General features: G+C 41.1%; 5 protein-coding genes across 5 annotated transcripts; 3 read left to right on the top strand and 2 right to left on the bottom strand.

Annotated features, from left to right (window-relative positions):
- Positions 1 to 1,235: 1,235 nt before the first annotated feature.
- TRAPPC10 (trafficking protein particle complex subunit 10) lies at positions 1,236 to 39,465 on the top strand. The gene is made up of 23 exons (XM_041487861.1): positions 1,236 to 1,397; positions 10,543 to 10,624; positions 11,315 to 11,450; positions 12,538 to 12,734; positions 14,048 to 14,243; positions 15,362 to 15,473; positions 16,911 to 17,158; positions 18,970 to 19,116; positions 20,526 to 20,640; positions 21,132 to 21,208; positions 23,104 to 23,195; positions 24,313 to 24,453; positions 25,326 to 25,438; positions 26,466 to 26,980; positions 29,787 to 29,928; positions 31,153 to 31,311; positions 32,004 to 32,233; positions 33,047 to 33,147; positions 33,503 to 33,629; positions 34,325 to 34,495; positions 35,863 to 36,040; positions 36,436 to 36,630; positions 37,410 to 39,465. The coding sequence occupies exons 1-23, from the start codon at positions 1,319 to 1,321 to the stop codon at positions 37,646 to 37,648; spliced, it is 3,792 nt and encodes a 1,263-aa protein (XP_041343795.1). The 5' UTR covers positions 1,236 to 1,318; the 3' UTR covers positions 37,649 to 39,465.
- Positions 39,466 to 41,448: 1,983 nt separating this feature from the next.
- On the top strand, positions 41,449 to 57,107 carry PWP2 (PWP2 small subunit processome component). Its single transcript, XM_041487955.1, has 21 exons — positions 41,449 to 41,549; positions 41,677 to 41,789; positions 42,445 to 42,539; positions 42,895 to 42,994; positions 43,483 to 43,626; positions 44,040 to 44,175; positions 44,597 to 44,817; positions 45,288 to 45,431; positions 46,138 to 46,208; positions 46,914 to 47,050; positions 48,157 to 48,305; positions 48,929 to 49,076; positions 50,109 to 50,259; positions 50,604 to 50,784; positions 51,741 to 51,888; positions 52,797 to 52,905; positions 53,197 to 53,262; positions 53,420 to 53,638; positions 54,713 to 54,863; positions 55,907 to 55,981; positions 56,123 to 57,107. Exons 1-21 carry the CDS (start codon positions 41,532 to 41,534, stop codon positions 56,280 to 56,282), a joined length of 2,736 nt encoding a protein of 911 aa, XP_041343889.1. The 5' UTR covers positions 41,449 to 41,531; the 3' UTR covers positions 56,283 to 57,107.
- A 647-nt stretch (positions 57,108 to 57,754) lies between these two features.
- GATD3A (glutamine amidotransferase class 1 domain containing 3A) lies at positions 57,755 to 64,959 on the top strand. The gene is made up of 7 exons (XM_041487928.1): positions 57,755 to 58,056; positions 60,607 to 60,659; positions 61,296 to 61,409; positions 61,732 to 61,851; positions 62,795 to 62,887; positions 63,210 to 63,366; positions 63,985 to 64,959. The coding sequence occupies exons 1-7, from the start codon at positions 57,943 to 57,945 to the stop codon at positions 64,111 to 64,113; spliced, it is 780 nt and encodes a 259-aa protein (XP_041343862.1). The 5' UTR covers positions 57,755 to 57,942; the 3' UTR covers positions 64,114 to 64,959.
- Positions 64,960 to 72,578: 7,619 nt separating this feature from the next.
- On the bottom strand, positions 72,579 to 104,585 carry LOC121364537 (V-set domain containing T-cell activation inhibitor 1-like). The gene is made up of 7 exons (XM_041487904.1): positions 104,521 to 104,585; positions 102,082 to 102,202; positions 84,460 to 84,542; positions 83,987 to 84,039; positions 78,459 to 78,800; positions 77,277 to 77,312; positions 72,579 to 74,182 (listed from the first exon to the last, which is right to left on the bottom strand). The coding sequence occupies exons 3-7, from the start codon at positions 84,465 to 84,467 to the stop codon at positions 74,079 to 74,081; spliced, it is 543 nt and encodes a 180-aa protein (XP_041343838.1). The 5' UTR covers positions 84,468 to 84,542; positions 102,082 to 102,202; positions 104,521 to 104,585; the 3' UTR covers positions 72,579 to 74,078.
- A 10,890-nt stretch (positions 104,586 to 115,475) lies between these two features.
- Positions 115,476 to 126,981, bottom strand: ICOSLG (inducible T cell costimulator ligand). The gene is made up of 7 exons (XM_041487876.1): positions 126,908 to 126,981; positions 125,950 to 125,987; positions 123,631 to 124,002; positions 122,865 to 123,149; positions 121,144 to 121,320; positions 119,662 to 119,697; positions 115,476 to 117,307 (listed from the first exon to the last, which is right to left on the bottom strand). The coding sequence occupies exons 1-7, from the start codon at positions 126,979 to 126,981 to the stop codon at positions 117,297 to 117,299; spliced, it is 993 nt and encodes a 330-aa protein (XP_041343810.1). The 3' UTR covers positions 115,476 to 117,296.
- Between the last annotated feature and the right edge of the window lie 15,006 nt (positions 126,982 to 141,987).

A 141,987-nucleotide genomic window follows, 5' to 3' on the forward strand; every position in this document is an offset into this window, starting at 1 on the left:
GCTTTACACATGTATGCAGTGTTTTCCATTTTTTACCCCTTATGGTAGGCTACTTTCAATATGTTCTTCTAGATCTTACTCACTTTTATTTGAGAAAGTGAAAACTCTTTAAGTTTAGGATTCTTTATTCTGAAGAAACTGCAGATGACCCAGGTGAACAGCAGATTAATTTAAAAGAAAGGAATAGCATCTCAGTCTAAAGTAAAACAAGGGTCAATTTTATGGCTCTAATATCACTAATTAGACGCAACAGAAGTGTAATGGGGTGTTATTAACTCTATGCATTTAAAACCCTACATTATAAACCATTAAACTTCAAGGGCCATATTCACTTATATATTTGAAGTCAGTGGAAAACATGATCCCTGATGCACTTACTCCCGCTGAACTAGCCGGGAACAGCCATGGGAATGACACATCAGGCAGCTGCCCACGAAGTCCACCAAAGCCTCACAGAAGTCCTGCAACGAATTTAAATAAGAGTCATTTTAATAAAGAGCATGTCTTTTATGAGGAGAGCCTGCGGGAGCAGGGCCTGTTTAGTTCACAGAAGGCTGAGAAAGGATCTCATCCATACATATAAATATCTCCCAGGAGGGTGCCAAGGGGATGGTGCCAGACTCTTCAGTGCTGTCCAGCGGCAGGACAAGGAGCAATGGGCATAAACTAACACACGAGAAGTTTCACCCCTACACAAGGAGGAACTTATTTCCATTGAGGCTGGCAGAGCTCTGGATCAGCTGCTCAGGGAGGGTGTGGAGTCTCCCTGCCTGGAGACATTCCAGACCCATCTGGACACGTTCCTGTGTCACCTGCTCTGGGCGACCTTGCCTGGGCAGAAGGATGGACTGAGTGATCTCCGGAGGTCACTGAGTGCTCTCCAGAGGTCACTCCAACCCCGACCACTCCGCGATTCACGCCGGCTGTCACCGGCCAGGGCGGCCCGGGGGCTCTGCCCCTCAGGCGCCTCGGGCGCTCCCTCAGGGGCAGCCCCGCCCCGGTCCCCGCGGCTGCCGGGGGCCGCAGGCCGGGACCTCCCCCATGCCGTCCCCGGGCCGCGCTTCCCCTTCATTCCCCGCCGCATTCCCCCTTTTCCGGGTTCCCCGGCGGCGGCGCTCCCCGGAAGCGGTAATGCCTGCCCGGTGATCCAGGAAGCGGATGAGCCTCTCCCGCCCGCCTTCCCCTCCGGAGCGGCGCTGCGGGGACGCGGGGAAGGGGGTGGGGGGAGGCGGCCTGTCCCGTCCCGTCCCAGCCCCCCGGCGGTGTTTCCATGGCGCCGGGCGGGCGGGGGAGCCGGGGCTGACGACCCCGCCCGCTCATGGACCCCGCCGAGGAGGAGGAGGGCAGGGAGAAGCCCCCCGTGATCTACACCATGGAGAACAAGCCCATCGTGACCTGTGAGTGTCCCCGCTGTCCGCCGCCGCTGTCGGGGCTGGGGGTCCGGCCGGTGCCCCCTGCGGGCCCGGGGGGAGGCAGGAGCCGCTGGCTGGTTTTGGGGGGGTCCCGCAGCTCCGGGTGGGGACAGGGCACCTGCAAAAGGGATCTGATGGCGGGATTTGCCTCTTCGCTTCTCCCCCCATTTCTGATAGCAGTGGGCAAACTTGGGGTTGTTTCTGTAGTAAATACCAAGCCGAATGTTGTGCTCAGAGGTGTTTAGGGGAAGAGGGTAAAATGTGAGAATAAATCGTGAACCCCAAACTTCCTGCCAGCGAGCTTTGTGTGGCTTTGCCGGTGCTAAGAGAAGTTGTGAGGAGGCATCCTCTGCGGCGATCCCCACTGATGCCTTCCCGCTGACATTATACTTTAATCTTTAGGTGCTTTGCTTCCATCCCTGAGAGGGTTTAGTTAAACAAAACAGGATGTCCTGCTTCCAGCTGTGAATTAGTTCTTTCAGGTGTCAGAGACAGGCAGGTGGTCCTGATGTAAAACGTGATCCCTCCTGCTCTTGCAGATGTAGAGGGGCGCTCTCAAAGATCGCTTAAAACAAGCACGTGGACTAGGCTGGGCCTTGGGAAGCGTTTCTGTAGGGATCAAGCACTGGAAGAGGCTCCTGTCTAAGTCTGTCCCAAGTCTGTCAGTGTCTAAGAGACATTTGGACAGTGCCCTTAACGTGCTGTAACTTTTGGTCAGCCCTGAAGTGGTCGTGTAGTTGGACCAGATGATCCTGGTAGGTTCCTTCCCACTGGAATAGTCTTTTTTATTCTGACTACATCCATAATGTTGATAATAAGAAGGTAAAGTGAATGAGATCATAGAGAATTCTGCTTTTTCTTTTTTAACAAAAGGTAGCCAGTAGCTGGTCTTAGTCAGAAGTATCTTTACTAATGATGTAACAAAATACATATTTGCACTTTATCACTAGAACACTGGGAATGCTTTATGTGCCTGTGAAATAGAAACTTGTTTCACAGTTGTGTTGTCGTATTATGGAGTAAGCATTTATTGGTGATTAAGGTCTTAGACCTTAGAAAAAGTATCCAGCTGTAACCTTGTAGCTGTATAATTGTGGAACTCTGTGTGTATATATTTTTTCCAGACTATTTTATAAATGTGGGGTTTTTTCTGTCTTAAACTTTTTTCCTTTTTTTTGAATGCAGTTTATAAGCTGAAGTGAACAGGATCTGTACTGAATCTTCTCTACTCACCTATTTCAAGAATTTTGAAATCCATTTCACCTCAGATTTAAAGTCAGAGAAAATGTGCATATCAGAAACATTTGGAGGATATAGTTTGCTGGTGTTAATGCTGCTGTTCAGGCTGGGGATGCTTGCTTTTTAGATTTTCTGGCTTTATGTGTATTTAGCATTGGAGAGTCTCCATGTGTGTGGCGGGGGGACTTGGTGGTGCAGGTCAGTCTTCACTGTTCCTGTATGATTTAAGTAACATTTTAGTCTGTTGAAGTACACAAAGTTTTACCTCAGGGTAAAACCTTGGGTTTTTTGTTAGTGGGTGTTGAAAAGAGCTCTGGTCTCTTTGTACAAGGGAATTTTCAAACTTCCAAACATGAAATTTGACCAGATTTCAATCAAGCCCAGTTGTCTGATATTGAAAACAATATTAATTTTGTGTGGTGAGTGAGCATGCATTGCAGATGTAAAATGTTTTGTTCTTATCCCCATCTAGTATGGTAGCAGCAGACTTACAAATGAGACAGGATTTGAGCATTACCTGTCACTTGTATGCCTCACTCCTGGGCTGAGGGAATCATTCTATTGCCCTGGACAAGCACAACAGTAATATCTTTACTGGTGTGGACTGGAGTGGCTTGGTCTGAGACAGCCTAATTCAGGAGTTAAAGTTAATTCAGCAAAAGTGCTCAGAGATTACTTCTCTGGTGAATGTAGTAAGGGTGACTTGCTACATTTTAAACCAAAACATTTTATTTCAATGGGGAATGCATTTTACTGTAACTGCTTTAGTTTCTCTTCTTCTCTGTTCAGAGAAGTGGAGTACTTAGAGACTCTAGTATTTCAAATAAGTGCATTCACCAATAATGACTTGGTTGAAGGGAAGCTCCTCTAAGCGTTATATTGCCAGAGATTTATGGAGAGGTGAGGCTTGGCCTTCCAGAGAAAGGATTGACTAGGTGTTGGTTTGTTGCAAAACACATTAAAAGCCATGGTATTAGAAACTGCTCAGCAAACACAGTTTATCTTTTGTCTGTGGTTCCAGTTTCAGGCAGTTGGAGTTGTCTGGGATGTGCTCCACCCAGGAGGGGCACATGGAGTAAAACAGACCTGTGAGAGGATGGCTGGGTTCTGATTATGTGAAGTAAGAGTGAAGGTTAAGTGAGGGTGCTTTTCAGAACAGAACTATTTCCTTTTGCTACAAGATTCAGATTAATCTCTGTCAGGTAAACTTTTGTATCATGAAATAACTCCTGTTAACTCTTAGGGTTTGTTCTTAATAAGAGAGAACTGAAGAGGGAGTTTAGTTCATAGCGGAACTTCTTTTCAACACTGTGCATACCAGAGTTGTTTTGTAAACAAATGTTTTTACCTCCTTGAAATAAATTTGAGAATGCTCTGAAAGGAATGCTTCTTTGGTAAAGAGAGCTATGCTTTCAAATCTATCAGTTAGTCTGTACTGTAGCAGTAGTTATTTGCTATATTGGCACAGCCCTGAATTCAGCACCCTGTGTACAGGCTCTGGCCTGTGGGAAAAAATGACAGGTTCCACGTGTCTTGGACATCTGATGCCAGTTGCAAATGCAGTTTTTGTCAGCACTTCTTTCATGTTAGTGCTGTAACTTGATTATTTGCCCTCAGAAGCTGTGTGTAAGTGAATTAGCTGTGTTTTTATTGTGTTTACATCACTGGAAATGCCTGTAGTTTTAACAGAGAGTTTTTAGATTCATAGAATTCTGCAAGGCCTGGCAAACTTCTGGAGACCCTTTCTCTAGGCATACAGACAATTATATTTTCCAAGTGTGGAAAAAGTAGTATATTCACAGAAAGTTTGTATTCCTTTATGCATTTTCCCTTTTCTCAGTATGGCAGCACCCCTGAGTGTTAAATCACTCTTGTCAGGTAGGACTGAGTGCCATGATGGCTCAATTCCAAATTAATTTGAGCCATATTTTTTACACTGACAGTCTTACTAGATTGCAGAGCCACTAGGGAGTTTCGCTGTCCAGCTGTGGTTGTGCACTCTCTCATGTTACTTTGTGAACTCTCAACTCATTTGTAGCAATTTATCTGCATTGCTACCAGACCTGGTAAGCTTACAAAGTGTTTTGAGTCATTTTACAGCTTTCTCACTGCTGTAGAAGGATTATTTTTAGCATCATTAATTTTTTGGGTTTTTTTTTTTTTTTTTGCAGAGGGAAGTTGAGTGTTTGCATCAAACATCTTGAACTTGAGTAGTTTCTGTAAAATGTTGACTTTACAAAATCTCTAACCCAGTGCAGCTTGCTTTCCTAGGAAACCTAAACAATGTTGTTTCCTTCTCAGGAATCCTATTTGAAACTTTGAGGAAGTCTTTGGAGCTTCAATATAATATTGTCCCACATATATATCAGCTAAAGAACTCATCCTTATGTAGCTGATTTGCACTTAAATTATTAGCTCTATCCATATGAAGAGGGGGCTGAAGACTAAAAGCAATTCTGCAAAATGAAGTAATTATTAGGTTTTTCAGAGCTTTCCTAAAAAGCTGTTCTTTTGTAATTATCTTCATGCAGTTGTGGAATATTCCATTATCAGCTGGTAGTATCTGTTTATATTGTCTTCTGTCTGTTTATAGTGTGTGTTTGCATGTTTGCTCTCACTGTCAATAATCTGTTTTAGCACAATGGACTTTATATATAATCGTTGGAGAGAATGGTGTGCATCATTTTTATCTGGTACATGTTCAGAATGTGCTGTGATACAGCAGCAGAAAAACCATCAGCAAATGCTTTGTAGGCCCAAGAAAAACCTACAAAATGTTTGCAATTATCTACAGTAGGAACAGAAAGATTAATAAAAGTAAGGGGTGGGGAGGGAAAGGGAAGAATTTTGCATCTTTTTGTGGTGAAAATAAATACTTACAGTTAAGAATATTGTTCTGGGACTAGAGGAGCTTGATTCAAAAGTTCTTCTGTTACTAGTAGATAGATGTAATAAAAAAATATGCCAGGAAGAAGCAGGATGTAGCCCAAGTGATTAGAATGTTTTGCTGCTAGTGAGACCACTTAACAACTATATCCTATAAATTCATCTTCCCTGTTCTCAACCAGAACTCCTGCCTGCATTGTAAGGCATCACTGTTGTGTAGCTGATACATTATTCTGTGCTTAAATATTTGATTACATTTGTCATGAGAAGAAGTGGCATATACTTGTTAGTTTTAACCTGTTTTACAGATTCAGAATTGCAGAAGTGGAGTTTTGCTAAAAGGACTTTCTTCTAGTGAATCGGCTGTGGTTTTTATATAGCAATTCAGCTGTGTTGTGTTTTGGTTTTTAGACCTCTTTTGAATATGAATTTGAGTTAGGAGAGAGGAGGACCTTTAAAAGCTGTAAATATAAAAACCTCACCAAAACTTCAGGTAGATCCACTTCTTACAGGCTAGTGATTTAAGAAAAAAGATTAGTAGTAGAACTTCTTACTAGTGAAAAAGTAAGTGGGGTCAGAAAGGTTAGCTGTGAGTGATACTTAGGGATAAAACCCAAACAAAACTACACCAAAGTGTAATCTTGGCTCTGCATTCTTTTAAAGGTATTCAAAGCCTTTTATCTCAGTTGACTGGGCTTGTCATTGGTATCAAAGGAAAATATTTGTCTTCTTTAGTCATCTGACCTCAGGAGTTTTTGTTTTAAACTGCTTGTGTAGTTAGTGGGTTAGGATAATTTCCTCTAGAGGAAGAAAAAATTCAATGTGATATATTTAGATACTACAGTGACAAGGCCTCTAAGCATCTAAGAAGTTTGGAAACTGTTAGGAAAAAATATATTATTGGGGATTTTGGTGGGTTTAGGCAGGCATGAACCTGAAAAATGTCCTAAGAGGAAAGGGAAGAAGGCTGCACTGGTTTGATCTACCAAAATGTCAGGAAGAAAGACAAGGAGGAAAGAATCACAGAACTGTTTGGATTGGAAAAGACTTTAAAGATCGTCCTGTTCCAAACCCCTGCCATGGGCAGGGACACCTTCCACTCTCCCAGGATGCTCCAAGCCCCATCCAGCCTGACCTTGAACTCTTCCCAGGGATCCAGGGGCAGCCACAGCTTCTCTGGGCACCCTGTGCCAGGGCCTCACCACCCTCACATGGAAGAATTTCATCCTGATATCTAAATCTACCCTCTTCCAGCTTAAAGCCATTGCCCCTTGTTCTGTCACTCCTGGCTGTTGTACAAAGTCCCTCTCCAGCTCTTTTGGAGGCCCTTTAGGCACTGGAATGGGCTCTCAGGTCTCTTCTCCAGGCTGAACAAGCCCCTCTCTCAGCCTCTCTCCGTAGCAGAGGTGCCCCAGCACTCCGAGCATCTTCGTGTCCCTCTTCTGGTCCCACTCCAGCTGGTTTATGTCGCTTTCATGTTGGGGACCCTGGGGCTGGAGGCAGCTCTGCAGGTGGGGTCTCACCTGAGTGGGGCAGAATCCCCCCCTCCCCTGCTGCCCACGGTGCTTTGGATGCAGCCCAGGACACTTTTGGCTTTCTGGCCTGGCCATGTTGAGCTCCTCCTCAACCAACACCCCCAGTTCCCTCTCCTCAGGGCTGCTCTTGATCCATCCTCCGCCCATGTGAAGTGTTTAGATAAGTGCCAAAGGCCCTACCCTTTGAACTTTGTCATGTAGAAAGGAAGGAAACAGGTGCTTTGTTCTTCTCTTTCTCCTGAGGTATTTATTTTTAACATATATGACTTGAACATTGCTGCTTTAATTGTTGTGTGTTACCACTCCACGTGCAGAAGCACCCTGTACTGGGTGTGGTATCACTGAAAGAGTCACTGTGTTCTTTCTGTATTTGTGGGGTGTCTGTTGACATCCAGGTGGGGAGTAGATTAATTCAGACATACACTGTTTAAAAGCTGAGGTAGGTGTTCCAAGAGCCTATCAGACTCTAATGTTGCTCCCTAGTTATCATCTCTGTGGGGTATTTTGGTCTTATTTGCCTGTAGGTTCTGAAAGATGAAAACCCTTCTCTGAAGGCTTCTTGATTTTAATTATGATAGGATTCCAGAATTACTTTCCCTTCCCATATATACACATCCTTCCTTGTTCCTTTCAGTTGTGTCTGATAATCATTTACACTCTGGCCCCATTACTGACACCACAGAATGGTACTGACAGTCATATAATGGTTTGGCTTGGGTCTTAGTGTTGAGACCAACCCACTGAAATGAATTTGCTGTGATACAGTTATCATCTTTTTTTTTTTTTTTTTTTTTTTTCCAAAACACCTCAACCAAAAACCCTCCTCACCAACTTGCAAAAAATGGCTTTTTTTTGCCACACCTTTATTTGCTACCACAAAATATTTGAAGCAATTCTCAGACTTTTGAGCAGACTTTTTGGGTTTGCTTTAAGTTTGAATTCCAGGGTTACTTGGGGTTTTGGAATGTTTAATTTTAAATTCATAGAATTCAGACAGATACAAGCAAAAATTCCTGTAGTGGTGTTGTTTGCATTTTCTCCTTTATTTCTTCTTTATTTTCTATCTTGTTTTTCCCCCCATTTTTTTTTATTTAATATTTTGGAAAGTAGATCATAGATACAACAACTACTGAGGCATCAGAGGCATCTATATAGAGAAGAGAATGAGACTTCTGCCATGCTGGAGGTCTCTTGAGCCGTAGGAATCTTGCTCAGCACCACTCCAGAAATAGTGATCTTTTGGGACTTCCTGTTCTGTTCTTTGTGCAGGTTGTGCTCTTGCCTCTGTGCTGTGCTGGCTCCCCTCCCTCCCTGCAGCCCAGTAGCACCCAGTTCACAATTGATTGTGCATCTTGCCAGTCTGACAGCCCTTACAATTCCTGTAAGGAATTGTACTTACTGATATCAGTGCTGGTCCCGTGTCAGTGCTGTGCTGGTGTTGCCTGCTGATAACTTCATTTTAGTGTTCTTGGCTTGATCAGCTCAAACATGCTGATTACAGTAGGTACAGGGTCCAGATGAGCAGAACATGAAATGTTGCAGCCCTTTGGGTGTTGGAAATACGTGGTAGCAGCTTTGGTCTGCGTTCAAAGACAGCCAATGTATTTCACATTGAAGGTCTGTTCTCACTTTTCTTCTAATCCTAGAGGACTGTGTTGCCTTGATCATAAAACACATTCTTATGTGTTTTTGATATGCCCTCAAAACCAATGCAGGAGGAAAAGCTGACTGGTTTTAAAATGAATGTACCTGTTTTAAGCTGATAATGTGATGTGTCTGTCTGAATAGCAGGGTGCTTACACATTATCCTTTAGTTCCTCTGTATTCAGTAGTAGTCCTTTTTACTTAAGATGTTGAATTCTGGAATATTTTTGTGGCATACATTGAATTTTTAGGTGCAGTGTACAAAAATTTCTTTGTTATACTCCAGAGATAAAACGTGTGGCTTGTTCTTTCCAGCAGATTTGGAGCTCACAGGCTCTCATTTGATGTGGTCATCGTGCTGCTGCTAAGTCACTAAGCCATGTTTCACTCTCTGTGGGCAGTAATGAGTTGCAAATCAATAGACTGTTCTCAGTTTGGCTCACAGAGGTGTAGTTTGGTATAAAACAGCATTAATACTATGACTAACATTTGTTTCAGTATTCATTCAGGGCATTTGTTTGTGGTCTTAAATAGCATGTGGTACGGTACACTTAATTCAGATGGCATGAAGGTGAAGGATCAAGCATAAGGTACTTTTCTGGAGAAACAGGGGTGAAGTACTAATTGTTTTTATTTTGTTTTTTAGCTGTTATTCAACAATGCAATATCATAAAACAGCTAATGTGGCCAGGCATCATAAGAGCCGTTTTTGCTTGTTCTTGCACTTAATCAGATTTTTAAACATTAATTTTTTAATATACTTTATTGTGTGGTGATAGAATTGTGCTAGTGCTGGTAATCAAAATGCTGTATGTGAGAATAATAGTATATATAAGAAAATTGGGGAAAGAGAGTGGACTAGAAAAGGATTTCTAAGATGAACTAAAGAATGCTAAAGGAGGGTGGAGGCAATGCCGTTGTGCCTGGATGTGAGATTGTGGGGTGGGAGGGAGAAGAAAGGATGTCAGGTACTTCTTGAGCTGCAGCTTCCAGTTCCACAGCAAGGTGAGAAGATCTTCCTGTTCTGGTGTGCAGGATGATGGTGAAAAGGAAAACCACCAGGAAATAGCAGAATTGCCTATAAGGCTGTTAAAATCTTAATTAATGTCTTGTCCTTGTCATATCCTCCCTAAACCTAAGAGAATTTAAGAAATATTGTTAAAAGGTTACTGGTCATATATTTTTTTTCATGTGGTAAACACTGCATTTTGTTTTGACTTGTATATAAGTAGCTCCTGCAGTGGTGTTGTGTTTAATGTAGCTGTTTGGGACCAGCACTGTGTTAACAGACCTCATGTTTCTGAAAAACAGCGTGGTAGTCAGGGAGGTGTTTTGTATTAACAACAGCCCCAGATAATGAGGAGAAAGGAATCATATCCAGTAAAACACAGAACAGGTGCTAAACCAGATTTTCTCAGTGTAGGCCCAGCTACAGAATTATGGGAACCACTCTCTACCAGTCTTCTGTTTTGAGAAGTTTAAATCCTGGAATATTTTTAAATATACTTTTTTTTTAACCAATGACTTCATCTAAGAAGCTGTTTGTTTTGGTTTTGGAGTTGGACCAGCTTTATGATACTCTCTGGTATATGGATTATGTGGCTCTGTGGAAAATCACAATAGGAAGTTTGTAACAGTGTCTGCTTAAAAGTGTTGTATTAGGTCTTGAGAGTGATTAAAAGAACTCTAGTTCAGTGCTGGACTCCAGCTTCCACGTAGCAGACAAAATTAAATGTTCTTAATAACATCAGACCATTAGTAGAATAGCAGATAATATACATTCTGTAATTTGCACATGCTAATATATTAATGCCTTTCATTTTCAGGTGCTGGAGATCAGAATTTATTTACTTCCTTGTATCCTACACTTTCTCAGCAGCTTCCTAGAGAACCCATGGAATGGAGGAGGTAAACTTACATTTTATTCTGTGATTCTGTTTCAATGTGTGGTTTTGACCTGGGTAAATGTGTATTTGTTGTGTTCTGAGGAGCTCTTACCATAAATTGAGTTGAACAGAGGAACTGACTCGGAGAAATTGGAGAAATTAGATAATCAAAGTGAATGTTGTGCACTTCAGGATGATCTTTTCAACCCTTCAACTTTGCCTAAAGAAAAATGATAGTAATGCTGTGTTTCTCTTCCTGATTTTGTGGTTTGTGGGTTTGCTTTGGTGTGCTTTGATGTACTTTGGCTGCTGTGTTCTGAAAGTGGAAATTCTTCTTCTCAATGAGCATATAGGTAAAACTCACATGGAATTATATATACTTCCCATCAGAAATACATCTAATGTATTTTAATGTTTTGTGATTGGAAAAAATTTTTGGGGAATTCTCTTACTTGGTATTTTCTACTTGTGTTCAAGATACAGAAAATCTTTTACTGAAAGAAAGCTGAAGAGCTTCTAGCTGCTGTTCTTCAAAAAGGAGCTTTTATCTCATTTCAAGCAATACCAAATTTTTTAGTTGACTTTATACCAACTGCAGTGAGTGTAGTTTGTGGGCTTCCAGTGCCAGAGTATTTCAGTTTATTTCTCTTCCCCACAACACGTGTTCATTTTTTTATTCTGTCCACTAATTTCACTTATTTAAACTCTGTAGGTCTTACGGCCGTGCTCCAAAGATGATTCACCTGGAATCCAACTTTGTTCAGTTTAAAGAGGAGCTACTACCCAAAGAGGGGAATAAAGCCCTTTTGACTTTTCCCTTCCTTCATATTTATTGGACAGAATGTTGCGTAAGTACTCGGAAAAACTCAAATTTAAAAATTAAATTGTTCACATAAGCATGAAAAGCAAATGAAAATAACAGACAGCACAAGCAGAAAGTCAAAATAATTAAGTCTGGATTGCACAAGCACGCATACCCGATATATTGCTGGGAACAAAACTTAGCTTCTTGCCATAAGCAGTATCTGTTTGTAATGTTACTTGACACTAAGAGGACAGGCATTTGAATAACCTGTTTCAGCACTTTGTCACAAAAACCTCAGGATCTTACAGTGATACTGCAGTGCCACAGTGCACTTTCTTTGTAACACAGAAATGTGGCCAGGGTAGTTCAGTTATGATCCGTTGGTGCACTGAAATCTAAAGATGCAATTTTTTTTTACTTTAGTTGCATCTTCTGTATATGTCAGTACTGGTGGATGTCAGCAATTTAACTGGGCAAGATTTGGAATGTCTTAATCCTGTTTATCTCCAGTTTGCTGCCTTTTGGTTTGCCTCTGTTCTGAATTAATTATCCACATGAAGGACACAGGTGACATCTGATCTGTGATCAGTCAAAAAGAATCCAGAACAGCCTTAAGAATTATCTGAATTTATCTGTGTAACACTAACCCAGAAGCAAAATAATTCCAAACAGTGCTTCTGCTTTTTTAAAAAAATTATGTTTATGAAAGCTTTTAAACAGGTTAAGATTTGAGCAGTGCAGAAGGTGGAAATATCACACTTCTGTTACTATGTGAGAATAAAACACTTCAGCTTTTTAATTTCAAACATGTTTTTATTGTAAAGCTCCAGAAGGTGCAAATTAAAGACCTCAAATGATGTTTAAAAAAAAATCTTAATTTCAGTCATCTGAAGAATGATAATGTACCAAATACAATATTTGCTATCAACTAAAACACTGGAAATTAATTGAATTAAAAGACTAGAAATTTACTGTGCTTTATCTCATTTGATTTTTTTCAGTAAGTGAACTTACTGTCACTAATTCCATTTGATATGTCTTTCTGTTTGCCTTCTTTTGGAACAAAACTTGCCTTTTGAAGTTGTTCAGAATGTCTGTTTGATTTGATGATTCACCACTTCTCATCCCAGGACACGGAAGTGTACAAAACCACAGTCAAGGATGACATCACCAAGTGGCAGAACGTTCTCAAAGCTCACAGCTCAGTGGACTGGCTGATTGTGGTGGTTGAGAGTGATGCCAAGAAAAAGAACAAAACCAATATCCTTCCCCGAACCTCTATAGTAGATAAAATAAGGAATGACTTCTGTAACAAGCAAAGTGACAGGTGAGCATTCTTGGGCTTGCAAACATTTTCATCTTTTGACCAGTGTGCTGATTTATAAACTCAACTCCATATGCAAGACATTCCTTGCTCATTTAAAGATTCCCTTGTTGTCCAGCATTCAGACTGGTGGCTCTGTGAGATCTGTGCTTTGAAGGAAGCTGGCACAAAGAATAAAGGGAGAAATTTTATTTTCAGTTTTCCTGGGTTTGTGGCAGCTTTGAAATGTGTGTCAAGTAGATTTCACATATCTCCTCCTGGCTTAGAGAGGTTTAAGGGGAACAGTGTAATGTTAATCAGCTTTTAGACCTTCAGGGTTTTTTGTTTGCTTAGGTGCTTGCAAAAGTCTTACCAGAGTTGCAGGTAGTGGGAATGAGGTGAGTGGGGAATGTGAAGCCCATAGGGTTTATTTTTTGGCATTGTACTTTCTGCTGTTCACTTAATCACCTTTCCACTCTGAGATAATTGATATAAGGCCAGTTTCTTCACATGTTTTTATTCTAAGGAAATAGTAATGAATGTATGAAACTGTTCTTGCTTTCATTAAGGCCAACAAAATAGGATTTTCTAATCAGAAATAGTGTTTTACTTGGATGAGAGATTTTCCTATCTTTAGAGATATCATTAATTTTTTTGATGTTAATAAATTGTGATAGAAAAACTGAGGAAAGAAGATGCTCTGAAAAAGTCAATTTATTTGTAAATTAATGGGATCTGTTTATTTTCTGAGAAAAGCAGAGGAAGTTTTAACACATAGGATGTGTAAAACCAGATTGAGGTATTTCAATAATCTATTATGGATGATTATTTCAAGTGAGCTAGGAAAGGCTGACTATATGTGATCGAATAGATTTGATTTCTATTTTGTATAATCTTTACCAGGAGTAGCTATATTTGCTGTTCTGCTGATTTGTATTGCTAGGCAGACTTTTCTTTTCTAGGTTAGCTACAGCATTACTTATATTTAAGGAGTTAGAATAATGTATCCATTATTTACTTAAAAAAAAAAAAGCTTTAGAGTACTCAATCTGGGTAAAACACTTAACTTTTCTCATAAACTATATCACATGACAAAGCTTTTTAAAAGCTACCAAGCCCCAACCAAAAAAAAAACAAACCCAAAACCCCAACATAGCTGCCTCCAAACAAACATAACATAACCCTCATCTTGTTTTTTTTTCCTCTGATTAATGTGGAATGAAAAACTAAATATTGTTCATTCTGAATTTGTCAGGAATGCACAGTATTCAGCTGGGCATTTATATGTGAATTATGTGTTTTCCTCCTCAAATAGAATTTTATCAATCTCTTTACAGATGTGTGGTACTTTCTGACCCTTTGAAGGACTCTTCCCGTTCTCAGGAATCTTGGAATGCCTTCCTGACCAAACTCAGGACATTGCTTCTCATGTCCTTTACCAAAAACTTAGGCAAGTTTGAAGATGACATGAGAACTCTGAGAGAGAAAAGGACTGAGCCAGGGTGGAGCTTCTGCGAGTATTTCATGGTCCAGGTAAAAGTCTCTTGATATTGAAGAAAATACTTGAGTCCTAGTTTTAAAAATGGTGCCTTTTTGTTGTGGTTGGACTTCTGGTACTTTTAATGTTCTGATCATTCTTTGAGTGCTGTGGCAGGAATTATGGAGACTGATTTAAAACGAGTGGTTTTGGATCCTGTTTGCAGCAGGTTTGAGTTACCTTTTAATACAGTTAATGCAGTAATACAGTTTCCTGCTGTTAAAGAAGCAGAATCTTTTCAGGCTTGTCAAAATTTTATGAATCTCAATTGAAGCAAATTAATTGCATCTAGAAAGTGTTTTTGTAGCTGATCTTGAATTTGGGGTAAATGTCCCATTACTGTGCATAACACTCAAACTCACAATTGTTATTTAATATGAATGATGCTGTTTTCTTTGTTTAGATTCTTATCAGTATTTATGGAGGTGATGTTTAGAAAAGTGTCTGTTTTGAAGTAATCCATACATAGAGTGCCATGAATTCTATTTTTTATGTTGTTATAAATACAGTTTTGTTTTAGCTGGTTTAGAGAAAAGCAAGAACCTCTTGTTTGATAACATTAAAGATCTTGATTACTTTGGAACTTTCTTGTCCCTGTACAGTGTTGATCTCTACTCCACTGCATCCTCACGTCTCCTTTGACTGCATGTGCTGTCTTTTACATGGGATATATCTTATTTGAGGTCTTTTCTACTTAGCAGTTTGGCTTTGTGTACAAAAATCCTTTTATGATGCCCTACAATTGATGCTTTCATGGTGTAAACTGAGGGAAAATCATCAGTACTATTATGGGAGATGAGTCTTCAGCATTTATTCATTTATAATAAATAAATTAATTTCAAACTTTTAATAGATCTATGAGCATTATCTTGTAGTGAATCAGGATCTGGATACACATCAGAATTTACTGGCAGAGCTGTATGATTTAATCTTCTTTTGTGGACCTCTCTGTGTTGGGAAGAAATCTGCTCCAATAGCCGGTTTTTCTTATATGTGTGAAATGAAAATTACAAAAAGTAGTTCCTGGAGCTCTGTGGATGGATGAGGACAGGCTGTAATAGCAGACATGAATAATGTGAATAACATGTTCCCTGTATTGCTTGTGTGCCAAAAGGAAGAGCTGGCCTTTGTCTTTGAGATGCTGCAGCAGTTTGAGGATGCCCTGGTGCAGTATGATGAGCTGGATGCCTTGTTCTCTCAGTACGTTGTCAACTTTGGGGCTGGTGGTAAGTGTCTGAAATGTGAAGTAAGTGTTGAGTGCATGAATTCCTTCACTGTGCTGAGCAGCCCTGTGCTTTGGGCAGTCCCAGGGAGGCTGCACCAGGCAGTTTGTGCTCTTGTTTTATGCTGCGTGCAAACACAAGTGTCCATCAGTTACAGTCTTACCAAAATTTTGTTTCTTCTCTGTGAGGCTTAGAAGCAATTTTTAATGAAAACCTGTGTTTTTCTCTAATGGGATGATTGTTACAACCAGAGCCCTGAACTATGAAATGACACAAGTATTGATCTGCCTGAGATACAGCTGCTGTTTTTACAGCTCACTGCTAGGTTTTTCAGTAAAGAGCTTCCTGGAAAAGTGCATTCAGTGTTGCCTCAAATTACACAAGATGTTTGGTAACCACTGCAAAACTTAATAGAAATAGGTGCTTAATCTGCACTACAGAAGATTTAACTTCATTTTCGAGAAAAATTACTGTGCAAGAAGTATCAAATAGCTTTAAGCTATTTTAATGAGCTAAAGCACATGCTGTTATATAACAGCTTTAATCAGATATGTTTTATGAATCTGGTGAAAATACAGTGCAGGAGTAATTGCAGTGAAATAGATTTGTGCTGACTGAACCCAATGCAATACCTGGAAGTGGGGGAACATCCATCCATGCTGGCTGAGTGAGAAACACCTAAGCAAATAAAGCTTGTTTGTTTTGAATTTCATGTAGGCTTAATTGCTGATAAATAAATTAGGAACTGATTGCCACTATACTGATAACAAACATACAATGAAGACAAAATGCCTATGGGAAATGAATGTGAAATTAAGTTATCTTACCTCGCTGTGGAAGTTCTGGTGTAGGAATGCGCTTCTTAATGACAAAGTAGCAAAACTAACCTTTGTCCCCCAAAAAAGGAAAGAAGCTTCTCTCAACTGTTAAGTGGAAAGCCACCTTATAAAGCCTCAGGGACTTCACCAAACACCAGAGAACATCTAATTGGATAGAAGCCAAAAAGTCCCGCCTGATCAATCAAGTAGAAAAGAACAGAGCAAAAGAGAAGAGGGGCTTTTGTGTGAAGTGTTTCTACCAGGAGCAGACCTCTGTACCTAACTCAAGTTTTTCTATTTGTTATTTTACCTTTATTAAACCTTTTTTGTTTCTAACACCACAGCAGAAGCCATCCTGCTTATTTTATGCCCCCAAAGCTGTAGCTAAGCTATCCTTAAGTGTATTAAGTATTTTTCTAAAGCTTATGAGGACTAGCCCAAGACAAACAACTTAATATTCTGGTGGTTTTTTGGTTTGCTTTTTGAAGCTAAGACATTAAGTCATTTATCCACGTGATAAACTTGGGAAGGACTAAGGCAGCTCACAGCCTCTGGAGGGAGGATGAAGAGGCTTTCCTAGAAAGCAGTGGTTGATTCTTGGATATTAACTTTGTTTACTTAGATGGTGCAAACTGGCTGACGTTTTTTTGCCAGCCAGTGAGGAGCTGGAATGGTTTAATTCTGCGGAAGCCAATAGACATGGAGAAGAGAGAGCTGATTCAGAACCAAGAGGCGACGCTGCTGGACCTGCGCAGTTACCTGTTCTCCCGGCAGTGCACCTTGTTAATCTTCCTGCAGAGGCCATGGGAGGTTTCCCAGCGAGCACTGGAGCTTCTTCACAACTGTGTGCAGGAACTCAAGCTGTTGGAAGTGAGTCAGTGTCATCTGTCCCGTTATGTGAATTATTTCATCCAGTGATCATCCAATGAGATCTCTCAAGTTTAGCTGTCGGTGACCAGCATTCAATAAGGGCTGGCTGGGAGTTATCAAAATGTTACTGTAAGAACAATTGTGCTGCAGCTGATTGTGTCACCATGAGGATGTCTTTGGCAAGAAATTTGGAGACATCACATCTGGGAACCAAATCTGTTTAGTTAAAGTGTTTTAGTCTTCACCTGGAAAATTACTCTCTAAACTGGTAGTCATTTACCTGCTTCTTTTATGGATTTATTACCAATCTGTTGAACTGTATGTCCCATATTTTAAATCTATAGCAGTGTTGTATTGAAGGAAATAAGGCAGAGTGGTTATTATGCTGTTATGCAGGCTAATCCTCTGTAACAAAAAGATTATTTCTGAATATCACTTTGTGGCTTACCCATGCCCTCATCCCATGGGCGCTGTGTTAGTTTTATCTGTGCCATTATAACAGCAGCTGCTAACTTTTGCCTGTTTGACATCGTGGTAGTAAGTTCCATCTGTTCATCTGCATTTAAAAACTGCAAATCTGCTTCAGATGCTTTGCTGGCACCTTCATGTGTTCTTAACCTAATGTGTAATTCCCACAGATAGTATCATTTGTGTGTGCATTTTGTGAGTTTTTTTGGTTCTTTGATTGTTTTTTTTAATTTCCAAAGTGTAGCCTTCTAGATCTCTGGAGGCACTTCCTACAGTTCCCCTTTTGCTGCATCCCAGGTCTGTCCTGTGCCTCCAATGTTTGGAGTTTTCCTCTGCACTGTCTCTTTTCTGCTGTTCCAGTCCTGCTGTGGTGATCCAAACTGAATGCAGTGTTCTGACTGTGAGACAGTGGCACTTAATTGTGCACAGCTTGTACTTATCCCTGTTGTGATCCTTCTTCTTAATGCCTGCAAACCTCTTAATGTGGCTTGACACCACTGAACACACAGCAGAAATCTAAACTATTCTCTTCTTAGGATCTCTGTATTCCTGAAAATTCTTTCAGAATTTGGATCTTTATTATTTCTTCAAGTTCATTGTGCTCATACTTTGGACTTTCCAATCCCTTCAGTCAGTTTATTATGGGTTTTAAGACTTTAATAGTTTTTCTAAAAGGAACATTTTTGCACGGGTTATGAACAGGATTTTGAAACACCATTATTGTGTCTATATTCCATGTCTTTAGTTATGCTCATATTTATCTTAATTCTTGAAAATATTTTAGTATCACTCTCTTGTCTTTCTCCGTCTTTCTCTTTTTGTGTTCCTTTGTTTGTTTTCATCTCCATTTTTTAATTAATTGTCCATGACAGATGCCTTATCCTTCAATGAATAAGCTTATTTTTGTGAAAGAATCTTAGAGACTAATTTGTTTTTTCCAGGTTTTTATCACTGCTTTATACTTTTCATTTCAGTCTCAGTTAGAACTGATGTCTCCTTAGGAAAGTTGTAGTCTTATTTACAGAAATTTTTTCTAACTCTCTTTTCCTTAAGCTGGGTTTTCAGACTTCTGGAATTTTTCCAAGACCTATTAGTCTTCCTTTCCTTCTCTTGCATCTTGATGAATGTATCAGATTTAGTTAATATGTTTCATGAACTAATATATATAAATTATTCAGGAGGCAGCAAGAGCCTCCTGAAGGGAGGGTTGTGCTTTGTGTATTCTGAGAGTAAACTCTTCCAAGAGGTTTTGCTGTGTTTTATCAAGAAAAGTACTTTTGCTGAAGTATTTTCTCATCTGATGATGGTTTATTTCCCAGTTAATTTTATCTCTTCATCTCCAGGTCTCAGTTCCTCCTGGAGCTTTGGATTGCTGGGTGTTTTTGAGTTGCTTGGAAGTCTTACAGAGAATAGAAGGCTGCTGTGATAGGGCTCAAATAGATGCAAATGTTTCCCACACAGTTGGCCTGTGGAGCTATGCCACGGAGAAGGTGAGTGAATGATGTGTTGGGGTGGTGGTATTACAATGTTGAAATAGAATATTTGTTTCCCTGGAACAGATTTTGTCCTTTTTATTGTGGAATTTAATACTTGTCTTGAGTCTAGTCTAGATGAGACATCCATGTTTCAGGTTCCACTTACTCTGTTGCTATGATGGAGGTGATGTTTGAGGTTGCTACTGCTTTCCACTGCTGAAAAACATTTTAGAATGAAGGTAAACTCCAGAAACTATTGAAGTAGTCTACTGTGATATCTGTGGATGTTTTTGAAGACCAGCATCTTTTGAACACTCACCCTTTTGTTTGCATAGTCTGTAGAATATTTGCTCTTTATTTTAATTATAGTTTGTTCATGTTTCAGTAGACTTAATAATCCTCTAATTGAGCCCTTGAGGTCCTTGTTTTATTACAAAAGCAGGGAAATGAAATTTCACCTTGAAGAGTTATTGCTAAATAAAAAAGAGCGGGGTAGAGATCAGAATAAAGGAAGCAAAGATTTGTTTAAAATGGCAATTGGTGCATCAGATTCTTCCCATATTCCTTACATGTTTCTAGGGGAAATAAGCTCCAACATGAGCCAGAAATGTTCTTCCCTTCCATCACTTTTCTAACACAAAGAGTAAAGAGAAGAATTTTAGGATAATGAGTAGCAGTAAGGTGGAACTGACTGAATGAAGAAATTTAGCAACTAGTGACAAAATTAAGTGGAGTTTAAAATAAATTTAAAAAAAAAAGGTTAATGTCCATCCCCGTTTTTATGTGACAAGCTGAGGCCTTTATTCTTTTGCAGGCTTACCTCTGTAGTTGATTGAGTTTTCTAAGAAAATTCACCAAATGGCCAATAGATAAGAGCTTCTTTAAGACAATACTCTGGGTGTTGAGCCACCAGCTGCTGTCTAGAAGGGGTTTTTTGGTAGTTAATTCTGTTAACACTGTTAGCTGTGCTTATCTCTTTTCAGGAAGGTTTTCATCTGAATATGAAACTTCAGGTGAATTTGCAAGCTGCCTAATCACTGTACTGCAGATTTGCCTGCTTTTCTTGATTATGCAGTTTTCAAAAATACAGACACAGCTATTAGAAATAATCTTTGGTCATAACTGCTGAACATCTCAAGCTTTGTTTGTGTTTGTGTTGAAAACCAGAAGGATTTATTCAGATTAGGTGTTGTGCATGTAGGGATCTATGTGTGTAAGCTCATGTTCCAATATTTAACTCAGTAACTTATATGCAATTTAATTCCTTAATTAGTTACTGTATACTTTGAGAATAACAGTTAATTCTGAGATCCTATAAGCAGCATAATGTGAAAGCAATGAAAATGGAATGATGTAATAGGACAAGAGAAGTTTTATATTGATTTTACATCCTATTGAAAGCAAGCATCTGGCTTCTCTTACAGTTAAAATCTCTGGGTTACCTGTGTGGACTTGTGTCAGAGAAGGGACCCAACTCAGAAGACCTGAACAGGACTGTGGATCTGTTGGCAGGGCTGGGAGCAGAGCGCCCTGAAACAGGTACTGCCAGGAGTGGTGGAATTCCTTCAATAGCTGACACTGTCTGAAATGCATAGCATGGAAGTACATCAGTAATACAAATTTTCAAGTATCTCTACATATACACACACACATTGATAGAACTTTATCTCTTGCAAGTTCTTTTAGTGTCTGTTTAGTATTTCAAACTACCTGTGCATCTCCTTACTGTTAAAAGTATGTTTTTCCATTGATGTTCCACTTATCAATATTTAGGTGATTGATCTTGAACAGCACTAATTTGAATTAAGTTCTTAATGCTTGCAGAAAAATATTTAAAATAAAATTATTGGAAAAACAAATGGAGCATCCTTGATTGCGTGCAGATAACTTGCACCTGGAGCTGCAAAATGATATTAGTTTTTTGTTTTCTCTCCACTTTCTACTGGAGAAAAAGCAGGGAAGGGATGTGGGGGGTGCTGTTCTCAGAATGTGTTTGTAAGTAACAGCTCTTGTCCTGCTTTTTTCCAAAGCCAATGCATCACAGAGCCCTTACAAGAAACTCAAAGAGGCCTTATCATCTGTAGAAGCTTTTGAAAAACACTACTTAGTAAGTATGAGTCTTGGTTATTTATATTATTTTTGTGTGTGTTTGCACTGTAGATTAAATAGGGCCAAAGTTTTCAAACCTGAGAAGATACATTGAGAACATAAATTTGTATTTCCATGTTTTGGTAGCAAAGGTTATTTCTTGCACACTGAACACAACAAGGCTGATTTGTTTAACAGCTGGAACCCTGTAGGCCCCAAGTTTCAAATATTTGCATTAACTTTAATATTTACAGTTATGAGCTGGAGGTTATTATCTGTGGGTATGTATACTTAGATATTAAAAAAGCCAATGTCATGGCTGTCATGTTCTGCTATCCCAAACTCAGAATTAACTGACTCTTACCCAGAAGAATATTGATGTGTGAATTCAGCTTCCTTTTAAATGGTTTGGCCTTGCATTTTGCAATGAGTATTACATCATTAAAGTTATACTGTTGATTTTTTTTTTTTTAATATATAAACTGTGGGACATCTATGGGTAATAGGGTTGTACCTGGCATAGATTGATGCACAATGAGGATTCTAATGTTGTGTATCTTTATTTCCTCTCAGCTCTCCTGCTGAGGAGCCATTGTAATTATTTCAGGTTTTTAAATTTTTCTGGTTGTGTTTTTCAAATAGAAGGTTGTTAAATAAAACAAAAAACTCTTGACTGTCACAAGAATGTGTTTGCTTTTTGACGGCTTGGTTTGACAGTTTTTGTTGGTTTTTTTGGTTTGGTTTTTTTTTTTTTTCCCTTGGTTTTTTGGTTTCGTTTTTGTTTTTTTTTTTTCCTTAAATAATTTTCCTTTAAATTTCTTATATTTGCATATGGCCAGTAAGGTTTTGTGGAGAAAACTTGAAGGAAAATGGAATACTTTTTTTGAAACATGGAAACTATGTGATACTCAATTTTAGAAAGTTTTATCAAAAGAAAAAAATCTCAAAACGTTTTGTCTGAAGATACTGGGTTTTTGTCTTCATTTATTCTTCATTTATTTATAGGACTAATTGTGTAGCTGGATCAGAATTAAAACCTTGAGAGTTGCCAGCTTCTCTTACCTATTCAGTTCCAAATTGCACCTGAAGATCTCTGCTAAGCTCAGCAGTAACTTCCTAAATTTAAGAAACTAAGTGGGATCTGTAGTGTTTGCCAGAGGAATTGCCATTTCTCTTTGTATTTATGACTAGACTTTTATGCAATGGAAATTCAGATATCAGATACACTCTAAAGGATGGTTTTCTGTGTAGTTGTCAGGTAAATATATACATTTTATGTATACCCATATTTAATCTTGTCCTGTGTTCAGTGGACAAGAACACAGAATTAGTTAAAACTTAGTGGACCTCAGATAAGATAATTTATTTGCATTAAAAAAAAAATCTTCTCAGTTTGAAGCAATTTCCCTTTATCCTGTCAAGATGTGATGTATTTTTTATATTTTTACATGTCTGGCCAGAGTTTATTATGGATTTTTGGAAGAAGTTGGGTGGTTGAACACAGTGTGTTTGTTGTAACTGCTAATTTTGTGAGAAAGGTTTGCTGCTGTTGTTAAAGCTTAGGGCAAGGGGAGGAAGGTGACACTTGGACACTGTGGCTGCATTGGAGATTAAGCTTAAAGATGAAGGATGAACTTCAGCTTGGGAATGCAAGCAAAATTCCTTTAAGGCACTCTTGTGAAAATAATTATTCTGATTATAACTTAGCATTCACAGATATGGGATATGACCAGCTGCAGGAGGAGTGAAGGTGACCTGTTAGAAACTGCTGTGTATTTTGTGCTCAGGGCAAATGTGACTCATTCTGGGCATTTTGTTGCAGTAACTTAGTCTCTGGCTATGAGTTTGTGTGAAATAATCATACAGCTGCCAAAAATACATAAAGCTTATAATGGTTTATTTTCTTTTATACAGGATCTGTCCCATGCCACCATTGAAATGTACACAAATATTGGAAGAATTCGCTCAGCTAAGCTTGTGGGAAAGGACTTGGCAGAGTTTTATATGTAAATGACTCTTTAAAATGTCTTAAATGCATTGCCTTTGAAAAGGTTGAATATTATCCCTAAGGAAGATATGCTATAATTAAACAGGCATTTTAAAAAGTATTTTAAAAAATGTAAACAAACCCTATTTCAGGGAAAAAAACCAACTAGCAATCTCTTTTACCAACCTTAATTCTCACCTCATGATTTTGTACTCTTACCTTTAACTGTCCTGTGTTCTTCAGCTTGATCCTTTCTTCTGGGGAGAAAAAGCTGGGAAAGATAACAAAACTTTGAAACAAGTCAGAGGCCTCCTTAGGAAGCAGGCTGTAGTAAATACAGTTGTTACCTTAACTACATATATGAACTGCATCTGTCTAAAAAAAGGAAACATGTCGTTGGAGGGTAATCCATTTCATATTTGAGGTTATCATTGCAAAGTGCTTGTTTCCCCTCCTGTGAAACAGTGATTTGATTCCTGGTTTCCACTTGGTTTTTTTTGTTTTGTTTTTATCCCTGCTGTTCAAACCTACTGAGAAAACCTCCTGCATTCTTCAGTGTCATTTTGTTTTTCTTATTTAGTAGAATTTGGGAGTCATAAGTGGTTTTTTTTTGGAGAATATGTTGGGGCTTGCTTCCCACTGATATTCACTTAAGCAGTCTGATCTCCACATCGGAGCAGATTCTCCCAAATTAACTTAAATTTTCACCAGAGGGAGTAATCTTAGGGTTAAAGACTGCCATGGAACTGCTGTGTGGTGATAAAATTTTCATTGAAGTATCCTTCTGCTTTAAAATTTTTGAGTAAGCAAATTTTTAGTTAACTGTCAGAAGCTTTGGGTGCCTTTTGTTTCATTTGTGGGAGCTTCCTTCACCTCATTTGCTCTGACTTGGGATATATCTACATATGGAATAATGACATTAATTGCATTTCTACTTGCTGAAGTGAATTGCAACAAGGAAGGGCCATATGTTGATCTGTTACCAGAAAATTCAAGATCATCATGGTTCACTGCAGTTTGTCCTGCACTTACTTGCAGTGTTCCTCCCCCATCAGCACTCTGAGAAAAGATGCAGAGAGTTTTCCTGGCTGCAAAGGTTCTTACATTGCTCTGTGCTCATTTTTTCATTTTCCAAGGAGGAAGAAAGGTCCCCAGAAGGCAGAGGTGTATCTTCAAGGAGCACTGAAAACCTACCTTGCTGAGGGCTGGGCACTGCTGGTCACACACACGAGGAAGCAGCTGGCTGAGTGTCAGAAGCAGCTTGGGCAGATAGAAAAGTATCCTCTAACAGGCAGAGCCAGAACAATCAAGACAGGAGAAAATGATGCTTGGGATTATTTTTCTGACATATCTGTAACTTTTATTTAACAGACATTCTGAGTTGGAGCTGAGACAGCTGAGTTATTTGATAACATAGAGTGTATTTTGGGGGTTGTTCTGTTGTGTTGATTTTTTGTTGGTTTGTGTGCTTTTAGATGCACGTCAGCCTCCTTTGCAAATTTATTATTAAATAAAACAATGAAAGCTTTTCTAGATTTGAGCTGCAGTATTTACAGAATATTCTCACATCACTTTTAAACACTCTTAAATTTTTCTGCATCAGTGCAAATGCCTATAAGGGATCTGAGCCAGTAATATTGCATTCTTAGCTAAATATTCAAGTGATTATTTATATCTCCAGCACTTAAAATTTTAAAGAATGTCTTGTGACTTAGTTATGGTAAGTGGTGCTGTAACAGCTGGTAGATTCTCAGCCAGGTAAATTGGAATAAAATAGAATACTCAAAATTATTTAGTGCTAAATGTTGGCCAGTGTGATGCAAGATACTGTGTCTTTAACTTGCACACTGCATGGATTATTGTCAAAATATTAATTTCCTATGCTCATTAATCTTTTTAGATGAGGCAAGATTGCACTGGTTAATTATTGATCATATTTTTAGTAGGCCTGCTTCAGAAGTATTGAGATTCTGCAATACTCTCAGATGATGGAAAATCTTCCATTTTTTCTTTTCTAGTGGAAAAGTGCAGAGATGATGACAGCAGGTCTTTTCTCTAAAGCTCACAAAAGCAGTACTTGAATGTCTTGTTTTCAGTCAGATTTGTAATTGTTGTGGGTTTCTATCTCCTGTTTCCTTAACTTCATTAGTTATCTCCAAACAAGCAGCCTTTTAGCTGGTGATAATCACTTAACAGAAGAGGAACGCAAAAGATTTTGCCAAGAAATACTAGATTTTACCAATCAGCAAGCAGAGAACCAAGGTGAGTCTGGGTCTTAAAACTTCAGCTTCTCCAGTCTGGTTCTTCCCCAAAGGTAGATGGGGAGGCTTTTTCTGATTGCCTTAATTACTTTGTGTATAATTTCTGAATTTGTGTTTTCCAAAACATTTATAAATCTACTCTAATGAAGAATAGTCAAAGATGAAAGGGTAATTAACATTTTCATCCTGAATACTGCAAAGTCTTTGTTTTCCTTCAGTTGTTTCTCTGCTTTAACAGCCCATAATTTATTGTGTGTTGAGTTTTTTCAATTCCTAACCTTTTTCTCTCAATGCTGGCATGCCAGTGGCAGCTCTGTGATCCATTTTTGGATGGTACATCAAAAGTGGATGTTATAAGCATCCACTTTTGATGTTATAAGCGTCCACTTGCAGCTTATTTTTTTGTCCATCCTGTTTCCTCTCTTCATGCTGCTTCAGTAATATCATCTTATCAGATATTAATCACAATTCAAATTAATATGGAATACTTCTTGTAGATCTGAAGACTGCTTATTTTTATGCAGAAATTTTTTCTTAATGAGTTGATGTACCATAAGTAATATGTTACTTTAGACTTGATTCTTAGTTAATTTTAGGTACTGCCTTAGAGTTGTTTTTGGAATGTAGAAAAGAGAATGAAAACCCCTTGCATAGCAGAGCTGCTGGTTCAAGGCACCAGCCTGATTATTAGTTTCTTAAACTGGTACAAGCTCTGGGAAGTTGGTCACTTAATGCTACTGTGTCTCTGTAGTAGTGAAATGTTCAACTTCTGTTTGGACAATCTCTCGTAATTCAGTTGTTTTTAATAGCTCGGAAATGGAAATTGTAGTCTAAGTAAAAGAACAAATCTCATCTTTTAACTCTCACACAAGATAAAAAATTGGAAAGCAGTGATTTGTTGTGAAATAATTAATTGTTGAAAAGTTGTTGATCCATTTAATTCTAGGGATTGAATTTTTAAGAGAAAAATTTTGCTCATTTCCAGCTGCACTGAAGAATAATAAAATCTCTGTTTTTTATCTTTCCAGGTCAAAAGGTTATATTGCCTATGCACTCCTTTGCCCAGCTGAAAACTCTGCATTTTGACCCTCCAAATGCTGTTGTCCACGTGGGTGGAAAGTTGTCCATCGAGTTGACTTTGCTGAGCCAAATGCCCATCCCTGTGCAGGTGGACCAGGTTGCCATCCACGTTCACTTCAGCATTGAGAAGAACAGCTACAGGAAAACAGCCGAGTGGCTCACCAAGCACAAAACCTCCAACGGCGTCATCAGCTTCCCAAGTGAAATTGCAGGCTTGCCTTTGTCCAGAAACAGCCTGCCAGCCCTGGAGCTGGCTGAAATGTACGAGAGGAGCCCCTCGGACAACTCCTTGAACACAGCAGGAATCATCTGCAAGAACGCGCACATGCTGCTGCGGCGGCAGGAGAGCAGCAGCTCCCTGGACGTGCCCTCAGGGCTCACTTTGGAAGATGGGGCTCACGTCTTGAAGTGCAACAACTTGACTCTGGAACCAGGGGACAATAAAATAACGTTCAATATTCAGGTATGTTTTTGTAGCTGGGTGATTGTAGCACTCGTGACAGAGAAACTAGAAATGCTGGCTGAGGAAGAGCGTTGTGCTGGTGAGTGGTGCCTGTTGTTATATAAACAGGTATTGTTTCCTGTTACACTTGGATCATCCATTCCCCTTGCAGCTTTTTGTTGTTCTCCACCATTGTTTCTCTTGAAAGGATGCTGTTGTGTTTATGCTAAAACATACAGATGACTCTTCTACTTGAAATCATTTGAGTCAGCCTTCCTAAACCTATTTTAAACATCTTGACTATTGCTGCCAAAAATTTAACTGATAAATTCATATACGGCATGATGTACTGCTCATGAAGTCTGCCTATGCTGTTGAGGTTACTCAGAATAACATCTAAAAGCGTTGATGTGAATTCTTTCTCCAGCCATTCAGTAAGTGATCATGTGGTTAAATTTGGTTGACAGCCTTTTCTCCTCTGTAGAGTGTGGTAGAATAATTTTCACTTGAGGGATGTAGTAAACCTGCCTGTAAGAAGTTGAGATCAGCTACAAGTTTTTGAATTTAGAAGATGTTAGAATTAAAATTGCCCCCGTTAGTCATCATCTAAGTTAACTAACTTATTACTTACTAGTTATCATCTGTGGAATGGCAGTGCAGTCATTTGAACTACCTACTGACCTAATTTCTGAGCTTTCTTATCCTTTCAAAGGACTGGGACAGGTTAATGGGATTTGGACCAGAGGCCTTGGTGACTGGAAATGTCATATTCTGTAAAATGAATTTACATGTATGTTTCAGTAAGTGATCATATGGTTAAATTTGGTTGACAGCCTTTTCTCCTCTGTAGAGTGTGGTAGAATAATTTTCACTTGAGGGATGTAGTAAACCTGCCTGTAAGAAGTTGAGATCAGCTACAAGTTTTTGAATTTAGAAGATGTTAGAATTAAAATTGCCCCCGTTAGTCATCATCTAAGTTAACTAACTTATTACTTACTAGTTATCATCTGTGGAATGGCAGTGCAGTCATTTGAACTACCTACTGACCTAATTTCTGAGCTTTCTTATCCTTTCAAAGGACTGGGACAGGTTAATGGGATTTGGACCAGAGGCCTTGGTGACTGGAAATGTCATATTCTGTAAAATGAATTTACATGTATGTAACACTGGATTTCAGCTGAAGGAGCATTACTGAAAAAAAAGCTATTAGGGACTGCACTGAGCTAGCATTTGGGGTTGGTGGGATCAGGATGCAATTGGAAACACCAGGAGAAGAGATGGATGAAAAGCTAGATAGAGCTCTGCTTTGAATTTGTCTGGTTCTGCTGTCAATCTGGTGGTCAATGGAGAATGGACAGCCTTACTTTTATAACTTTGCTATTTTCCCAACCTTCCTTTCAAGAAAAGAACATTGCATGGGAAGACTGTTCAGTGTGAATCCCACAATATAGTTGTTTAAGGCATGATTTTCCTGTCCTTAAAGGGAAAATCTGAGCATGTTATAATTTTAACAGTGTATTATTAGATAAAACAATGAAAGCTCCTCTAGATTTGAGCTGCAGTATTTACAAAATATTTACTAAAAATCCATTATCATTGTAGTAATACACTGTGTCACTTCTGCTGGATTACACAGCTGGCCAGAGGATAGAAACTGCTGACAACTTGTTTTCTGGATTTTCTTAAAGTAATGCTTAATTGCACCACTTCTGCAGGAAGAGGAATGACTGTGCTTCTATGACCCAGAGGGAGTTTGATCATTTCTGTAGACCTTACACTGATGATTAACATTATTTATGCTGACAGCAATCTTCCAATTTTTTTCCAAGCCTTAAAAGAGATCAGAAAGCATTGTTGAAATTCTTTAGACCAATATTCCCATCCCATGCTAAGATTTAAAGTATGTGTATATTATGTATTACTTTACTCATGCTTTTCTGGTTTTTTTAGGACTAAAATGTAGTGACTTTAATGTCAGAGTGCATAATACTGAATTTCAGTCTGGATTTGCCATGTAAATAACTGCATGAGTTTGACTATTGAGTTGGTACAGCTTTACTCCATAATTTGTAGACTTACTTAATTCTACCCAGCATTGGTATTTATGTATTACACTTGGAAAGTGGCACATGAAAAAAAGAAAACACTTCCCATTCCATAGCAGTTCCTAAGAGCAAATGGAATCAAGAATAAATATACTAAAAGGTGTTACTGATTTGCTTGTGTTTTTAATCTTATTGAGAAACATCCAGAATCCCATTACTCAGGGTATGGGAAGAGTTGGAAATTAAATATGTATGTGTTACTTTCTTGTAAACATTGACTCAGGATGTGTGGTGGGGAATGTGTGAAATCGATAGCTGGAGCTGAAAACTGTGTCTTATATAAATGCTGTAGGATTTTATAATTGTTTTTATGAATTAGCCAAATAAGCACAGGTGTTGTTTAGGTACTTAATAATGTTTTTTCATGTATGTTGCACTTTGGGGGGGAACCAACCAACAAACAAGGCAAAACACATCCCAAAGTAACAAATTGACAGCATAGCTACTACATTATTTATCCTCATTATTAGTACTGGTTAATTATGATGTTTTCTCTTGAATCAGACAGCACTCTAGACCTTCTGTCTTAGTGGGGCAAAAGGTGCTCCTTTGTGTAAATCTTGTCATTTACTCAGAAAACCGAGTTTTCTGAAATCTGCAGTTTTAATTTACAAACCCAATGTACCTGATAAAAATGAGATGGAAACATGCTGTTCTTTAGTAGGATTGTTCTAGTAGTATTTTCTTAAAATTAAGAAAACAATTCACGTTTTTCTTCCAAGGCCAAAGAACCTGGGACATACACGCTCAGGCAGCTGTGCACTTCAGTGGGAAAGGTGCAGTTTGTCCTTCTCCACATCTACCCCATCGTGCAGTACGATGTGTACTCCCAGGAGCCCCAGCTCAAAGTGGAGCCCATGACTGGTAGGTGCAGTGACTGTGCTGAAGCTGCTTTGATGATTCCTCTTGTGCTCCCGTGGGACTAGAGAAAGTGTGTCATGGCTTCAGTATTACTCAGTTTGCCTTACTCTGCCTTGTGAGTTTAAAATACAGCCTTGCTTTTCAAATTATCCATCATCATGTCCTGCCAGTGATGGCCCGTTTTGGACAACTGATTCCAGTGCTTGGCTCTGGACACACAGTGTCACTTTTGAACCTTGATTTGAACATGCATTGTCACTGAAATATCAGGTGTGATTTGAGCTGCCACACTGACTAGAAGTGAATATTTACATGTGTAATTGACCGAGCTCCTTACTGGTTGTGATCACAGGATCAGTTAGGCTGGAAAAGACCTCTGGGATTGAGTCCAACCTATGGCCAGACACCACCTTGTCACCCATGACCATCCAGTCTTCCCTTTAAACACCTCCAGGGACAGTGACCACCTCCCTGGGCAGCCCATTCCAGTGTGTATTCTCCCTTTCTGTGAAGAAATTCCTCCAAACTTAATGCTACAGTCTCTTTGATATTTACAAGAAATAAGTACGAAGTGGGATTCTCTACTAGAGAGGATATAAACTTATTAAAAATGAATACTGACTGTATCCACTGGTTTCAGGGACAGCTGAACACTAGTTGTTGTGGTGTTCATAAATGGAAGATAATAGTGATTTGTTTTCAGGCTACTGAGTGTGGCAGCTGAGGAGTTAATGTGAATTTTGTGCTGGCTTTCCAGGGTGCAGTGTGTGGCAAAGGAAGGACAGGCATATTGGGCATATATCTAATTAAGAGCCCTTATGAAACTGATAGCTGTGATTCTGTGTGCTGTGCACACTGGCATTCTTGTGCTGATCATGTAAATACAGCTTGTGGGTGTGACTGGAATCACAAGTGTGAAAACACAGAGCTGTCTGCAACCTGGAGAACTTCAAAAGCTTAGTAAATTCTTTGGGGTTATTGCATTTCACTGAAATCTGTGCTGGAGAGACAGCTCATCCAAGCCATCCATGCAGTGGGTGTGAGCTCTCAGGCTGAAACAAGTGGTTTCCCCACAAGTTGTATCTCAGCTGGATTTCATGTGTCCCATAACACCAAAACCCCACACTTGTAAGTTTCCCCAGTGTGTGACCAACTGTCTGCTAACAAGCCTTAGTGCATTGTAACCACGTGCTGGAATGTGTTAACAATTCCTGCTCTGTGCTCCAGAAAGCCTTTTGGCTGGCATCCCCCAGAAGGTGAAGTTCACAGTGACCACTGGTCACTACACCATGAAGAGCGGGGACACCCTGCAGCTGAGCAACGCCGATGCCATGCCCATCCTGTACCACCCTGAGAGCAAGGCTGTCATCTACTCCAACACCAGGGGTAAGCCAGGAACTGAAAAGGAATCATCTTTAAAAGGCTGACAAGTTCAGTCATCCTGAAGCTTAATACTTACAGCATTAAGAACACTGACACTGTTTGTCAGTGTCATTATTAAGAATAGTTATCAACAGTCATTATTAAGAACAATTTTAGGGGTTTGCAACTGAGTACTTCAGTGCAAGAAAGGTCTCAAATTTTCACCCTCAAAGTAGTAGTATGAGCTTTGACAAACACAGCTGAACAATTTTAATTCCATTGATGAAATCCAGAAGGCATGTGAACCTGCTGCCTGTATCTCGAAGGTTGCTTGAAGTGAAATGATGAGACGTAACAAGGTGCTTTCACTTTGTAGACACTGGAATAAGTGTCTTATGATGGGCTAAAATAGCTCTTTATCTGGTTTGAAGTTTTGAAGTTTGTTGTTATATTGCCCTCTCAGTTCTTTCCTGAACATTAGGAGCCTTTTATTACATGGAAAGTGGTGGTTAACTTCCTGCAATTAAAGGGTAGAGCATTACTCCTGGGAAGTTAAATATTTAACATGTGCAGATTGTAGCTGGTTTGAAGAGGTTACTGTGGAGTTTTTTGACATGGTTTCTCATTGCTGTTTTTGTAAACATTGCTGGGAAGTGGTTATGGCCCCACATATTTTTCTATTATTTTCTTTTTTTTCCCATTCTACACATCTATAGAAAAGATCTCAGAGTCATCATTAAGGATTCAGTCTTCTGAGAAGATTACAAGCATCAGCTTGCCAGTGGCTCCTGCTTACCATGTGATTGAATTTGAACTAGAAGTCATGTATTTGCCATCAGCCACAGAATCTGCAGTGCAGAAGGAAAATACTACAAATAAAGAAAATCACAGAAAAAACAAAGAGAAGCAGAAACAGGACAACTGCATGGCTACTGTTGACCAAAAGGTAAGATGTAGCTTAACTTTTTTGCTATGAAATGTGTTTGATTGCAGGGGTAAACACTTCACAAAATAGAATTGGTGGTGAGGGGGAACTTGCTTATTTGGAACTTATTTTCTTTCAAAAGACATATATGCAAAAATCATACTGAATGTTAAAATGTAAAGAAATTGTAAAAATAAGCAGAAATACACACTCTTGTTAATAAATTGTCAACTGTTCCTTTGTCTAGTAATCTAACTTTTAGTGTTTTAACACAGTTTATAAAGCATGGAGGGTATCTGTGTCTTTGTAAAAGGGAGCATGGTGGTCTTTTAATTCCAGCTTCTGATTTATGGGAAAGATGAAGTCAAGTGTGCTGCTTCAAATTAAAACAAATATACATTAAAAGCATTTTAAAAATATTTTGAGCTTGTACTTAATGCATTAAATTATTATAAAGACATTAAAATAATAGATCTTACAGCAGTTTAATGTGATACTGACCTTTACCAGGGTAAAGGTGTCAGAGATGCCATTGATGTCCTTTTTTTTCTTGTATTCCCCTTCACTTTTTATAGTCTTTAGAACTGGATGTCAGTTCCTAGAGGAAAAGCTGCTTTGAGGTTTTATATCCCACTCAGAGGCAAACAAAAACCTGTTCTTTTTTCAGATTAGATTTTACATACTGATTTTTTAAAAAATGTTTATTTCTTCCCTCCTGGATGCATTAGATATAGCCACTTGATGAGAAAAGTTTCAGTTAAAAAGGAAAAGAAAAGCAAAATCATTGTGCCAAAACCATTGCAAATAAGAACTGTGTTCCATTTTTTCCTTTAGGTGACCATTGACTGTCCTTGGTCAATTTACTCCACTATTATTGCATTAACATTCTGCATACCCTTTAATGCCAAGCATTCCTTGTTGTCAGCTGGCAAACGGTAATGTACTCATTATTTATTTATTGTTTCTTTCTTCTTACAAAGTATGGAGCTGTATGAGGTTTCATAACTCATATTTATAGCAGGTTTTGGTTTTTTTTTTTTAATATAATTTGGGCTTTTACTGTCTTCCCCCTGGAAGCTTGTGCATTTCCTCTCGTGTTCTTTCATGACTATAAAACAAATTTGTGGTTTTGGAAATAAGACCACAGGATGAACCCAGTTATCCTGTTTGTGTGTAGTTCTTTGGTTTTGTTTAATGTGAAAGAGGATGTTTTACAGCCTTGTTTTATGGACATGGACTCTTCCAGTGTAATTCTTCAGTTTTTCTTGAAAAAACTGTCATATTTTTCAGGAAATATGTGCAAGTCTGCGTACAGAATTTGTCAGAACTCTGTTTCCAGCTTTCAGACTACAGCCTAAAAAATTCTGCTGAGTGTACAGATTTGCAGCTGGTACCTCTCAACCCTGCATCTCAACAGGTAAAATTCACTTGCTGATTTATTCAATTTATTCATCTTATGGTTGCAGCTTGTCATTGGGTTTTAGGAAAAAAATCAGGTAGAGACAGTTTTCCAATTAAATATAGCTGTAAACCAGTTCAGTTGCAGAACAGTTTCTTACCACAGAATTATAGAATGGTTTGGGTTGGAAGGGGATTTGAAGATGAGCAAGTTTCAATCCCCTGCCCTGGGCAGGGACACCTTCCACTAGACCAGGATGCTCAGAGCCCCATCCAACCTGGCCTTGAACACTTCAAGGGATGGGGTATCCACAAGTTCACTGGGCAACCTTGAAGTTTCTTTCAGCCTTGTGTGAACATATTCAATTGTTAATTCTTGGTGCCTAGAAAAAGTATGTAAGAACATTAATAATTTTATTAAATTTGACTGTTCATTAAAATATTTTAAAATATGAAATTGAACTTCACTGAATGTGAAGTGTTTCCTCTTGAAACAGTTGATTGTGATAGTGAAATGGATCCTTCCTTTTAAAAACATGTTCATTATGAAAAAGATTCACTGTTAGTCATTTTGTTCCATATTTCCCTAATGATTTATTGAATTTGTTTCTATAAACTGTACCAATGTCAGAAGAGACAAAAATATTCATGTGTGCATTTCCTTTTCTTTCTCAGAGGAAGGAAGCAGCTAACACTCTAAACATTCTCTTTCAGGTCGTGTACAGTAAGCAATCAATATTCTTTGTATGGGAATTGAAGTGGACAAAAGAGCTTCCTCTCTCCTTGCAGTGCCTGTTTTCAGTCAGCTTTTGTCCAGCTACCTCTGAAGAACAGTCTCTTATCTTGAAGCCGTTCACTTACGAATTCCAAGTGGAAAATTTTTTTGTAAGTACTCCCCTAAGTTATAGGGTAGCATATCTTAACTGATTATGGTTTCCTAATAAATCAAAAGGGAAAATCAAGCAATATATTAGAAAAATTCTGTTGATATCATGAGGTTGATAGCTACTTAGAATCATTGGAAAGTTTGTGAGTGACAGAGCTGCAGCCTGATGTGATGTAGTGGAATCATATTCTTGCCACAGAAATGTGGTGAGGGCTGTAACACTTGTGCTTAATTGTGTTCTGTTTTTTACTGTTTTCACCTTCCTGGGCTGGTGCCATGGAGATTGTCTGCAGCTTACTGAGCTGCTTTTTCCCTGCTGGCTTAAGATTGTGCTCTCCACAGCAAACTGCAGTTTCCAAAATATCTTTGCTATTGAAAGCATCTGAGTAGTTTTTTGCAGTGTTTGAGATGAGGTCCTCTAATGAAATATTTAGGGTTTTCTAGGCCATTATCTGAAATATTCTTCTTCCCCTTTATGGACAAACTTTTTATTCCTTTGATCAGCTAGGTAGTGCATAGGCTGGGTAGAATTCCTTTAATAGGAAGTTTTATCAACTTTATTTAATCTCATCTCTCAACTCAGTGTGATGCTTGGGTAAAAAGCAGAATCATGAGAAGACTCTTGTTTTTTTAAATCCTTTTGTCTGCTTTCAGTGGTTTCTACCTGTTTGTTACAAACTGGCATTGAGCAACATTTCATGCGTTTGTTTGCCTACTGCCATGTAACAAGCATTCTTGGCACCTCTATCAGCATATTTCTGGAGTTTTTAAAGACAACTACCTGTGTGAAACAGTGGGAATTTTATGGTAGAAATTTAATTTTGTAGGAATTAAAAATCAGTTCTTTGATGTGGGTACTGTTATTCCAGGGACTATGACAGGAGGAGGGATGAAGTAGTTCTGTATTACTCAGAACCTGAGTGATGTGTCTGTAAAGGGAGGAGCTAAGAAACTGATAAAAATTGTTTGAGTAGTAAGATTGGTGTCCATTTAGGAGCACTGAAAGGCTGTGTTAAAGTACAGAAGTGAAGGAAAAATTGTATTTTCACTACTGGTACAAAAAATAGATTGAATCAAATTTGATTTGTTCTAGTGGAAGGTGTCCTTGCCTATGGCAGGTGGGTTGGAATCAGATGATTTTTAAGGTCCCTACTATTGCACAGCATTCCAGGATTCCATGTTCTATGATGTTATTAAACTGAGCAAGAAAATGAACATTGCTTGTAAGTGATTCTTGCATTAAGAAGATTTAACAGGATGTGTCTGTTACGTGTGAAGCTGGTACTGTACCTATCGTCCAGTTCAATTTAAACGCAAATAAAACACCCTTTTTTTCTTGATAACAGCACTGTTTTCTTCCTGACAGACACTGTACCATGTGAAAACTGAAATCTTCCCACCCTTGGATGCAGAGTACTGTAAAACAGGCTCACTCTGCTCCTTAGAGGTGTCCATCACCCGGCTTGTTGAGCTCTCTGAGGTTGACAGAGATGAAGCATTAACAGAATCAGATGGATATTGCACAACAAAACTTATGTATGAAGGTAAGACTATTTTTCTTAAGCATGTTAATAAATTTCCCCCTAATTTTTTCTTGACAATGACATTTGCCAGACTTGCTATGGCAAAAATTCCTTTATTGTGGGTACAGCTGCTTAGTAAAGCAGTTTTCATTGTGCTAGACTGGGAATATTTTATTTTCTCCTCATTAATCTGCCTTCCAGTGGAACAGAAATGTTCTTCTAATGGACACGTGTTTGAGGCCCAACTGTGTAGGGGTGTTTTCTTACCTTGCACAGCTCTTCACACATAAAAACTGGTGGGCTTTTAGATGTTGCTAAAATGCAGATTTTCAAAGTGCTCTAAAGCTATCCTGAGGGTTCTCCATTTTTCACAGAAGAGCTTCATTGTGTTTTCTCTTTCTTTTCTTTTCTTGCAGTTGTTGACAACAGTAGTAACTGGGCAGTCTGTGGAAAAAGCTCTGGAGTGATTTCTATGCCTGTAGCACCTCGAGCAACTCACAAAGTGCACATGGAAGTGATGCCACTGTTTGCTGGGCATCTGCCTTTCCCTGATGTCAGATTGTTTAAATACCTCCCTCACCATTCTGCTCACTCCATGCAGCTTGATGCTGGTAAGGCCATTTTGACCACGTGGCTACTTACAGAAATTACTCTGCTTTTCCTGTGTTCTTGTGTAAAGAGAAAAGGAAAGCAAGAAATACACTGACAATATATGAACCAGGTACTCACAGGTGTCTCTGCTACCTTTACTCACAGTCCTAAATTGGAACTTGCTCTAATGGGAACTTTGAATTTGGGTTGCCACCTAAATCTCTGAGGAGGGATAATAAATGCATTGTTCTCTTATGTTTCCTTTAAAGATTAGTATGCAAATCAGTTGTCACTGGATTTATAATCAAGTGAAAACTGTTTCATAACCCTCTAATCCTGCAGCTCCATTTTCTCTAAATTGTGTGTCTCTTCATTAGCTTTGAGATATTTTTTCCCAGTTTTCAAGGGATTAATGTGAAATAAAAGAACTGCTAAAAATATGGGCCATTCAGTTAGATGCAGAGTTTAAATTACCACAGCTATGTAGAGTATTTATCTGTACTGAGTAGTCCCAGGGTTGCAGTGAAAATTCAGTCATAGAAGCTATGAGTGGAGATCCAAGTGTGCATCCTTCTAGCTTGTGACAGAGGTGAGGTCATGCTACTGAAATTTTCCTTCTAAACCAATATAATTCACCTTGTTACATCTGATGCTGGCCAAAAGTGTGCACAGATTGTTACCTCAGCAGAGATGATCAATAACTGTGAACATGTGCTAAGCTGACTGTCGGAGCTCTGAAATTACCTTTTAGAGTTAATAGGTAGAATAAAACTCTATTTTTTCTTTTGTTTTCAAACAGATAGCTGGATTGAAAACGATAACCTGTCTGTGGACAAGAATGTGGACGAGCAGGCTGACAGCAGCAGCATCAGGAGCAGGGGGAGCCTGCATTCCACAGCCAGCGGGGAGCACAAGGGTCTGCCCATGCCCCGGCTCCAGCCCTTCTCCCCGGGCCAGGTGTTCAACAGCAGCACAGGGATGCAAATCCTGGTCATTCCCAGCAAGGACGACCACGTTCTGGAGGTCAACGTCACGTGACAGCTCGGAGTGGAGACCAGGAACCCCTTAGGAACTGGATTTGAAAGCACTTTATGGGATAATGACCTGCTCAGTCTTCGTTGCAACATTAACTCCAAGGAGACCTGTGGCACCCGGCGTGTACTGGCCATGGAAGCACCAGACAATTGTATCAATTTAAATGTACAGTGAGGCTTGTGTCAGCTAGTTTATATTGCCACTTTAGTATGTTTTGTGTCAGCTATTGGGTTTTCTTCCTGCAGTCACATCCCTGCATCACAACAACCAACACAGGGCAACAAAAAGCAAAAAATCCAAATCTTTGGACCACTTCTTTATTTTTGTCGGGCAGCTGAGAGATTTGTTTCATGCTTCCTACACATTTTAGAATGTAGAGTTGGATGATGTAATTATCCAGATCTTGAATTTTTATGTAATAATTTACAGGCTTTTTCACACATGTGCCAGAAACATAACAGAGCGTACAACAACACATTCACTGGTGTAACAGTTGCTTTTCTGGTTTGCTTTTATTTTGTTTGATCATTGTTAATTCCTGCCATTGCAATTTTATATTAAACTTCCATCATTTGCATACTTAGATGCATGGAAGAGCTACTGCTATAAACAATCTTAACTGAACAAAATTCCTTATTTTTCTGAGGCTTTCTCCTTCACAGAGTAGACACTGTGATGTCACATATTATATGATTTTTTTTTTGGGGGTGGGCTTTGGGTTATCCTCTTGCATATTTCTTACCAAAGAAAGATATTGATAGAATTTAATAATAAATTATTTGGCTTATTGAGTTCCCAGATTAATTTCTTTTATTACCATTTCCAAGTGGCTTGGTTTGCTGCCCCAATTTTTAAGTTGGGGCAAAAATTTGAGTATGATGTGATACTTGAACAGTCAACCTTTCATCATAAAGGCTTAGTGTAACTATTACTGATTAGAGGCCAGACTTGTGCATTCATGATGAAAGAAGGAGGTTGGTTTGATACAGGAAAGCTTGCAGATGTAGAATAATCGTGAAGCAAAGTTAAAACATGTAACTTAAAGAATTTCATTATTTATATCTGAAATGTAAATACAAAAAATGTAAAAAAAAAAAAAGTGTAATTTTTGTGAATGTTGCAAATTCACCTGTGACTGGAAAAATTACAACTTCTTCTGATGTCCTGCTTCTGATATTGAAACTTGTGCATTTAATGTGAGAATGACCTTTTCTACTTGCAGATCTATAATGGTGCGTTGTCAACAGACTCCACAGAGGAAACAGTCCCATGTCAAATACTTGTCAGCAAAACTAAAGTGAGGAGCTGCTCATCAGACAAACTCATTGTTATTATTTTCTTTTCTTCTGCTAAATTACAAAGGGGAAATGAAAAACAAACCCTCTTTCCAAAAAGAACCACAAATAAGTTGAAAAAGAATAGGCACCCTGCACTGGTCTAAACATTTTACTTTAATTTTATTTTTTATTTAAAAATTCTAATTAGATGTATAAAGTAAACCTGCTAGCTGAAAATGTTCTTATTATGCATCTTCTTTCTGTGAAGGAATGCCCTTTCTCTGTGGAAATCATACCATTTTATTCTGGATAAAACCCAAAGCATCATTTAGTGCGAATGACTGCTGGGATTCTTTGACTGGAAAAGGTAACAAGTTAGTGACTTTGACACTGCAGGTATTATTAATTCCATTTTCATGGTTTGCTATTAAATCATTTTTCACATTGTTCTGTAATATACTGTTAGATTAAACACATTGTACTAAGATTGTTTAATGAAATTGTAAGCGTTACAGTTCTAAATATACATGTTTTAAAAAGAAATCAACTTTGCTGCTGCTGTGAGTTCTGTTTGGTCTGGAGGAGTGACTGCCTCATCTGTTTTAACCAAAGCTGCTTTTGTCTGCAAAAATCGGGTTTATTACCTGGTGTGCAATTACACACTCGAGGGAGACGTTGATTAATTATTTATTAATTAATAAACTCCAGAGTTGCAGCCTCTGGAGGCTCCACAGTATTCCCCTAATCCAGCACACCCCTCCAGACTTTTCCTGCTGTTACTTATACACAGAAATTCAGTGTTGGCAACCTCCCAGGTACAGCCCCCTCTATTATGAATGGTTAATAATTTCCACACAAATTGTGTAATCCCAGCTGATTTCTGTGCATCCTCCAGGGAAGGGTCTTCACCTGGGCAGGGACTTTTTGCTCTGTAGGTCTGATTTTTAGTATTATAATAAGTTGTTTATAATAATTATAATTATATTAATTATGTACAATTGTTATTATATAATCAGTTGTAGGATACCTGGACCTGAGTCTTTTGCCAAGTTAGCAACATATACATAAGACATACATTCATGTCTTGATTTACTGCATCCTTAAAGCTCATTAGTTCCAGGATATCCATAACTAAGCGACACTGCTCTCTGTACCAATCATTAATTCTCCTTCCTTGCTGATTAGGCTTGGAAGTATACAAAGATCAACCATCAAAGAACATCCTGACTTAAATTAATTTTGACATATTCCACATTGTGCAACACCTAGTGCCTGTGAGTGATTATCCAAGGACCCAGCTGAAGGAGCACAGACAGTAAGGATTTAATGGATTGCTAAGCCTCAAACACCAATAACCATTCAAATGGGAAATATGAAGGTAGGGCAGCATCTTTCTGGTGCCAGTTTTGCTGTTCAGGTCCATGGTGGCCACACAACCCCCAGTACAGGTGCAGAAGTGGGGTCATGGAGCAGGTAAGACCAAGCCAGCTATTTTTTCAAGAAAGGGGCATTGAGAGCAGCAAGGACCCCAAAGCAGCCCATGACACCTGGAACTCTCCCTCAGCAGGTGCTGCATGCCCCAGTCTTGCATCAGAAATGAAGAATTCCCTTCCTGGGGAAGGATCTGGGTGTTCTAATGCTAATCTGACTGTAAATAACCTGAGGAACTTTTTTTTTTGTTTTGTGGGCTCCCATCCCTAAAGGATCAAGACTCTGACCATCTCTCTGACCAAGGGACATCAAAATGCCAACACTCACATCCCATCACTAAACCTATGGGTAGTGTCATGTTTCCACTATCTGCTCTTACCTTCCCTTTCTTTTCCTTATGTATTTTCTTCGTGATATTTTTACACTTTTATTGAAAAGACTCAAACTCGCCACCAACATCCTTTCCACTGCAATAAAACTGTCTTAAAATAAGCTTCTCACATCTATACACTGGGCATTCAGTGTTGTTCCACTCTAATTACAGAATCACAGAACAGTCAGGGCTGGAGTGACCTCTGGAGATCACCCAGCCCAACCCCGTGCCAAGGCAGGGTGACACTGAACTCATCCAGGTGGGTCTGGAATGTCTCCAGAGAGGGAACTCTGTGTCCTCCCTGGGCAGCTGTTCCAGAGTTCTGCCACCCTCAGCAAAAATAAATCCTTCCTCATGCCGAGTTGAAACTCCTTGTGTTTTATTTTACAGCCGCTGCTCCTCACTCTGATGCTGGCCACCACTGAAGAGAGTCTGGCACCATCCTCTGACACCCACGGGGATATATTTATATGGACTGATGAGGTCTCTGAGCCCTCTTCTCCAGACTAAACAGGCCCAGCTCTCACAGTCACCCCAAGGCATTTACTAAAAAGTATAAATACCGTAATATATTTACTGAAAAGAACCAGAGCTCCCCCGGCTCGTGGCGGGGGCTGGGGAGGGCCCGGGGCGGCTGAGGGCGGCGGCGGGGCCGCGGCTGGGGAAGGGCAGAGGGAGCGGCAGCGCGGAGCAGCCGGCTCTCACCCTTCCCCGCCTTCTCTCCTCCCTCTCTCCTCCCTTCCTTCCCTTCCCCTCGTTCCCGCCCCTCGGTGCCGCAGTTCCGCGCTCCCCACGTGTGGCCGCCATGCGCTTCGCGTACCGGGTGAGCACAGACCCGGGGGGCAGCCCCCGATCCCCAGCATCATCTCCCCATCATCTTCCCCCGACCTCGTCTCCCCCGATCCCCGTCTCCCCAGCCTCTCTAACCCTGCCCTTTCCCACCCCCGCAGTTCTCCGGCCTGCTGGGCACCGTGTACCGCCGCGGCAACCTCAGCTTCACCCGCGATGGCAACTCCCTGCTCAGCCCCGTCGGCAACAGGATCTCCCTCTTCGACCTCAGGAAGTGAGAGCGAGGGGCGGGAAGGGCCTGGCGCTGCCAGCGCGGGGGTTTCGGGGGGAATAAAGCCCTGAGGAGGTTTTGGAGCCCGACCCGTGGGGCTCTCCGGGATGCTCGGCCTGCCAAAATATCCTGGAAAGTGCCTGCTTTAGCATTAAAAGGTAGAAGCCTGCCTGGTGGAATAGCTGTCACGGTGTTGTGCGGTGTGGAGAATAGCAGAGGAATTACGTAAAGGTGTGCCTCAGAGGAAAAAAGGAAAGGGAAGAGATAGATTTGTGTTTGATTTAGTTGTATGGTTTCTTTGTGTGCTTCTGTCTTGTATATAACAAGAATTAGAGCATCATCGGCCTTTCCTGTGTGCCGGAGTTGTGATCGATGCTCCCTGTGCCTGTGTTCCGGTCAGGACCTGGAATTATAATTCTGTTATGTGGAATTACAGACCATCCTGGACTAGAAGGATCATCGAGTCCAACTCCTGGCCCTGCACAGAGCAACCCATCTAGTTTGTGTTCATGGGATTGTGACAGCTAAAAAAAGTTGTCAAGGTTTTACATTAAATTTTGTCTGTGGTCTTAACAAAAGTATCAAACCATATTTCGCTGGCACCGATGTTCCTCCTGCATTCCTGTCCCCATTTTACAGTTCTGTGTTTTTGTTGCAGTAACAAGTGTGAGACGTTGCCGTTGGCTACACGGCTCAATATCGTGTGCGTGGGGCTCTCTCCAGATGGAAGCCTTGCCATTCTAATTGATGAAGGTACTTGCACAAAGAGACATCAGTTTTGTAAAAGAATTCAGTAAAAATGCAGCCTTGAGGGGAGGAAATCTGTATTGTTAGGTGTTCAACCTTAACACAAAATTGGAAGTGGTCTGCTTTAAAAATTACATTAGAATTTTTGGGAAAGGAATCTTTATGTACACAACTTAAAAATAACTTGTTTACAGAATTTGGATAGTGATTCATAATTTGGACTGTATTTTTTTTTAATAATATTAAGCACACTGTCTTGAAAAGCTTTCCCCCCTCCTCTTTAAGAAAAGAAGGTTTGCTAAGATTATGATTTCTTTGGGAACTCAGTTATTTTCATGATCCTTTCTTTCTGCCCTTACAGAGGGAGCTGCCTTGCTTGTGAGTTTGATTGGGAAATGTGTGATACATCAGTTTTATTTTCACAAGCCAGTTCACAGTGTCAGCTTTTCCCCTGATGGCAAGTAAGTAAAGAGTGCACGCTTTAGAACAAAACAGCAGGAATTGCCCCATAAACTATTTGTGATTCTGAAGACATCCTAACCAATCTGGGACTGTTTCCTATTCATGAGTGAGGGGAGATTTTGAGCTGATCAGGGTCACTTTGTAAAACTGAGGGGGGAAGAAAAGAAGGAAAACAAAGCCTTGGAAATAGAATATCCTGGTTTGGGTGTTTGAACTTTTCCTTCTGTTTTGGGGCTTTGACAATAAGAATTTCATCATTCAACTTCAGTGATTTTTACTGAAGGTTTTCTCTTTTATAATGCTTGAGTTGGGGGATAATATCAATCTGCAAATACTTTATTTTTGTTCAAAAGCAATCCATTTTTATTGTTTCAGTAGTGCAGGAAATTATTATTGTATTGTTTCATTGTATTGCAGTCTGTACAGAACATTTGTTTGCTTTATCAGCTTTGTGTGCAATTATGTCTTTTTCCCCCCCTTATGCCAGGAAATTTGTGGTTACAAAAGACAATCTTGCTTACCTGTACCATGCTCCTGGGAAGAAAAGAGAATTTAATGCATTTGTTCTGGACAAAACCTACTATGGCCCATATGATGAAACAACTTGTATTGACTGGACTGATGATTCCAAGTGAGTTGTTAAACTGAAGCGCTGTTTACCTGCTCATGTTGGTGTTTAAATGCACGTTGCAGTCCCATTTGCTTTCCTCTGAAGTATTGTACTAGCTTTAAAAATTCTGTCTTTAATTAAAAAATACAATTAGGCAGATCAGAAAGTATAAAAAATGGGAATCAACAGTGGATTCTTACTTGAAAATGCATAGTAATTCATAAAAGGAACATGTCTTAGGAATGTGAGCAGGGTTGACCTTTTGAGTGTGTTTTAACCCCTTCTACCTCTGCTACAGTCATCAACCACAGTTTACAACACTTGTTTGTAAAATTAAAGTGGTGACTGGTGGATTTGAGCTCAGAACATTCTCCCCCCGAGGAAGAGTTTTGCAGTCCAGTGTTCTAATTTTCTTTTCTATTTTTCTTTTGCAGATGCTTTGCAGTGGGGAGCAAGGACATGTCTACGTGGGTGTTTGGAGCAGAACGATGGGCAAACTTGATCTACTACTCCCTTGGAGGCCATAAGGATGTCATAGTAGCCTGCTTTTTTGAAGAGAACAGCCTAGATGTATGTATAATCACACAACACACTTGAATTGTAATACTAAAATAGTGGAAACAGAACATTGACAATTTAGAAAATACAGAAGTGTCTCTTGATTGCTCTGCCACAATTATGTGTTTGAATTTGCTCACCCAAAACATTATAGCTTTAAATGTGAAAAAATTGTTTAGCTTAGTAATGCTGTAATGCTGTGTAATGCTGACTGGTTATCAAGTTGCTTTTGGTCCTTGCAGAATTTTTCTGAGGGCAGGCAAATAATTCACCAATTCTCAGGACAAGTAAAACTCCCAGTTCAAAGCACCTTGGATGCTATCCTGAGAATAGAATGCACGCTTGCTAACCCTTCTGCAAGTCCATGCTCATATTTCTGCAGAGCACAGAGCATGGATATTGGACAGTAATAATTTGTGTGTTTGTATTCTAGCTGTACACCATTAGCCAGGATGCAGCTCTGTGTGTGTGGCAGTGTGACACTGAGCTGGATGGTTTGAAGCCCATGCCCCCTAAAGATGCAGCAAAGGAAAAGAAGGCAGCAGAGGATGATGAAGAGCTGCTTGAAGAGCCAAAGGGTGAAGAAATTCATGGGAAAGCTGATCCAAGTGAACAAGAGACTAGAAATAAAGTGAAATACTCACGTGTTGCAAAGTAAGTGGTTTTCAGTTATCAAAAATCAAAGTTGTAATGGGGATTTATTGTACTGGGGTTTTTTTTCATCGGTTATAACTTATTCAAAGCAGTATAAAACTGTCCAGGATTTAGAAATTTACTGCAGATCCCGTTTTAAGTAGTTCTGGTAGAACTCCTGTCTGTCTTACCTTGATTATATGATGGGCACTCCCTTTCACCTTCAGAATAACAAGTGTAATTTTAACAATATAAGAAATACTGGCTCGTGGTGTGCTGTTATTTGTAACCCAGAAATTGCAAATGGAATCTTTACTACAGTACCCTCTCTAAGTCTTGAGGCTTTGTTTTCATGCCAGAAGGGGCTGGTTGACTTCAGGAGATGGCATAAAGGTGGCTCATCAGCCTCTTTGGTGAGCTGCTTGGAGATGCAGCTCTGACAACATCCTGTTCTTCAACATTCACCTTTTTTCTTGTTTCTTGGGTGCCAGGTATTTTTTCAATAAAGAGGGAGATTTTAACAACCTGACAGCTGCAGCTTATCACAAGAAGACACATCTTTTAGTCACTGGTTTTGCCTCTGGAGTCTTTCACCTCCATGAACTTCCAGATTTCAATCTGATCCACTCCTTGAGGTGAGGCATGGGAATGTCACTATTTGCTTTGGTTTTTGTGGGGGAAGGGAATAGGTTTTTTTGCAGGGGTTCCATGTTTGTTCCACTGAGAACACATCATGTTAAGCAGCGGAGAATAAATGAAAAAGAGCACAAAAATCTTAAAACATGACTGTCTATTTAATACTGTAATTTCTGGAAAGGCAGAACCATAAATTTGTGTAATAAATACCATATAATTCCGATCTTTATTCTGGAGAAATGAGGCCTAAACTACTCAGGAGTTCCTGATTGTTGGCTAGACTTCTTTAACTCTGTCCGTTTAAATATTTTCAGTTTCTTTATAGAAAAATATTAGTTGGAAAGTTCTGCATATGTAAAATTATCTGTAAATTGTGTCTAAGTTGAGAAATGAAATCAGATTCTTTTCCATAACTGTAAACAATTTTCATGTACAAAAAACCCCCTATTTTATTTTCTTAAACTTTGGGAGTTTTACTCTCTTGGCAAGTACATCTTTGGGGTGCAGATACTCTGCCTTCATTCTGAATAAGGCATGTTTGATGGTTTGGAATGGAACAAAGGAATGAACTGTGTGGGTTTTGATGTTACAGTGGTACAGAAGTTCAGTAAAACAATCAAACAACTTGCTTGAACAGTGTTAATAAATACTAGACTTGAAGTTTTATCACACAAGTTTGTTTATTGGTTAATTCTCTTACTTCAGTATTTCAGACCAAAGGATAGCTTCCATTTCTATCAACTGCACTGGTGACTGGATTGCCTTTGGATGTTCAGGTTTGTCAGGTTTTTTTTTGGTCTGTATTCATGGTAAAAATAAGAAATGTGGTGGGCATGAGGCCCAAATTCTTCTTGCTAGTTTTGACTCCAAATGTTAAATAATTGATAGTCTCATATCTGTGCTGTCTAGGTACAGTAAAGAAAATACCACTAATTAATCTCTCACAGAATTCTGATGATTCAGGAAAGTATTTTGCTGATACAGGAAAAAATACATATTTTATGTAGGAAAGCTCTTAACAGAGTTAGGGAGACCCCACATCCCTTGTAGTTAATTTCTGCTTTCATTCTGGGCTGTTCTCTCTTCCTTTGACACATCTTGCCTATGGCATTTTACAAAACTGCCTGGATGTTCCAGCATTCCCACCCATCCATAATGGTTTGCATGAAACCCAAAATTTTACTCTTACATGCAGCCCTGCTTTTCTTTCCAGCTCATTCATCGACTGGTTGATAGCACTGCTGTTGTAGTATTGAAAACATTATTCCAAGAAACAGCTCGTGAAGGAAATTTTTGGGGAAGTTGCCTTGAAGTTACAAAAGGAAAAGCTCATATTAGGACTGAAGATGCAGAATTCAACCTGTCTGCATTAACCTTTGGGGGTTTTTTTGGGTTTTTTTTGACATTGCTTGCCACTTTGGTGGCTTGCCTTTGCAGGGTGATTGTGTTGATGGCTGTGGTTAATGCTGCTGTGCTTACAGGTCTGGGTCAGCTCCTGGTGTGGGAGTGGCAGAGCGAGTCCTACGTGCTCAAGCAGCAGGGCCATTTCAACAGCATGGTTTCCTTGGCATATTCTCCAGATGGACAGTACATAGTAACTGGAGGGGAGGATGGCAAAGTAAGTGAGGCAGTATTGCTGGAATGTGAACTTTTAATCATGTACTAAGCAGTTTACTCTCCATTTTATGTAGAAAGCTCTGTTACTCTAATTGGTGAATATTTTTCTTACTATAAAGTCATACATTTTTATCCTCTCTTTCCTTAAATGTTTTGATTTTTCTCTCTAGAGTATATGTATTTTGTTTTGTTACTACCTGTGGCTGCAAATTGCATCACTTATACTTTCTAGCAGGTGACTTCTTAATTATTACAGGTCCAGTCACCATAAATGCAAAAGTAACTAATTCATCAATGTTAATTTATTTATGGTCCCATGATATCTTGGGACGAATGAACTTCAGCCACCCAACTTCTTGCCCTTTTAATAATTGTTTTTTGATATGAAATTAATTTAAAATGATCTATGCAAGTGCATTTTTTTTGTTTAAATTAAATAATATAAATTAATTAATTCTGCCATTCCAGAAGCTTGTTATTTAAAAGAAAAATTAACTTCTCATGGATGACTTGCCTTGAAATGATAGGCTGTGTGTACAGGTACTTTTATTTTAAAAGGTGTCAAGGTGTCTTGCCACAATGTCTTGGCACATAAATGAGACAACAGTAGTAGCTGATTTCCTATCAAAACTTTTAAATGTCAGAAAAAGATTTGCCACTTCATGGTTTCTGCCATTCAGGGTGAGAATGGGCCAAAACCAAGAGGTCTCAAACTGCAGAAGGCTAAATGCAAAAGATTTTTGTTCAGGGAAAAAAACCAAACCAATGGAATATTATCTCAATTGTAACTTCTGTAATGGCTTTAGAGTTGATTTTGAATTTGACCTGTCTTACTTGACAGTATGAGCTTGGAAGCTCAAGATGCTCACCATGTGTTACTTTCCTTTATTAACTTTGTTTCAGGTTTGTTTGTGTCTGTCTCCACTTAGATTTTTATGTTCCAAATATGTCTTAAGAGGTTTAATGATAAGCTCTGGCCTCTTGACTGCTATTACTGAAAGTCTTTTAAGCTGTTGCAGTGTTCTAGAATTAGGTTTTCTTTACCCTTATTTTCTCTCTTTACTGATGATGGAGATTCTAAGAAGTCTTTTCTTGTCTGTCCTGCAGGTGAAAGTGTGGAACACTTCAAGCAGCTTTTGTTTTGTCACCTTTACAGAACACAACAGTGGTGTAACTGCTGTAACTTTCACTTCCACTGGTTATGTTGTCCTGAGTGCTTCCCTCGATGGAACAGTGCGTGCCTTTGATCTGCACAGGTAACTCTTTGTGTAAAATCTTTCATGTCTCATTTAGTCCTCAGCTTTCACACTCCCCCCAAAATACAGCAGATTGCTGATTGCTTGTTTGAAGTCTCATAAAGGTGAGCAGCACTGCCTTACTGGTTTTTGGTTCAGCCTTTAATTTTGATTCAGCCTTAGATAGTTATTATGAATGCTCTTACTCCATCCAGTTTCTATGAAGAAAATTGTGGAAGAACTTTCCTCAAAGAAGCTGGAAATCCAGGAAAATCATTGTCTGGCTTTACTCAGATGGGGAGAAGGCACTTCCCTAACGACACTTTCCCTAGTATAATACAGCTGTGCACAGAACTGGGTGTTGAAACAAGCCCATGTTTCTAAAAAATTGACACATGCTATTTAATAGAAGAAAGCTCCTCAGAGTATTTTTGTCTCCTATTTCTGCAGAACTTTTCATATTTCTTTTGGATTTTGCAATCATGCTGAGGCATCACATCTAGTTTTATACAAATAATTTTTTTTCTGTACATAGCTTAGAAGTCTTTACAAAACAAATTAACTCCTTTTGTAAATAAACTTGTTAAACACACATTTAAGTCTACATAAAATGTTCTCCTGATTTCTTTTCACCTCTTCAACAGGTACCGGAATTTCCGTACCTTTACATCTCCACGACCAAGTCAGTTCTCCTGTTTAGCTGTGGACTCCAGTGGTGAGATTGTGGCAGCTGGTTCCCAGGATTCCTTTGAAATATTCATCTGGTCAATGCAGAGTGGGAGGCTGCTGGATGTAAGGACCCAGAGTGTTGGGAGGGCTTGAATTTAAGGCTGTGTGGAGTGTGGTGATACTCAGCAACTTTGGGATTAGTCAGGAGGGTTTCAGTACAACATGAAGTGTTTTGTTATATTCAAAAACTGGAGCTACACTATGCTGCTCTCAACATTTTTTTTTTAAAATTATTTATTGCATGGAGCTCACCCTGAATTTGTGTGGGAAATAGTTTTTAAAATTTTTGAGTAATGAGCTTTTTCTGATAAACTAGCACCAGTGTTGCTGAGCTAACATATGGGCATGAAAGTCTTTCTCTCCTTGTCCAGAGATGTTCTTTTCCATATATTTTCTGCAGGTAATGAAGAAATTGTAGTTGCTGTATTAAAACTGGTACAGATTTCATGAATGGTTTTGGTGGGGCAGAGCAGGGGCATGATTTTTCAATTATTTTTCAATTCTTAAGCATTCCTGTGCATCTTGTACAAGTGGAAGAGCTCAGTGATTCACATACTTAATTTGGCACAGCCATGGCATACAGATCACTTCAGTAACTCAGGATATACTTGACTGGATCTCCAGAGTTTTGAGTTTAGTTTCTTTCCTTGATATTTTTTTTGAGGGGTAGGAACTCCACAAAATGAAAATCTCTGTTCCTCTTATTCTCAGGTTTTTATTTTCGTTTTTATTCTGAAGTGTTATCAGCTGTAGGAGATTCTGAATTCTCAGAGCAGTGACTTGGTTTGTCACAATTGGTCTGATTGTTTTAAAAGGAGGGAGGAAAATGGCACGCTGCATCCCTAAATGTGTGCACAGGAGTGGTTGTAGGTGCCTATATAGTGGTAGCACTTGAGGGAATTTTTTTAAAACTTGTGAAAATAAAAAGTTGATAATCACTGGTGTGTATCATGCCCTGTGTCCAAAAATTATCTCAAATGTGTGTGGACAAGTCAGGTGTGGTTTATTGGCTGTATCTGGAGTTTACTGACTACAGACTACACAGATTTCAGTTTCTTTCACCTAATTCCAGGTTATTTTTTCTTCTCTTTTTAGGTCTTAGCAGGTCATGAGGGTCCCATCAGCAGTTTGTCCTTTAATCCAATGAGGTGTGTTCTAGCCAGTGCCTCTTGGGATAAGACTGTAAAATTATGGGATATGTTGGACAGCTGGAGAACTAAGGAGACATTAATAATTAACTCAGATGGTAATTTTTTTTTCATTTCTCATCTTTTATCAAATATAAAAGTACTATGTAAAATATGTTAATAACAACAGAACATGTCAAATACAGAGAGACTCATTCATGGAAATGGAAATCAAAAGTTCAGGTACTTCATTCTTGTGCTTGGTTAACAGTGCAATGAATTAATTCTAGCTCAGCTTTATAATTAGCTAAATATTTGTATGTTGTCCACAGGAAAAAGTACAGCCATGCTTTTTGCTCTTAAACTTTTTTCTAATAGCTGAGATAAGATCCTAGAAAAATTAAGGGTATTTTCTTAGAAAAGCATCTGCCTGCATTTTTAACTGTTACTAAATTCTTTGCAGTTCTTGTTGTTGCCTTCCGTCCCGATGGCAAGGAGCTCGCAGTTGCTGCTTTGAATGGCCAGATAACTTTTTGGGATCATGAAAATGCAGTGCAGACTGGCTCCATTGAGGGCAGGCACGATCTCCAGATGGGGAGGAAGGAGCTGGATAAAATAACTGCCAAGCAGGCAGCCAAGGGCAAGTACGTCCAGGGGGCTGCAGTGACAGGAGGGTGCCACACTGGGTTACTTTGGAGTTGTTTTTCCATTTGTTTTCTGCATGAAGAGTGCAGAGTGCATCTGCTGTTCCTGATTCTGATGCTGGATTTTAAAAGCCTGATGCTGGATTTTGAAAGCCTGCCTGACATCTAGATGCCTCCCTTTTTGAGTTGGCTGTGTTCTCTCACTGGTCAGCATCATTCTGAGCACGTGTTCTTTCTCATCTCTTAGGAACCTGGGTTGCCAACGTAATATTAAGCTTCTCAGGCCCAGGTGTTAATTTGCTGTGGGTTAGGTTTTTAGTAGATACCTTTCTTCAGAAATACTAGTGTACAACCATTAGTATGTAGAAACTATTACATTTTTTAAAGAAGGTAATTAAAGTATGGGGTTTATTACCTGTTGCTACACATGTGAAGTAATGTTTAAAGGCAATTTAAATTTGTGTGCTGTCAAAAGGTATCTTAGAGAAATGTTTTATTCTTCTCTTTTCCCCCTTTTTTTCCATATTGCTTTCACTCAAAATAAAAAAAAAAAAAAAAAAGAAACAACTTTTTAAAAAAAACTTTTGGAAAAAAGCAGTATTTTTTTGCTGGTGACCTCTCAACCATGTCTTTCAAACATGCCATGGCATTGGTTTTTCTGTAGCTCTTCTGACTGTTCTTTAGTGTCATGCATGATGTAGTTGAGAGCTCATTGACTGAGCTGTGACTCAGATTCAGAAGTATGGAGGTATTTCATAAAGCTGTTGAAGTGTCTGTGATTCATAGTAAAGCACCAAATGCTTTGTAGTAGATGTGTGTGTGAAGTAAATACCATGTGAATGAAGATCTCCATTTTTACCACGGAGTGGTTATTTTCTGAGTCTTCACGTTGTACTTGTGTCTTCTAGCTCAGATGTGGCAGTGAAATTAAACTGCTTTCTCTTTTTCTTTACCAGATCTTTTACAACTCTGTGCTATTCAGCAGATGGTCAATCTATTCTGGCAGGTGGATTGTCAAAATTTGTCTGTATATATAATGTCAAGGAACAGATTCTTATGAAAAAATTCGAAATTTCATGCAACCATTCTTTAGATGCAATGGAGGTATGTGAGCACAGGAGTCTTTTTTAATTTCCTCACCCCCACAAGACTTTGGTTTTGATATAACATCTCATTAAGAGTGATTCATGAATGTTTCTTAAAGAATGGGTTTATTTTTCTGCAGGAGAGGGGAAAGGAAATACTCCTCTTGGAACAGAAACTCTTCCTGAAACTCTTTCCAGCTTTGTAGTGTGCTTGTGTTGAATGGGCAGAACTCTCAAGCATGCTAAGTTAGTTGGCACTAGACTTAAAATGGAAGTGAAAATTTAAATTGCCCACATTTTGTACTAAGCTAACTTCCCGGGTGTCAGTTTGTGTTAGCAAAGAAATGAAGGATTTTTGTTGTGGACACAGAACAACATCACTGACCTTTTATAAACTCTGTTTCTGAATATTGCCAAATGCCAAATTAAATTCCTTCAAAAGTAAAGTGAATGATGAAAAACATCAGAAGGAAAAAAAAATCCAGTAACCCTTTTCACCATCCCCTTACCAGGATGAATGATTATTGTTCATGTCAGGGTGTATCTGACTGTGGCTCCAAGTACCCTTTGTCAGCAGTGGTTTATGAGCTGGTATAGCTCAACATCTGCCTTGAAAGAAAGTGAACAAGCAGAATCAGAGTCCTGGAGGGGATGGGTATTTAGAAATGGGGGCCAGGGAGGTCCCTGAAATCTCACTTACATTGTGAAGTCCCTAAAATCTCATTTGCAGTGTCCTGGCCACACAGCATTAGCACAGTGCAGTTATGGAACCTACAGGGCAGAAAGAGTAGGGCTGCAGCTGAGGAAGCAAACAGTGCATCTCTGGGGTAGAACAAAGTTATAATAATGTGAAAGCACAGTCTAAACTGAGCTCTGCTCTTTGAGAAGAGATTCAGTGCAGTGAATGGAACTTGCATTGTTTTTCAGGAGTACTTAGATCGGAGAAAAATGACTGAATTTGGCAGCATGGCTCTGATTGATGAAGGCGGTGGAGGTGACGAAGGTGTTGCCATCCCTCTTCCTGGAGTAAAAAGAGGTATGTATGGCTTTGGCTTTTTTCTCTTGGTTTCTACTTTTATGTGCACTGGAACTTTTGAAGGGTTTTACTTGTTTAGCTCAGTTTTAACATCAGGATTACAAAATTTGGTCCCACCACTTAAGCTGTAGGATCTCTTGGACATGGACTGTGCCTTCCTTACCCAGTCTTTAATTCTGCCAGGTTTTACCATGCTGCACATTATTTAATGGTAACATCATAGTCAGAGTTGATAACTAGACTGTGAACTTGTGGTGAATCTGTTAAATCGTTTCCAAATTTCTCTTTTAGGTGACATGAGCTATCGACACTTTAAACCAGAAATAAGGGTGACTTGTGTGCGATTCTGTCCTACAGGTTAGTATCAACAGTTAATTTAGGATTTTTTTTTAAATTCCACATAAAACATGTGAAAGAATAGAGTACAGGAGGATTATCATTAGTCTTCTGTTTCCATTCCAGAACACATTCCAGAACACATCTTTGTTGTTAAATATTGTTATTTCTCTTCTAGGACGAAGCTGGGCAGCCACCACCACAGAGGGTCTCCTGCTCTATTCACTGGACTCTGGGCTAATTTTTGATCCTTTTGAGCTGGATATTGATGTCACACCCAGCAATATCCACAAAACACTGAGTCAGAAGGAGTACACTATGGCTATTGTCATGGCCTTCAAGCTGAATGAGAAGAAATTAATTCAGGAGGTGATAGAGGCTGTCCCTAGCAGTGAAGGTGAGTGGATCTGCCATGAAACTGGGCTGAGCTACCTGTAAAGAGCCATGTGTGAGCCAAAACAAGTTGGGGTGTAAAGGTAGACTTTTTAGTGTTAATTTATGCTTTAATTTTACCCATCTACTTCATGCTCATTTAGTGACTTCTCAGCATGGGATTTGATCAGGCCTAGAGGTGCAGGCAGAGGTTTTGGATGTCATTTCTCAGAAGCAGCTGATGTTGGAGGGTCACATCATGTTTAACCTGAGTTAGCACTGTGCCTGTGTGATGAAGACCATTAACCAGTAGCAAGGATGTAATCAGCAGTTTGAGGAAAGTGATGAATCTTGTCTGTTGAGCACTTGTGGCACCACATCAGGAGTACTGTGCCTAGTTCTGGGACTGACAGCACAAGAAAAGACTTTGATACTCCAGAATATCTGGTGGAGAGCTTAGAAAATGGTTGGCAGGCCAGAGTACAACTGAGGAGAGGCTGTTAACAGAATGATTGTGTGCCTTTTTCTTAAGCAAAAGCTGTTCTTGACAGTGGATTATATGTAATGGGGTCATTTAGTTATATGTGAGATTATTTTGGATGCTTCTAAATTGTTTTTTGTGCTGTTGCTAACAGTATTCAGATGCTTCCTGTGTGGGCAGGTGACTTTGCTGTCTTTTCAAGTATCACTGCCTCGGATTGTTGTGCATAACTAGTTGCACTGAATACAGAAATTTGGGTGAGGTCAGGAGCAGCAAAAATAAAGTCTGTTACTTTAGAAAAGAGGAGAATAAAAGGGTGGAAATAAAAATTCTGAAGAGCTGCTGGGGAGAGTAGTCTGCTAGGAGGAAGAACTTGGAGAGGGAGGATTTCTTGCTTTTAAATACAGTAGTGTTTGGAAGGTTCAAATGAGGAACATTTGTCCCCTGAGAGATTGTGGTACTGTACCATGAAATACAGCACTAAGTGCCCACCACTTGCCAAAATGTTGCTTTCTTCTCCTTCCCCCTGTGCTTTCCTGTGGTCTCTTTCATGTTATTCCAAATAGTAACTCAACTCTATTGAATGTTTATGGGCTTGATTTTTTCCTTTTTGCACAGTTGACGTTGTCTGCTCATCACTGCCAGACCTGTACGTGGAGAAGTTACTGGAGTTCCTGGGCTCTGCATTTGAGACCTCTTGTCACTTGGAGTTCTATCTTATTTGGGCTCATAAGTTGCTTATGCTGCATGGTCAGAAGCTGAAAACAAGGTGAGATCCCATGATAGTCAAAATGCTGACAAGGACATTAAAATTAAAAATCTGTTATTTTAAGGCTTTTACTTAACATTTACTGACATTCTAGATGATGCATGCACTACAGTTAGAACACTTCAGTTTTACAACTTCTGTATGATAAAAGTTACAGTTTGGACTTGTTCCTAAATGTCTAAAAAGGTTCTAAAAAGTGTGTGTGACAGAATTTGAATATGTTACTGGATTTTGGAAGATACATTGCAGAAACATTTTTCAAATACAACAGGTAAAACTTGCTTGAGTTGCTTAGACAATAACTGCATAACAGTTTCAAGAGTGATAGTAGGATTTTGGGAGTTGTGTTTTTAAACAGTTACACATCTTAAATGTAACTGAAGGGTGATGTGCAGCTATTGATGACATTTTTACAGACCTAGCTTGTGACTATAGCTGGTAGTACTCTGCCTCCCTACAGAGTACTTCAGAACTACATGGGCCTGGTCAGTGAATTATATTCAGCCTAATCCTAATATGGAATTTTTAGACTTCTAGGAACAAAACCAGGCAAATTTACAAATTTAAAATGGGCTAACTGAGAGGTAATCTGAGAAAGTGTCCTGAAATTTAAAAAACAGTGCATTGTGTAACTCTTCCCTTGCTTCAACATGGGTATTAATGTCTTAATTACTGAAATGACTGGAACAAAATATCTCCTTTTGTTCCTGCTAAAGTAGAAGAGGACAATTTAAAGCAAACTCCCCCTTGTTCAGAAAGTCTTGTAGTATCTGAAAGGAACTGTCATTGCTACAGCAAGCAGAATTAGCTCTTCAAGATGCACTTGGACATTAGAAAAAATATTTCTCACAATACATGACTTGTATTGAGTGTAATCATTGTGGGCAGAGTCAAAAGCAGAGAGCTTTTGTTTCTTTAAGATTATCTTAAAAGGTTGGCATTGAAGTTGTGTGCTTGTTAGAATCTTGAGAGTATAGAAAAGTTCTAGATTTCCATATGTAAACATGAACTACCCTGCAAATTGCATGTTTTCTCCACCCAAGGTCAGTGAAGCTGCTCCCTGTGATTCAGTTCCTTCAGAAGAGCATCCAGCGTCACTTTGAAGATGTTTCAAAACTGTATGTATTGTTACATTTGAAATCAAAAACCTGGAGTGATTTGGGGGATGACAGTGTGCTGTTAAAACTTTTGAGACAGCCTTCTTTTAGAGTTGTTTTTATTTTAGGAGGAAAACAACGTTTTCCTTTTTATTTTTACAGCTGTGAGTGGAACATTTACAACATCAAATATGCCTTGGCCATTTCACAGCAGCGGGGCATGAAACGTCCAGCAGAGGAAACACCAGGAGATGAAGAGGAATTGGATTCTGACAGTGATTATCTTATGCAAGAAGCTCATAAGGATAATTTGAGTTCCTAATTACTCTTTGTGAGAGGAAGAAAACCTCAGACAGTATTTTATGCAGTGGTATTCACTGAGAAGGAGTGGCCCTCATAGTGGCATCAGTTCCTAGCAGTGTGATGGAGTTCCATGGGGGGTAGTGATGGAAATGTAGGATATGCCATGGATGGCACTTGGCCAGTTTCCTGTACCATTTGCTGTAAACTAGACAGCACTGATTTTTTGATTAACTGATTTATTTTTTTAAAATAATAACTGATCTCAAGTAAGAAAACAAAATGTGTTCTTGGTGAAGTTAGAAGTACAACAGGAAGAAGTTTATTCTTCATTAAAAATACCTTGCACATTAACTATTGTGAATTTTGTAGTGCAGGCTTATCCTACACTAGACTCTGAATTTTAAAAAGCATAGAAAAAAATTCCTAATTGGAAATGTGCTGGTCTCAACTTGTTTTAAATGTTGTTTTGTTTGGATTTAATGTGTACATATTTCTGGAACACTGTATTCTTAGTTCTGTAACCTCCAAACCTGATGAGATTTCAATAATGAGGAGAAATGAGGACCCATAGCAGCAGCTATTGGAGAAAATTTACAGGGCTTTATGGGGCTTTTACAGCTTGTGTCGAAGTTTGCTTGACAGCCTTGAGGTACTGTAGTGAAAATCTGTTTGGACATCACCAACTCAATAATGTAACTTAAACTGTAAGAGAATGTGTTACAAATGTCATGGCTTGTTGGATTTTTTTGAGTTTTTAAAATTTTTTTCTTTTTTTGATGAAAGCCCTTTTGTGTCTTTTTTTTTTAAAGTGTTGTTTATTAACACATTAAAACCTGAAACTTTTTATTTCCACTGTTTTTGTGAGTTGATGGGAGAACTGGCTAATAAGAGCAGGGACGTGAATACAAAGAATTGGGTCTGTCCTTGTAATACTTTCAAGGCACATGCTGAAAGGGCTTTGTTAATGACGATACTGCAAATATGACCAGTGATCCAGAATTTATTTTCTCAGCATAGTCTGCTCTTCTGGATTTGTCTTCTGGTCAATTTTCACTGTTGGAATAGAGGAGAGGTATAAATACTAAAGGTAACAGCAATGAGGTGTCCCCTCAGTCTCCTCCAGGCTGAACAGACCCAGTGCTCTCCACACGGCTTCTCCTCAAGGCCTTCACATCTTCACTGCCCTCCTTGGACACTCTTATGATAGTTTAATACCTTTCTTTTCAGCCTTTCATTCTCCAGTCTGTCCGTATATCCGGGATTGTCCCATCGCGGGAGCAGAATCCAGCACTTTTCCTTCCAGTGTTCAAACAGGTGGTGATTGCCCATCTGTCTGAATTCATCACGGTCTCTCTGCATGCCCAACAACTCCTCCCAGCTTTGTACCGTCTGCCAACTTGCTTATTTTCCCCCTGTAACTTCCGCACCGTTATCTTTTTACCCTCAGCCCTGTTCCCGCCGCTGCCGTTCCCGATAAATGAGGGTCGGGAAGGGAACAAGAGCCCGCGGCTCCCGGCCCTGAGGTGGCCCCTCCCCGCCTCCAGGGGGCGCCGCCGCCGGCGCCGCCAAGGGCGCAGCGGCCTCGGGGCGCGGCCGTCCCGCTTCCCGTGGGCTTCCGCTCCTCCGCTCCCGCTTCCCGGCTCCTCCGCTCCCCTTCCCGGCTCCTCCCGCCCTCAGCCATGCTGACCTCCCGAGGCCCGGCCCTGTGCACCGCGCTGCGGCGAGCAGCGCCCGGCGGCCTCGCTTCCTTCCACTCCTCCGCTCGGCGCTGCCGCGCCGCCCGCGTCGCTGTGGTGAGTAATGGAGGAGCGCGGGGGCCGGGGCAGCGCTGAGGAGAAGCGTTTGTTTGTTTGTTTGTTTGTTTGTTTTTCCACTGTCTGGCTGTCCACAGCCACCTTCGGCCCTGCAGCCGGGGTCTCTCTGGCAGTGGGGCCGGTGCAGGGGAGGGCTCGGCGGGGCGGCGGCCTGGGAAAGCCTCGCCTGGTGGCTGCGACAGCTGGAAACGCTGGAGAGACGCTGAATTTGAGAAGAAAAGGCTGCTTGCAGTTCAGAAACTTGGAGGAAGCTAGACCAGGAGTGGGAAACATGTAAAAATTGGCGTCTGTGTAGTTGTTGGCCTGGAGTTGATTTAGGAAGAGCCGCAGAATGACGGGATGGTCAGGCTGGAAGGGAGCTCGTGGGTCACCCGTCAGCCTCCCTGCTCCAGCAGGGCCAGCCCGGAGCACTGGCACAGGGCTGTATCTAGAGTTCTGAATATCTTCAGTGCAGGACACTCCATGCCCTCCTTGTCAGTCTGTCCCAGTGCTCCATCACTGCAGAGGAAAGAAATTCTTCCTCATGTTCAGGTGGAACTTCCTTTGCATTAGTTTATGCCCATTGCTGGGTACCTCCAAGCAGAGTCTGGTCCATCCTCTGACACCCCCCATTTGGATATTTGTACACATTAATGAAGCCTCAGTCATCTCTTCTTGAAGCTGAGCAGCTCCCTCAGCCTTTCCTTGCAAGAGAGATTCCTCAGTCCCTCACTCATCCTCCACTGAACCCACTCCAGGAGCTCCATGTCTCCTTTGTACTGAGGAACCCAGGAGGATTTGACTTGAAATAATTTGTAGTGTTACTGGGTGAGGTACTGGCAGTGAATATATTTAACCTGGGTTATGCTTTTTTGGCAGGAAGGGGGTAAAACATGTTACAAACACAGAAGAAAGCAAGGAGGTGGCTACAGATTGCTAAAGAAAAACAAAGGCTGTAGATGGTGTCCCAAAGGGATACACAGCTTTGGAACTCGGTGGACAGTCTTTGAAGCTTGAGCTTTGCATAGTCTAGACAGCATTAAACATAATAAGAAGGCATTACCTGCATAAAGAAATCTGTTTGGGGCAGAATTGGTTTGGGAAAGGGCACAGTGCTGGTCCAAATGGCTAAAAAATAACCCAGCAGGAATGCTGTGATTTTAGCAAGTCACAGGTTTTTAAATAGAGCTGGGAAAAGAAATGTGAATTTTGACATTAGTGATGAAAATTTTTGACTGTGGTAAAAGAACTTCTCAAGCAGGTACTGAGATAACAGAATAGTTCATATACAGAAGAGTTTACAGTAATAATGTTACAGTATTTTGATTTCACTGACTTTCAAAAAAATTTTAAAAGTGTTGCTCACAGAACATAACCTTAGCACAGTTGCTTGTCTGTTTATTCAGTCTAAATGAAAGCTAAAACAAAAAGTTATGAAGTAAGACAGCTCTTAAATATCAGAACAGGATTAACATGCACAGAAAAACATTCATGTATCTTGCTCTTTTGGTGAAGTGGTGGTGATATTTGGTGAAGTGCTGCCCATGATAACAGACACCTGAGTACTGTGACCTGAAAGTCCCTTCAAGTCTAACATTACTAGATAAGACTTTTTTAGTTGTGAGTTTCCTTTCAGTTGTGAGTTTCTGTTCATGTGCCTCTGTTTAAAAACTCTCAAGCTTGAAAAAAACTGAGGGAAAACCAGGAAGGAAGAGATTAAAGTAAAACAAAAAGTTAATAAAAAGAGAAAAGGAAATTGACTTCCTAATTCGATTTTTTTTCCTTTCAGAACAAAGAGCCAAATAAAAAGCCCTGAAAGAGTTCATCTGTATACTTTCAGGAACTAGATAAACCTTTGGATTTTTTTGGTTTTGTTTCATTCTTACAATGGCTTTTAGAAAAAAAACTTTTTTATCCTTCTGCTTTGTCAGATTCTCCACCCACACGAGGGTAGCTGACTGCTTTGTGCTTTTTGTTCTCTGGTGTGTATAAACAAATTAAAAGTATTGTTTCCACATAGTTAAAGAGAAGTATGGCTAATATGGCATAATTGTATTACTGCATTAAAAGTGATTTAGCTGTTGATGCAGATGCTCAGGTAAAATACAGCAGCAGGTGAAATAGTTTAAGTGCCACCTCAGAGTGCATTTCTGTGCCTCTTCTGATGGATGTGCACCTGGATGAGGAAGTGTTTCACATGGATGTGGACACTACATAAGATGAATGACACTCAGAACAACCCACTGTGTGCACAATAAAAACATTCCTAAGGGTAACTTGTCAGTTTATTAACTGTGGCATAAGTGTATCAGCCAGGAAATAAATAGTGGTTATTTCTGAGCCCTGTGATGGGTTGCTATAAATAGGAAATGCCAGTTCTGCAGCGTGTCAAGTGGTGACACCAGTGCTAATAACATGGTGTTCACTGGCATAGTAAGAGCTTGCTTTTAAATTCTTCCTTGTTAACTGTTTTTTATAAATCCTACCTTGTGAAAGATCCTGTGGGGAGTTTTGTGTCACTTGCATTACTCTGTTATTTTCTCACTGCAGGTCCTGTCTGGCTGTGGTGTCTATGATGGCACAGAAATCCACGAGGCATCAGCGTAAGTTGCTTTTTGGGGCTGTGGGCTCCACAAAAGCCTCCATTACATTGCAGCAGTTTGTTTAATTTAGTTTTGCTGTCTCTGGCTGTCAGAATTACCCTGAGAGATGAATGATGAAGCTCTCTCACAGTTTTCTCACAGCCTGATTTGTGAGCTCAGGCTGCGTTCTTGTAGAACTCAGTGACTGTCCAAAGATGTGGCACTGTGCATGTGATGCCAGAACAATGAGGCTGAGAGAGACTCTTCAGAAACAGGAATTCAGAGTTCCAGATTCAATCTCAGGAGAGTCAAATACAGACTTAATTTCAGAACCACTTGAGTTTCCATTCCTGGGGCTAAATCCAACAGCAGAATTGTTAATGCTTAAGTGGAGTGAACTCTTTACTGTGAATTAATAACAGATGTGTCACCTAGACATAGATTAAGTGTTAATGACTATGTTAATTGTGGGGATCTTCCATAACACCTGGGGACTTGGAGAAAGGAAGCTTTTGTTGTTCCTGGTTGCCTGCTTTGGTGGGATGTGTGTTTTTCCTCATCTTTCAGAGTCAGTTGGTGGAATATTTGTAGCAGGTTTAGGGGTCAGATAAAGCCTCTCCCTTAAAGTTTCTGCACGTTGTATCTCCATGTTTGTAGTGTCCTGGTTCACCTGAGCCGTGGGGGAGCTGAGGTTCAGATGTATGCTCCAGATGTCCCTCAGATGCATGTCATTGACCACAGTAAAGGGCAACCAGCTGAAGCTGAGTCAAGGTAAGTCTGTGATGTGTTAGGCTTTCTTCAGATGGAGCAGCCTGTAATGGCTCTTGTAGCACTTGGCTGGATGCCTGCAGTAGCTTTATGCCAGCTGTGGTGGTTTTCTTGGAGAGAAGATATTACATGAGTGTTCTGGACTTGATTATATACAGTCTGTCAGTGCCTGTGTTTCCCAGCAGTAGCGTTTCAGAACCATCAATAGCTTCAGTTACTAAATACCAAAGTTCTTGCTTCCTCCCCTTCCTCTCCCTCTGCAAAACATTCTGTTCTGTGTGGAAATGCTTAACTAATCACATTGTTTTATTTCTGGTTCTTCAAGGAATGTTTTAGTGGAATCTGCTAGAATTGCTCGTGGTAAAATCACAAGCCTGGCTAAGCTCACTACAGCAGACCACGATGCTGTGATATTCCCCGGTGGATTCGGAGCTGCCAAAAACTTGTGAGTGCCAACTAAGCATCAACTAAATGTTCATAATTAACTCTGCATAATCAAGCTGGCAGAGAGAAGGCTTTGGGGTGGTCTAATTGCAGCCTTTCAGTACCTGAAGGAAATGTGCAGAAAAGATGGAAAGAGACTTTTTGCAAGGGTCTGGTGTGATGGTACAAGGGGCAATGGCTTCAAACTGAAAGAGAGTAGGTTTAGATGAGAAACTAAGCAGCAGATGCTTGCTTTAAGGATGATGAGGCATTGGAACAGGTTGTGCAGAGAAGCTGTGGATGCCCCGTGCCTGGCAATATTCAAAGCCAGGTTGGATGGAGCTTGGAGCAACCTGGCCTAGAGGGGGTTGTCCCTGCTTAAGGCAGAGGGGTTGCAGTGAGATGATCTTGAAGGTTCCCAAACCATTCTGTCATTCTATGAACTAAGATTCACACAACAAGATCCATAAATGGCCTTATTTACTGCATATGTAACTCCTAATTAATTAGGATAACTCCTTTCAAAGTATTGTCGTTGTCTTGTTTTAAATTCTCTGAACAATGTTGATGAGAACTCAAGATTTCAGATACTGCATAAGAAGTCCTTTTTCTTCCCCCTAGTCGTGTTTCTTTTTGGGCTTGGAGAAACATGAATGTTACTTCCCTTTTCTTGCATATTTTTCTTCTTTGAAAAGATTGCTGTTCAACTTCTCAGTAATCCTAGAAAGCTGATTTGATGATTCTCATTTTAAGATGTTTTTATTAAGTAAGGAACTTTCTGGCAGACCAAAGCCTTAGAAAAGAGACATTTTCCTTGAAGCATTGATGGTCATCTACTGAGTAGCTAATTTTTTAGTAGCTGTTAAGTTTGGTATGACCCTTTGGAGCCGGTTTCACAGCAGACAGGGAAATATCTCTGTTTGTAGGTTGAAACTGAGCTTTGTGTAAGTTTCTTGTTGTGACAGATCTACCTTTGCTGTTGATGGGAAGGATTGCAAGGTGAACAGAGAAGTTGAGCGAGTCCTGAAAGACTTCCACAAAGCAGGCAAACCTATTGGGTACGTATGTGAGTTGGATGGCATTTGTTTGAAAGTGTGAGCATGGAGACAACCTGTGTCTTGTTGAAATGTGCAGCTGTTGTTGGAATTGGAAAAAGGATCTTCTGTTTTGTATCATTTGCAGCCTATTTTTTATATTTGTTTTTCAAGATTTGTGTATGTTGGTGTTTGTCAAAGGAGAAGCTGGGGAAATGCTGAGAGGAAGTTGCCTTGTGCTGTATCTCAGATTTTCAAGGCTGTGTCCATTTAAATCTTTTCAGTTGTGAGCAAGTTTTGGAATAGTGGTGTTGTAGAATTGCTCTTACAGTTCTTTCTGTTGCAGCCTGTGCTGCATTTCCCCAGTGCTGGCAGCAAAGGTGCTCTCTGGTGCTGAGGTAACTGTGGGCCACGAAGAAGAGGAAGGGGGCAAGTGGCCTTATGCTGGGACTGCAGGAGCCATCAAAGAGCTGGGAGCAAAACACTGTGTGAAAGAAGTAACCATATCCTTTCCTGGTAATTTCCATGTTGGGAGACAGTTTAGAGATGTGTCATTAAAGGAATGAACACGTGTAAAATCAGTGTTTTCTACATAGAGTTTCATGGGAGCGTACAGTGGGTAGCAGATAGTGGTGCAGTGCAGGATTAGAAACTCTTCTGTACACAGCTGAGTAACTACTGCTGTGTAAGTACACACTGCGAGTTAGAAATTGTCCTCAGTCAGCTCCCTTGGGCACCCAGTGATACACCAAGTGCTGAATGAATTTGCACATAAAACTGGCATGGGTTACAGCTGGTCATTTCTCTTTGGGATGTTTGTTCTTTTCCTGAAGTCTTATGCTGCATACTTTACTTAGAGACATTTTACTACCATCAGTGAATTTTGTAGGTTTTCTTGTGTTTCTGGGTGTTTCCACAGGTCTCTCATGCAGCATTTGTATTTCTAGCAAAAATACCTTGCCATAGCTTGGGTTATAGATTGCAGCTGTGTTTACAGCTGGATGATACAACATATTTGGAGGAAGTTTTCATGGAGTAGTAGAGCTGTGAGGTTTTGTCAGGGCTGGTTCATTTTGCAGGCAGTATCTGTAAGTGCTCTGTTTTCCTTAACTCCTTTTTACGAAGCTCATGTGGATACAAAAAATAAGGTGGTGACCACCCCAGCATTTATGTGTGAAACAGCATTACACCATATCTTTGATGGCATTGGGGCAATGGTAAAGAATGTGCTAAAATTAACTGGCAAATAAAATCAGAAATGTTTAAATTTAGGGTGTAGTATCAAACGTATCATGGACCAATGGAGACCTTTGCACCTGCTTGTCCTGCTCACACTCTAGTGAATGCTGATACAAAGCTGATTGATTCCCAGCTGCAGGATTTTCCATGCCTTTTTGAGAGAGGGGCATTGCAGAGGTCAAGGAGCCTGGCCTGACACAGAGGATTTTCTTGAGCTTTTCCATCTGGAGAGAGCTGACTGGATGTGTTCTGAAACAGTCTTCCCAACACACCAATATCAAACCAGTTCTAAGGGGGAAAAGAGCCTCAAGGCCCTTTCAGAAGCTGAGGGCAGATGTGTTGTAGGGATTTGGCATGTAGCATCATATTTAATGGATGAAGAATGGGAGTAGAGAGGAATGAATGCATGGTTCAAGGTGCCTAAGCTCAGGCCTGTGTCTGGGAACTAACAGCCAGGGTCATCTCTTGAGGGAAAAGACATCTTCCACATCTTAATTTAACTCTGTATTAATGAAAAGATTTTGTTTCCATTTCAAAGAATCCCGTTTTCACAAAGTCTTTCTGAACACCAATCAGCAGCAGGACACAACTGCCACAACAGCAGCACTTTAAAAAACTCATCCATTGGCCCATTATAGTTTTAAAAGCTCTGGAAATGAAGAAGAAAAAAATACCCGCTGACATGACGCACAAGTCCTAAGGACAGCACCCCTGTTAAAGCAGTTGTATGACAAGTAGTCAAAAACAATCTCAAATTATCCTAACTTTCCCTGCTTTAGGACAGTAAAGCTTTCTCCAAAGAAGTATTATTGAATGTCTGGAATAATGATGTATAAATAAATTAATTTCTGCCTTTATCTTATCCTTGTCCTTTCACTTTTGTTTGGGAGCTGTCTTTGATAACGTACACTGGTTGGTACATTTTAGCAGTTTTTCTGCTTTACAGTTCACCAATTTTGTACATTTTTTCCGTATGGAATCCAGCAGAATCTTCTCCACCTCTTCCAAGTTTTTTGTCACTTTTCTGTTGAGCAGGACACAATACTTCTCAAATTCAAACAAACAAGCACAATGATGCCTGTTACCTTGGATTAAGGTTTCTCTTGCATGAGAGACTTGCTGAAGTGAACCCATATTTTCAAGGGAGAATTGTATATTTCATAAATTAATCTACAAGCCTTAGACTGAGTTGGTGTATGGCAAATGCCATTTGTGGCTGAACGCTTGCGAGGGTGTGTGGGGTGACATTTTTTTATTTGGTGAGTGAAAAGAAGCTTGAGTGAGTGTTGGGCATGCTCAGCTTCCTCAGTCAGGCTTCAGGAAATAAGCATTTTTGCTTCTGTGGCCTCCTAATGATTAATTTTTTGTCACTAAAAAAAAAAAAAAAAAATCACATCTGGATTTAGAAAATTTGGATTTGTACTTCAGTGCTGGCACTGTTTTCTTGGGGGATTTCAGAGATTGCCTGAGCAGATGACCAGCTCCAGTGAGGTTACAAAGGAATCATACACAGACACAAAGTCTTTGTGGAAGTAGGCGTGGTTCATAAAGTGGATTTTGCACATTCTCTGAAACCTTTTTCCCTTATGCATCAAATTCTTCATGAAATTTTCAGTATCAAATTGGTAAGAAACAGAATTAAAACACTGTCCCTATATAATTCAGTGCAAAAACACCCCTTCATAAGCTTTGCTTGTACAAAGTGGATATTTTTAGTATCAATTTTATACAGAGAAGCTTAGCAGAGGATAGGAGGTCATTGTTCATATAAAATTCAATAACATTTTAAAGTACACGTGTTTCCTACATCTGCAGGAGATTTAAAAGAAATTTGGTAACAGTATCATGCAACAGAAATGGTATTGAAATCCCCAGGGTGGAAGAGCAGCTGTTGTGTCTGTGTTAACATCACCTTCCTCTGCTGCAAGAACTCAGCTCTGGGTTAAACCTTCCCATGAACTCCCTCACCACAGCAGGGCTGAGGGCTGGAATTTAAGGTTTCTCATATCTACAGTTCCTAGTAAGTGAAGCTGTGGTGGCACAAAGCTTCCTTAGATGCTGAAACTTCAGATTCAGGTGCCCTGAGAAAAAAGATGATCTTTTGAAGAAATTGCTGTTATTATCAGTCAGCAGCTGTGGGATGTTGGTGGTTGGATCATCCAGATGGTGCCCCTTTACAGTTCTCAACTCTTTTTACCCTTCTTTTTAAATTTCTCTGAATTTAGAGACAATGGGGGTTTTTAAGGGAGAAAGAATCGTGCACCTGAATTGCCTTTCCTTTTTTAAATTCTCTCTAATTTCCCAGTAATGTGCTGACTAGAAGCCTCTGATATACACATTTTTCAAGGATTTGGTGGTGTGGGTTTTTTTGGTTGTGTTTGTTTGTTAAGTGTTTTTTGTTTTGATTTTCGGTTTTGTTATCGGAAGAAAGTTGTTTAACTTTGGTGGAAGATGTAGGATTGGCATCTTGGCCTTCAGCCTGTGTAAATTTGGAGGGAAATTCCATGTGCATTTAGAGATTATTATTATAGATTTGTCTGCAAAGCTGGGATTTTCCTTTCCTTCAGTAGGGCAGATTAGAGCTGGTGAGGGGTTTGCTACTTTCAGCCAAGTGAACAGGAGTTTATGATTAATACGTTTTGCTAAATGCTAGGAGAAATAAGAAGTGAAAGAGGCTTCTTGAAGCCTCCACCAGGAGTCATGCAATACCTGGCTTATGGATTCCTGACATTTCTTATCTTTGGGAAGCATTTAAAACCTCTGTGCTGCTGAAAGGGAGTTGCAATAATTGTGTTCCTGCTCGGGTTGCTTTTCTAGTTTTCAGGATTGACTTGCGGGGGTGGGAGGAGTTGCTGCCTCTCAGCTGTGATTCTGCCTGTCCCCTTTTGCCTCATTGAAGGTTACACACAAACCCCATTTGTGAAAGGTTTCTCTGCTGGTTGTTGCAGCGTTCACAAATTTGGCAGCAGTGCTTTTCTTTTCTAAAAGCAGAAATGAGAGTCGGGGTTTGAGAAGCCCGTTTTGTTTTTTAGCCTTTGGTTTGTGGCTGCAAGCGACGCTTTTTTTGGGGAATAAAGAGCCAGCAGAGGGCACTTGGTGAACAACGTTCTGTGCAGGGTTCCACTTACCCAGGGACGATATTCCAGCTGTGTAACAGCTGGAACGTGGGACAGTTCTGTAGGGCAGTTTTTTTGGACATTTTGGATCCATACGGAGAATAAAACAAATATTTCTTCCTCCTAGCTTCACAATAATAGATAGGACATCCAATTCCATTGCAATGAATGCATTTGTTCTGCTGTGTTGTTAAGATTCATCTCTTCAGCACACTTAATTGTCTCCCTGAAAATACAGTAGCAAATACACATCAGTTAAGATCTAGCCCCTTCCTGTGATACAAATATCTCAGAAAAAAAGTGTAGTATGAAGTCATAGAGGTACACGGTGAGGTTTGGGGTTTTTTTATAGGGATTTTTTTTTTCTTTTGTTTTCTTGTTTAGGTTTTATTTAAACACTAGTGGTGTTATGGCCAACGTGACTGAAAATGAAGTTTTGTCAGGAAGGACTTTTATCAGGCCTAGAGATATCGATGGAAAGAAACACACTGTTTCTTGGAGTGTCTGTGGCTTTGCAAGCTAGAAGTACTTTATATGTGTGAATATGCACTTGTAATTTTTTTTCAGGGTGGGAACTTTAAGATAAATCTCTGCCTGCAAATAATCAAGAATTGTCTTCTTTCCAGGGCTTGAGTCTTTTGTTTGACCTGTTTTTCTTCTTCCTGTGGCTTCAAATGCCCAAGGGGAAGCTTCCTTATTCCTTATTCCTTAGCCCTCAGGAGAGTTAAGAATCTGATATTTGGTTATTTTTGTCCAGGGTGATTCCAGTGGTGGCCAACATTTCTGCAGAAAGAGAGAGAGAGAGGGGAAGAGAAGGGGCTTAACTGGGACTATCCCAAAAGCTGAAACAGAAGTTGCAGTGAGGATTGTAGCACCGATAGCCACGCGATTTCCTGCTGCGTATTTAAAAATAATCACCTTCCTTGCTTGTTTTCAGTATTTTTCAGTATTCTGTTCAACTTCTGGGCATCAGGCTATGGAATGACTGGCCTCAGGCTTAGCTGAACTAATGGTGAAAATTCCAGTCTAGTGGAAGGTGTCCCTGCCCATAGATGGGGTTGGAACTGTGTTACATTCATATTTTCTAAAAAATTTCTTTGCCCAGGAGTCTTCTCCTGGGAAGTTGAGAAGCCTAAGAGAAAAATTAAAACAATAATTATCTGATTTGCTTCTCCTGTGTTTTGCTGCTTTAAAATGTAGTTGGAAATTGTTTATCCAACATGTGAATTGTTTTGACTGAATGACCAATCACCATCGGGCTGTGTCTGGAAGGAGTCACGAGTTTTCATTATCATTTTTTGTAGCCTTCTCTCTGTATCCTTTCTCTATTCTTTAGTACAGTTTAGTATAGTTTAGTATAGCATTCTTTAATATTATATAAGATCATAAAACAATAAATTAACCTTCTAAATTAACCTTCAGATTCCTTCCTTTCCTCACCTTCTTTGGGAACCCTGAAAATACCACAGAATTGGAAGATCTTTAAGGCCCCTTCCAACCCAAACCACTGTAAGATTTTATGATTCTGTGTCAAAGGTGTCCACATTATTTTCTTGCTGATATTGTCTATGGGCCATTTCTCCCATGTCACATGAAACTAAAGGGAGCTGACAGAGGAAAGCATTAACCAGTTAATCTGGCCTTGCTGTAAACTTAGATAAACATGATCAAACTAACTCCTGGTTGTCTCTTACCTGTGTCACTGCCAAATATTAAAAAAAATTAAATTAATTGGCTTTTACAGCCATTCTTTGGCAATAATAATGTCCAAAGACCTCTTAAAATTTTCTTTATTGTAACATATTATCAGCCATATGCTCCTGCCATGTGGAATATGTAGGTGTGGGCTGGCAAGGTACTGCAAGTGAGAGAAGTGGAGATTACTCCTTAAATGTGTGAGTTGTTTTTGTGCTCCTTAGTTTCCAGAGCGATCCCTCTCGTTCCCAGTGGAACTCGGGAAGACACAAGAACTGTGTGCTCCTCACATTCTCCACAGTGAGGGAACTTTCAAGGCAGACACCTCCCGTGTCATCACCCAGCCAAGGAAGGACAAGTCAAGGTCAGCTGGTCACTCAAACCTTCACTCTCAGGAAATTGGAATGGTGGTTGTGGATAAGCACTGGGAATGGCATGAAGTACAGCTCTGGGAAAACATAATAAACAGGGACATTTAAACATCCCAAGTGCTGCTGCAAATCTGAGTCATAAAAAAGGAGGGTTGTAAACAACATTTAGAGGTCACCCAGGCTCTTCTGTAGTCACACAGCTCACACTTCTCAGTGGAGGTGCTCGCACAGCACAGAGCAGCACACAGCAACAATTAAATTTAAAAACAGGTGGATGATACAACAAAGAAATAAATGTTATTTTCCCAAAAAGAGCACAGTATGTGGACTCAAGTATAAAAAGTTTATGCCATGTGAAGCATTTAAAAAAAATGAAAGCATCAGAGTCTTATTCATATCATGGCTTTACAAATCAGTTTTAATGGGCTTGACTTGCAGGTGATAATCTATTAACACAAATTTTTTTCAGTAACTTTTCAAAGCAGCCATTAAAAATTGAGTTCTACAATGTTTTGGGTAAAGTTGGTAGAAATTAAATAGTATATATCTAGCTTATATGTTTATACTGGGCTTATTACTAAAACATTTTAGTTCCATATGCAATGCACAGGATTCATCTGTGTTCTTGTGCAGTTATTACAAGGGTTTTATTTTCAAAATACACTCTGAGAATTAATACATTGGTCCATTTACATGATTGGACTCCTAATATTTTTTCAGTTTATGACCAAGAAATTATGATGCTGATAGAATAAATGCCCAATACTGTGTAAAGCAGTAGCTAGGAAGTTTCTCCTGCTGTTGGCACAAAACAAACCCAAAACAAAGTGAGGAATCTTGACTCAGGTTTTTGATGTGTCAACAATGTCAGCTGAAAAAAATTGCACAGCTTCAGCTTTCTCCCCCTAAAGCAGGGATGACTCTTTTCCAGCACTGTGCAGGGATAGTGTTGGGAAACTCCCTGAATTTATAAAAATGCTTTGAGCTGCTTGCATTAAAAGGTCTTTGTATGGCTGATCACTGGGAAAATGAGATTTCTGCATTAGTGTCTTCTGTGCTCTAAAGCAATTGGAAGTTTGCCTCCCTTCTGTGCTGTAAAGGAATTCCTGGTTTGGGAATAAACCAGGACTCTGCTTTGGGGATGAAATTGCGAGGTTTAATACTTTAGCCATGCAGGTGTTACTGAAATGGTTTCCTTGTGTTTTAGTTTTCTTCCGCTTTGGGGATGAAACTGCAAGGTTGCTTTAGCCATGCAGGTGTTACTGAAATGGTTTCCTTGTGTTTTAGTTTTCTTCTACTTTGTTGGAGGGTACTGTGGAAAAAAGGCAGCAGAAGTCCTCTCTTTATTCCAGCAGTAAAGGTGCATTGGGCTGGGAGCACAAGAAGGACCCTGTGTTACCACTCTGGATTCCTTAAATGCAATTTTAAGACTGCTTGCATATTTGCTTTTGCAATTTACATAACCTATTTACATAAAAGTTTACATTACAAAACCTATTTACTCTTCAGTGACCTATCAGAACCTGATCCTCTGGGTCCTTGCAGCTCCGTTCTTGCTGCTGCCCTGGCACCACTCGTGCCCTGGCTTGGTCTCCCTCATCTCTGGCCAAGAAGCAAACTGCAGCAATTTTTGGCAGGAAAAAAGATTGCCATCAGTAAGTGTAATAATTTGGAAAATGCCATGAACCTCCTTCTCCTGTTCTGCCTCATCTTCATTTGTTTGCTCCAGATTCTCATTCTTAAAATTCTTGCTTTTAAGGAAACAGGAACTGCTTGACCTGTGTTCTTATGCCATATCCTGAGTGTATCATGTGTAGTGATACATTTCTGATAGTCCTTTCTTCACAAAGGTGGAGATAGAAAAGGAACTTGGAAAAAAAGAAGAGAAAAAGTAATTAAAGACTAGGTGTGGGAATATTTTTGTTCTGGTTGGTTTTTTTTTTTTTTTTTGTTTGTTTTTTTTTTTTTGTTTGTTTTTTGCCATTTCAACTTTCTTTTGTGACTCTTGTCAAAATGTCTTTCTGTACTCATTAAGTATGGAAACACATTTTTAATTCCATGTTATAGTGGAAAAAAATGCTGTACTTAGTATAGGCTAAATCAGCATTCCCACAGTGCCTGTTGACCTAGAAGGGATGAAAGGCAGAGCTGTGTGACTGATGTGGGGAGGGGAAAGAGAGGAATTTGGGGAGAGGGAGAGGTTTTAGATATCTTATGTACAGTGTAAGTGGAATGTGCCTGGCATGAGATATAAACCCAAAATCTGGCCAGAGTTTAGAAAAGAAAGGCTAAGAGAAAAGGTTTAAGGAAAAGGAAAAGGCTAAAGGGCAGGCTAAAGGGAAAGGAGAAGGAAAAGGAGGGAAGGATATCGTTAAAGGAAGAAGACACCCAAGTTCCACCTACACCTCCAAAAAAATCCATCTACATTGGCTAAAAGATGTGACCTTGTCTTTTTTGATGTGGCCGTCAGTGCTACGATTAATGAATTTTATAATTCCAGTCTGGATTGTTGCTACATACAGCACTATGTGGGAATGCAATTAGCACAGCTAGAGCAAATTATTCCAGGATGTGCTGTTTCGACATCCCTTTGCCTTGTGACACCCTCTGCAAAGAGGAAAGTTTGCTCCCAAAATCACTGGCTCCTCGTTTGTTTTCAAAACCAGTCTTGAATTTTTGAGTTTTTGAAATGTTGAGTTTTTGTGGCACAAAACATGGAGTTTAGTTTATAAATTAGATATGGTTTGAAGTCCTTGCTCCTGACAGACTCTTTTTTTCCTGGCAGTCCTCTGGGCAGGGGCACTGCTGGCAAGGGAATTTGTCTCTAGTCTCTCTCTGCCTGCTGATCCATCAGAGCCATGTCTGGACACGTGTCAGCCTGTGTCCTCACACAGAGCTGGCACCAAAATGTTGAGATTGTTTAACTGAACTGCCACCCCTGGGTGGATCTAAAAGATGTGTAGATGTGGCTCTGAGGGACATGGTTTAATGGTGGACTTGGCAGTGCTGAGTTAATTGTTGGATTCAATGATCTTTTCCAGCCTCAGCTATTCTGGGATTTTACAGTTCCTGAGAAATGCTGGGCTGCTTAAGTGGCTATCAGATTTTAGAGGTCATGGAGTCTTTGAGATGTGGCAAGCAGTCCAGACTTTTAGGGTCAACAAAACCATACAGATGTTACCTTTTAAGCCTTCTAATTGCAGAGGAACCTTTCTAACTGTAGCAACAACTGAAACACAAATAAAGAACTCTTAAGGACCAAGTAATTGCTTTCATCAGGGTTTTTGTTTTTATTTCAGGTTTTTATTTGCAATCAAATTGTGTCTTGAAAAATACACAAACTCTGAGACAAACATTTGGAGGATGGGACACAAAAAGACAGTCACAGTATGTACAATTCTTACAATCAAATCTCTGTGTGCAGTTGGACCCCAGCTGTTCCACTGAACTGCTCTGTACTCAGGGTAGCCAAATATCAGCTGAGCTTCACTGCAGCACCAGCACAGGCCATCTGTGGGATTTTGTTTCTCTTCCCCACCATGAGGAAAGGGCCTTTAGTTAACAAATTCAAAGGTAACGTCTCCTCTACATCCATTTTCAGCTCTGATTGATTCTGTCCCTTCCTTGCAAAAACAATCTTGTCTCTCCACTGGAAAATAAAAAAGGTGCAACTGTTCCAAATCCAAGTGACTGAGTGCATCCTCGTGAGTCATTCCCCCTGCCCGAGGGCTCAGCGTGTTTGGCACTGCTGGTCACCAGCTCTGTTCTCTGGATGCTTCTTGGTTGTGAAACAGGGTCGTTGCAGTTCTGGCTTGAAAAAGCCTTCTGCACTTCCTCGACATTGTTTGTATGCAGGATCCTTTGGACCCAAGTTTTGCACAGGAGACCTCTGCTATCTGAATTGTACATTTCTAGAAATAAACCCATTTCGTTTGCATAGGTATCAGTTACAGTTATTCTGATGAGTTTTTAAATATTTTTTTCCTCTCCAAAGGTGCTGTTTTTAAAGAAGTAACATGGTCACAGTAACGAGTTCTTATTGCACAGTTCCAGCTTAAGAATCCAGCTTTGCCACATTTCATGACAGAAAAATATAATACTGAATTCAGCCTTCTGAATTTTTTGGCTGATTTAGCTGTGGGTTTTATAGTAATACATCACTTCCTTCCTCTATGTGGATATTTTATGAACTTCTACCCTCTTTCTCAGTCAGTTTCACCCTTCTGCTGAAGAAATACTACATTTCTTGTGGAAAAAAAGAGTTCTTACTCATACCCCATGACGCTTAGGAGTGAAAACAGAAGCTGAAGTTCCACAGATTCAAGTTTCACTTGGTTTCCATCCTTCCATTTCACAAAATGGGAGTGTCTTCCTAGTTCCAGTTTTTGTCTGACACAGAGAGTAGTTACCCCCACTCCTCCTTTCAGTTGTCTTGAAGGACAGCGGATGAAAGGCACAAGATCTCACTAGGATCAGCTATAATCTGATCCTGGAGTTCTGTGAGCCTTTTCTCCTGTCGTTAAAGCAAACCCACACAATCCAAAATAAATTGTATATCCTGGCAGCACTAAAACTGGACTCCAAGAAACAAATGCAGAAGTAGACTTGCCGCCTCAGAGTTTTGCTGCCCTTGGTTTTGTGGAACACCAGAATGTGGGACGTAAACACCTAATGCTCAGTCTGTTCTCAGCTCTTGGTGCTCTGGAGAGGTGTCACACTGACCCACAGACCTGTCCTGCCCAGAAAGGTCCTCTGGTGAGGAGAATTTCCCAAAGACAAGGTTGGCTTCCCCTGTTACAAGTGCCAAAGCCCCAGGGGGACCAGGAAGAGCAAAGAGAGGGGAAGCACAGCCAGACGTGGCACATCCACGGGGCTTCCGGAGGGAATCTGATTCTGCTCTGAAAAATTGAAAAAAGAGGAAGTCAGCATGTAAATGATGGCTTGACAAAAAAGTGTATTGGAAGATTGCAGGACAGATTTTACATGAATGCATTGATGGAGGATTGTTTTTAAAACAATGGATTTTGTCTCATTGTCATAATTCTCCTTTTTTGTATCTGTACAGAGTCCAGACAAAAAGGTCTCAAGGTACTGGGACAAATAAATTTTTCTTTTTCACAGAAAAGGTGCAGAAACTCAGCAACAATGATTGCAACTTTTTTGGATGACAACTAAGAATCTTTGTTTAAAATTCTGACAGAAAAGCAACAACCATCCAGCTGTTTATTGGGAGCTGTCCCTGCCCATGGCAAGGAGGGTGGGAACTGGGTGATCTTTGAGATGCCTTCCAGCCCAAGCCATTCTATGATTTTAGGATGAAAATACATTTTCATTCTTCCTACTTAAGGCCTGAGGGAGATGTTTTGATTAAGAGTCCATAAAAAATGGTAATAAATATTAAAAAATCTAGGTCACACACACTTTAGGTGGTGGCAGCACTGTGGGCCACTCTTGGTACAAAACCCACAACGTGGACAAAGGGCACAAATTACCCTTGGCACAGGTGGTACCTTCAACTTGTGCTGGATGTAGTACACAAGTAAAAAGACATTTTCAACCCCTGACTTGAAGAGAATTTTTCCTTATAAGTGTTCCAAGTCCTTCTCTGTGAAGAACAGGCTGTATATTGGTTCTTATACACCTGAGGGCTGTTCCTATTGCTGTGGGGTCAGCTGTCAGTATCTCACTGGAACTAATTTATCTCTAGCCAGGGTGCTTCCCCCCTGTTCCTGGAAGGAGTTTGTGATATTAATGTGTAGAGAGCAAGTAAACATCAGGTAGTCCTCAGTAATGCTTTGAAATAAATGTAGGGTTGTAACAACAAGCCTCCTGGCCTTCTGTGTCTTCTTCCTGGCCCAGGCCCTTTCATTTTTCCCAGGGAAAGTGTTAAACTAGTAGTTGGGAAAAATAAACAAACAGATTTGTAGCCATAGTGAAACAGATGAAAATTGTTTCTGTTTGACGTAAAAATAGTATTTGTTGATCTGGTTGACTGTGAAATGTGAGAACTGTTTCTGTATATAATGCCTTTGTTCTCAGCAGGTCATTTTTTAATTTTCCTAAGTCCCTTCAGAAATAACAGCTAATATAAAACAGATTCCCTTTCTCTCTTGCTTAAGAAATTGCTGGGAAAAAAAAAAAAGTGGGGGAGATGTGGCTGATGATTTTCTTTAAAAGAAGTTGACAACAGGAAATATATTTTCCCTTTTTGCAAAACAATACACTTAAAAAGTTAGGCTTTTGTTCTTTCCTCATGCCCAAGTCCCTCAAAATCTGGCAGTACAAGAACCATGAGGTGTCAAAGGTGTGTGCTTCCGTTTGTACTCCTCAAGTGAAACACTCCCCTTTTGTTTCAATAATTTATTTGCTTTCTTCCTCAATGAAAATGCCTTTTCCTTATAAGAAATAGTTTATATTCAGGGGTAGTTGCCAGGAAGGTTTTGGCTGAATCAAACATATATACAACTATCTCATTTAAATACAGCCCACTTATATTTGGTTTTGAAAATCTTCCACTGCTTCTGCATTAAGAAGTTTGACCCTCAATAATTTCTGATTTCTTGTGAAAGGTAACAGCTGGAGATATTCTAATTCCAATTCTATTTGCTTTTGTAAAGTAATGTGAAAGCACATTTTACCATCTTGAATTTAACTTCATGTTTTTTAAATACCTTCAGGCCAGATAGACTACCTAGCTTAGGTCTAAAAATGAATATTTCCTTATTTTTTCAAATTTTTTGCTCATCAGGCACAATAACTGTTTTTGGTGGTTTTTTTCTTCTTCTGTGTGGTCATGAGATAAAAAATTGGAACATTTCTCTTTCTTAGTTTCTTTTTGAGTTTATAGCAGCTTAATCTGCCTGTAATGTCATAGTGTGGCTGAACTTACCACATTAAATGTAATATAATATTTACTATCTAAAGGATCATACCTTCCAGCCCCACTGAGTAAAATAAAAACTGCTGCTGTTGATTTTGTGTGATAAAGTGTTATAGGTTTAATTCCAATTTAAGATTTTGTGGCACCAACAAGCATCATTTAGCTTGCAAGGAAGATTTTTAGGGAAGAACTTACTGACAATGGTGTCTGGAAGCTGGACATCCCTTCTGCATTGAGTTCACTCCAGAAGTGTTTACAAATGACCTTACAGTAATTACTTCTCTGTAATGAATAAAGCTAGATAATAACATCTGCACTATATTGCAATATTGCCTTTGGAGGAAATCTACCTTAATTTCCCAGAAGAGCTTATGTGGTGTCATTAATCATGTTTTTCTTTTTAATATTTATTTCCAAAGGGACCCCCCAGATCTCTTGACCTGGTACCTGGTAGTGTAACTTTAGAACAGCCTGAGAGGAAGTTGTAGTTAGGTGGGGGTTGGTCTCTTCTGCCATATCTCAAATGAAAGGATGAGAGGAAATGGGCTTAAATTATGTCAGGGAACATTCAGATCACATATTAGAAAAAATAAAAAATCATTGAGAGAGTGGTTAGAGGTATTGGAATAAGTTGCCCAGGGCGGTGGTGGAATCCCTGTCTCTGGAAATGCTCAAGAGGCACCTGGATATGGCACCTGGGGACACGGTTTAGGGTTGATGATGGTGGGATGGATGACCTTGCAGGTGTCTCACAGCCTTGATGATCCTGTGGTTTATTCACACCAAGGTAATTTACAAATGCCAGAAGGGAGTGGCTTCCATGTTCCTTGCTTTTCAGTGTTTTTTTTGGTGCCCATACTGGTGAGTGTCTTTATGGAATCAAGACTCCTGGCCCTTCAGCCTTCTTATCCCTGCAGTCCAGGTCTCTCTCAGTGCTGGAGATGTTTTTCCCTCTCTGGGAAAGCTGTATTTTGCCAGGCTTAGTAAGAGAGAGCAAGCACCCCAAGTTTATTGGACTTTCTCTATTCAGCACATTTTGCCAATCTTGCCAATACAGAATAAAGCAGAGGATAATCACTCAGACAATTGCAAGTTAAGGAGTGTTGCCTTACCAGAAGGGGAAGGTGGCTCCTCAATCCTAGGTGGAGCTGGGAAAAAACCCCACAATAATCAAGGTTAATTGTTTGAACCTGGAACTTTTTCTATTTTTCTGATAATTGATCTAAGGGTTAATGTTATTTTTTTTTTCTACATTTGTCAAACAAACTGAAAGTTTAAGTATGATCACAGAATAATGTCAAAGACACCTTACTGCTTCCAAAATTTAGATGATTGAAACATTTTGATTCTGCATTTTCACACCATCATTTTTTCAATTTGAAAACTGCAAAACATTTAGCTTTGACTTTTTTTGAACAAATGTTATTTCACTTTACATTTTGAAAACATTTTTCTCTTGAGAATTATGTGCATTAAAAGAAAGATATGAAAAGGTTTATATTATTTGAAAACAATTTTTTTTCTATTTTAATCAGAAGTAAATCTATGTGGTTGATCATAATGAAAGTTTCCAGCTGATTTATTCGAGCAAGACACCTTAAAAATGTATGATTTGTTTTAATGTGTATCCCTTATTTTTTTTATTTCCTTTTTCAGTTGGTCAGCTGGTCAAACTCAATGCCTCATCCTTCTGGTTGCTATGCTTGTAGGTGGCTCAAACATGTTTAACATTATTCAAACATGTGTTATGGTGTCACTCATTTTCCTAAGGAGGAAAAATAAAAATTCTTGTTGCATCTGTCCAGCCATGCCACCAGACCCACATCTTCCAGCTGCAAGGGAAAAGGAAAGCAGCAACTGGCTGTCATTCCTCTGAAAGGGTCTGTCACCTGGAATTTGGATCCAATTGCCAGGATTAAACTTCTGCTTCACAGACCCACGTGCAAACAGTGAAATTAACTCTGCTGCTCCTCAGGGGAAAAGTGGATCAAGGACAGTACAAACCCATAAATAACCAGATGCTTAAATTTGGGGACATTATTCCTTAATATCTCCTCAAAGGAAGGATGAAGAGGCAGGTGCCTTGCCTTTAGGAGTCCTGAAGTGCTGAAGCTTAACAAAGAGGATTTATCTTTTCTTTCTCACATATTTTTCCAACAAAAGCAAGGAACAGAATGAAACTGAGTGAAAAATTGCTTTAAAAATTGAAGTAATCCCTCTCAATGGCTGCATATGGCTTTTCAACAAGAAATGGTGCCCTCAACTCACTCCTCTGTACTAACAAAAAATCTTACCTGATACACTGAGTTTAATTGTAGATTTCTTTGTTTGGTGGTTCTCAGTCTGTCTGTAGATACAGGAATATTCAGCATCATCCCATAACTGGACATTGGAGATCTTTAAGGAAAAGTTGCCATGCTTCATCTGGTCCAGAAAAAGACTGGTTCTGTTGTGGAACTTTTCATCCTGGCCCTCCAGTGAATCCTGCCCGTTCTGAAAGAAGTGCACCAGCTGCGTGGTGCCAATCTGCCAGTAGAGCATGGACTTGGACAGGGCCAGCTCTCCAGGAGGGGTGGTGGTGCAAGGCAGAACCACAGTTTCTCCAACAAATGCATGGCACGTGGCATCCAGCTGACCTGGAATAAAACCCAGACACTTCCATCGGCATGCAGCAGAGATAGGGGCACCAGGTTTCCTATAATTTGGCTTCACCACATCATTATTGCCACTCTCCCTCCCAAATTCTCTTGTTTCCAGCCAGGAGGGCCATGTGTGCTCAGAGCCCAGCCAGCTGTGCAGCAGGACAGATGTTGATATGTGCAAGTTGCCTTCACTTTGGAAGTGTGGCTTTTGCTTGAGCTTGTTTCCCCTTAGCTGGTGATTTTGCTTCCAGTTTTTGGGAATCTCAGTGTTTGGGAATAGATGTCTGATTTGACTTTAATTAATAGGTCAGTTCACAAGAGGAAAAGGGGATGCAGGGAAATGGGGGTGGGCAGATATGATGAAACAAGTTCTGGTTCTGTAGGAAATCTGGCTGAAAAAAAGGAGAAGTGTGAAAACAGTGCTAGACCGGGAGAAAAACACTGGATGAGTTTGGTCTCCCACAACTCCCATTATTTGGCTACCAGATCACAATTCCCAGCTTTTAAGCAATGTGCTGGGGGCTGCCATCCCCCTTCCCCTGCAAAATCTTGCAGAGGGTCTGACAGAAAAGAGCTTTTTTCTGCAGGTCTGGCTTGGTGCACTCCTGCTGATCCCTGTCTGGTGGTGTCATACTCTTTGGTGTTAATTTCCAGCAGACAGAAAGAAGTCTGTCATTCTCACTTTAGAGAAATGGTTTTTCCAAGACCTTGGGGAGACTTGGTTGGTGTCGTGACATCAGGCAGAGGTGTCACCAACCTTCCCAACCAGCTCTAGCACATGCAAGAGCCAGGATGAAGGAATCCTGCAGGTGGGCAAACAGGGGCACAGGCAGGGCAGGCAGCCAGCTGCACCCCAACTACACACACTGTTCATTTAATAAATTTGGTGCCAATTATTTCTAGAAATCCTTCCAAGTTAGCTGAAAACATACTAAAACTTGCAAAAATGGGTGAGTCTGCCACTATCAGGTAGGACAATTCCTATCAGATTGTAGTGCCACATTTTCTAGGGAGACTGGGTAATAAAGAAGGTTTTTATGTATTTATAAAGCATGAAAAACTAGGTATTTCCAGCACGGAATGTGGGCTTAAATTAGCACTCTGACCAAACCTGTTGCATGAAATAATATTATAAATTAAATGCAGATTACTGAATTGGGATGAAAAAGTTATTCCCAGCACGGAGCAGAACAAAAACAGTGTGAGTCTGTGATTGCACCAAAAAGAAAAGCTAAATTCATTGTGAAACAACTCAATCTGCTTCCACGGCCAAAGTTTTGTGAAGCATAAGGGGCAAGTAATTGGACTCAATATTGAAATAAATATTCTTGGTTGCAGTGGGGTCACTCCTGTGTTCCTGGCTTGCATCAGCTCTCCACATATGTCAGGCTAAAGACCAAAGAGAGTCCCAGTTTCCCCTTGAAGTCAGTGACATCAGCCATGGCTCAGCTTGTCACATGCTCAGGCCTTTGTTTCCATATCAATCAGCCTTCTCTGGTATCACACTGTGTTTATCCAGACATGAAAGCAGAAGGAAAAGCACGATCCAGACAGCTGAATCTCAGAGCCAAGTAAACATCTTTGGTTATAACTCTGTCACCACACATCTGCTTTTCTTTGTTTTCAGAGTTTTCAGCTGAAAATCCCAGCCCAGTTTGCCCAACAATGTCAACTTTTAGCTGAAAAAACCACATATCCCAAGACATTTCTCTGGTTAGTGGTGGAAGGAGAAGCCCCTTGTTGTGTGGTGAGCTGAGCCACTCGGTCATTATGCTTTGGCCATGACAAAAATTTCTTCACAGGATGATTAGACCTGGGAACAGGCTGCCCAGGGAGGTGGTGGAATCACCACCCCTGGAGGTGTTTAAGGAAAGACTGGACGTGGCACTCAGTGCCATGATCTGGCTGACAAGGTGATGTTTGGTCATAGGTTGGACTTGATCTCAGAGGTCTTTTCCATCCTAATTGATTCTGTGTTTCTGTAATTTCAGAATGTATCAGTTGCTGACCAGGTTCTGCTTCTCAAAGGGCACTTGAATTATACCAAAGCTCAGCCTCCCCTGTACTGTGCCCTTCCTGCCCCAGCACCTCACCCTGCAATCCCAGGCCCTGCGATTAGTGACACACCCAGGCGGGGCCATCAGCTGTCCCCAGCACACCTCCAGGGGCCACTGGATGAAGGAGGGGAGGGAGCAGCCTGAGCCCCTTCCCTGAGCTCTTTGGGGAAATGTTGGACCCCTGGATGCTGAGAATTTAAAACTTTCTGTGCTGAAAGGCACAGACCCTCAATAGAACACTGCATTTGACCTGAGGCTGTGAAGAAAGCTGCCAAAACTGAATGACAGAACTGGGATTGTGGGTGTGTAGTTTGAATAGAAGTGTGTAATAACACTTGGTGGAAAACTTAAGGGTTTAAGGGTTTAGAATATAGTAATATATAAAAAGCAAGATGGAGGTTTTAGGGCCATGGCTGGTCCTTCTTCACCTTCTTCTGCAGGGTTTGGGGGGTTTTGTGTAATTGGATAAAAAGTCCATATTGTGGGCACGGGTAGTTGGTTATTGGGTTAAAAGTAAAAATAATTAGGTGTCATTTCTTAATTGGACAGTTTTTCCTTGAAAGACCTTGTAGAGAGAGAAGTACGGGGCCATTTTATAGCTTGTTAGTAGAATGCTGTAGAACTCATGACTTGTAAGATTGTAACATAGATAAGAAATAATAAACATGTGAGCCAGAACACGAAATACCATCTCTAGTGCTTTCATCCCGGTCCTGACAGGGAAAGGCTGTGCTCAGCAGTGTCCCCAGGGCAAGGCCACGTGTGAAAGCAGATTGTGGGTCTGGCTGACCCTGACCACGGTCAGGAAACCACAGTGGGAGAGGAGTGTGCCTCGGGCTGCTGCAGGGGGTTGGCAGGCAGGGGAAGAAAGGAGTCTCGCTGGGATTGTGGGTGTGTAGTTTGAATAGAAGTGTGTAATAACACTTGGTGGAAAACTTAAGGGTTTAAGGGTTTAGAATATAGTAATATATAAAAAGCAAGATGGAGGTTTTAGGGCCATGGCTGGTCCTTCTTCACCTTCTTCTGCAGGGTTTGGGGGGTTTTGTGTAATTGGATAAAAAGTCCATATTGTGGGCACGGGTAGTTGGTTATTGGGTTAAAAGTAAAAATAATTAGGTGTCATTTCTTAACTGGACAGTTTTCCTTGAAAGACCTTGTAGAGAGAGAAGTACGGGGCCATTTTATAGCTTGTTAGTAGAATGCTGTAGAACTCATGACTTGTAAGATTGTAACATAGATAAGAAATAATAAACATGTGAGCCAGAACACAAAATACCATCTCTAGTGCTTTCATCCCGATCCTGACAGGGAAAGGCTGTGCTCAGCAGTGTCCCCAGGGCAAGGCCACGTGTGAAAGCAGATTGTGGGTCTGGCTGACCCTGACCACGGTCAGGAAACCACAGTGGGAGAGGAGTGTGCCTCGGGCTGCTGCAGGGGGTTGGCAGGCAGGGGAAGAAAGGAGCCTCCAGAGGAGGAGGGAGAGAGACTTTCCTGGTGGGAAAAGTCCTGTCTGCAGGGTGCTGTGAGGAGAGAGAGTGCTTGCAATGCTTGGCGTTGCACTTGGGAGAAGAAAAGTTGATAAACAGAGCTTGTAGTTCCATGCAGAGAAATGGACAATAAGGATTTTCCTAATGAGCAAAGGAGGGAGGAAGGGTTGGGTCCTACCTGCTGGCTGTGGACACCTGTACATTTGATACTGGTGTTGGAAGTGCACCTATTTCCTCTTGATTCTTTTTCTGAAGGTGGAGGACACCAGTATTTAGCATATCTGAGCCGAGCCAGACCCATTCCCTCTCCTCCAGGACGTGGTGTACAAACCTTGTACCGCTCATGAGGACTCTATGAACACCCACAGGGTTCATCCCACCCTGCCCTTGCTGCTTCCAGCTGGTAAAATCAGGGCAGAAGGAGGCAAAAAAGGAGGAAAAAAGGAGCTGAAGCTGGCTGGGATAAGAGCAGGTGACTGAAATCTGCTGTAAGGAGTTATTTAATCAGCCCACAGCTGCAAAAGGTCTTTTGTAGATGGGGAGAACAAACTTCCAGGGGCAAGTCAAGCATGAGTTCTTACAGAAGCCAGTCTTGAGAAGAAGAGTAAAGTCCTGTGAAAGGTGGTAGTGCTGGTAAAGCTTCCCTCTGAGGCTGTTGCTGCAGCAGGAGATGTGGAAACAGGGGAAAAAACTAAAGTAGTTGTGGTGGTAGTTGCTGCTGAGGTATGTAAATCAGGATTAATAGTGCTCACCTTACCTACCAAGTGAGCTTTGCACATGGAAGGGGCAGTTCTCCAGCTTGGAGATGAATGTTGCCACACAGTTTTCACTTGCAGTTGTGAGGCTTGAATGGAAAGTGGGATGAGCTTATTTTGTGGATCCTTTTTTAAAAAATTATATGTTTTAAATATTGCTGAAATACTTAAGCCTATTAAGATGAAGTTGAATGTGACAATTTAGCCAATCTGTAAGATTTCTGTGATGAGAAAACACTCCTGCTTCAGCAATTGAAGTGTGGTGCAGGTAAGCTCATGAAAATTGGGCTTTTTTGTTCCCCCCTTGTTTTCCAAGTGATGTGTAGCATCCTTAACCACCACAGTGTCTGGCAAATGTGAGGCACTTCTGGGCAAACAGAGGTCCTGACCACACACAGAGATCTTACTACTGCTGTCTTTAAACATCAATAAGGAAACTGCATCTTGTATAAAGTTCTCCCAACAACTTGTACTACTTTATCCTTTTCATAGGGAAGATGGTATCTAATTCATGTAATGTCAGAAAGTCAACTCTGCTAGAACTAAGCAGATGCAAGATGGTTTGGGGCTGTAAAGGATGAGATTCCAAGTCATCTTTAATATTATTAAAATGATGGGGTGCTTTTAAGGATGTGGCAGGATAAACTTTATAGGTAAAGGTTTATGGGTCTGAAACACTTTAAATTTGAAAACCACTTCTTTTGGATACAGAAGTTGATCTGAGGGTTATGACCTGTACTCACAAACCTTGGATTGTGATGAAATATATGCAAAGCAATGCATTAATTTGTTCTGTTTTGCTCCAAGATTCTGCTTGCAGCTTGTGTGTTTGCACATAAATGCTTCTGCAAATTCCTAGGTGTGCACTGTGGAATATTTACCTCTGGGCAGAGAAGCAAGCAGTGAGCAGGCAACCATCCAGAGAGCAGTCTCCCTAATGAGAAGGAGAGAAAAGAGAGAAAGGTCAAATGCTTTGTTAGGTTGCTAGAGCAGAGATCAAAGACCTTTTTCCTGGTGTAATTTATGCCATCTTTCCCAGCTCCCTCATCTGTGAAGGTAATTTGGATATGAAGCTGGATGGGTTAGAAACCCTGCCTTGTTTTTTCTTCTAGTCTTGATGGGGATTTTATCTGCTGCTTGTAGAACTGAGGTTTCTCAGTGCTCGTGGTGGGACAAGGCTTCATTTGCCAACACCAGACCTGTACTTCCCTCTTGCCTTCACATATAGGCAATGTTAATTGCATCTATATAGCCATAGTTTGATCTTGGGATTATTTTCTGTTGGTAATTAAATGAAATTCCTTCTGCTCCCAAACTTCAGCTCCCTCACAGCCCAAGGAAAAGCACAGCTTACCATTTCATTTTTGTGCCTCCCAGCCCTTGGGAATCCGTCCCTGTCAGGAGCTTCACCAGACACTTCAGCTGCTACTTGTGTCTCTGCAAAAGAAAGAAAGGCTCTTAATTTTTGTTATAAGTGTTCCTTATAAGAGATAATAGGTTATTTACTGACACTTCATTTGCTGTTTTCTTTCACTTTGTGTATGTAAAACACAAGGTGTTATATAGTTTCTGGGTATATATAATTTACAGTCTGTGTTTGTTTGTGTGTTTGCTTTTGCATGCACTCTTGCAATACAAAGAATGTGTTTTCCTGTGTAGGACGGATGTGAGTCACAAGCCCTGCACTGACTAGCCCTCAGCTCTTAGCCTGGTGAAGGGATTTTTGTTCTACAGCCAGCTGAGAGCAAAGAAAGCTGAAAAACCTGATGGGTGTTGTGTTTATCAGGAGGTGTAGGCACCATCCTACAAACTGCTAAATACCACCAAAGCTGGACATCTTCCAACAAATAATGAGCCTGTAAGGAAAATGAAGAGAAAAGAGTTTCTTTGAGGAGGTTTTTAAATCAGGTACTTTCTCAGGAGAAAAATCCAAAGTGGAGCAGGAGTGGAGACTTTTGGGAATGTGGCTTTTGGGATTCGTTTTGCCATCCTCATAAGATCTTTTATATTAAGGAGTACAAATATCTGAGTGATTGTTCCTCTCTGTGTGCTCCAGAGATGATTCTGATGGTGGAAGCAGTGGTTTAGCCAAGGTTCTCTTCCCACTGAGGAAGCTCTGTGTGGGCAAGGTGCTGCTGCTGTTCTCCTGGCTCTTGCTCCTGGCACAGTGTGGCTTCCTGGGGTGAGCAAGACCTGGATTTGTGTTCTTCACTTTCCCCTCATGGCCAAGCCCTTCTTATGAATTGTTCAGCAGCCCCTTCCTGATACTCAGTGCAAACCATCTGCCATAGTTGCCTTCTTTGACATTAACAGCATGTCCTGCCTGTCTCTGCTGGACTCCTGTGGTTGCCTCCCTCCCATTAACCCACTGAGGAGGTAGTTAATGTTTTGGACAAGGGTATACATTTATGGAAGTTTATTCTATATTTGTTTCCTTCCTGCCTCCCTGTTGTCAATGAAACTGATGGTCACTCCTATCACAGAATCATTTAGGTTGGAAAAGACCTCTGAGATAGTCTGCCCTTTGCCAGCCAGACCAGAGTGCCATGTCCAGCTGTTTCTGGAACACCTGCAGGGCTGCTGACTCCACCACCTCCCTGTGCAGCTCACTCCAATGCTTAACCACCCTTTCTGTGAAAAATTCTTCCTGATGTCCAGCCTGAACCTCCTCAGGTGCAGTTTGGGGCTGTGTCTTCTCGTCATGGCTGCCTGTGACAAGAGTTTATCTGCCCTCTCAGCTGTGTGCAGATGTTCCATTCCACATAAGGCTGCCAGCATACCAGGAGCAAACTTGTTCTGCTGGACCAGGGTTCCCCACAGCCTCTCCTGTCAGGCAGCAGTGAGGTCTCTGCCCATGCTGAAGGTGTCTGCCTAGTGGGCTCTGTGGTGCTGTGGCTGTGTCCACTCCCTCTGTACATACAGGTGCTCCTTATGATAATCCCCTTATTCAGAAACAGCTGAATATTTTGGCATGTGTGGCCAGCCAACAGGCCTTTTTAAAGGTGCAATGGCAGCAGACAGGAATGACCCACAAGGCAGAGCTCCTGGAAGTTGTATCATTCTTCTGGAGGGTCAGTCATTTTCTGACAGTTTTGATTGTGACTCCAGGAAAGCCAGGGTGGTTGTTCCAGCACAGCTGGTTTCTTTGTGTCCCTGCCTTTGGCTGGCTTCCTCCCACGGAGTCCCTGTGGAGTTTCTGGTTCTCAGAAATGCCTCTTTGGAAGTTTTGGATTGGGGAGTGATGGAGATCAGAGCTGAGATACTGAATTGTGTCTGAATTGTGCATGTTCAGCTCTCTCGCCATCCACGTGCTGGTGTTACTTCCCTACTGGAGTTACACTTGTGCATAAAGAGAGCAATGCAGGTCTTTTATAAGGAAGCAGACTCAAACCACAGGAATGATTCAGATGGTCTAGCTGGAGCACTCAACCCTTAATTTAGCTTAATTCAGTAGTGTTTAGTTGAAATAACATTTCTTTCTGGTTTGAGCTGACTTAACTTGATGCTCCTAGTACCCCAGAGGAGAGATTTGTTCCTGTCTGTTCTGTTGAGCTGGTGTAAGATGTTTCATGCACAGTGTGGATAACCACTTAAAACGGTTTCTATTTGATATTTCATTTTTCTTAGTCTTCATTTCTGGTTTAAATTAAATGGAAGCTTGAAAACTAATGGATTTTTCTTTCTAATTTTTTTCAAATTTAAAATTTGACCCATTTATTAATCATTTAAACCAGCTGTAGGAATTATTTAGGACTTTCTTTTTCCAGAAGTTAAAATAATTAACTGAGTAAGGCTTTGCAATGAATAATCACGTCATGAAGAATTCAAATGCTAATTAGTAACTCTTTAACACGCTAACCTACCTGAAATAACTAAGGCATTGGGTGCAATTAAAATTTATGATTAAATTGTAAAATGTATGATTAACTTGTAAAGCATATGATTAAATTGTAAAATTATGATCTTCTTGACAATCTTTGTCACCCAACTTTTGCGTCATATGTGCAAGGCCATGTATTGAGCATGCTAGCTCAGCCTGCATTGAAATTGAATTAATCAAGTAGTGGTAGAATAGGAGGACTTTGTGTCCCAAAGCAAATGGATTCCAATTGTCCCTTTCCAGAGCAGGAGGGATGGGGTGAAAAAGGGTCTAAATGCTGCTGTCAAAGTTGTAATGCTCTTGGGAGCACTAAAACTCTCCCTGTGTGGTGACCACAGAGTGTGACACTGATATCAAGGTGCTTGTGAACTAAGTGGGCAGGACAAAGTCAAGGAACTGATTTGCTTTTTCAGCTCTTCCACTGCACCTGGCACCATCAGCACTGAATGAATGGTTGTACAAGGTGGAGCAGACCCCAGCTGCAGAAGGCAGCAGTAGTTCTGAAAGGATTAGCCAAAATCATCTAGCACATGAATGAAGGCTGCTGCCACGGTGGAAACTTCTCATTGTGTGCCTGGCAAGGCTTGGTAGCTTAGTCATTGGTAATTTTTTCAAGTATGTTTTCTATTCCCCTCCCTTCCTTGCATGCCTTTGGTTTTTGAGAACAGATTTATGCGAAGTGATGCTGTTGCTGGTGCTTGTAGGAGGGTGGGGGAGGCACCTTTCTCCATGACTTTGTGAAATCCTGAGTGTACCCTGAGCTGAAAAATGCCACCTTGCTATTCCTTACCCACATCAAGGCAATTTTCTGTCATTTCTTTAAATGCTCTCCTCTCATGTAACCACAGTAACAGTCCTATTACCTTTAGGTAAAAGCCATTAGTTCATAGAAAGCTAATGAGTGAGTTTGCAAGTGGAAATTGCAGTCTGGTTTCTTAGAGAAAGTTTTATGATGCAACAGCCTGTACTGAAACTGTGTGATTACTTCTGGTCTTATCTGAAAGCAACCTATAAACAACATGAGGCATCATTTACAGCCCTGTCCTATAATTAGCTCAAGGAGAGAGATTTAAGACATCTTGGTGAGGGATACATGCTGATGCATAGTCAAAAATGACAGTGGCTTCCTCTTCAAGGATTCTAGGTTTTGAAATTGCCCTAATTTGAAAGCAATCTTCTGGAAGTTTATGAGTGGTGCCAGTGAGTGTTTCTGTAGCCACTTTTGTGGCTCAAGGCAGTGGGAAGGAGTGTCCTCTGCTTCCTTGGGGGACTGCCTAGGGCTTCAGGCTGCAAAATGTGCTGTGGTGACAGCTGAGTCTTGGATTGGCATCCTTATCCTCAGGTGCCCTGCTGTGGGTGGCTGGCCTGGTTTTCATGTTGGTTTGTTTTAGCAAACTTTATACAGTTGTACTTCTCTGAATTTCCCTTATCTGCTGTGCACTGGGGCTCTGTGCTGCAGTCACACCAGCCCAGCTGTGGAGGTGGTGGGTGGGGTGCTGCCTTTGGGCTTTCCTGTGTTTCCCCATGCTGCTGGAATTTCCCATTGCCTGTTTAAGGCTTGTTGTGGGCCACAGACAGGCTCTGGGGACTGAAAGATTATCCAAAGCATTTCTGATCTGAAAAGATTTTCCTTCTTGGGTGTAATAAATTAATGAGTGATGGTGCGTGGTTTGCTCCTGGTGGAAAGCTGTAGAATCAAAGAATCATTAAAGTTGGAAAAGTCCTTTAAGATCATCAAGTCCAGCTGTCAACCCAGCAGCACTGCTGTGTTCACCACTAAACCGTGCTCTCAAGTGCCACCTCTACATATTTCTGACCACTTCCACAGATAGTGACTCCATAATTTCCCTGGACAGCCTGTTCCAGTGCTTTACAACTCCTAGATTTTTTTCCTGCTATCTAAACTAAACCTCCCCTGGTGCAGCTTGAGGCCAGTTCTGGTCCTGTCCCTTGTTGTCTAGGAGAAGAGGCTGACCCCCACCTGGCTACAGCCTCCTTCAAATAATTGTAGAGAGCAATAAGGCTTTCCCTGAGCCTTGTGTTCTTCAGGCTGAACATCCTCAGCTGCTCCTCACCAGTCTTGTGCTCCAGACCTTTCCCCAGCCCTGTTGTCCCTTGTTTGCTCCACAGGTCCTGCAGCAGGAACTTAGAGCTTCCCTGGCTTTTAAATAAACAGCTTTGGTAAAGAGGAATTTGTGTATAGAAATAAAAGGTGTAGGGAAAGCAGGAGTTTCAGTTTATAATGGATCAGTTTGCAGAATTCAAACATAAATAAACATCTTCCCAAGGGTTTGAAGGAAATAGCAAAATAGGAAATAGCAAAACTCTCGAGGTGTCTGGCCAAAACCAGACTGTGTGTGACCTTGCACACTTAGAAGACTGGAAGCCTTGGGAAACTAGACTGTGTTCTTGCTTTCAGAACAGCCATTCTAAATAGCTCTCAGACTAAACTGAAGTAGTCTGTGGCTTTGTAGAATGGGAAGGGTTTGGTGGCTCAGGGGACTGAAGCTAAAAGTGGCACGTTTCATTTCAAGTTTCAGGGGGAAGGAAGCACGCTCTTGGTATGCAAGGGAACAGAATTCAACCCCGAGCAAATGATGCTACAGTCTTGTGGGTGTTTGGTGGTTTCATGTCAAGTCTGGTCTGATTGAATTCTCAGATGGTCAAAATCCATGGCATCCATATTTCCAGCTGTTATTTCTGAGAAATGTGTCTGCCATCTGCTCCATTGCCTTGTGTGTAGGCAAATCCAAGGATAAGAAGATTTTTGTGCTTGTTGCAGAGGGATGTTGTGTCACTGCTGCCTGTGGGGTCAGCATTAGGTAGTTGGGCATGACAGCTGTGTGATTTTCAGCAGTGAGCCCTCATCCCATTCTCTTAAGACGTGCTTTATTCTCTGTGTGAGATAACTTTTGGGCATTTAGCTTTTCAAGAGAATGCTGCTGCTGTATGGCAGGGCAGTGCCTTCCCTTTGCTTTCTTCCTGTTGCAAAGACTCTTGGCATAGGGAGGGATTTCTTCCCTCTAAATCCCTAGCAAATGTTCCCAGCCCCCCTATCCCTGTCCTGTGTGTCCTAAGCCCTCCTGGGGCTGAGCCCTGCGGCTCTGACACCTCAGGAAGCACAGCCTGAGCAGCATGAGGTGCATCCCCCTTGACCCTTGTGCTCGTGGGTGAGATTTATTCCTTGTGACTGGTGGGGTGTGGTGGTATCGTGCCCTTTGATGAAGCTTCTGGAATGAGACCAAAAAGCCACGGTTCCTTTTTGTAAAGTCCTTCTGACAGCTCCCACAAAAGTTCTTCTTTTTCTCAATTCCTTTTTGCCTTTCTGAGAGTTTCCACTGCTCTTTATCTTCCAGTTCCAACAAAATTTTTTTTTCCTCTTTTGGTGAATAATTTATTCTTCTCAAGAATAAAGATGTCTTCTTTCAAGAGATTACAGTTATGTGAAAAAGGCATAGGTGTGTGAGGCTTTACCTTTCAGGAAACTGTAGCCTTAAAGAAGTACTCCCAAGTGACAATGCAGAAAGAGCCAAGGATTCATTCAGCTGAATCTATGTTATGTATTTTTTCTTATTTTGGAGGCAGTTCCTGCCTGAACATCTGCTTCTAATACTCTCTGTATAATGGTTCATTTTAGTGTTGCTTAACCTACAGAAGTATTGTAGGCTGAAATGTCAACATGGGAATAAGGATTTAATTTTTTTTCTTCACTGGGTTTTTTTTTCCCTCTGGCATCTGCTCAAACTAACCCTTAAATCAGTGATATTGCCTGACTCTGGAGTACTCAACAACCAAGCAGCTAAGCTGATTCCTAGATTAAATTATATAAAGAGTCCCAGAGGCATTATTAATTTAACTGATATCCTTGAAAATGTCTGGATTAATACAACACTGACCAATACTCATACTTCTAAAGTGGATGATCTGGAGATGTAAAAATAAGACCTGGCTTTGAAGAGTGATGATCCAATCTGGGTTATTAGCATCACTTTGGAGCAGAGAGCTCAGCTTCTGTGCAAGTGTGCCATAATCTCTGATATGATTACTTAGCTTTCTTACTGACTGGATGTGTGTGAGGTTCTTGCTAGTTACAAACTGGGGAGAAACTTATTGGAGTAGGGGAGAAGATGGGTGAAATAAAAATACCTCACTAGCCTTCCTCTGGCCCTCTACACATGAATTATGTATTAATTATGTCAAAAGGTAGGAATTCCTGAATACACCTCCTCACAAGACAGATACAGGCAAGAAGGACCAAAATGGATTGAAATATGTGGGAAGTTCTTGCGTAGTATGGGTGTGGTTGGCAGGTATTTCTCCTTGTTTTTTCTCATGGCCTTTCCCTTCCATCATAGTTACTACTTGCCTTAAAGGGCTTTGTACCACCTGGATTAGAGATTTCCTATGTGAAATAATTAATGTCTCCTTAAAAATGAGGATGGAAGCCTTATCCTCTTGTTACAGAAACCTCCCTATGCTGAAATATCTCCACATAGTTTAAATTTCTGCAAATAGTTTGCAGCTCCAATATTCAGTGGGCTGAGCTCCTCTGTCTGCATGGAAATCACACAATTATTTGAGCTCTTCCTTTTTTACTGAGCTCCCACAGAGGGACAAGGTACATGCAGAGCTAGATGTGTACAGGGCTGGTTCAGGCTACTGGAAAAAACAGAGTAAAGAGGGTATTGCTGCCTGAAATGATGGAAAGGGCAAGGAAAGCCTAGAGAGGATGTAATTTGACAATAATTGAGTTACTGAGCACTTAGTAAGAACCCAAGCCAGGATGGATGAGGCTCTGAGCAACCCAGTCTAGTGGAAGATGTTCCTGCCCATGGAGAGGGGTTGGAATGAGATGATCTTAAAGATCCCTTAAAACCCAGACCATCCTGTGACCAGTGTTGAGCTGTTAAGATTGTAAAGCTCCAAAATGATCCATTTTAAAAGTGTTTGTTTTCCTGTCCACTCTGCAGCTATCTTTCACACTGAGCCAGGATTATAAAACCCCCCTGGTAAATGTTATCAGCCCAAGGAAGGAAAGAGGAAAACTCCCTCCCTTGGAAGTTTTGTACTCAGGCAGTGGATATGGCCTAATCAAAAGGGAGAGGGAGAAAGGGAAATTCTGGGGGAATTTCTTAGGAAGCAGAAGAGAAACTATTTCAGGCTCAAGAGACTGCTTTGAGCTGACTGAATAGTCAATAAAATGCCTTTATTACTTTTGTTTGATGTCTTATATAGGAGGAAGTGTAACACACTAATGCCAGAGAATTCCTAGTCTCCAAAATGACTTTCCAGCCCAATACTGTGAGAGCAGGGAAAATCCTGACATGCAGATGTTTATTTTTGCTAGCAAGAAGCTCCAGGATTACCAGTTTCTTTTCCTTATTGTGATTCCTCTCTTCCCATAGCTATTTCTATTTCCATAATGTCTCAAAAAGAGGTTCTTTCTACAAGATGTGGTTGTTAGTGATACATATAACAATCTCACCAAGGCTCAGCAGTCAGTTTTGTTTTTTTCCTCTATCAGACCTGTTAGGACAATGTATCTCATCCCTGACTCATAAGTACAATTATTTTGGCATTACATTTCCTATCAGAAGAGAAGAGGAAGAAACTTGGACAAAGTTCAGAAAATGTTTTTGTTCTACAGGAGGGAGTTAAGTATTCATCAACAAACTGATGAGCTGACAGGTAAATGAGGCTAATTAGCAGCCTATGCTGTTGAAGCTGCTGCACTGGATGTGGAATTGCTGTGAATGGTGGGTCTGAAAATGGAAGTTCAGGGTGCCAGGGTGAGAGGAGAGAAAGAAACTGAGATTAATCAAGGCTGCTGTAACTTTTCTTGGCTCTTCCCTGGAGGATAATGTTTCTCTTGGGATGAACTGCCAGAGAACCTTGCTGAAGGTTTTTACACCTGGAAGATAAATGACAACAGCTCCTCTGAGCAACAGAAACCACCTGAGTCACATCCAGTGTTTTTCTACTCAGCTACTAAATGCAGTTGTTCGAACATGTTTGTGAGCAACCGTTCATCATAAAGTTTTTATAGACCTGGAACAAATCCTGGGGCCAATCAATGATAATAATTAGCTCACTGATGTCAGAGCTAAGGAACCAAAAGCAGCTGGTCTCTGCCTGAGCTGGTCTTTCAAGGAGCATTGCTCTCTTAAAGTAAAAGTGAAGGTGTCCGGGTTTTATTTGAGGTTTGTTTTCTCACAATTCTTGTAAACGGATCTACAACTGTGAGAACTTTTTGAGGACAGAGGAGCTGTTTATAGAATAACTTTTTCCAAGTGATTCATAGCATGTACCCAGTACCTCTGGTATGCTGCTGAATTATCTCTGATATTTCTGCAGGTTCCAATGGCACCTTTTTTATGCAAGGAAAAAATCAGATGGTAAATTATTAAGCAATGGAAAAGCTGTTCCCTTCTCCAGGAGTCCAACTTGGCTTTTTCCAGAGATGCCCATTCTAAAGCACAAAATATTAATGGAATACTTTGTACTAGTAAAAAGATGGAGTCCTAGTGGTTCAAGGACTCTTGAACCAGTGACAAAAATAAGACTGAGAGTTGCCAAATATGGCAGGCTTAAACCTGACCCCTCTTCCCCATGGAATTGCTTTCCCAACCCCTGCTTTTTGAAAATATTTATGAAGCTGAAGCCTACACAGTCTTTTAAACCTAGCTGCTCTGGTGTTGGAGCAGAAAGCTTCCAGTTGTACAGCTGTGTTACAACCATGGTAACATTAATGTCCAATTGACTTCTGTTTGTCAGAGATAGATATGAACTGGATCCCAAGCACAAGCCTTTAAAAAAGCCTGTCAGCACTTCATGCTTCTTTTGCTAATCTCTAAATAATTGTTCCAAGTGCAGAATGGTCATACAGAGTTATTTTGCCTGGGTGCTGAAGGACTGTAGACTTTTGGCTTCATAGTAGAAGTGGATGTATTTTTTTTTGTCTGAAGAAAATGTCTCTAGCAGTCCCTTTGTGTAAATAGGAGAAGGAAGAGTGGGGATCATAAGCACTTCCTGCAGGCCTCATGCTCTGGAATGCTTCTCAATGTTCTTAAAGCTTTCAGATCTTTTTAATGCTTGGTTCAGATTTAGTTCAGCCAAATTATTTTCTATCTGGAGCACCCATCTCTCAAGCATTGTGTAAGCATGATCAGATCTTGTCTCATTCTTGTCCCACCAGCAAAAGAGCAATTTCTGTTATTAGTGCAATAGCATTGATAGCATTTTTTTACCCCTGACTGTAATCACAGCCACACAGGGAGGTGCTGGCTGCTTTTCAAAGTAAAAGACTTGGAGTTTGGAAGCAAAGCAAGGAGCTCCTTCTTTCTTTTGAACTTCTCTGAAAGACCACTTGTGTTTGCTTCCTACTTATGCATTTCTGCTCAGAACCATGGCATAAGAATGAGGTGGCATCTTCCCTCCTACCCTTTTCTGACAACAGTGCCCTATTCTTCCCATGGCTGTGTGCATGTAAATTAATTTTCATTTTACCTGCTCTCTCCTTTAGGTCTATGTGGGGACCTGCTGAAATTTGTTTCATTATTATCTGTGCATGTGTCTTGGTGGGGAAGGGCTGTGTGTTCCTTTTGACTTTTCTGTGGTGGTTCAGTGCCTTGGTTTTCCTGTTGGAGACTGCAGGACTTCAGCAGGATTTTTTTTTTTTTTTAATGATCTTTTAAATTAAAGCTGTATTTGGTTGAAGTGTTTCTCTTCTAGAATTGGAAGATGACCAACAGCTCTGGTTTTAAAAATCCAAATCCAGCTCCTCCCATTCCTTCTCTCCCCTTTCCCCCAGTGGACAGTAAAAGGTCTCTTCCCCCAGGAGAAAGCAAAGGAAGAGTGTAAGATGGAAGCCACAGTTTCTTACGCTGTAGCACTTCTTATTGCAATTTCTTTCTGTCTTCCCTTTCATATTGCATATCAGCTCTTGAAAGCTCTTATCTGGGGTAACTAGGAGACAGAATAGAAAATCCAGCTACAACAGCCTTGCAGGTGGTTTTACAAAGGATGAATTTAGAACTGAGAGACAGCAGCAGCTGACATAGAAATGTTTTGCACTGGATGTTGCATTCCCTGATAGTTGAGGGAAGGCAAACTGTTGTTCCATTACTGCTGGGAGAAAAGTGCACAAAGTGTATGGAAAGGGCAGATGAATTCTGCTATGGGCTCTGTGATGTCTCCTGATGTTAATTCTTTTGCCCTCTAACACAAATTCCCTGGACTCAAGAGCTAACTTTACAGAACTTAGTTTTGTCTTCATTCTTTCCTTGAGAAGAGAATATCTTTGGAGTTCTTAAATTTTTTTTTATAATTTTTGCAAGATTTGTTAAAGGGCTAAAAGGAATGTTGGGGGGAAGAGGGAGGAATTAAGCAGGTGTTTTGCTTGATCCCACAAACCTTACTCTTCTTATGAAACCAGGTTGTGAACTGTTAATTGCATCTTTGGGCAATTGGCTGGTGCTGATCTTTGAGTTGTGATAGAATGGGAAAAGTTAAGCCAGTCCTTGAACTTAACAACTGAAGATCACAACCCAATATGTAAATTTATTATAGCTTCCAAGAACTAGGGAGGGATAGAAGGCCTAAAAGTTACTGACTTTTTAAGTAGTCTTTAGTTTGCTTTTTTGAGGTGAAATGGTTCAGTGGGAAGGGAGCTCTGGTAATGAACTGTCTCATTGCTTCAGAGGAGGCTTATTTTGGTCGTAGCCTCAAAATCCTCTCATCAGTGAGTATGTCTAATACCAGAGAGTCCTGAAAGTAGGACACAGCTGAAAGTAGGCTGGAGAACGAATATCTGAAATCAGCCAGATGGTATCAGGCTAAAAAATTCTGCCCAGATGTCTTGTGTTGCAATAGCATCTGGTGGTCACTTGGTAGTGGACACTAGGGTCATCCTGAGGGGCCATAGGGTCATCCTGTGGGCTGTGGTGGAGGTCCCTTTAGAGATGGCCCTGGGCCCAAACAAAGTACCTTAGCAGTGAGTCACTGGACCAGCTGAGAGACTGTTTTATAAAGGAAAACTTCTGGCTGTGCAGGCTGCTGCATCTGCAGCAGGGGAGCAGCACATGGGTTGCTGCTCTCTTGTATTTTTTGTAGTCTAGAGTGCACCAAATGAAATCTTTCTCAGTGTCAGAGATGCCAAACAGCATCTTTTAGGTGCTTATGCTGCTTGGAGCATGTTGGTAAGCAATGACTTGAAAAGAAAGGGCAGCAGTTTGTGCAGAACCACAAGGTTTCATGCTGTGAAAGATCAGCCTGACCTCTTTGTGGTTCTACACTTTCAATGTAGGAAATCCCCCTGTGAAAGTTTTAGGTGAACTTTGTTTTGCAGCCTATTTTCAACTAGCTCTGAAGTGGAAGTTGAGGGTGTGAAATGCACGACCCACCTAAGGCTTGACAATTCAGCAGAGCATTGCACTGCCCCACAGCTGGGTCTTTGGGTCTTGCCTTCCCCCAAATGTGAGTGAGCCCTTTCCTTTCCAAAACAGCAACAATCATCTTCACCAGTGTTATTGAGAGGTCTTAACAGTGCCCTGACTGAAGCACTTCTTGTGTGACATCTCCCTGCTCCCAACACTCATCCTTACTTCCCCTGAACTTGTGCTCTTTTCTTTCCATTGATTAACAACACCCTGTGAAATATCTTCTGATGCTATCTCACACCAGATGTTTTTTCCTCCTAGGATGATCCAGTACCTGCTTCTGCAATGGCAGGAAAATGTTGTAGCTCCACAGTTGTGATCTGGTATCTCTGGGTTGCTGCAGGAGCTGCAGGAGTGCCACAGACACAAATCTCTGCACAGTAGCAAGTGCTTGTGGCGCATCTGCTTTGGCACCCTCTGAACCCTTGGCTGGGGTTTTGCACAAGTGATGAGGTTTTGCATCACCCAGATAAGAACTGTTCTTTGGAAATCCAGGAAAAAGTGGGTTGGAGCACTACACGATTGTGTCTGTGCCAGTGATTTTGGAAACACTATTAAATACATGTATTATATGGCAGCTAATTGCTGGTTGGGGTCATGATGTGCCTTGGAGCACAAAGGGCAGAAAGATGCACTGGTTGTTCCAGCCATGTCAAAAATCAAGGTGGTGTGTGTGTGTAAATCTCTAGTATCACCTAAGAACTCAGAATCCTTGGGTATCTTCTCCTGGGATACCAGAGAATCCATGCCATTCCTGAGGCCATCCAGAACTGAGCAGGTGGTTATGGCTGTGTAGTTTCAGGGCCAGCCTTCTCAAATGCTTCTCTGTTCACATTTCCTAGAGTCATGACAAAAACATTGAGCATCCAAGCTGTGATAACTTTTAAGCTGGTTATCTCAAGCTCCTCTGATATTCTCTGCTTTAGTGATTTCCTAAGGTGCAAATAGACCTAAACCAGAGGCAGGATTTCAGCTTTCCCTCATATCACACACACTGAGAACTATAAACACCAGTGGATAGCCCTGTTTTCTGTGAAAGCAAGATGTGTAAAGTATCAGCTGAAGGAACTGGGTTTCTATATATGTGAGAGATCATTGTTTATCTCTGGTTTCTCTAGTTACGAATGCTTAGAAAGGACTACCTTCCTTTATTCTGTTCTTGCACAAAATGTTTAAAATCATAGGCCAAATACCTTATTATTTATCCACATGCATATCTGGCTGGGCTCTTTTGGCATCTCGTAGTATGCTGTGGATATTTTGTTTGGATGGAAGGGATGTCCTTATTTGCATGTCTTAAAGTACTTTTCAGTGTGTTTCCAACACAGTCAAACTCTCATAAAACACAATATTATTCAATACACAGCTGTTGCTACCAAAGTAAACAATTGATTTTTCCACTTTGCCATCAGATTCTGGGGAAGTAGGCACTTCTGGGAGAAGTCTAACAAAGCTGCAGGATTTTTGTCATTGCCAGGAGGCAATGGAGGATTTTTGTCATTGGAATGTGCTAGACAGATTTAGCAACTTTTACTCTAGACAGATGTAGCAACTCTGAGTGGGTCTTTATATGGGTGGGAGGAGAAGTTTTCCCCGAGCCAGCCCTGTTCCTACATCTGGACTGTCTGGATTCACATCCTCTCTTGCTATCAGCTCTTCATGAAAACCCATTTTTTCGATGTGCCCAAAGCTTGAGTTCTGAGTATTTGTGGTAAGAGATGGCCAGACTTGGGCCTTTAGAAATGACTAAACTTGAGGTGAAAACTGCACAGAAACTTTGATTTGGAAAGGCAGGACTCCTCCAAATTGTCTTTGCTTATTGGTAAAAAGCGCTGATGCATTCAATGGGAACCTGAGTTGATTAATCCTTGATAGGAGTGTGGCAATTACTTACTTCTTGCTCAAACTGCATCTCGTAACTTCAGCTGTGGGGAGGAGTGTTGGGTGGGACTCCTGTGCAACCTACTGCGTCCCTGACTCTCGAAGGAAAAGGGATGTGATGTCCTCAGATGGGAAAGTTCCAAGTGCTAATCGATTAGGTATGGCATTTTGCATGTTTTACAGGCAGCTGCCAAACATCTGGAGACCTCATTATAATGCAGGCAAAGAAAGAATTGTGTTTGGATCTTTAGAGCACTATGGAATGGCATTAAACATTAAACACTACAGCTGCCCTTTCTGCAGACACAAATGTCCATTTGTGAGAATATGTTGTGGAACAAGTTGGTTTCTTTTCCTCCCCTTGCTGACACATTTGTGGAAAGTTAACTAGTAGTTATTTGGTGTGATTTGTCCTGTGCTTTAACTGACAGCTCTTAAACAAAGTTAAAGTAGTTCCTGGGTTCAAGCCAGAATGGAGAAATGATTTGTAGGAAGCACTCAAGGTAAGTGAAGTTTACATGACCTAGTTTTGAAGCACTTCCTCAGAGCACTCACAGAAATCTTCTCTTGGCGTTGACATGCTGATCTCACATTTGTGGTTCAAAGCCCTTACATTCCTGTCCTGCTACCAGATGGGATTTGAAGAGCCTCGTTAAGTTTGTCTCTTTCAATGCCCCAGATTGTGAGGAGCTCAAAGCTGACCCCAGTGCTTCTAGGACTGTTTATTTAGAGGACTGAACTAAGAGTGTTACATGTTGGCCTTTTTATAATCACTCAAGCTGTAAACCACCATTTGAGAGACTGAATTGGCAGCGAAGGACAGTGAACACCTCAGAGCAGCTCTGAAATGCAACACAGGTTTCAGAAATTGAAGCAATCCTATTTCTATGCATGTTTTCAGGGATGGCAAAATGTCTGGGCCTTGCAGCCCCCGTTCTGGAGCCACCCAAGATGAAATTCCTGCCCTGGCCTAACCAGAGCAAGACATGGGGCGTCTCTGATCCACACCTTGCTGGCAGAGTCAGTGATGGTCTTGCCATGATTTGTGTTACCCGCCTGAGCTCTGTCTCACACAGCTGCTTCATCCCAAAATCCCTGCATTTTACGGCCTGCACATGCAAGGCACATTGGAGCTGAAGTTTCCGTTTGCCCTTGGAGATAACCCTTGACATGAGGGCTATCTTTGAATGGAAACTTGTTCGTGTATCTCTCAACACAGACGGGTAGGAGAAAACAGGAGCCAAGCTAATAAAACTGTGTTTTAACCAAGGAAATCCTAAGTTAGATCCTTCTCTCCCTTCTGAGGTGTGGGGCACATCTGTGGCTGGGCTGAGGCAGGGACACTTTGCCACACAAGTCAAGCCAGCAAAGCTGCAGCGACTGGGGTCAGCTCCTGCAGGTCACTCTGCATCTCAGTTGAGTTGTTCAGCTTCAGTGAAAGCAATATTTGGAAAACACCTGTAATAAAATGGTTTCCTTCCGTGACCACCGTGAAAAGTGTAGCCACAGTGAGGTTCTCAAAAGGTGAAATTGACTGTGTGGAGGGTGATCTTTGAGGACAGAAGTTTCCCATGAAGAAATTCAAAGATCCCCTAGACAGACCTACCATAAAACCCTGCTAGCTCTTTAATTAGAGGTTTTGCATTTTGGTTTGAGACTCTGGAGGTTTCATCCAGGTACTCATGAAGCTCTATCCTGCTGAAATAAAAGGAGTTTGTCCTCAGCAAGGCACTGCTGCTTTCCTTGGCTTTAATAGATCCCAAGTGTGGGCCCAAGCAATGTTTATGGAATTAGGCTTCCCCAGGGAACACTTACTGGATGGATGACAACACTCTAGTACAAATCAACACACTCTTTTCTGCTTCATTCCTCTGTGGTGAGTGAAGAAATGGGGGAGGAGGTAGTAAAATGTGTTACAGCACAGGGACTTAGATGGGTCTTAGGCAAGAAAATAAATGAAATTCTGATCCCTGACCCTCTAGCTTGGCATAGTGGTCTTGTAGAGGGGATCTTTCCAGGAAAACCTTTTAGCCCTCAAGCTTTTAATTTCATGCCCCTGCTCCCTTTCCCAGCAGAGGATTTAAAAAGTACAAGCAATGTGACACAACAAGGGGACCCCAGGGAGCCTTCACTCCCATCCTCACATGTCTTTGCAGAATTTCTTGTCAAGAAAAAAAATCCTTCCTCATCTGAATCAAACAAATCATTCTGCAAAAAGAAAATTGATTTTGTTATAGAAGACAGTAGAAACTCTGGCAGATTCTACTCTATAGATCCTATCACTGTGGGCCTTTAGATTAATACAGGGTCATGCTTTGCTCTCAAAAATCTCTGAGAAGTAGAAGTGTAGTGCTACCTATAGTGCTGCCAGAAAACTTGGCTTGCAGCCTGAGTCCTCAAAAGTGTGGGAAGCATAGCTGTGGGTGACTGAGTGAGGAGTGCATTGGAGTGAATAAACCATGGAATGGCCCTTGCAGGATCTGTCATGGAGCTGGAAAATTGGTGACACTCCTGTCTCCATTTCTTCTCACCTTTTGGGTTTCTCAAATGCTTCTGGGCATCTCCTTTTTTCCCTTCATCATTGCTAATGCTGTTTAAAGAAAATGTCATCCTCTGGATAATACATTGTGTTTGAGTAAGAAGAACAACCAAGTTTAAGGTGGTGTACCTCAAATAAATAGTATATGGAGTTCTGTATGCTGTTCCCTCTCCTGATATCAAATAAATCAGTTCTCTTTAGAGATACAATGGGAAGGATCTGCTTGGCTCTAGCTCTGATCTCTCTCTGTGGTGACAGCAATCATGGGCCTGGCAAGACTATTGATAAAGAAGCTGAAAGCAATTTTGCTTTTACAAAAAAATTCTGGTTCAGAACTGTAGAACATGGAGTGCTCAGATGTTGAAAGAGAAGCCAGAATTAAAGATTACACTTAAATGCACTTAGTTGAGAAATGTGTTTGGACTGTACAACTAACTAACTATATTCATAAACTGATGGGAGGTAAAGAAAAAAAATCAAGCAAACAGCAGTCTCCTTTGTCTCATACAGTGTGCTCTTTTCAGCAGTCTTGCAAGGAAATTGTAAGTGGAATAAAATAATATAGAAAATGGCATTGTAACATAAGCATGAAGTGGTGTGAGAGGAAAATACATACAAAACTAATTTTAAAAATTAGAACCCTATAGATTATAACCCATCACAGTTATCTATATGAATAATTTGCCTGTTTCCTCCATTCTTCCCATTCTGTAATGAAGTTGCATTCTTCAACTGCACCAAGCAAAAGCTGGATTACACCACTCACCAGTGTTCTTTTTTTATAGAACAGACCTGAATTTGGAGTGAAACTTTGGGTATTGGAGTGATGTAATTAACAACTCCCCTTCAGCACATGGAATTCGTGCGCAATGCTGCACTAAGACAGCAGCACTTCTCCAGCTCCTGTTAGCACAGGCACCTCTGCACCACACCTTGCTCTGGAGTCAGGATTTGCCTCGAGGTGTCGAGGTGCTGTTTTAAAAACACATGAGCAGATGTGACCTAAAATCAATGGAAGGAAGTCTCTGAGGCTCTGGCTGCTTTGAAAAATATGACAGCAGGTACAGTCACAATGTATACACATCCCCAAATGCCCCTGAAAATTGTGCTCAATGAGACACACTCACTGAGGTATGTTCACCTGTGTGTGTGTATTTAATGGACTGTAGCAGAAAAGTATCTCACTGCTCCGAGGACAGTTTTATATGTATTTTCCTCTCCTGCCCCTATTTTTCTCACCTGTTGAACCACAGCTCAGTCATGGACATGTCCCAGCCCCTGGAGTGTCACCTTTGGTGGCTGTTCAGGGATGCTCAGCTTCCATAGGAGGCAGTTGCTTTGTCCTGAGAGGGAGGGAAGGCTGTGACACAGTTCAGGAAAGGAAAGTGAGAAGGGTGTGAAAGACAAACCAGCTAAACTCTTTCAAAGGATTCTTAAGTACTCATCACAGAAACACAGAATGATTTGGAAGTGAACCTGAAAGATTGTCTTGTTCCAACCTCCCCTGCCATGGGCAAGGACATAATCTACTATACCAGATTGCTCAGAGACACATCCAACCTGGCCTGGCTGCTTCCAAGGATGGGACATCCACATCTTCTCTAGGATACCCATTTTAGTGCCTCACCACTCTCACAGTAAAGAATTTTTTCTTTATGTGCAACCTACATCTACCTTTTTTTATGTTTAATATTGTTGTCCTTTGTCCTGTCACTACAAGCCCTGGTAAAAAGTCTCTTTTTTACCAGCCCCTGAAAGGCCCCTCTGAGATCTTCACAGAGCCCTCTCCAGGCTGAACAACCTCAACTCTCTCAGCCTGTGTTCAGAGGAGAGGTGTTCCAGCACTGACTGTTTTTGTGGACTTCTGGATCTTCCCCGGGTCTCTGTTTTATGTTAACAGAAAACTGTAGATGGAATTTACCATGATAAGGTGGGAAAATCCAAGAAGCCCCCTAAAGAGTTGACTGCATCTGTGTATTGGCTTTTTTATTTTTTTTTTTTGTTTTGTTTCTTAAAGAATATATGTGTTTTTTCTTTTGTAGAGTGAAATGTTCTTCTCCCATCCATCCCTCACCTCCCACCAACCACTGGGTAGCTTCTCTGGAGATAAAATATACAGAACTCTGGTGACTTTTCTACCAAAGATCAGTCTGCTGAGTGTAGTATGCACCCATGCAATCTTTTCTTAGGGCTTTCCCAACTGGGGAAAGCCTATCAGAGATTTTTTTGTAATACTCATCTTGCCAAATATTTTAATAACCTGGTCTATATTACAAGAAGAGCACTTGGAGTTGAAAATTTCCTGTCATCTCCTTTTCCTTTCCAGAAATAGCGAAATAATTTCTCTGGAATGAAAAATCTGTGCTGATTTCCACCTTTGCACTACTTACACTTGTGTTACCAAGATAATCTCAAAAAAATGGCAAGATTTTTGATTTAATGAGAACTGAAATCCATAGCTCTGTCATTTCACTTCTTCCTCAGGATTCACTTTTAGTCAACTGGTGAAACATTTCTATTTAGCTTTCAAAAAGGCAAGATTATCTAGCATGAGCTGGCTCTTGAGGGGGTCTGAGTTCCAGGTTCACACAGAGGAGGTGTGAGAAATTGGACTTTGTGGCATCTGTTGCTCTGTACTTTCCCCAGGTGTCTTTCTCCTCCCTTCCTCTGTCCCTGCATTAATTTGGTGGGTACAGTCCCCTCTAAAGGAAGCAACGAGCTACCAAGAATAAAATTAGATTTTAAGATAGGAAAGTAATTTTAAATGCCTTGTTGTAGGGATTGGCTTGTACATCTATTGCTGTGTAGATTTTGTAGTTTGTTTTTTAATTAATCTAATATAAATCTGTCAAACTAAAGCACCAGGTCTGTCTGAGGCCTACTTGTGCAACAGCATTTTGTTTTTCTTTCCAAACTCCACCACCACTTGTAATAGAAACCTCAGTGACTCAGTTTGGGAAAACCCTCCTGTGCAGCTGTTTGCCCTCTTTCTAGTCTTGTCACTCTTACACTTGACTTCTTCACTACCTGCAGCCTGGACCCTGGGACCTCTTGCCTTCCTTTTTAGCTGCTGTTACTCTCTGCCAGTTTGTGAACAGCCACCACTGAGAGCCTGAGGAGTTACCTGGAGCTCCCTTTCTGCATGCTGAATGCTCGAGCCTTTGCTCTTGCTCAGGTGACATTCTGGCAGCAAGTGTGATTTGACTGTTTTCAGCCTAGTGTTTGTCCTCTGAATTTCACTAAACTGAGACTCCCTGTTCAGTCATTTCTGTCAGTTAGCCACTTTAATGGCTAAGGAAAAGCAAAAGATGAGAGCAGAAATAAAGGCAAGTCGGTGCTCAGTGAGAAAATTAGCTGGAAATGCCTTTTGTTTTATTGGTGGCCTCACTTTCCATTTTGCACTCTAAGCCCACCCCAGCTGGGAGCCAGCACAGGGGAGAGCATTACACAGCTGGGAACCCCCTCAGTCTGGAGTTTTTCCTCTCTGGCAAACTGTCACTTATGACAAAGAAAAAAAAACCAAACACCCAAGCCAAATCCACACTGTTTCTATTTCATTTTTCCCCGTGGAAACATCACTTGAAGCAAGTGTAAAAGACCGTAGCCAAACCCCATAGCCCAAATACTGCAATTTTAGCACTTTCTTGTTCACTACAGAACATTTGATCTCTTGCTTACCTCTGTGGAATCTCCGTGTCCCCTCTGCATGTGCTGAGATCCAAACGTGCTGCTGCAAGGAGTCCTGCTGTGAATGAGGAAGTGCTGGAGCAGGATGTGAGCAGTGACTCAGAGAAATCAGGGGATGTTTCTCCAGCCAAACTGAAGAACAAATGGAAATATTGTCGGCTCTCACCATAGCATTGCAGCTGACGTAAGGTCTTGCAAACTATCACTTCACCAATAGAAAAAGCTCAGCATCCACCTTTGATCTTTTCCCAGAATTTAGCTATTTATGATAATGCAGCCTTCAGGTATTGCAGTTCCTTCTAGGAGGACTACCTACCTTTTGTCTTATAGTTAAACATTTCTTTGCATCGATGGGCTACTTGAAAATGTTCAGAACAAGGATTTTGCCAGTGTTTCTGAAACAACTCTCGTCCCTCAGTTTAAGCAGGGACTTGAGACTTTGCTCAATTCTTTCTACTGAGGAAAAAAAAAATAATTTCAAAAATTTTATCTTACAATTAGTTGTGACTGATGTTAATGTATTTGGTTTCCTGTACAGCTGAGCACAGAGGCTACCCCTTGCACTTTCTAAGCATGCCTTTCCACACTCTACAATGCCAAAAAAAGCTGTTTCTTTATTTGCTCTGCAATCAAGCACTACTTTTTCCTGGCTCTCTGCTTCTGATGTGCAGGCACTGGCAATATTTACCCCTTATGTTTTCAGCCAGCCATGGCAGAAGCCTTTCTTTTTCTCCTTGAGAGCTCTTACATCTTGCCGAGCATAGTCTGGCACAGTCTGCTGTTGCATTTCATAAAGAAATTTATGTTTTTCTTTCAATGGGCATTTGCTGCCAAGGGCATTTCTTTACTAGGGTGGGGTTTTTTTTTGCACATAGTTGCATAATTGCACAATTCAGCAATTGTGGAAAAATATATTTGGTGTATTCTGTTCAACACTTATTCAAACTGCTAGTTTCTGGGTAGTCTCTCTTGCATTGTATTGAATCCTTCTGACATCTCCCTTTGTTTTCTCTACAGATGTATACACACACTTCTTAATGCACTATTAGTGTTGAACTTTATGTTATATAAACATGCCATAAAAGGCATACCCATTGATTTGGATTATTATTAAAAAGTATTAAATAATATTTACTTATAAAAATAAACAATAGTAATACAAACACTGTTTTCATTCATCTCAGCTCATCCTCTGCTTGGATTAAGTAGAGAGCTTGCTATTTCATCATGCTGGAAGAATTTAAATATTAACATGGAACACTCATACAAAAAAAAAATTTAGAATAAGCCTGTTTGTTCTTTGTTGCTTGTTTTTAATTTTGGGGTTGTTTTTGGGGGTTGTTTTATGGTATTAAGCTAGAAGTTAAATAATTGAAAAAAGTCTAGAAAATCATATTTCATTATACTAGAAAACAAACAAAGCCACCCACACTCTATTTAACTGTTTTAAAAGTGAGACTTAGTAAATCAGTCAGCTCCATGGTTGTATTTCAGCAATATGTAATTTCTCACTCAAATAGGGCTGTAATGGAGTTGCTCATTCTCTCCTGTGGCAGTGATAATCCAGAGTATTTCCTGAGGCACTTCACTTTTGGAAAGCTTTGAATGCCTGATGCAACTCATATTTAGATGTGTGGAAGACATAGCAGAGGAATAAATTTCTGATTTTCTAGAAGTTATTGTCTCTCTAGCACTGAAACACAGAAGTGGAAGGCTTCCAAGACTAGAATTCCTGATGAAGTACAAAAACCATTTATGGCTGCACTAATGTCAAGAGAAATTAATACTTGTGGTTTTTTTTTTTTTTCCTCTCATGCTCTTCTGAGAGCTACTCTTCTGGGAGATCCTAATCCTCCTCTGAGAGCTCCTCTCACAACAGCAGAAGTATTGCCCAAGTTAACTCAGTTGCTGGAATCTGACTCAGAGGTGCCATGTCCTGCTCCAGATAAAAGAAAATCATTCCATAACAAAGTTTAAGGATGTGACCTTAATGCTTCATAGGCTAATTCCTTCTTTACATGCTTTGAACAAGCCTAAATTTAAACTATCAGCTGAAGTAATTCCCCTGTGTGACCAGTAATTTCAACAGCCTTTTCCACTGCATCCCTTTAAAGTCCTATGTGTTTAAACACAAGTTTTTCCTGTGTTTTATCTTCCAAGTGCCCTGCCTTGGTGATTAAGTACCACCTAGCAAAAAAACTCATGAGGCTGGAAAGGCTACGGTGTTCCAGCTTTGTGCTTGGATACCCTCTGTGTCTTCCATTCTTTGCTCACGTTATTGCTGTCCTCCCTTCTTGCAGGAGGAGGTGGCAGATATGGATCACTAATGCATTCTTTCAGAACCTCTCAGCATACAAAAATACAGGAGCCACAGACACTTGTGGTCATTTAATGTTCTGGATGAAGGCTGTGGGTCTGGTGGGCACAGCCATACAGTTTTTACTCAATTTGATTTTCAGTGATAAATACAAAGGAGTCATACTGATCTGTGGTGACTGCTCACCAGGATAAACCTTTCCAGCGTGTGGTTGAGCTTTAGTTTGGAGTTGGTCTTTTGTTTGGGATGATTTTTTTTTCCAGGCTTATCAATGGCTCATGTGACAGAAGTGAGGTGCTGTGATTGCTCAGTGTTCCACTGTGCTACACTGAGTGTAGTCAGACTTGGAAGAAAATTAAGACCTGAGAGCAGTGCAATACTGGCTTATAATTGTTTATCTTGACAGAAAGAAAAGACTGAAAGAAATATTTTTCTCTTCCTACCCTTCCTGTTCTTTCTACATTATCCTATTAAACTTAGCATGGGTTGAGTGACCTGAAGGAGAGTGCTGTTATGTCTGTAACCTTTCAAAATCCACCCATAATTTTTCCACAGTCACAGAGTGGTTGAGCTTGGAAGGGACCTCTGGAAGTGGTCTGCTTCTGCTCTCCTGCTCAAGCCAGGCCACCTACTTGATCTTCAGACAGAGCCTCCTGTGTGTGCCCATTTCCTCTGGGCACTACTGGAGAGAGCCTGGCTCTGTCCTCTTGCACCCTCCCTGGAGGGATTTCCATGCACTGATGAAACCCCACCTGAGCCTCCTCTGCCCCAACAGCCCCAGCTCTCTCAGCCTTTCCTCACAGAAGACACACTTCAGTCTCTTCTTCATCTTTGTGGCCCTTCACTCTCTCCCCTTTAGACTGATATATTTGTTGTATGGGGGAGCCCAGAACTCCAGAAGTTGCCCTAATTAGTGCTGAGGAGAGGGAAGGGATCACCTCCCTCAACCTGGAGGCAAAGTTTTGCCTAGTGCAGCTCAGGATGCCTTTAACCTTCTTTGCCACAAGGACACAATGCTGACTTGTGACCAACATGGATCCTTTTTCTTTCTCTTCTTGAAGACAGGGGTGATGTTTGTTCTCCTCTGCTCCTCTGGCACTGCTCACAACTGCCATCATCCATCAAGGATTATCCAGAGTGGCCTTGCAATGATATCTGCCAGCTCCCTCAGCCCTCATTGGTGCATCCCATCAAAACCTTGAATGGAATAAATTCCAGGTGGATTTTGGCTTTTTTAACCGTGTTTCTGCATGCTCAGACAGTGTCTCTGTTCCTTCCATGTTATCCACCCCTGCTCCATCCTTTGCATGCTTTTTTTTGTGCCTGAGTTTTGTCAGGATCTCCTTGTTCATCCATGCAGGTCTATTGGTATGTTTTTTGGTTGTATTTTTTTTTTTCTTTTTTTTTTTTTTCTTCCTACACGTTGCAATGAAGCAAGCACAGAACAAAACTTTGTTGAGACAAGCTACAAAGCCAATGCAAATCTTTGAGCTGGCTCACTTCCTACAGGCCATTGCCTAATGTCTTGTTGGTTTTCAGTCCCTGGGGCTCCTCACTTCAGTGTTTGGAGATGTTCACATCATCAGTACCTTTGTCATGCTGCTTTTAGGATGTATAAATGTGCTTTCTCCCCTCTATTTGCTATATCCTGCATATTTGCTAAAAGGTTTCCAACTAAAGCAAAATACAGCCTGCTTTTCCACAGAACACAACTCCCTTTTTTTTACCAAAGACAGTTGCCCACACATCTGCTAATTCAAACACTGTGAATCAGATGCTTTCCAAAATCAGAGCCAGACTGTTTTCATCACCTATAAGTGAATTGATGGAAGAATGAATAGCTTAAATATTTTAATTTCCTGTATCAGGAATATAAATTTGCATTCAGCTAAGTACTGGTGCAGACTGGTCAAGAGACTTGTGTATTTTCATTTGGTGCTATTATAGCATGTTGTAACCTTGCAATATTCCTTTTTCTAGTTGTATATTTCCTCTCTGCTTGTGTTTGTTATCCAAGTGGCTTCTAAGGCTGCGGGCAGAGTTCTCCAAAAAAGTGAGTCTTTTTTTGGCTCTTGTTCATCTCATATTGGTGATTGTATCTGGTATTATTAATAAATGTGAGTTTTTTCTTTTTACCTTGCCCCCCCTTTTTGTTATCAGATTAACCAAATAATACAGACAATCTTAGCCAAGCTTTCCTCAGAAGGAAAATGCAAATCCATTTGTCATTCTGAGCAGAAGACAGCAAGGTTGTTTGGGTAAGGCAGTACAGACCACCTATATCTTGTCATGCTCATCTTCTCTGCTTCCTGTTGATAAACCTTAATCCTTCTGCAGTTCAGGTGGAAACCGAAAGACTGTTCAAATGATGCTAGTGAGCACCTGAATCTGTGTGCTTTATTTGTCATTTTGGATTTGCCTGCAGAGTGAGGCTTTCCAGCCCTGGCTGTGGCTGGTTTCCCTTGTTTCCACACATTTAGCTAATATCTTATGTGGTTAGGACTCTTATCCCAGGGTGAGGGCAGATGAGAGATGTGAAAAACTAATGAGTTTTCATGCTGGCTTTTGAACCACTTGAGCAACAGTGGAAGACCTTTCATGGTGCAGCCATAGTAGCAAAAATTGAAGCAGCATGTTGAATTGCACAGGAAGAGGTGACAGCCAGCAGCATTGCTGTCCAAGAGATGTGTAAGTCCTGGCAATGGGAGATACTTGGCAAGAAATCTGCATCTGTTACTGAGGCCTAATGACCTGGACAGCCAGTAGGGATGGGAACAAAAATTTAGCTTGACTGTGAGAAAGGAACAAACGTGAAGCTGATTTTTGCTGCGACTTTTGTCAGTCTGATCCTTTAAATGATAAAGCTTTTGGGCCAATCAATTAGCTGTTTGTTTCTCTCTGAAGTGAATCCCCCCCATTTTTCAGGGTACCCTGCAGTGGGTGGCTGCCCAAGGGCTCAGGATCTCAGACACTCAAGAGAGAGGATTTGTACTTTTCTGTAAAGGTGTTAATGGTTGTATTTGCCATAAGGCTTCTGGATTTTCCTCGGGAATAGCAGCAAGCACTGGGAGGATAATTTGCTCCATGTATGGTTGCTTTTCTCCCAGCATAAGCAAGACATAAAATAGACTACTTCAGCTGTGCAGGACCTGCTTTAATCAGGTGGGGTGAAGGCTCTGCTCAGCCTAGAAATGTGCAGGGAGCACACCTACCTTTTGAAAGGTATTTAACATTCCAACCAGCTCATTTGCAACTATAATAGTATTTGGGGCTGTAACTGGGTTCCTCTCTGAGCCTGTGAATTGTGTAAGCCAGGCATTGAGCAGAGGTTCAGCACAGTCCCAGCAATGCCATCTGCACTCCTTCAGGGATGCAACTGCTCAGGCTCAGGCTAATTATAGGAAAGGTTCTTCCATTTAGGCATGGCAGGGATACCACGAGATCCAAGAGCGAAAAAATCCTGCAGCTTGGTTTATGCTGTCAGAGCTATGGTCTGTGCTGTCCTGTGTGAGCTTTGTCAAGCCTGAAGCGTTCATTTCTGAACACAACTGCAGATCCAGCCACTCTTGCTATATTTTGTAGAGGGTTTTTTTTTGTCTCTGAAGGGTTATGTGTTAAAGTAAATGTTATCAAGCAATGAAAGTGCCATTCTGCAGTTGTTATCTGCGGTGCTTTACCCCTGGCCTATCAGAAGTTGGTCTAATAGTGGGGAAATGGTTTGGTTCAGCAGCACCTGCTGAGCTGTGAGTGTCCAAAGGGCCTTAAGGAAACACCTTCCCTGTGCCTGTCACCCTCAGGGACAGCAAGGTGAGCAGGGAGTTTGTGATAGGAGAGGTATATAGCAGCAACTCTTCAGATCTTGGAACTCACCTTAGCCTAAAAATCAATATTTATTTTTAAATTTTGTGAGAGAAAGCACAATTTTTCCTAGTGTGAAAGTTCAGGCAGGCCCTAATAGCTGTCTGTGTAATTAAGTTGCTGGTATTCTGCCAACCTGTGGGGAGCAGCACCTCAAGAAGGCAAAAAATAATCTGTGCTGTCTTGGCAGTGAACAGGGACATGAGCTTTGACATGTTGGGGTGTGGGGGAGGTAGAAATATCAATCTTCCCTCCCCAGAAAACAAACAGTCTGAATGAAAGCAGTGACATTCCAGATGTGTTTGTATCCAGCCTTTGACAGTCTGCCACTCAGACAAGGATGTTTTGGGAGCCATGTGCTTTCTTGCTCATTTCCTTGCAAAATTTGCTGCTGAATTGCACTTTATCTCTGCTCAAATACACTTTTGCATGCAGCTGCTTTTTGCTCACCTCTCAACCGTGCTGACTGCTTGCACGGAGCTTCCAGCTGATAGGATATATCAGAGATATGCTATACAAGTGGTTATTGCCAGGCTGGGCGCTCATCCCATCACCTGGGAGTGCAGAGATTAAGATTATAGCTTGCTTTGTAAAAGGTGTAGTGAGAGATCAGGAACATTGCTGGGCTGTAAAGCCAGGCCTGTGTAGGAGGGGTTCAGGGTCCAATGCCAGCTTCACAGCCAGCTTCTCACCTGGCTTCTGCCTAGGTGCAAAAGTTCAGTGCTTCCCTCCTTGCTGTTTGCTGCAGCATTGCCTGGAGACTAAACCAAACAATTCCTTTCCTGTCCTGCCCTTCAACCACACCCCAAATCTTCTGAAAAATATTCCAACAGGGGCACACCTCTTGTGCCTGGGATCCATCTTGGCTGTAGGGTGCTTGAGCCTGAGCACCTGGGAACACTAAAACCAGTTTTAATGCAAAAGTTGATGAAATATAAAATGGAGGAGGTATTTGACACATGGATTATCTACTAATGTAGATAATGTTTCCCAAGACTCGAAGGTCTATTGATGCAATAAATGCAGCCAAAGGAATCTGGTGGATTCCTTTGGCCAAGTTTTCTGTTTCTGAGGAACCATTGTTTGACTTTGTTTAGAAATAATTTTCTACCCAGATGATGTTGTGATGCAGTAGGAATTGCTCAAAAATGAAGCTAAGACACATTATATGAAGCTGGTCTGCAGTTGCCACATTGCCAAAAATGCTGATGAAAGGCACTGGCTCACTCTGTGCATGCCTGGTGGTTTTGTGGCTAATCATTCCAGCTGGCCAGAGTATATGTTTGTTAATGGGAGCTCTTCTTTAAGGGCTATTTTAAATAAAAATAAATTGAAAACCAATAAATTTCCCCCACAAGCCTTCATCTCTTGAGGACTGGCAAATTGTTACTGGTCTGGAGCAGATTAAAAGATTTTATTTTTATTCCCTCTTTCTTTCTTGCTCCTCCTCTCAGCTGGATCGAACTGTCCCATACATAACAGCGTGGGCAGGCAGCTATCTGCCCCGTGGTAGTCATGAAAAATGCAACTTCAAATAATAAACAGATAATCTGAAGTTAAACAGAACAGTTGTGTGAAGTTTGGGTGTTATTTGTTTATGTGTTTAATTATATATTCTTTTGATTTTTCCTGCTCGAAGGCACTTACCCCTCAGCACTGGGGTGTGCCCAGGACTCCTGATGGGATCCCCACCTGCTGAGAAGAGACCTGGCACCAAGGTTCACCCTCTCAGAGATTTCCCTGTCTACAAAGCCACTTCCTCAGCTGGTGCCAGGAGTGCAGGAGACCTTCCTGGGGTGGTGTCCCTCTGTCCCACCCTCTGCAGAATCAGTCAATGAATTCTCCTGGAAAGTGTGGGCATTATCTGGCCAGCCCTCCTGACTTGTTCAGTAGGTCAGGAACCCGCACAGTGCTGGATTTTTCTCATGGTTTTGATAAGGGAATTCAATAACTGTCTTGAATAAGATAGCAGCCCTCTGTGCTGCAGATACAGCCAGAGGGAAATATGGGCATACCCTGACTTAGTTCATGAGGGCAGGGAAAACCAAACCAAAGGCTTTCAAAGACCAGGTTTATGATAGGACTTGCAGTCCTTTGCTGACGCAGAGTTTAATCACACTGATCTGAGCTGGTTAATAAAACTTCCAACAAGGTGATAAAGATATTTCATGTTTGCCTACTGTTATAAAATTAGCTACAGTTCAGGCATTTTGTGCCTTGATTCCATGACCTATTTTTAGTTACAGTAACTGTGAGAACTGCAGTGGTGATGCATTTTAGAAGCTAGGTAGCACAGTAATGGTAAGTCTGATTGATAGAGAGGTGAATTGGGAGGTGTAGAGTTGCTTCTAGTCCAGCACGATGCTGTGGGAAATTTGTTTTTGCAGGCAAATCTGATCTTGTTTCGAAACTGCAGTCTCAGCCCTGTAAGAAGGATGACATGTGACAGCACAGACCTGGCAGAAGAAATGAAGAAAAAAACATTTTCAGTCACTCCCTGTCCACATTATGGCTGTGTTACTGTTGCTTCTTACTGACAGGTTCTTAAAGATTTCCAGTTTGAATGAGAGATATCTTTTCCCTCCTTCTAAATTTTTTTAGAGGTGATATTTTTTTTGTGCGGTGTAATCTCATTCAAAATTAGCAAACAGCTTCTGTTGACTTATGATTTCTACTGGGGTGGATGCTGCAAAAAAGTAGACTTTCCAGTCCAGCAAGTGGGAAAAGGCCTCTGCAAGCTGGAGATAGGAGTGTAAGCACCAAGTCAGCCACAGGCAGCCTTGTGTGACTCCAAGCATGACTCTGTGTCCAATCGTCCTAAGCAGCACTTCTTGGAATTACAGAAAAACAAATAAATAATTTATTAGTAAATTGTTGGGACCTATTTTGGGCAAGTTCAAAGGTCCACCTAAGCATCCTTGATATATGAGTATCTATCCCTACATAGCAGTTTTCTGTGCCAGACTGAAATGGGAGACAGGCTCTTTCCTAACAATGTGCAAACAAAGAGTTTGTGATTAACAGCAATGTCACGAGCAGCTGCCAAGGGCTTGCATTTGACATCAGGGAGCGTGGTTCAGATGCACTAATTATGTTAAGTGGTGCTGATAACACAGGAAATGTTGGAAGCATTTTTCCTGCTTTGGAAGGTAATTGTACAAACTGACCTGTTGTCACCTAAGTGATCCTGAGAGATGAATGACATAGAAGTCACTGCTCTGTAATTCCCTGGGGTGCCAGATGCAGAGGAGATCACCTCCAAGAACATGGGGTGTGCTTTCCATAAACACAGAACGGGTGAGTTGGGAAGGGACCACAGCTGGTCATCGGGTCCAACCTCTCTGCTCATGCAGTCCCCTGGAACGTGTTACTCAGGATTATGTCCAGACAGCTTTTGAGCATCTCCAGGGAAGATCTCCACAGTCTCTCTGGGCCTCCTGTTCCAGTGCTCAGCCACCCTCAACAAAAAGTTCTTCCTCATTTTCAGGTGGAACTTTCTGTCCACCAGTTTCTGCCGTTCCTCTTGTCCCATTTCTCAGCACCACAGAGCAGAGCCTGCTCCCTGCTCTGACCCTTCCCTGTAGACAATGACAGACATGGCTGAAGTCCCCTCTCAGTTGTCTGTTCTTGGGGCTGAGCAGGCTCACCTCTCTCAGTGTTTTCTCATCACTGACATGCTCCAGTCCCCCCATCACCTTTGTACCTTTATTCCAGACTTGCTCCAGGAGTTCCACAATAATCCTCAAGTGGGGACCAGATTACAATGATTCCATCCCATGTCATATCATGGAGGTGGTGAAAGCCCTAATTCACATATTGAGAGGAAAAGTCCCAAGAGCATCACAGCTATGGGGGTGTTTTCTCCCTGTGGAGTTAGGCTGTACTCAATTGTTCTTTAGAGCAGTTTCTCTTCCTCTGGAAAACAGAAAGGTTAGAGAAATTACACTTGGGGATAATATTACCTTTTGTGCATGTTTGCTACAAATATAAGAAAGATTCACTTTGCAAAATGGAAAAGCAACAAATAAGTTTTCTTTGATGTAGCCCAACAGCTACCGAGAACAGGTGTTGGAGTGAGGGTAGCTGGAAAAAGGGAATGCTTTTTTGAGCAAAAGAGATACTTCAGCTCTCACAGGTAAAAAGATTTAAATAGTGAATCTGACAACAGGACAGATGGATCCAGATCACTAAGTAGCAACACATGTTTTCTCTTGGGGCTTTCCACTTGTGGTTTACCAGCCATGCCACAACAAAAGTCTTTCACTTTTCTGTGAAAGTGAGTCCATTTATTAGTCTTCCTCCAAAGCTGCATCAACTGTTGCTTTCCTGTGTTTAAGTGAGCTGCTGTCTTTAATGTAGGCAAACAGAGGGATGCTGGTGCTCCTGTGCAAGACTGGTCTGGGGGGAATGCAACGAGCTGGTTTCAGTTCTGGAAGCAGGAGTGTGTGCTGTGCCTTTGCTCGGCTTGGGGTTGTGGAGTTGGGTGAGAAAGGGATGAATCAGCCCAGGCTTAGTGCTGCCTTCAGGCTACTGCCTGGCTTTTGTGGAGTTTGTTGTGCTGTGCGAGGGATTTTGTTGTGTGAGCCAAAAGAAAGCAAAGGTGGTCAGCTCTGTGTTGGCCTTATCTGAGGCCTTTGAAAAGGAGCACTGATGGATGTGGCTAAAATAAAATTCACTTTGGGGGGAGGCAATGGCTTGGATTGACTTGTCTCTGTGTGTTGATAGATTTAGTCAAACATCCAGAAGAATGAATAGTTTTTATTTAAAATATAAACATGGCAAGTGAAGACAAAAAAAATGTTATTACAAAATTCCCAAGTCCTTTGAATGTTATCTAGGATTTATTGACCTCTAGGAATAGCTGGAACCCTAAGCTAAATGAAAGCACAGATTTTGCAAGAAAAGGCTTTTGTATTTAGGTGTATCCATGAAGTAGCCCAGAAGTAACAAAACCAGTCTAAATTTGTTTCAATACCCTACTGCAGAGTCACTGCTAGGTCACTTATATCTTTGAACCATTACAGTTGCAGAATATAAAAGTGGAAAGCACAGCAACTCAGCTGGGAGCTTCCCTGGGGGTATTGCTTTGACAAAAACTAACTGCTGCACTATTGCCAGATGGTCCTGCTTCCACATGATGTGAGTACAACAGAATTTTCACTCGGCTGGAAATTGAAAGCTGATCTTCATATGAAAAATCAGTGTCTGAGCTCAGTTGATACTGGAGTGCCTCTTACACACAGAGCAAGAACAAACAAGGCTCTGATTTATTCACAAAAATCATACAATTTTAGTCTAGCAACTCGTGCAGGAGAGGTCAAGTGTTTCCAGAGCTCAATTTAAAATAACAATCTCCATCTGCCCATGACAAGATGGGGAAACTGTCCCATCTGGGAAAGACAGCTAGTAAAAATTCCTCCTCCTTCAAAATTTCATATTATCAGCAAATTTTACTGTTTTGCTATTTTCAGCCACTCAGTTTGGCTGACTTGGGTCTGAAACAGCAAGGCACATGCACTGGCACAAGGAAAATGCAGTTTTTGGCTTTCTGGATATTCATGGACAACACACTGATAGAATGTGTTTTTTGTTCTTTTTTTGTTTTGTTGGGTGCATGCTAGGATGAGACACAAGCTCAAGTTTAGTTTAAAACTTCAGTTTAAAATCCTCCCTGGAAGCCACAGGAAGGTGCTTAAAAAAGATTCAGTTGAATCAAGCAGAGCTCAACCACAGTTTTTGTTCCATCCTGAGAAGGGTAAGTCCAGGTAACATGACAGTCACATAGCAGAGAGCACTATTTTTAATTGGTCAGATTTCCACAGCCTGTTTTTTCTCACAGCTGGCTCCTGTTGAAAGTGGAAGTCCCCTTTTTTGGTGGAATATTTGGTAGAAACCAAAATATTGCTATCAAGGCTTAAAGAAGGCACCTTCCCTTATGATAACACATTCAGTATTTGATCCCATTAGAGCAACTCCTGTTTTTGGAGGACTGGGTCAAAGTGTTCTGCCTGGTTCTGTACACAGTAGCAGCTGGTGAAAAGAGACAATGAAAGGATTGTAGTCTAGAGAGAGAGCAACATGGAAGAGGTCACAAATCTCACTCTGCAGACCCTTTCAGTTTTCTTTCTTGGTTTTAGCTGCCTTTCTTCACATGCAGTAGCCATCCTCAGGGAAAGGTGACAGCAAGAAAGTCCCATCCTCCTGAATGTGGCTGCCTCTGCTCCTGACAGTCCTCAAGGATTGTGATGAGAGGCTGGACAGTCACCAGCTTCCAGTGGTCTGGCACAGAGCAGCTGAGTCCCAGGCTTTCTCCTTTCCCCGGTACAGGTGCCCAAATCACTGACAATCACAGAGGACTGTCCAAAGTTCTGAGCTGGAGTGCTGACACAACTGTTCTGTGGACACAGTCAGTGGCTGGAATGAAAATCCAGCAGATTTTCCTCTCTCTTGTGTTCTAGAAGCTTTTTTTTTTTTTTTTGCCATTTCTCTTGGCAGAAGTCTGTCACTTGTACTACAAACAATGCTGCCACTGAGGGAGTGATGCTTCTCTTGACACATCTCCAGCTGTCCAAATTGTTGGCAGACCTTCCATTTAGGCAGGTGCTGTAAGAACAAAATAACTTATTTTAATTAAAAAATAGACAAAAAACTTCTCCAGAAATAATAATTCATATGTAACCAGTGGAACAAACTGCAAAGCTATGAAAAAGACATATTCATGCTGCTGAGAGAGAACTGACTGGGGAGAAGTCCTGCCTGGATACCCAAGACACTGGGGGATTTCTGTCCTCATGCCACAGCTGGAAGTGCCTCTCTGTGCAAATAGGAAAAGTGGCCTCCCTTGTGAAGGGATATCAGTGTCACCTTGGGTTCATTTAAAACTATTTCAGAGAATGAGATGCACAAAGCCTCTCTGTGGCCAAGGGAAAACAGCTTCCCCTGGGTCCTCTAGGGAAATGAAGGAATTCCTCCAGGTAATAGTCCAGAATTGCTCCAGCTCTGAATTTCTCCTCACCAGAGCTTCCTCCCCCACTGACTGGAATGGGTGTCTGGAAGGACTCCAGGATGGAGTTACTCTTCTTTGCAATCTGCCTTCCTCCCAGTTTCCAAACCCTTTTTTGCATTTGTAACAGCAAAGTTAGTTTCAGTAATCTCATTTTGGTTTGCAGTATTCAGGATCCTCACTGCCATGAAACAACCTGACCTTCTTCATAAGGTGCCAGAAGCAGAAGTGCATTTACATCAGTACTGAAAAGCAAAATGCTGTGGCAGAGCATCTCCCTGGATGCACCTCCTCAGGGCCTTACCCCCCATCTACCACCCACAACAGGATTGAAAATACCAAGTAATGATTGAATTAGGCTGGAATTTCTCCTAATCTTTTGTACTAAGGTAGTACCAGCTTGATTTCTAAATAATTCCTGACAGATACTGGTTTTCTCTTTTGTTAAGAAATCACAAAGCAGCAAACCTGGACTGATGGAGGCTTGATAGCCTGGACAAACTCTGCCTCAGTGCTCAACTACCATTACCCTTAGACAATCTCTTCTAACATCTGGCTTAAATCTCCTTTGTTTAAGTCTGCTGTGCCTTAATTGCAGTGTCAGCTGGGTTAGAACAATAAATAACTTGTCCCATCCTCTCAAAAGACACTCTGAAGAGGGTTGTTATTGTGTCCTTAATCAGCCTGGCCTTCTCCAGCCTAAACAGACATAACCCCTCTCTCACCAGAGATCACATTCCCTGGACCAGTTTAATTTCTCTGGTATTGTTCCAAATTTCCCTTAAATTGGGATGCCCAAAACATGGCCCTCAGAGGTGGGACAGCTTCTGTCATCAGTGAGCCACCAAAGCTGCTGTTCCATCTCCTCTTCCACAAGCTGAGTAGAGAAATGACAACAAAAAGCAGCATCTGGAAGGTGCCTTTGGTTTGTTCTTAATGAAAAAAATCATGCTACAGCAGCCTTTAAGACAAACAAGACAAATATTTACTCTTATTTATGTCACAGAGGCTTTTTTACTAATGGGCTAAGTCCAGGGATCAAACCAAGAAGGGCCTGGTATAAGTTAGTCTGGAGAAGAAAAAGTTGACCTTAAATGAGCTGCTTGTGTTACGTCAATGCAGTTCCTAGGAACAAAAGGAGAAAATGTCTCCTTATTTTAAGGAGAAAATCCATTCTCCTCCATAAATTATACTCTGCAGGAGGGAATGGCTGTTGATGTTTAGCAAGCACAAATGTTGGGGATCAAGCTGCAGTCTGAAAATAACTGACCATTAACCCAGTTCCTATGACTGTCAAAGAAGTTGTAGGAAAAGTAAAACCTTTTTTCATGGGTTTATTTATTTAAGGGTTATTTTGCTTCTGCTTGATACTATGAATTGTGTACATTCACAGCCTCTCCTACAGCAAACCATGCTTTAACTAGTACAGTTTTAGTGAAACCACAATATTTTCTGTATGTTCTGCAGAGACACACAGGCAACATTAGATTCAGTAGAAACTATCAAATGAGATACCAAATAGGCAGATATTTCACCCTGTACTCTTGCAAGTCCTCTGTCCAATTCTTTTTCCAAATCTGTCTTAATTTTTTTACTCAATTTTCATTTTTTTCCTTACTAAATAACAAATGAATTTGTAAACCAGCTGGCCTGCAATATTGCATGGCAATAAAAATAAAAATATGAACATGGAGAAGTTCTGAAGAGCATGTTTCTTCTAGAAAAGGAGGTTTTTTAAAAAAATTGGGTGTATATAGGCTCAGGTTCACAGACATGATGCAAATGATGTCTCTGTATCCCAGTTAAAGACCACCTAGGATGTAGTGCCTACAAAAATGCTTCAGTTTGTATCATCCAGCAAGTCTAATCTAAAGGCTTGTGCTGAACTTGAGTTCTGAAGCTATGAAGTTAAGTAATTTGAGACAGACAAAAGAATATATTTTTTAATACTTACAGCTGAGTCCTCCTTGGTCTTCTCTTTGTTGGACATCTGTTGAAACAAATGCACGGGTTTCAGCATGTAGGATAGACAACCACAGACTTCAGAAAAATGAGATTAATATTAAGCAACATCCACCAAAGCTGAGGGTTCAATGTGCTAAATGTTCTGTAAAATGCAATCCAATATCCTATTTGCTTACAACCCAGGCCACCATTTCAGAAAGGAGAGATTTTGGGACTGAAGTGATAGCCCTGCCCCCTGTCTTGGGACAGAGTGCTGCCTCACTCTTGGGTTGTTTCTGTAGGAAGCACATGACTTCTACAAGAGCTGCTGCAGATCCTGGACAAGATCATGACCCTGCTTTCCCCTGATCTTTTCTGAGGCACCCAGGGTTGCTAACATTGAGGAAGAGGGCATGGACTGAAAACATGGATTGTCCTTGTCCATGAAAAGTGTGGTTGTCTCTGCTCTGTCCCTTAGATGTTGGCTCCTGGACAGGGGCTTAGAGCAAGTGCTCAGCTACATTGGCAGACTCAGTCCAGTCCACAAGATGTCTTTTAGAGCTTTTTCAGAGTCACACACGTGGGCAAACCCAGCTACATGAGGGTACCCATGTGACCAGTGACATTTTTGCTTGATTCCAGTAGGATCCTAACCCTGATCATCCAGCCAGTGACTCCAAAGCTCTCAGGACTGAATTATGCTCTGATTTCTGCTTTGAACTGTGCTAAGCTGAGCAAGCTACTGACCCCAGTCCTATTTTATACCATTTGTCCAGAAGGAGCCTGCAGGGATCACAGCTGACAAACCATGGCCTGAACAGACACAAAGTCTGAGTTACTCTCACATCCAGAAATGACTTCCTGAGAGGCTCAGAATTCACAGAATCACTGGGTTGGAAGAGACTCCTTCAAGACCATCCAGTCCAACCCAGCCCCAAGAGCTCAACTAAACCCTGGCCCCCAGTGCCACATCCAGGCTTTGTTAAACACACCCAGGGATGGTGACTGCACCACCTCCCCGGACAGCCATTCCAGAACTTTATCACCCTTTCTGGCATAAACTTTTTCCTGATATCCAGCCTGTATTTCTCTTGATGCAGCTTGAGACTGTGTGCTCTGGTTGTGTAAGTGCTGCCTGGAGAAAGAGCCCACCCCCACCTGAGCACAGGCACCTTTCAGGAGTTGTAGAGAGTGATAAGGTCACCCCTGAGTCTCGTTTTCTCCAGGCTAAACACCCCCAGCTTGGAGAAAGACACAGACACAGGAAGAAAGGTTCAGACACAGGAGGAGAAAATCATAAAGAATAACATGTCCTGGGGCACTACATTTCCTCCCCAGGGCACCCCAAGTTTTTGTTAATGGCCTGATTTCCTACTGCCAAGTGGAGGCAGCTTAGTCATACTTCATCTCTTCCTGTTGGATAACATTAAGTATTTTGGCAAGTGTAAAAGGATTCTTGTAATTTGGTCATGCAAATGAAGAGTCTCATTACCTTTATAGGACACTAGATTAGAGGACCTCCTTCTCCACAGCCAGCAGATTAAACCAGTTAGAATACCTATCACAAAGACAATACTAATGATGCCAGCTGCTTGAGCACCTCGTCCTTTTTTTTCTGTTTTTTTTTCACTTTCTGTGCCAGGACCACTGCTTTTCTTCTGCTGCGTGTCTACAATAAAATAGAAAAGGATGTCATAAGGTGTAAATTTTCACATTTCATATCAGGCAAATATTTCACCAGGTTTTACATGCATAAAAAACTCTGAAGGAGTCAAGATTTGTGCTATTCATATCACTGTGTTTTTGGTGATTCCTTCTGAGTGAGAAACATCTCCAACTAATTATGTCTAAATACCAGTTTACTCTTCCCTGTCATCATATCACAGAATTGCATCCATTCTTCTTTTTTCCTTTTTCTTCTTTCCCTCCAGCTTTGAGAGACTGTATATTTAGGCTTGTATCTAGACTCAGTTGAAAATAAATCTAAATGGAATCTATAATGTAAATCTGATAGTATTCAGAAAAATGGGTGAAAACCCATTTCCCTGAAATTAGTGAAAGATCTTCACTCATTGCTGCAAACTGAAGGTTTCAAATCACATCTCTTACTCTTTCAAATGCGATTGAGAGACTTTTAAAAATGCACAAAAATATTAATATGAAGGTCTTTTCCCTCAGAAGACAACATAACAATGCTATTAGGAAACTAATGATGAGGTTACTTAGTTTTCCTTTAATTTGGGATGACAGCACAGTGTATTATCACATAAACACTCTACTGTGCAACTTCTGCTCATGTGTTCAATTTTTGCTTCTGGAAATAGTTTATATTGTTTGCCTACATGCATGGGATCAGTGTTTGGGGTGTTCAGGTAAATTAGCTGTGGGTATCCAGCTACAGTTATGGAAACATTGCAAGCTCCTTGCAGCAGGGTGCAGAGAAAAGTGTGGCTGGAGGCAGGACCAGGAACAGCAGTGAGATCAAACAGCCACCTCCAGACCAGTCTTCCACTCCAGACAGATTCTCTACACAGATTTTTGGAAATAATGAACTACAGTGGTGGTACTGGAACTGTAACTTCTTAATACCTTTTTTTTTAAATAGCTTTCTGGTTTTGTGAAGGGTTGAATGACTAAATACTTGCTTTTACTATTAATCATTGCATCAGTAATAATTAGCACATTATACTTGTGCTATAAGGTACATTGTTCTATTGAGCTCATATTGCCCATTTGCTGCAGACCTAGTTTAAGTTGTGCACTGTATTAAACTGAGTTTTGGAGAAACTGGAAATTGAACTTTGGAACTTGACAGAGTAAAAAGCAAATGTTAGTGTTGCAAGAGCATTGTGTAGGGGGTCAGAAATCATGGATCTGCTTTATGGTGGCCCCTAAAAAACAACCTGATTCCCCAAAGCATCATGTTCCTGAGGAACTAAAAGGTTAACCTCAACAACTGCCTCAGATGCAAGAGCTTCTCAGTGCTTTTGTCATAACACACTTGGTGGGTTATTCACTTCAATGTGGAAGATTTAAACATCAAGTCCACTGGCTAAGCATAACTGGAGCTTGAAACAAAGCCCGAGATCTTATCTGAACATTATGGAACTACTGAATTAATGCATAGCCCTCATTAGTGTGCATCTACAAACAGAGACACACTGGTTGATACTCCTGCTACCTAGAAAATAGAGCAAGCATGAGGGAACTTACAGTTGGCTGACAGATTTTCCTGCAGCATCTCATTTTCTATGGAGCACTCTATTTGCATGTTGGAAGTGGCTTTCACCTTCAGCGTGCTGAAAACACTGAAAGTGCCATCATTGTGGGGTATGATCTCTGTTTGTGATGAATTCAGGTGACTGTTGTTCACTTTATTGATCCAGTAAACATTGGGCTTTGGGTATCCATTGCCAGACCTGCAGTAAAAGGTCACCTCCTCTCCAGTGCTGTCACTGTTTCTTATTGGTCCACTGAGTATTGGTTGGCTGTAACTCGCTGGAGAGCAAGAAGAAAAAGAAATAGTTGTTGACATTTTGAAACATACTGGAAAGGCAAAACTTTGGGATGGATTCTGAACAAACTGCTGAATCACCCTCATGACTTGAAAAAGAAACACCTGCAGGTTTGGTCTGTAAACCAGAGAGCTGAGAGAATCACTGGGAGGGCAGAAAGCTCAAGCCAAACCCAAAGGAAGAAATTACCAGCTTCAGCTGCTGTCACCCAGTCACATGCAAGAGCTCTCATACCCATGAAAAACAAGAAGAAAAGAAATAGACACTGGGTAAACAGTTTTTACATGCATTCTCCAAGATTTATGTTCCCCTATCTGTAACATTTAAATTAAGCAGAGCAGACTTCATTTCAGCAAAGAGCTGGAGTCTGTTTCAAAATTAAAGTTGTGCTTAAATATAATATTGAAATAGCACAAATATGAAAAGTGGAAATGAGAATATGGGCAAAGTGAACAAGTTCTTACCGGCTAAGCTGAGAACCACTTCTGCCTGGTGAATCACTTTGGCAAGTTCAGTTTTCTCCTGCACTATGCATTTGTATGTATGTGCATCACTCTGGCTGACATTTAGCAATAGCAGAGAAAAATCACCATTTTCCAACCTATCCCAGAATAACTGAGTCCTGTCTTTAAAGCGAATACACTGATTACTGTTATCATCTCGGCCAGAGATCAGTGCATGTACAACTGAACACTTTTCTTGGTAGGAATCATCAGCTATTTGCCAATATACCCGTAGATGTTTTAATTGCAAGGGTTTTTTTTCGTTATAAATGCAACTTAGTGTGACGTTGTCTCCAAGTTTACTGATGATGTTCTTCTTCCCTGGTGCAGTAACTACAAGATTAAAAGAGAGAGAGACAGAGAAAAAAGGGAGGTCATATGGGGAAAAATGTAATTATTTTCAAGTACATTATACCACATATAGACTCTGGTATTAGTTTTATAGCAGGTAGGTGAGTATGCTCGCTTCATAGTCATTCCTATCCTCCAAATTTCCACTGGCTAATTCTCTCCATGTCTGTTTCTCTGTGCATTGTCCAAAGGGACCTTTTCTCTGAGAGCCAAGCAGTGTTAATCATTCCTAGCCCCATGGATACCCACTTTTCACTTTGCACACTGACTGCAGACACATATTAAAGTCCTAATGCTTCAATAATCACTTTTATTTTTAATTAAGAAAAATGCCAAATAACTCCACTTAGATCACAAGAAGTGGAAACATTGATAAGAAAGAGTGCTGCCATTATTTTGAGACCCAAAAAATTAAGAAGGGGAGTAAAGGTAGTATGTCTCAAAGCCGGCATGACAAAGCAACCACATTTTACTGCTGTTGTCAGTGACACCCTCTGAACAAATACACGCAGCTGGCAAACCAGGTACCTCCAGTGACACATTCATTAGACATTTACATCTTGAGGGTCACTTGAGGTAAAGTCAGGACCATATCTGGCTTTCAGAACACTTTTCCCGCCTTTTGGACACGAGAAAGGCAGCCTCTTCTCCACGTGGGCAAGGCAAAGGCATGAGGCGGCTGACAGCTGGTGCAGAAAGCACAGCTCAGTGAGTCCCACAGGGCTGGGCAGCTCTGCCCACAGCCTCCCTGCTGGATCCATCCCAGCAGCCAAAACCTCGCTGGTGCAACTGGTTGGAGGCACCAAAGCAGTGTTTGTGTTGTGAGTGCCAGGCAAGAGGGGTCAGGCATGGGGCTGGATGGGAGAGATTGCAGCTGGGGGAAGGGATTACGTGGGTGGATGGCTGAGGGGAAGGAAGATGACAGGAGTGGAGGTTTGGAAATGCAGAAACAGCATGGGGTGAGGTGGGAGGGAGGTGTCAATGTTAAAGGGGAACCTGTCTTTGTGAGGGTGCACTGGACTCAGAAACAGCTCATCTACACGTCTGAGTTGGGCACCCTGGTCTAAAACTACCACTGAGGCAGACACAGTGCTTGCAGGGAGAAAGGCAGGATGTTTACCAGGCACTGGGACTGAAATAACAGGCTTGAAGTGCAACACAATTGCTTGGCTCAGATTTTGGGAAACCTGTTGGAATAGCAGGAAAAGTAATGCCCTGGCAAGATGGGTGCAACTCCATGACTGGCCAGAAACCAGTCATGGTTTCATGCTGGCCAGCCAGCATCTACTGAGACTGAATCTGGTACAGTTTGGCCTGATATTGGGGCCAGGGAGTTTCCTTGGTGACTTTGTTGAGGTCCTTCTCAGTGGTTAAGAAAGAACAGAGGAGAGAACTTTAAAAACACTTAAATAACACCAGGTGGTGCAATTTAATTCTACCTTTGTTTTGCAAGGGATATTTTAGAACCATAGTAAAATTACTCATAGTAGGAGTAAATTTACCACTAATAAGCAGTAAATTTACCACTAATAAGTAGTAAAATTACTAGTATTGGCTGCTTGATAACGTGACGTATAATTCTACTCTTGATTATGTTTATCTGCTTATCAGCAGCTCTTATTACTCCACTTCTAAGGCCTTTTGTTGACAGAGATAAGTACACAGGGAGGTCTCTGAAGCAAGCAAAGCAATCTGAGCAAGAGCATCCATAAGGTCCCTTGCTGTTCTCTGCAATGAAACTGATAGAAATTGATTGTGCTTTCTTTCCCTGATGCATGTCAGAGAAACATTTCACTCTGAGGAATTCTTCAGTATGTTGTAGAAAACACAGAGATGTTCATATTGTACATTTTACAACTATTTTGTGCATTTGGCCAAACACATTAATGGGAGGGCAGTTAAATTTTTACTGAGTTTTTCTGAACTTACCAGTTTTGATAAGAAGGAGCAGTAACAGAAATCCGTATCTAAAATGAAAAGCAAACGGGTGTTACAACTGACTTTGCATCTCTGTTGTTTAAATAAGCAATAAACCCAATTTTGATTGTTTTAATATAGTGGCAGAAGTAGGTAAATTAGGTACTGCTCCCATGTAATGCCCCATTAAGTATTTGCATTTTTGACAGCTGCAAAACTTCTGTTTCTACAAGTCAGCAGTGGTGTGGTGGCCAAGGCCACGAATAGCAGCAAAATGCACTAATATTGGAATCAGGGCAGAGGGCATGAAGCTGGTATTGGGCCTGTCTTCTCTTCTGAAAGAATCAATTGGTCTGCTGGACAAGCAGGCTCTGGAGGCTGTCTGGGTCACTGGGAGGGACAGCGGCTGCACAGGTCAAACCCCAGGTTTTCCAACCTTTTGCTGAAGCTCAAGGAGTCATTTTGTCTGGTTAAAGGAAAACAGCAGCTGACCATGCTGCCCACCAGGTTGTGCACTGAGTAAAAATGTGTAAACAGGAAACCTGCTGATAGTGGAGAGCCGTGCAAAGGTTTTTGCTGGGAAGAATTTGGTGTGTTTGATTACTCGGGAGGGGCAAATCTCTGCAGGAGTTTCCCCAAAGGAAAGGAGGCCATAGGAAACCCAGTTTAACCCATCTATAAAGTCCAAGTGATTTAAGTCTCATCCCACAGGGATTTAAGATAAATGGACAGCACTTCCCTGTGAATTACTTTAAAATCGCCTTTCACCATCACACCTAGTTACACATTGTGCTCTCCTTCCTCCAGACTGCTGTAGGAAGGGAAAGAAAGGTGCTGGAAAGGTTTTGGAATGAGAACTGTGTGACTGAGCTGGCCACCTTAATATTGCTCAGGTGCAATAAGGTTGCAAAGCTGAGCTGATGGGCAGAGTGACAGGGGCACTGGCCTGTCACCAGTGTACCCAGCTCACCTTTGCAAGCACAAAGAGGTGTGAGAGGCCACACTACCCAGGTTCAGCTGGCTCCCTTCCCCCAGAGTTCTCATGATGCCTTAAGTTTTAGCTTTCACATTTTCCAGATTCTGTACTGCATTAGTGTATAACTCTGAACTGCATATAAAGTATTAGCAAGTTCTCTTCACAGTTTAATTAGATAAAACAATCCTTTTCCAGCCCAAGAACCAAGGACACTGTTGCAGCTTCAGTCCCAAAAAGTGTAACATTGAAATGAGGAGGGCAATCTGGGAGGATGGGACTGCATAACCTGAAGCTGTAATTGGATAATTAACCCCAAGATGTAAATAGATCAAAACTTACAAAAGTGTGAAAAGGTGTGACCCAGGAGCCCATCTTGGGTGTAGCCCTGGCCAGGCTCTTGTACTGCCCAAGGTGTATCCTTTGAAAGCCTTCTCAATAAATCCCTACTTTATTCCTTTAACACTGTCCAGCCTCTGTTCCAGGTAGCCTCTGTGCTCTTTGAAATGATTTGATAGATGAGGCTTGAAAAGTTTAAGTGGATGCCCAGCATGGAAAATTTCTGCTCTATTTCTTCAGTAAATCTGCAATCAGTCTCAAAGGAAGTCTCCCAGGGAAGCACACTTAAACATTCTGTTCTTGTGGAAAATTTCTGCTCTATTTCTTCTGTAAATCTGCAGTCTCAAAGGAAGTCTCCCAGGGAAGCACACTTAAACATTCTGTTCTGTCTCTTCTACTACTTCTCTTTCATTAAATAGTTTATTAACCAATATAAAAGATGTAAAACATACAACCCTACAAAACAACAATAGATTTTCTTTTACTAATGCATAAACATAAGTGTAAAGATTTTGACAGTGGCCTTTACACGTGGATTTGTATTTTATTTCTGTTGTATTTTTTTACACTGTGCAGGAGTCATCACTTTTGTGCCAGGCTCGTAGAGGTCTGTCTTGGCAAGCTCAGCTCACATAGTCATCAATCTTTCTTAATCCCATACCTGTGTTTGTTTTATTATCCCCATCCCAAGTTAGAAGCTGTGGATACAGCAACTCATTTGAATAGAATGAAAACAATAACTGACTGACGCTTATGTGACTCTCTAGGGAATTTCCCATGGTAGGCATTTGCTAATGCCAACAGACATTTAGATGTTCAGCCAGAACTGATTCTTATATGTATGTATACAAAGCAGATCTTGATTTCTTATTTTAATAAGTCAAGGTTAGACAGATCCAGAGATGCCTCATCCTTCTTCTTGAAGGAAGCTGCAGCTGTGGTTTTGTGGGGGCGGTGTCCACCCACCATATTCCCCTGGAATGGCTTTAGTTCCAAGCTTCAATTGGAAAAAGGGAGAAATGCTCTGCCTGCACAGAAACATCCCTTTTGCCCTCTACATTCACTCAGACCCTGTGTCCACCACTAGCAGTGATCTCAATTAAGTACTGGCATAGCTGCACTTCTTTGGGTCTTGCTCTCCTAATTTTTAAAAAAAATTATTATTTTTTTTTATACCTTTTCAATTCTTTCCCACACCTTCCTCTTCTGCAAGTGTTTTAAAATGCCGTGTGAAACAGGAGAAAGTTGCACTTCTCCTTTCATGGGTGAGATGATTCTTCCTACCAGCACCTCAACTTTTTCATCACTACTCCTCTTAGAGCCATGGGATGTTGCTGCCGTGGCAAGAGACATCCTGATGCTTTCAGTAACAGCTCTGGGGGCTTTGCTCCACTACTGAGACCCACTTTGTCCCCATGCCTTGTGGCGACACGGCTTTTCTCGATCAGCAGGTGCCCTAAGCAGGTCACCTGCGGAGCTTTTCTAACACCTGCTGTAAAGCAGCGCTACCCGGGGCAATAAACCCCAGGTTAAGTCATGTCCCATCGCAACCCTTCAGCTGAAAATATCCACAAAAGGCCCGCTAATTGCCTGGAGCCCTCGATGGCCGCGTACGGACAGGGGACCCCTGCCCGGGCTGACGGCGAGCTCAGGTAACCCCCGGCTCCCCCTCCCGGCTCCGGGAGCGCTGCGGGCGGAGAGGAGCGGCTCCGCAGCCTGTCCCAGGTCCGGGGGTCGCCTTGAGTGCATTTTAGCAGCCCAAGCCCGCCAGCGCTTTCCCTGCCCGCCGCAGCAGCAGCAGCAAAACTCGCGTTTCCCAAGGGAGATGCGCATCCCTGCCCGGGCAGCGGCCGCCGCGTCCCAGCGCGCACAGGGAGCGGCAGCAGCGACCCTTCCCCGCGGCCACCACTCACCCTCGCGGCTTCATCGTGCCGGAGCCGTGCCGAACCAGCCGAGCCGAGCCGAGCAGAGCCGAGCAGCAGCTGCCCGCCTCGGGCCGTTCCCTTCTCCCTCCCACGCCTTCTCCGCCGGGGATTTCCGCCTTCCGAGCAGCGCGGGACCCAGCCCGGCCTGGCCTGGCCCGGCCCGGTCGTGAGGGCAGCTCGGACACCCACTCGCAACCCTTTCAGAGCCCACTGAGCCCTTTCAGAGCCCACTGAGCCCTTTCAGAGCCCATTGAGCCCTTTCAAAGCCCAGTCGGTGCCGCTGGAGTGGGGATCCCGGCTCCTGCAAATCCATGTGCCCTGCGGGGAGGACGCCGGTCCCCGTGAGGCGGGCCGGCCCTCAGCGCTGCCGGGGAGCCGGGGCTGGGCTCGGAGACAGCGGCTCCTCTTGGCTCTGCGAGGCGCTGGAGATCGGGCCCCCGGCCCCGGGGGAGGGCAGGGACTGCGCCCGGTGGTCTCGAATAATCCTGCCTGGGAAGCGGGAAAGTTGTGTTTCGAAGTGCGCTTAGGTGTATGTTTGCATAAATAGCATGTTTAGTCTGTATTTTGTAAATAGCTAAATGGGGTTTGATAGAGAACAGAACCGCACCTGGAGCTGTTGTAGGTGTGTTGGTGAGGGGGTGTTTCAGCACCACCAGGCTGTTTGAAAGCTGCGGTTCTCAGTCTTGACAATTTCATTTTTGGCTCCACATCAGTGGCTGTGTTTGCCTTGTTTGTTGTCAGGAGCTCAAACCCAGCTGGGACCTCTTTGCCAGCGACAGCGTTTGTGACACACAGCACAAAGCTGTCGCAGCAATGGTTAAACGTTCATGTTTTATTTTTTTCTTGCTTTTAGTCACCCTGGGAATACGATTACGTTGTGCACAATGAACATGAAACTCTGGGGTTGTGCAAGACTCGCAGTCTCAAGGCTGTTTCCGCTGCCAGCCAGCAGCAGGAAGGGGGATTTCAGTTTTGGGTCTTACAGCTGACGCTGCTTCAGCCTCTCTGTGTATCACTGACACCTGCAAAGCAGTGGTCAGTTTGGGAGGGTAGGCTTAAATTTGTACTAAGTTTAAAGGAAGAGAAACATTCCTATGGAATTACGCCTGAATCAGAACATATTTGCATCAGCCAATTCATGGCTTTCAGTGAAAGATTTCCTGATGGGATATCTTAGTTTGGGAACTGTTCTTTTGATATTTTAGGTGTTGTTTTTAATAACAGGCATTTGGTGAATGGGGATGCACATGGAATCAGTGCTTTGTGGCTAAAAACTTCCTGACTTTAAAAGCTTGGGGGTTTATATGTGACTTTTTACTATTCTGGATATATATATATATATTTTTTTTTTCTAAGATACATAATTTGAAGGAACTCTTCTGCTGTTCTTTGCAATGCGTGACTTTTTACAATTCTGGATATATATTTTTTTTTCCTAAGGTACATAATTTGAAGGAACTCTTCTGCTGTTCTTTGCAATGGCTTCTATCCTGCTTTTTTCATAACTATGTACCAGTTTTGGTGGAAAGGAATTTCCTAATAAGTAAGAAAGGCAAATGTGTCTCCATAGCCAGGAATCTCTTTAGGATTTCAAAAGGTCAGGTTGCAAACCACTTTGCTGCCTGTATCAGACTTTTGAATACAGATTGCCTGATGAATTTTTAAACTATGAAAAAAAAAGGATGTCAGGAAACGAAAGTAACTCCCATAGCTTGTGTGTAGCAAATATGTTGCCTATGGACTTTGAAACTAGAAACACTAGGAAGATTTGGGGAAAAAAAAAAAAAAAAAAAGGAAAACAATATCCCAGTTTTTCCAGGCTCTTAGACAGAGAGGTGAGAGAGCTGTTTGCTTTCAAATATGTCATGCAAAGAGAATTGGTGGATCTGCAAAACACTAATCTGATTAATACAGTTATTGAGAATCCAGAGTGAAACAGGGACGTATCTCTCTCCATATGTAGAAGAAAAGATCTCAGACAGATTGAACACCTCTGGGGACAGGAAAAAAGGGTGACATGGCTGTGTGTGGTGTGTAGGACTTCAACTGTATTTGGAGACAGCCAGCCGTGAAAGAAGTGCTGTGACACCTGAAACATATCACATCCTTATGGAATGATGTCCACAAATCTCTGGTTTTTGCACTGTGGAGGTTTCAGTGCATGGTACAAAAGCTTTACTAGAGTGAAGTTTGCAACTGAGTAAAAGTTGCAACTGGGAAAAAGTCAAGAGAGAAATCACAGTAGCTTTGGCCACTTGTGTGATTTTATGTAAGGCTAAAGAGCAAAAGAAGGTACAAGGTGTGAATGATTTTGCTACACTTTTCCAACACCTTTTCTCTGCCTACAGAGAAGCTAGTAGAATTAGCAAATGGTGAAGGGACATTTAACAGAGGATGAGAGGAGGATAGTGCACAAACATAATTTTTTTTCCTTAACTAGTGGAGACAGTGGAGTAAGACAGCAAAGCTGACTGCTAAGAGCAGTCTGGTGATGAGAGAAAAGATGCAATTGCGATTAAAGTATCTTGTGATTCTGAGAAAACCATTTGTCAGAAGACAATGAAAAAGAGGAAACAATAGTCTGTCTGTTTGCTCTCTTGCTCACATTTTGTTGTCACACCAGGCACTCAGGGAATTGGCCAAAAATATAACCTTAAACACCCAAATTTCAAGATTGTTCCATGCAAAAGAGAAAACCTGTAGCCCTGTAAAACACATGTTTTGGGCAAAATGTACTCTGTGTGTGTGGCAGCAGTGGAAATGCATTTATTTATATGCAGAGAAGAAAAGTACTGTGTTATATTTAGTTATGTTGTTAGAAAGGAGCACTGGTATTCACAGTTCTTTATTAATTGTGCATGTTGAGATAGTTGATTTCCTGTTTCTTTAGGAATAGCAAGGGAATAACTACCTCAGCAATACTTTTGCCAGCTCACTGTGTGTGGGCATGTTAAAAAAAAAAAAGATCCACCATGGTATGTCATTGCTGAAAATGTCTCTCGAGCCTCTTGTATTCAGGCCATATTATCCTGTGTGGAATGATTCCAAAGAGAAGAGTGCTCTTGCTGTCTGAATTGCCCTCTGCTCCTTTGCTCAGTTTCATTTCTGCCAGATAGCCTTTGCTCTGATCATTTGCTCAGGACACTAGATAATGCATCAAAGAATCTGTTTTGGAACGGAGTTCACAGCATTTTGAGTTCACAGGTTTTAGAATGTGAAATGCCTTCTGGAGAAAGGTTACTTTCTTTTGCCCAAGTTCACTCCACTGATTATAAGAATGACAAGAGAGGGAGCACAGCTGAATAAACTCAGCCTCAAGCCAGATGCAGATGCCTTTAGCTGAGGGAGAGAAGGACCAGATTGTCTCAAACCATCCAGCAGAGGTTTTCATTCTCCAACAGAAAGTTGTTAGTGTTTAGGACAACTTCTTCAGCATGGCATTTCTGATCCCTCATAATCCCACATAACAGAGCACTGGAAATCCTCTGAGCAATTAAAAAACCCCATCACAGCTAAGCCTGGATCCCAGTGACTGCAAACTCTCACAGAGAGCATGAAGGGGGGTCCATGGTGCATACATTGGCTGCTCTCTGGTTAAAACTAAAACATAAAGGTATTTAGAACCTACCAAAACTGATTTCAAGCCTCAGCCTTCCCAAACTGTGGTACGATGAAATCCATAAAATGCCTTACAATTAAGATATCTTTTTGTTTGTGATCATGGTGATCTTCTGTGAGAAGAACTAATGGAATGTTCAGAGAAAATGCTTAAGAGCCATCGTGGCAATATCTAAACAGGTAAAACATTTTTCAGATGCAAATAAAATTACATAAAGTCTCAAGACTAATACTTAGTTAAGGAGATAAAATGCAGTGCAAATTAAAGATTACATAAAGAATTTTTAAGCAGATTAAAAGAAAGAATATTATCCATAATTTTATATATATAATTGTAAATTGATTATCACTATGTCAACATAACTGTTAAAATAAATGAGCTCTGATTTGAAATTATTAAGCATATTAAGCATGGGTTTGAAAACTGATATTGTGTTCCAAGTCTAAATGGACCATATAAAAAACTGTTTTAAGAACAGGTATTGTAAAAAAAAAATCTTAACACCATGTTAGAAAGCAAATATGTATGTGTCCTGCTGTAAGCCACTGCCATGAAGCAAAGAATCTAGCAAATTTTGGAAATGAATCTCTGATATGAAAATACACCCTCTTGAAGAAAAACAGCTGTATTCCTGGGTACATTAGTGTCAGAGCAAAACTGCCCATCACAGAAATAATGTTTTAATATTGTCTTTAGAAATAAAAAATATAGAAAAGTGTTTATTTCTCCTCATAGCACAGTCAAATAGGAAACTATGTAATGCAACAGGATATGATATGGGTGCCAATTAGTGAGAAACAGGAACTGAAATCTGTGTGGCTTAATGTTGTTTATTGAATTATTTGATAAAATATGGTACTACTGCTAGGATTTGATGAGAACTGTAGTTTCATTTTATTGTAAAAAGCTGGTTTGGCCCTTAAATAACTCAAAATTTCCCTTTGATACCACTTACAATACAAGTACAAAGGGTAGATATAGTGTAGTGTGGCATTTGGGTTTTTGGCAGGACAGATGGGTGTCTGGGCTGAATTCCCCTAAAAGCCCTGTCTTTCAGGAGGTGCAGTGGTCAGGACATTAACCTGGTTCCATAATGGGTTAGAGGCAGGTCAGTAGCTGTCAGCACAATGAGTACAGGTGGGGATCTGCCTGTGGATGCTGCCTGGAATTTTGTGTGTGCTGCCATGCCATGAAATGCAGCCATGGATGTGCAGCCTCTTTCTTCTAGTCACAGCAGGGCAAGGCTCACCCCAGAAAGTAAAAAAGGAGCAACATTGCATGGCTTATCAGCTGGTGATCAGCTGCCCAACATCTTCCTCCAACCCCTGGTGCTCGACTTCTTGCACCATTGATTGCATATATATAATATTTTGTAATGTTTTAATTCTGACTTTTCCAACTTATTTACTTCCTTTTTTTTTCCTGGCACTTGTCTCCAGCTAATATTGCAATTATGGACTCTGTCCTTTTCCCATCACTGATGCTGGTGTGATGTCATGCAGGCAAGATTTGGTGGAGCAGCATACACTGCTGTACTAGTTACAGCTCAGAGAGAGAGAAGTGTGTTTTATTTCTCAGTTTTGTTTGTCAGATTATTGATTGTGACTTTATTTTGCAGGGAGGGAGGGAGGGAGGGAGGAGGAAGGAGGGAAGGAAGGAAGGAAGGAAGGAAGGAAGGAAGGAAGGAAGGAAGGAAGGAAGGGTCTACCTCATAGAGCTGCAGGTGCTCCTGTGACAGGTGAAGGCAATAATGTGATCTTTGTCTAGACACATTCTGGAGATAATACACTCTGGTTTTCATTTCTGAAGGGGAAATTTCGAAGACTCTGCTCCTTTGTATGAAAAGAAGTCATGATCTGCCATAACTTGATGGTATTTGAGATGAGTTTTTGCCTTTAATGACTCAGAAATCATTATTCCTGGGGTAAAGAAGGATGTGATCTAGCAGGGTGTCATCTGCTTGGTGAACACTGCCTACTCTGATGTTACTTCCCTAAATCTTCCAGAAAGCAGTGAAAAGGAGATGAACGTTGCCATTCATCTACACACACATGGATTGTCATGCTGCACAGCCAACACTGTGGAGCAAACATTGACCCCCGCTTTTGTGACAGCTGAGGTGACCTTGCTCCAGAGAATGGAGAACACTCCTGCTCTGGCATCTGGCTCCAGCCCTTCAGCTTCCCAGGCATCAGCACTTCTGGGACCTGCTCCTGGGGCAATTGGCTTCAGCCACAATGCTCTCTTTGGCACAAAGAACAAAGAAAAATCCCCCAGTTTGCTTTCTGAACATGCTGTACCAGAATACTAAGAAAGCTGGCTAGCCCCCAAGGCTGACAGACATACCAGCCACCTAAACCCAGGCTCCCTTCAGACTTCATCCTTCATTCCAAAGACAGTAGCAGAGGCAAGAGCAGCTGGAGACTCTGACCTGTTTGCTCCCACAGGCACCTTACTCATCTCTTGTCTTGTTTAGGATCTGTGTTTGTTCTGGTGACTTTGCAGAGGCTGAAGGGCCATTAAACCTGCTATTTTGACTCCTCTAAACCACCAGAGTCAAAGGGCCCTGAGCTCCTCAGCAAATGCTTGGCTAGAGCATCACCTTCATATAGGAATGTGCCCCACGATGATGGAGTGACAAAACTATCCTTTGTCCCCTCAAAAAGGAAATAAGCCCAGAAGTTTCTCTCCTCAAATAGGTGAAAAAGCATCTCATAAGACCTGGGGAACTTCACCTCAAACTTAAGGATAGCTAACTGGACAAAAGCCAAAAAGTCCTGCCTAAACAATTTACTAGAAAAATAATAGAATAAAGAAGTGAATCGCTTTTGTGAGGTGTTTTACCAAGGATAAGAGAGCCTCTTGCACCTAGATCGGTTTTTCTCTGTAAAGAGTTTTGTTATTTTGCCTTTTATTAAAACCTTTTTGTTTCCAACACTACCACAGAAGCTATCCTGCTGATTTTATGCCTTCTAAGGTAGCTGAGCTATCTTGGGTGTGAAATATATCTCCAAGAGCTCATAAGACCTGGCTCAAGGAGACTCATATTTCACCTTCAGAAAGACCTCCAGATTTAACCTACAGCCCCAAGACAAGCACATCCACATGGATCTGTTGTGTCAGTCAGTGGCTCATTTCCAGAGCTCATTGTTCTTACTCTTAACAACTTCTCCCCTGGCAGTGGCCTGGATTTGCTTCCAGTCTTTGATTTCCCTTCTCATTTCTGTGCTGAAGAGCCTTGCTAGAGTGCCAGAGCCTCTCTCCTCTCCCTCAGCCAGCCATTTGATGGGCTTTGTGCCACAGCATTGCACTGAAATACATTTCTGCTTTTTGTGAACATTGACCTTTCATTGAATTTCTTGCTTTTCTGCAGATTGAGGAATTATTGTTATGGCCTACTGTTCTTCACCTATACAGCAGCTGTGGGTGGAATAGAACCCAAATTCAAAGGCAGGTCAATGAATAAGTCACTACAACAGGACTGATGTGCTTTAAACGTGCAGAATCAGGTCCTTTGCCTCTACTCCACCAGAGGAGTGACATATCAGAAAAATTTAAAGTCTATAAACACTTGGGTCCATTCTTAGCAGGGCATTGAAAGTACTGTCTTCATTCCACTTCATTAACAGACTTGCTCTTCCCAAAAGGTTAAGTGAAAAATGGAAAAAGAACAGAAAGGCAGGCAGACATACAAAATCCTGGTAAATCCAGTTTTAAGACTAGATGACTTGCATAAATAAGCCTAAATTAGGTTAAATGTTGTAGAAACTGATTTTGTGAGAAGGACAGGCCAGAGTTCAGCTTTTCCTCCATCATCTTTATAATTTTACTGTACCTCAGGAAAAACAGGTCCCAGTTTTGTTACAAATAATCTGCTCTTGTGACCAGTAGACAATTTTTTAAAAGAGTCTTAAGTACATACCTTTGAAATGTTCTTGGCTGTACAGGAAGCTTTTTTTTTTTTTTTTTTTTTTTTTTTTTTTTTTTTTAATATGTGCTAATTCATGCTCTAAGTGGAAACAGGGAAATATTGCCCTTGCAAAGACAAATATTTATTTTATTATTGAAAGTTATTGAAAGCACAGGGCAGTCATTCAGCCTTTGAGATCTGAGATTGCTGAGAGATGTTTTAAGATTGTATTCTAAATGTTTAAGAGATTACAGGCTTAGTTTTCTAGAGCACTTATCAAGTTTCTCTGGGATGTGAATGAGGAGTTGTAATCCCTTTCATTCTCCTCTTTGTGTGTGTTTGTATTAGCAGGAGCTGTCTAAGCCTGTAATTCTGCAACAAATAGGATTAACAGGCTGTCTGCTCCTGCTGTACCTCAGCTGGGGTGCAGAAATGTGCATTTCTTTTCCCCTCATGAGCATTTTTGTGTGAGCTTGGTGCACAGCAAGACCAGGAATGAAGGATTGCTGATGGATGTGCAGCTGTGTCCCTCCTCTGTCCTCCCTCTCAAATTCTCAGGAGATTTCTTAGGAGCAAAAATGCTGCTGAGCAGTTTAGGTCTTCTCTGAGTGACTGTTTCAGGGACTGACTCATCTCACCAGTGGTTGTTTCCCTTGTTCCAATCAGTTTTATTTTATTTCACAAAGTTGGTCACCTCAGAGTTTGTGCTGTCACACATCTCCCTGAAAAGTTGTCTTTGTTTAATGTCTGTTGTTAGGATATAGTGTATTTTGGCTGTGGGAGAGGAAACAACAGATGATTAAGAACACTCAGGGATGAATTTGCAAGACAGCTTGTCTATGAACTAAAAGAAAGTTTGTGATTATTTTTCTTGCCCTAGTGGTTTTCACTCCCACTTAGTGTATAATTCATCAACCTTGATAAAAATAAGCATTGCCCTTACAGCTCATATGATGCTCTAGAGAAAGTATTGGGGTTTTAAAGTTTTGTGGGTTTTGTGTTTTTGTTTTGGTGGTGTGTGGTTTTTTTCTTGTTGGTTTTTTTTTTTTTTTTTAATGGACTAGATTGGGCATTCATTTAATTTTAGGGGAGGGAAGGAATCCCTGTTCTCTTGCATGCTACTCATGTATCTACACAGCAGATGCAATCCATACTGTGCACTGTTTTCAGAATATCAAAACCATGGCAAAAGAAATGCATGTATGCATTCACATATGCATGGATCCACAAGAAGTGTAAGGTGGCATTGTTAAAAAGCTGTATCTTTCCTTTGACCATTTCACTTTTGAGAGCTTCCATCCATGAGCACAGGAGGTTAGGAAAGAAAGAAGTGGGGATGAGAACCACATTGAATGAATACATTGGAACACAACACACATCACCGAGGCAACTCAAAATCCAGCAGACATTTATCTTTTACTTTGTTCTCTGCACTCCATGCAGAGATTTTCACCCAGATTCCAATCTGCTGGAATAAAAAATGCGAGCGCATGTGAGATAAGAGCACTCAATTTCCCCATTTGTGCTGGTTTCCCCACCAAAACACCTGTTTTTCCTGGAATCACAGCTGGAAGGGTCTCAGTGGAGCATGCACGCAGAGGTGCTTCCTGCGCCTGCGGCTCCTCGCATGGGCTGCCCAGGCCCGTCCACCCACACAGCCACAAAAGCAGAACAAGCTGTGAAAACAGGCAGAGATGGTGAGGCACAATGTGACACAATGGAAAATGTTCTACGGGGTATGGAGCTCTTCTAAATAAGCACGGCCAGGAGTTGCAGGGATGTGGGAAAGTGTGCAAGTGCCTAAATCGTCCATGGTGAGACTGGTGGAGGGCATCCCTTCTTAACGGGAATATTGCTAACAGTGGAAATAATTTAAGAATATTTGGGATAATTCTGTCCTTGAAATTTGGGGGATTTAATTTAAATCTGCAATTTGGACCCACAGTACCAGATACACCTCTGATATATATTACAAATGTTTTTAACTTTACTACCTCCTTGGGATTAATCAAGTCTATTAATTTCTAAATAAGATTCCTTGCCAGTAACTTTTATTTTTTCCCCAGCCAGTATCAGACTCCAGTAAGTTATCTGGACTGTTTATGTCCTCATGGCTCCTAAATGTATTTATTCCTGTATTACTCCCCAACAGTGTGTTTTAATTGTTTCTGAGAATCTTATCTTTTTGTTCATGACTATGGCTTTGTGTGAAGCCAGTCCAGTATTTTCTGAGTCATATTTTGTAGAAAATTTTAACTTTCTGCTGACCACTGGGCAGCCTAAGAAAGTGCCTAAAAAGGGTGTCTAAGGTTGCTACAGAGATTGGGGGGTTTCAGGGGGTTGTGCTGAGGTCCAGCTGTTGAGCACAGGTGCATGGCTGGGCTGCCTTTGGTGCTGTGTTCAGAGGCAGGCAGGGTTTTTACTCTGCTGAGGGGGTGTAGCTGAGAAGAGAGAGCTCTGTGAGGCTGGTCACTGCCTGCACTCACTCCTCAGCAGCAGCCTTTGCCAAAAGGTGATGATGGGCTTTGAGCCAGGGACAGGGCCGTGAGGTGAATTAGTCTGAGGTAAACATCAAGACGCAGCAGCAGATCTCAGTCTCCTCCCAGCTGGCAGTGGTGCTTGCTTTGAGAGTGTTTTATATGGCCTTTCCTCAAGTGCTGGAAGCAATTATCTCTAATAATTACCCTGTAAAATAATAGTGGAGCTGTAATTTAATGTGATTGCTTTGGTTCTGTGTCTGCTTCTCATCTGTTGCCAGACTGGATGTGAGTTGAGGTTGCCCAGAACAAAACAATAACATACAGATGGAATTGTACCACTTACATTGACTTTATTTTCTGTTTTCCTGTCATCACTCAGGAGTTTATATTTTCTGATTATTATCCTGTTTCTATTCAGATGTGAAAAGCCTTTCAATTACACCATTAGAAGCAAGATAAAATACTTTCAATTATGTTTACAGGATGATTTTTGAACTTGCGGACTAAGAAATCCTGTTTTTTTCTCAGATCCACAATCCTGTACAGTTTTCTCAAAATGAGAAACATTTTACTGTTTTAACCTGTAAATAATTGTTGCTTTGGTAAACGTTTGAAAAGGTTAAAGAGAAATAATATTTTTATATGTTAGTGTTTATGTAAAAGACCTGGTGGATAGTGATGGAGATTTCCACCCTCCAGGCAAGTAGGCTTTGTGGCTGAGGTCACACAGGTGTCAGTGGGACTGCCTCAGCAGGGATTTACAGAATCAAGACCTCAGTGTTCTACAAAGTCACCACAAAGGCCAGCATAAACAGTCTCTGGGTAGCCAATGAAATAACATAAAACCAATCTCATCCTGATGTCAAATAAAGACAATAATGTGGTTGTGGAAGGAAAAAAAAGGTGTGTGTTTTTTTTTATGTACTGTGGAAGAAATATGAAGAAGGAAATTTGCAGTCTAGATCTGAATCAAGGTCATTAAGAGTCAACAAGATCTTATTTACATAAGTGAAATCTAAACCAGGATTTAATAGAAAAATAACACAGAAATCTCATAAATTTTGGGTAGTCCCTGACCTGGGAGACAACCTGTTTTAGTCAGTTTACATATCTGCTATATATTTGGAAATGTTAATTGAGCAGTTCTTGTAGCACTAGAGGGAATATTAGTCCAAGCCAGGGAAGAATTTGTTAGGTCCATATTTTAAGCATGCCAGCAAATAGTGTTATCAAAACTCTATTGTATTAAGAATGTTTACTATCCTTTTAAAAGCATTTTAAAAGAATGTTTACATAGTGACTGTGGTAGACATAGACACAAACTTAGTCATAATTTTACCCAAACAAGCACTATCTGCTTGTGATTTAGCTAAATAAAAATGTGACCTTATTGTCTTAAGTCAGCTTTGAAGAATTAAAATAAACACATTTTATTTATCAAAGGAAGAGTTCAAAATGTCTTAATAGGATTTTCATTGTATACCAATTTTAGGGCAGTAAAGAGGAAACGCTTTGCAGTTTCTGTGATAATTTCATTTATTATGAGATGTAGTTAGGGGAAGAAACTTGCTCTCAAAAAAAAAAATCCCCATGAATTCTGGGAATGCAGGAAATGTAATGCAGTCTTATCTAGAATTTAAGTAATATCTCTGCCATCTCAAGAAATACCTTTGGTTCTTTAGCCTGAGCATAATACTACAAAGTTGCAGACAAGATGAGAAAAATTCATTTAAAAGCCTCAAGCCACTGGTCAACCAGATGATCAGGTGCCAAAATACCTGCAGATGACAGGGTAGGCTTTATTCTTCAGTAGTAACCTAAGAGATGATGGGAATAGCTGGCTGCTTCACCAGAAAAAGTAGGGCCAGAAGTGAGAACTCTTGACCCTACATAAACTCCCTGGGTGGTCACCTTTGAGCAGGTGATGAGCAGTGTAATTTCTTGTGATTATCCAGTTCTGGACGCTCTCTGTGTGATATCTCTGTATGGTCAAAGCTTTTGTCTTTTAAAAGAGAAAACTACACAGTTGTGTGCAACTCTTAGGCTACAGTGTCAGCCAGGTTTTAATATCGTGAGGGGCATTAGACATATCTTTTTATTGTGGGCTGGATAGGGCAGTTCCCTTCTCTGGTGAAGAGATTTCTGTTGAGGCCACCACGAGCACGTGGCTCTCACGCTTTCTAAGAATCAGCATCTCAACTCTGTGGGAATGGGCTTCTCCAACAAATAATACTGTAATCCCAGTGATAAATCTATGGCGCTTTAAATTGTGTAAATGGATTATAGTATATATAATACTATGTACTTTTATAGTTCTTTTAATATCAGATACAGTGTTGTTTCTGGTATTGAAGAACTATTATTAGGAACACCTATTTCTCATAAAAGCATTGAAATTCTTGAAGAAATAGGTGCTGGAAAATGATAAACACAGAGCAGAATAAATCTGAGTGTATTCACTTTATTAGCTCATATTAGTGCATCAAAACTAGAAACACAGATGCCTGTGGCATGCACAGACTCCGTGGTTGCTTTTGTGGTGTTTTAAAGTAATTTAGCATTAATCCATAACAAACTTAGGCCAAAAACTTTGTCTAAGACTTCCCACAGCTGAGGATGTTCAGACGTGAATCCCAGTGTTATATGAAATCAATTTGTGCGAGATGAATTCCAAGCTTTCAACATCAGCCATTTATTTTTTCTCTAATCCTTGTAGGACCTCTGCTTCAAACTCTGGGTAGGCTCAAGCTGAGACCCTGCCTTCATTTTTAAGCTGAGGAGTGGTTGTTGTTTTGGCTGAAGAG

This window comes from Pyrgilauda ruficollis, unplaced genomic scaffold (genome assembly GCF_017590135.1).
Source record: "Pyrgilauda ruficollis isolate IOZ18807 unplaced genomic scaffold, ASM1759013v1 scaffold85, whole genome shotgun sequence".
NCBI lineage: Eukaryota > Metazoa > Chordata > Aves > Passeriformes > Passeridae > Pyrgilauda > Pyrgilauda ruficollis.

What these genes read in the sequence shown, in the direction of transcription:
- ICOSLG (XM_041487876.1), bottom strand. Translation starts at nt 126,981, where the DNA reads ATGAGAACTCTGGGGGAAGGGAGCCAGCTGAACCTGGGTAGTGTGGCC. An exon ending in GCTCCTTCTTATCAAAACTG is followed by an intron (nt 124,003 to 125,949) that starts GTAAGTTCAGAA and finishes TTAATCTTGTAG; the next exon opens with TTACTGCACCAGGGAAGAAG. An exon ending in TAATCTAGTGTCCTATAAAG is followed by an intron (nt 119,698 to 121,143) that starts GTAATGAGACTC and finishes TTGTTTCAACAG; the next exon opens with ATGTCCAACAAAGAGAAGAC.
- PWP2 (XM_041487955.1), top strand. An exon ending in TCCCTCTTCGACCTCAGGAA is followed by an intron (nt 41,790 to 42,444) that starts GTGAGAGCGAGG and finishes TTTTTGTTGCAG; the next exon opens with TAACAAGTGTGAGACGTTGC. An exon ending in TTGAAGAGAACAGCCTAGAT is followed by an intron (nt 44,176 to 44,596) that starts GTATGTATAATC and finishes TTTGTATTCTAG; the next exon opens with CTGTACACCATTAGCCAGGA.
- GATD3A (XM_041487928.1), top strand. Translation starts at nt 57,943, where the DNA reads ATGCTGACCTCCCGAGGCCCGGCCCTGTGCACCGCGCTGCGGCGAGCA. An exon ending in GCGCCGCCCGCGTCGCTGTG is followed by an intron (nt 58,057 to 60,606) that starts GTGAGTAATGGA and finishes TTCTCACTGCAG; the next exon opens with GTCCTGTCTGGCTGTGGTGT. An exon ending in GAAATCCACGAGGCATCAGC is followed by an intron (nt 60,660 to 61,295) that starts GTAAGTTGCTTT and finishes CCATGTTTGTAG; the next exon opens with TGTCCTGGTTCACCTGAGCC.
- TRAPPC10 (XM_041487861.1), top strand. Translation starts at nt 1,319, where the DNA reads ATGGACCCCGCCGAGGAGGAGGAGGGCAGGGAGAAGCCCCCCGTGATC. An exon ending in GCGAGTATTTCATGGTCCAG is followed by an intron (nt 14,244 to 15,361) that starts GTAAAAGTCTCT and finishes GTGTGCCAAAAG; the next exon opens with GAAGAGCTGGCCTTTGTCTT. An exon ending in TTGTTGTCAGCTGGCAAACG is followed by an intron (nt 33,148 to 33,502) that starts GTAATGTACTCA and finishes CATATTTTTCAG; the next exon opens with GAAATATGTGCAAGTCTGCG.
- LOC121364537 (XM_041487904.1), bottom strand. An exon ending in GCTTGCTTCTCTGCCCAGAG is followed by an intron (nt 78,801 to 83,986) that starts GTAAATATTCCA and finishes GTTTTATTCCAG; the next exon opens with GTCAGCTGGATGCCACGTGC. An exon ending in AATTAAACTCAGTGTATCAG is followed by an intron (nt 77,313 to 78,458) that starts GTAAGATTTTTT and finishes GTTTTTTCCCAG; the next exon opens with CTCCACCTAGGATTGAGGAG.